At 43.6% G+C, this 142538-nt stretch overlaps 1 protein-coding gene across 1 annotated transcript; it reads right to left on the bottom strand.

The window, feature by feature from the left end:
- Positions 1–21000: 21000 nt before the first annotated feature.
- Positions 21001–114838, bottom strand: rerea (arginine-glutamic acid dipeptide (RE) repeats a). The gene is given in 23 exon segments (XM_071203800.1): positions 21001–23093; positions 23197–23365; positions 23464–23625; positions 25483–26200; positions 26283–26505; positions 27129–27379; positions 27381–28505; positions 28741–28854; positions 28942–29100; positions 29369–29568; positions 30027–30119; positions 30239–30401; positions 39185–39265; positions 47396–47494; positions 48476–48575; positions 49470–49594; positions 50448–50496; positions 55809–55913; positions 57316–57412; positions 59513–59618; positions 84741–84811; positions 93081–93582; positions 114228–114838. Coding segments are annotated over 22 exon segments (4602 nt in total). The 5' UTR covers positions 93439–93582; positions 114228–114838; the 3' UTR covers positions 21001–23059.
- Between the last annotated feature and the right edge of the window lie 27700 nt (positions 114839–142538).

Raw genomic sequence — 142538 nt, 5'->3', positions numbered from 1 at the left:
TCATTAATGAAGTATGACGCTGCGCTGTCAGTACACTTGTCCCTGTTTTTGTTTGGTCAAATGTAGCTAACCCCGCCCCTTTCACGTGAACGCGCTCTCAGCTGGAGAGAGAAACCCTGGCTTGATTTACCGAGTTGATAACCAGCGTCGTAGGACCGCATAGTGAGATCTCGTTTGTTAGTTTGTTGTTAGTTTGTTTGTTACTCAAACATATCCAGGGTATGTTGAAATGGCTTCGTAGTACAGGGCACAGGTGGCTGCATAGCAGCGCTAATGTCAAAGACACAGACATTATACATTATATTTTTATTTTACCAGGATGCAGTGACACAAATATTTGGGAAGGCTGAACCCATTTTCGGACGCCTTCGGCTCGCGTTCAGGGCGTCCCGAGCTGAATAAGGCCGTCAAATGACGGCAAGACGCCCCCCCTGGTGGAAACGCTGCTTATGATGTTAGCATAAGCACACATATTGTATAAATAAGCATGTAAACACCGTGGACCTAACCTCCTCTAGGGGGGTCCGGGGGCATGGAATATTTTTTTAATATTGAAGTTAAAAGCATCAATCTGGTGCACTTTGAGAACAAATTTAAGAGATCTATGGATACATCTCTCAGTCAACACCCATATGAAACAGAACTGTAAACAGATTTTTCTTTATGGATATTTTACAAATCACACCTTTAAAACTGTATTCTTGTTTTACTGTCATATAGTATTTCATAACTGTTTTTCATTTATTCTCTCTGGCTATCCATCTCATAAAGTTCACACTAGCTGTCAATAGGAATATCATTCAGAAGAATTATAATTTCATGCAAAAATCTGTCACAAAAAGAGGTTGCACATTTAAATGAAGGTGTTGTTATTGCAACGTCAGTGGCCAAACAGCCACATTTACTGCTGCAAATACGTTCAAACATGCTGTCGACACGTAAAGCAGTGGCAACTATGCCACCATTTCAGCTGACTTGTTCTCAGAAATACTGTCGCATAACATCCATATCTTTCAGTTCTAGGTTGATGCTTAGCTAAGCTAACTATGAAACACTTTAACTGACAGGACTCAGGATCAACTGTGTACTGTAAGGTAGCTTCTAGCTTCATGTCGAACAGTAAGTCAACATTTAACTTGGAAGTTTACTAACATTTACATACCTTGTTTACCTGGCTCAAGTGGTGGCTCTGGGGTTGTTGTGTGAGCCACCACTTGAGAATTGTCGTATTTTTTAAAGAAGTTTTTTTCTTATGTCCATCTTCAAAAACTCTGAGTCCGACTGACAGTTTATTTTAAATATTGTCACAGCTCACAGGATATGTGCCTGTCAGCCAATAAGACAGATGTTTATATCCATTCAACTCTCAGGTTGGTCTGGTGTCTTGCCTCTGTTGCATTCACTGAAGACGGGAAATTACAATCCTGCCGTCCTCTCTAGTGTCATGATGAGGTTCAGGTAAAGCACGATTAATGTATTATATTATTGACACAATAATATAATACATGACTTTGAGAGTAGGCAATCTAGGCATATTAACAAAATTAATTAAACATACTTATCATGGCGACGGTGTACTGAGATTATTTTTTTCATTTTTTTTTTGCTAGGGGGCCCTTTGTGGCTGCGGGGCCCTAAGCGGCCGCTTATGTCGCTTAATGGGTCGGGCCGGCTCTGGTTTTATGTGAGCAAAATAAATACTCAGTGTGAAGAATGTAGCCTGCCCATTTTTTGTCACTAGCTGTAATTAACCTGTAGGCCTAAAAATGCAGTGCTATTTTACTTGCTACTTCATATGCTGTTGTTGAGTAGGTGGATTTTTACGCAGTGCTGGAAAAGTAGGCCTAAGCCTAGTCTAGTCAAGTACCCCATATCATATTTATATAACCAGGGTCGGCGTCATGGGGGGTCATTCGCGGGCCATTCCCCCCAAATGAGTCACTGTGCCCCCCCAACGCAGGGCGGGCAAGCCTTGTCACTTTGACGTTTTTTTTTTAATCATATAAGTGAAAACGTTGAAATAAATCAGAAATAAAGAATACAAATATAAAATACAGCCTGAGGTGTGCTCACTGCTGCTCTCTGATTGGTGTGTTGCTTGACCAATGACCCCCGACCTTTGTTTTGTTATCATTACGTGGCTGTGTGTTTAGATCAAGTGGAAAACTCTGGGGAACAGCCGGGAAGCCAATACGGAAGTGCCACACACTGCAGTTCATACATGGGCCGCTAGGGACTGGCTGCAGAAAGGAGCAATTTCCATAGACCCCCATGTTAAAATGCCCAACTTTACAGCAGAAAAAAACATGTTTCTACCCATGGATGCAATAAATATTATTATCGATATAGTTAGATTCCACCTTCATGATTATGAATTTGTGAGTGAATTGTTTTCTAACACGACCCTTTTATTTATATTAGGTCTTAAAGTTTTTGCATAAATTAGGGCGTGGTCACGTTGATGGACACGTACATGCCTCACTGTCAGCTAACAGCAACTTGTCCACTCTGCTAGGCTACAACCATAGAGGCTACCACGTTAGTTAGTCATAGTACTGTACTTGACCCTTTAGCTTTAGCCGTGTTCGTGGTGATTGTGCCTTTTAGGGAATATTGTTACAAATACCAGACAATTAAAATGTCGTGCTGTGCGCTTGAATGTACTAACAGAACTTCCAAGATGTCTAAAATGATAATATTATACATGTTAACCCCGTTCGCAGGTGTTTGTGTGCTTGGTAGCTTAGCTTGTTACTTATTAGCCAGCTAAGGACGTAACCCTTTATGCATACATATTAGGGCTGTCAGTCGATTCAAATATTTAATCGCGATTAATCGCATGATTGTCCATAGTTAATCGCAATTTATCGCAAATTAATCGCACATTTTTTATCTGTTCTAAATGTACCTTAGAGGAATATTTTTCAAGTTTGTAATACTCTTATCAACATATGAGTGGACAAATATGCTTTATGCTAATGTTTATTATCGTTTGAACAATGACAAATATTCTCATGAATATTAAACAACAACCTCTGAACATTACAAATATTCGCCTCAATTCAACCTGGAACCTGTGTGTGTGTGTGTGTGTGTGTGTGTGTGTGTGTGTGTGTGTGTGTGTGTGTGTGTGTGTGTGTGTGTGTGTGTGTGTGTGTGTGTGTGTGTGTGTGTGTGTGTGTGTGTGTGTGTGTGTGTGTGTGTGTGTGTGTGTGTGTGTGTGTGTGTGTGTGTGTGTGTGTGTGATGGATCGTTGGAGCTATGTGCAACTCAAGGTATATGCTCGAACGGGAGCTGCCTGGACGCTGCAATCATGTTGCACTATCCGAGCTGAGTGTGCTGACTTTTCGTACAATGTCTCGCTGTCTGGCTGCCTGCATAAAGTCAAGTGCTCGGCGCAGTTGTGGCGAAATGTCGCTCCTCTGTTTTCATTTAAACAGCTCCTTATATCCGTTAGCGCAGCTAGCTAACACCAGATGCTAACAACAACAATGCACGTAAGGTCTCTCTCTCGCTCGCTCGGGCCACACATACACACACCCTCCCGGTCCTCCCGATGGCCAGTCGGTGCCTGCCGGTGAGCGTGGAAGTGTCTGCCACAAGCGGGCGGCAGGAGCGGGGCTGTCAGCATCAGCTTGTAGATGGTATTTTAAACTCGATGCGCTCTGAAACTACGGGGCGGCCGAGGAAAAAAAATACACATGCGTTAATCGCGTTAAAATAATTAGTGGCGTTAATTTTTTCGTTATTAACGCGTTAACTTGACAGCCCTAAAACATATACATTTTAGTTTATGATTCAGCCTTGGGTAAGACTTTTATAGTTTATGGCTATGACGCCCATAATGCTAAACGGGAGCAAATGTTAATAGGGGACCCAATTATCCCAGTGGTGGCCGCCGGAGCTAACGGAGCCGCAGTGTGCTAGCTCCAGCCGGCGTCCCGGAGCTAACCCACTGCGGCTCCGTTAGGTCCGGGCGGTGGAGTCCATCTTTTCTCAACGTGTGAATGACAAGCATTAAGAGTAACAAAATATAGCTAATTCTCTTGCAGATTGTCTAATTTGATTATGAATGTAACGTTTATATAGGGGAACGACACTGTTAGCAGTAACTTGGTATGCATGTATTTCATGTTAGCTTAGCTTCTTAGCCTGAGCTAGCTCTGTTTACTTCCAGTTCAGAGGCAGCAGGTCGCGCCTCGGCTCCGCCTCTTTGCCCTTATTAGGAGCAGGCGGGATTAGACTCTGACGTCACAGTCGAGCCGTTAGTGGCCGACTCTGCCTACTAAGGGCTTCACGGCAACTCTGCAGAATCTTATGGGTGACGTCACGGACACTACGTCCATTTATATATTCTTTCACACACAGTGACGTCACGAGCTACCCACAATGCAACGCGCGCCATAGATATATATATAAATACGCCATTTTCCTGGAGGTGCTAATATCCTGGTGGTGCTAATATAAACAGCTAGCTAACATAGCCAGGCAGAGCGCACTAGGTTTTTTTTCTGAATTAACGACCGAAGAAATCGCTGTATGTCTTCGGATTACATCTCTGGACTTGAGGGGTGTGCTCTAGGTCGTTACCAGCGTAAACTAGAGCTGTGTGGGTTGTCCGATTGCCCTTACAGACTGCCTGCAGATGTATGGAAAAACGACTCTCGAAAGTGGCCTTCGGTCGATTTTGGCAGCATCTACGTCTATCTTCTGGAAACACCAGGTGAATACCCCACTTGTCACAATAATATTATCATGCCAATGCATATATGTGGTATTTTAGAGTTGACTATATTGATTAAGGCAATAGACTATGATATTCTGCTTGCACCTCGCGTGAAATGGCGCATACCGGAAGTACGGTGTCGCCCTCGGCCCAAAACCCGTATGTGTGTGTGAAAGAATACAGTCTATGGTTTAGATGAAAGCCCAGTGGCGATCTGTTCATCTGTTATACTGATTATACAGTAAAGCCATCAAAAATAATATGATATACAGTCAGGGCCGTCCCTCCCTACAGGCTGATCATGCAGGCTGCATGGGGTTAGGTTAGCAGGGGGCCTCGGCTTATGAGCTTGGCTTGTGCCCAGTTCTCAGCGCAGTTCTCAGCGCAGTTCTCCGTGCACAGGAGGAAGAGTGATAAACTGTCCGTCTAGTTGGCTTACATAACAGTTACAGTTTACAGCCTAAAATACATGGAGCATTTTTTCCCCTTTTATTAATTTGTATGTCTATTTGCACATTTCATGGTGATGCTCAGCCTCTCCCCTTGACAGTCATCATCATGTCAAACACAACACAGAGAAAACTGATAGAAATGTGTGTGTAGTAGTTGAAACATTGCTGACAGAGTGAACTACATTTGAATACAGATTGCATGTTTTGTCTTGACTATATTACAACTATATTATGATAAAATAATATAGTATTTACATTATTGAATTGATTATGATTATTATTATTAGTAGAAGTAGTTTATTTGCATTAATTATATTTTAATCTTTTTGAGGCTAGTATTTGGCAGGAAATGCAGACGTATTCACCTGTAAACCTACTGAACGACATACATGCACATTTACCTCACTGTATACACAAGTAACTGTTGATAATAATAATAATAATAATAATAATAAACAGGAATTATATTTGCAAAGTACTTTGCTTCCAAAATAAATTGTTTCACTTCTGTCAGTTGGGGGGGGGGGGGCTCATCTCACAATGTCGCTTGGGGCCCCAAGTTGGCCAGGCACGGCCCTGTATACAGTACAGTACAAGTACTTCTGGGTCTCTGTGTTTCATTCAAGCTCGGCTCTGTGTGTGTGTGGCACGAGCGGTAACGTGGAATGTTAGGTCCACCCCCCACCTAAAACATGTTCACATGGATAGGATACTAAATACATTTGCACACTTTTTATCTGGTGGCCTATTTCCATATTTTTCTGTTTTGGTGGTCGTGCCACAACCATATATATTACCATATACCATTTATATAAGTCATATAAAATAGCACTACACCCCTGCAATGTGTGTGAAAGACAATAGACTTTACAGCATGTTTTTTTAAATTGAAGTTGCGTTGGTGTTTGTGTGTTGGTTATTGGTGGCATTGTGTCATTCGATTTGTTCTAGAGCCGACCCTGTATATAACCCTTTATCACAAATTTGCTTCAAGCGACTTTACAATCACTACAGCATATTACAGATACAGTTTCAGACAAGAAAAACGAATGGCAGCAAAAACACCCTTTTACAGGTAAAAATGGGGAGAAACCTCTGAGAGCCACTGAGGAGGGATACCACTCCTTGGACAAACAGGCATCCAATATGTAGGCCTATAGTTGCTAGACATTTTCTATTATTCACTGGAAGATTTTGAAATGCATCGTGGGAAAAATGCTGAAGGAAATCCATAAAACAAAGTGCAAAATCAATGTTGGAATGCATTTTAGATGCAATAGAACTGCATAAAAATATCAACAGGTACATCATGTAATAGTTTGTTTTCCATATAGACAGTGTGTACAACTCTAACAGAGACATGTGTAGGCCTATTTCTACTTTTCTCAGTGCTCATGTGTGAGTCTATGCCAAGTTATATCCCCTAGCCAAAAACACATTTTCACAAAATGTAGCTACAGTATAGTCACACACTTACGAGGTTGCCAAAACTACAAAAATGCATGACTTCATACTAGAGAAATAATGAATTGGGCAAATAGTGACGTCTTTACAGAGCTGAATGACAGTTACACGTTCACAATCCTATGTTTCTGTTCCACTAATGAGCACACACTGAAGCAGCAAGAGTCAGCAGAAGAGCTTGGGGGGAAAAACTACTTTTTAATATGCTTTTCGGTCCTCTCTGTGCCACTGAAATACTGAATAAATGTTAAAACAGACTTGCTTTTTGGGATTTCGCCACGGACCCCACTGCAGGCCAATCTGACAGGCAACAAAGACCAAAGAAACATCATGGGTTAAGTAGACGATGCCAAGTCGGGACAGAAGGTCTTCCTTTTAAAAGAGCCAGAGACAAGGTCGATCATGATGAGATTCACAAGCAACGGTGGTGGAGTTTACACACGATAAGCCTTTGTACACCCAGTGGCATCTCGCTTGGTCTCATTTTCCCTTCATTCCCCTTCACGGGTTGCCCTCTCTCGCAATGTCAAGTGTTTCCTTTTTTTTTGCTCCCACTGAAAGACATTTGGTTTGTTTAAACCTGTCTGTCTTCCTGTAGCAGAGCTAGTGCAAGGATATGTTCTCTTTAATGAGAGTGAGCAGGCAATACAAGAGAGTTTTAAAGGCGTTTACAACTTACTTTTATTCATACACACCTACACAGACAGACACACAGGTACACAAAAGGCAGCTTCCTTGATTCAGAGAGCTTGTACTGTACTGATATGAGGACAGACAGTTAGCAAACCAGCCACATTTGACTCCCACACAGTCACTGAGCTGTTTCTGTCAGCAGTGAGTGGGAGAACATGGCACCACAGCGTGTTTGCTAACAGTAAGGAAACAGAGCAACACACACACACACACACACACACACACACACACACACACACACACACACACACACACACACACACACACACACACACACACACACACCACTATCACTGTTTACACACTCTGCCTGTTGAAGCACATATATGCACAGAGCAACTGTGGAAACTGCTAAATAATTTACATCAGCATGTGTATCCACAACAGCTGGTAATTGTAGAAGTAGTTGGCCAGATATACGTGTATAAAAAGCATCTGTCAGATGTTGTTATTTACAGGAAATACTATTATATTAAAGCAGATTAAACTCCCTTACTGCTCATTCTGCTCAATAAAATTGTGATCTACATGTTGTTGAGAATCACATGTTTGCAGGAGTCAATCGTTTTCAGCTAGTAATCGGATCATATTTAAAGGAAGTAGAGCACTTTGCCAAATCAAATAAATTGCTCTGGGCAGAACGCTTAAATACGTTGATTTAAACTCGATTTTCACTTCCTTTTGAAAAATAAAACATTCAGAGATTAACTTTATATTGTCATTCATTTGATACACCTTTCAGTCGGTGTGAAATTGTGTATTTTTTCATGTTTGCATAAAAACAGATACACTTTTCCAGAGAGCTATATCCATTTCCACTTTTTCCACTAGAGGACTCTCTGCACCACTTTCTAACCTGGCAGCATCGTGGTGAACATTGAAAACAGACGGAGGCGTTACAGCTCTCCCTGAAGAGGGCGGCCTTGTCAAGTGCCTTTAAAAAACCTTGGAAATACATCATCCTCTGCTCACATTTCATGAATTAACAGCTTACATACCTACTGTAAAACCTCACATGGTAACAAGAAAGTATACACTGCCTTGCAAACACATAAAATACACCCAAAATGCTACTTTCTTTGAATTATTTTCCAGGGAAAGGAAATGATTAAAAACACTAATAATAGCATACAAAACCCAGAACAGCACATTAACAAAAAGTCAATCAAATAAAACGAATGAAGACAAGCTGTAAAACAGTTTAATGGTTAACTGCAGCTCCTGTGGCAGCCCTGCGTTCAGCTCAGGCAGCTTGTAGCTTGTGTGGTGTTCTCGCTGCTCTTTGTTCTAACCAGAGCATATGCCACAAGCCCTCTCTGCTTTTCCTCAACAGCTGGTAAGCCCATTAAATCTGCAGCCAGCCACCAGAGTTGAGGGCTTACAGGGAGGGAGGAGGGCTCCACTAAACCCTGCACTGTTCCTCCATAACCCCAGGGGCTGCAGAGAAATGTTAACATGAACACAGATAATCAGGATGAGCGGCGTGTATCCCGCTCAAACAAATTTCACTGTGTGTGCTGTGTGCTCTGCATGTGTGACCATTAAAGAGGGTTTCATCCCTCCCAATTCTATCTATTCTATTGATGCATCTGCTCTGTGTGCAAGAGAGAAACCACGTCTACTCATCAAATTAAATTCAAATCAGATTATTATGATATAATTCCTGTCATGTGTTTGGATCACATGGTGAGATGATTATCTGCACGGTATATTGATGTAGTCTGGAATAGAGAAAATGCAGTGAGGTCTACTTTACGAGGTGCCTTTAAGGTAGAATTTACAAGTAATGTGGTGATTATCCAGCATCCATTCTGCATCATTTAGTGGACTAACACTCTGTTTGTTCTGTAGTGCTGCGCCTCAGGCTCTGTAGCTCAATGGCTCCCAGTGCCTCTATTTGCTGTGCTGCAGGATATCACAACACTATTCATTTCCAGGCTTCACATCACCTCATTAAACTGACCTGTCCCCCTACACAGTATTAAAGCTTTATGAAGACTTTCCTTTCGTAGGAAAACATACTCCATATGCCTCTTTTATTTTTGTCTCATTTCGAGGCTCAGTTATTTGCCTGGATTTGCTTCCCACCTCCATCCCGAGGGGGCTTCAGTTTGTCCGTCACCTCACTGCTCTCAGCTGGTGAAAAGCACCTCAGCCTAGGGATTAGCCACCGCCTCTGATTAGCAGCCCACTGCACAGCAAGGAGGATTTATACTCAAATCACAAACACTGCCAACAAACCTCTGGACCACAATGCTCAAATATTCATTTCCATCCTCATTGAGATATCAACCTTTTCTTGTCATTACATTTTGTTTAAAATACTTGCATGCAGTCCTATAATAGAGCTAGATTGACAGCCTGACCGCAACAGATGAATCAGGTCAATGTAACACCTAACTTCTATAAAAACCTAGGGAACCATAGACATTTTATTTTGTTGTTTTAGATGTTCTAAAGAAAATGTAATTTCATGTCTATTTGTGTATTGATTGCAAACATACTGTACATATGCAGCTATCTTAATGTAAATGTTAGGTTGGTTTCTTTAACAAGCACCCTGCATTTTTAAACCTACTTGTGTTTTTTTACGTTATTGTATATTTCTTTATTTTGTTTTATTTAATCATCTGCACAAAAAAAGGTATTGTGTAGTGTTAAAGCTTGCCTTCTTAGACCAAATATTACAATTTAGAGACCAATTCTATTGTTTGGACTAAAGATGTTATGTTTTTCTTTTACTTGTTTAGAATTTGTTGAACTAGCCACATCATGTAATGTGGCCAACTTGAACTCTTCATGGTGATGAATTCAAACAGAATATGGAAAACATTTCTGCACAGATATGTCCATTTAGTTTAAGCCATTTTATCCCACATCCGTGTTATGTTGTGAAATGGAGCAGAGAACATGTGGTGAAGCAATAGAATAGGTAGAGAGAAACCAGCCTCAGTGTGAAATATGTGATGGCTGTGTGCTGCAGAGGGTCTATTACTGCTGAATCTTCCCAGAGACGCTGTGTTCCTCCAAGATAAATTGTACTGCAGGGGCAAATATTGTGCTCCTCGCCTCTTCTTTTGATAACCAAGGTGAGGGTGGAGGCCTGCAGCAGCGTGCATTTAAACATCTTCTTTTGCCATCTCCTCAATGGTGCTTGTCCTCTGGGCTTTGAAAGCTGAGTTTATCGGCCTGCAGCCCAGAGAGCACTCTCTTCCATAGACTCGCACTGGAGATGAATTACACAGGGGATGTAAAGGAAAAAACAAAGGCCAATCCATCTGCGTCAGGGCAAGTGGACAGCCCCACAGCGCAGCAGGTGTATGCTCTGACAACGCCATCTATCACAGGAGCGGCCATTACACAAACACAAGGTCAGGCTGCTTCCTGTCTCTTCTGGACCCCAAGCCACAGCATGGCAACCCAAGATGCACCTTCAGGCCACTTGTTGGACCATCCTTTCCTTCGCTGTGGTCCTCACAACAACAGGAGGTGAGGCCAACACTGCAGAGAAAGCCAGAGCTGGGCTTCTCCAAGGTAGCAGGCGTCTGACAGCCTGCGATCAGTCCTGGCCCCACAGACTGATGATAGCTGAGGAAATTGCTAAGGAGTAGGAGCCATTTACCGGCTGTGATTTATTTAGCTTTGGTGCTGTTGCTACCCTGAGACAGGGAGGCTTTATGAAGCCACCACAGCAAGTATGACAGGCCAGGGTCGAGCCCGGGTTACCAGAGTGATGGAGACTGTGAAGGCTGCTGAGGGGAAGCATATTAGGTCAGTCAGCTAATGATACCAGCGTTTGATCCTGAAATCACATCCGTGGTGCTCCTGATGAAATTACATTACACACTGGAATCTGTACAGTTAACAGAGTGTATGACCTGCAGAGAGCGAATTAAGTTAAATGTCTTAGTGACTGAAGAAAATATCTCACTAGTACACTATTGAAATATTTGTTGCTTTAAATAATAATTGTGAATAAAAAGTCTACTTCTTATTCGGCATTAAACATAGTTGCTTAGAGTAAGAAAAAACAGCATTTTAGTCAATGGAAAATGTAAACAAATCCTAAAATGGGTACACAATTGAATAGTTTCTTTGTATGGGAAAAATATTATGAATTTATGTATGTATCAACTACGTTTTTAAGTCGGAATGAAGACCTTTTAGTTAAACATTTAAAGGTTTCAGCTTCTTGCTGTCCCTGCTCTTTGTACTACACTTACTTTTGGCTAGACATCAAATACATGTGAAGACACCTTGGGCTCTATGAAATTGTAATGGCTATTTTTCAACACATTAAGGCTAAATGTTTAATCAATAATTTAAATAATCATTACTTACTTACTTGTTTATCAGTGTAAATGTTAATAATTGTTAAATATGTTAAGCTCTGGAGTGAGCATGCAGTGTAGAACAGGGTTACAGGGGTTTAGTTAAAGAAGAAGTAAACAGTCACATAAACCCTGTTAGTTGTCTTATATGCATCATTTGTTGGCAGAAGTTCTGTTTACATTAATTAACCTGTGAAGCAGCACATCCTGTTCTTAACACTTCAGCTGTAGTATGTATACAGGTGACCTCCAAACAAAGTTAGCCCATTATCCTATAACTCATTAACCAAGAACACAATGAGAAGAGAGATTTTCTGTTTCCCACTTCCTTATAACATGAACCGTACTGAATGGCTTGTTTTAGCAGTTTATGGAACAATCATTATATTTAACAGTATCCCACTAAAATAAAAGTACATTATGTTCACCAAAGCTTGTCAATCAAACTACAATATTGGAGTGTCACTACTAACTTCACAAACAGACTCTAAGATCTAAATATCTTTCAGAGGTTTCATTTGCTATTTGGTGTTTTCTGAGATTTTCCTGTCGACACAATGTGCTTTAATCATTTCCAGCTGTGAGCAGTTCCTCCATTTCCTGTGTTGAATGCGTTGTTGGACAACAATGTCTATTAACAGCACTCTAAAAAGCTCATCCATTTTTTCATGCTTTGCACACTGACGCTCGAGTATACCTATTATTCCGAATGAGACAACAAAATCAAACCTTGCTTGGATAATTATGTAATATTCTAGCCCATCAGCTGCAATATAACAAGTATTGTTTACAGCAGTGCAGAGCAGAAGAGCGAAGGCTTTTATGGGTTAATAATCTGCCTGACTGCAAAGGGTGCAATGGATGATATAGCAGCAAAATACACATGTTACACGTAGAAGTAGCTTTGCACCTCCAGTGCTTACTCCTTAAAGCTCACTTATTATGCAAAATCCACTTGTTCATGTATTTTAAGAGATTCTGAAAGTTTCAGGAAAAAAGATTTGCTCACTTTTTGACCCGATCCATTTATATAAAAACCTGTCTGATCAGATTTTGGCCACTTTATGATGTCATAACGATTTTTTTTGGCTTGTGCAACCATTAGCCAATAAACAACCAAGGTAACCCCCCCCCCCCCTTATCAACTGAATCTCCTCCTAGAGGACCATTATGTTCTTTTTAACCAAATATCTCTCAGAGGGGCGTGGGGAGTGGCTCCTTATTTTCATCTAAAGTAACAGACAGAGAATCAGCACTTTTGAAACAGGGCTGAAACAGAGGGGATTATGGGATGCGACAATGCATGATCCGTTTGGTATTTCAAGCCAAACACTTCAGAGACATGTTTTGTATATATCTGAGACCTATAATATATTAGAGACCTTTAACATGAAAATACGTTTTCTTACTCACCCTGTTGTGTGTGACATTAGAGAACAGTTATTACATTATGATTTCTATATTCATGGGATAGTATCTAAAATTCATTCAGAAATAAATGTAGAATGTTCAGTTTATCTAAAACTGGTCGAATAAATAATTCAAACTAAAGTACATGTTGTACTACTTTTTGTAAAGAAGTTCATAATGTCAAACAGACATATCTATCATAGGCATGTCATTGAGCCAGCGTCAGTGCAAGTTTGTTTGGGATTTATTATATCCTCTCTGGTTTAAGGACTAACATAATTTGTTTGTAGATGCAAGAGTAAAACAAATCTGATTTTCAGTTATAAAAGGTTATGAAACCCTCATGACTATAGAGGGGTAAACCACATGGCAGTATGCAGACTGTTTCTTTAATCCCTTTCCCTCTCTTTTCCATAAAGCAGAGAAGTAAATCAGGAGACAGCTTGAAGTCGTATTTTAATCTTCAAAATAAATGTGACCTGTCAGAAGAACCTACATCCCTCCACTGTCCCAATACTTTGGGATGACAGCAGAGGACATTTCTGTGGACTACAGCCCCAGCAGTCCACTTTTTTCTTCATATTTTCCAGCGGGTGAACGCTGAATTGAAAGGTTGTGCTGTGAGGAAACTGAAATGTCAGGTCTGTGTGTCTCTGACGGTGCACAGACGCTGCAGAAAGAAACATGAACGAGGACAGTTGGAAGGGCAACAACGAGGGCTCAGTGTGCTGAAGCCGTCCCACTGAACGTTAAGTCTCTGCCAGCTGCATGTTTTATGACAACACATTAAAGAGGAGCCTGGAAGTCTAGAGTGTGAGCCTTGCATTGTCCTTCTTCTGCCAGCGTGGAACCCAACCTGGCACGCTTTCTCGGACAAAGAGTTCCTCTGCAGGCTACAGGCTGTTCCCCTGAAATCTAACTCAGGACAATAGAAACAGAAGGGAGAATGAGGGTGGGAGAACTAGAGGCAGTGTGTGTGTGTGTGTGAAGTTTGCAGTAGGCGTCGGCAAAGGCCTCCTAAGGGTGTGTGTGTGTGTGTGTGTGTGTGTGTGTGTGTGTGTGTGTGTGTGTGTGTGTGTGTGTGTGTGTGTGTGTGTGTGTGTGTGTGTGTGTGTGTGTGTGTGTGTGTGTGTGTGTGTGTGTGTGTTGGGAGTGGGTGAGGAATGCTTGGGTCGGGCCAGTGGCCGCACTGGGTTGATCCACTGGTGCAGACAAGGGGGAATCCAGATCGTCTATGACAGGAATGTGAGAACAGGATATCATTAGACGCAAGGGAGCTGCAGCCCAGGCCTCAAACACACAGCAGGCAGCAACTCAAACAGACATACAGAGATAAACACACACATACTGGAAAAGTCATACAGCACAATTGATGCCTGAATTGAACATTAAGGTGAATAAAAATGGCAGCCAACTTTAGGTCATGAAATATTATGCTATGGTATGCAGAGCTGTAGTTTAGCCCCTTCTTCTGTTTCAGAAATATTTGTATTGGTGCCCAACTAAGATGTATTGTGGTGCTACTTATGGTGACACTGGTCTCAGGGAGTTCTACAATGAAGAAAGTTCCCTGTTAGGCCACAAGCCTGTTTTTCAGGTTTCAGGCTAGAAAATGACATTCCCAGAACAAATGACCATATCTTCCCTTCTAAAAGGGTTAAATTAATAATCTTTTTTCTCAAAGTAATGATAAACCTGTGAGTTGGATGTAGAAAAGTCAGAATCAATATAGATGTTTTTTATTTGAAAGAAAATTCAGATTGAACATAGTAAAAAAATATATTTGGTAAAAACATATTTTGTACTTATAGTGAAAACTAACCTTGGATGATGGGTTAGTAGACTAAAAGCTTTAGGAATCCAAAGTACAACATATAATAAGTACCCTGTATCAAGATTGATGCAAAACAAATGATATTTGACCTTTTTAGACAGATTTAGCAAAAAAAACTTCTTTTGGGGCCATTTGGGTGGATTTTCCCTATCTCTGGCCCCCCTTGTTCGATTTTGACATGTGACATCTCTTTCTGACCGTTAGAGCCAATAGAATCCAAGGGAAATCGTCCCGCACACACTCATGTTAAAAAAAGGTGTCGTCTCTGTGCATGCTAGCTCTTAAAAAAGAATAATCTAGATGCTTCAGTAATGAACAATTACAGGCCCATATCAAACCTCCCATTTCTAGGTAAAATCATTGAAAAAGTTGTTTTTCAACAGTTGAGTAATTTCTTGCATTTAAATAACTGTTTCGATGTGTTCCAGTCAGGCTTTTGTCCAAACCACAGCACTGAGACTGCTCTTGTAAAGGTCTTTAATGACATCCACTTAAGCACAGACAGCGGCAGAACTTCAGTGTTAGTATTATTAGATCTCAGTGTTGCGTTTGACACTGTTGACCACAGCATATTACTAGACCGACTGGAAAACTGGGTGGGACTTTCGGAAACAGTTCTAAATTGGTTTGAATCCTACTTAAAGGACAGAAACAACTTTGTTTCTATAGGTAAATACACATCTGAGTTGACAAATATGACATGTGGGGTTCCTCAAGGCTCCATCTTGGGGCCTCTTCTCTTTAACATCTACATGCTACCACTGGCTCAGATAATGAAGAACAACAAAATAAGTTACCATAGTTATGCAGATAACACACACATTTACGTAACAATTTCACCAGGAGACTATGCTCCAATTCAAACACTGAGTAAGTGCATTGAACAAATCAATGACTGGATGTGTCAGAACTTTCTCCAATTAAACAAAGATAAAACTGAGGTAATGGTTTTTGGAGCCAAGTCAGAACGTATAAGAGTTAGCGCTGAGCTTCAGTGTGCAATGTTCAAAACAACAGATAAAGCCAGAAATCTAGGTGTAGTCATGGACTCTGACCTGAGTTTCAACAGTCACATTAAAACAGTTACTAAATCAGCCTACTATCACCTAAAGAATATATCTAGGATTAAAAGACTAATGTCACAGCAGGATTTGGAAAAACTTGTCCATGCCTTTATCTTCAGTAGACTCGACTACTGCAGTGCCAGTGGTGTCTTCACAGGTCTCACTAAAACATCTATTAGAAAGCTGCAGCTGATTCAGAACGCCGCTGCTCGAGTCCTCACTAACACTAAGAAAGTGGATCACATCACTCCAGTTCTGAAGTCTTTACACTGGCTTCCTGTGTGTCAAAGAATAGATTTCAAAAATATTGCTGCTGGTTTATAAAGCACTGAATGGTTTAGGCCCAAAATACATTAGTGACCTCCTGCTAAATTATGAACCATCCAGATCTCTCAGGTCTTCAGGGACTGGTCAGCTTTCTGTCCCTAGAATCAGTACTAAACATGGTAAAGCAGCGTTCAGTTATTATGCTCCAAATATCTGGAACAAACTCCCAGAAACCTGCAGGTCCGCTGCAACTCTTACTACTTTTAAATCCAGGCTGAAGACTTTTCTTTTTGTCGCTGCTTTTAATTGAACTATTCATATCTTAAACTGCACTGTAATTTTTATCCATGTATTTTTTCTTTTAATGTTTATTTTATTAGCTTTTCTTTCTTGTCTTTCATTTTTTGTAAAGCTCTTTGAATTGCCTTGTGTTGAAAAGTGCTATATAAATAAACTTGCCTTGCCTTGCCTTGCCTTGCCGCAGAGGGGAGAAATATCTCTGCTCTGATATCAAGCAACGGAAAAGCTGTTGCTTATTTATGGATTATCAGAACATTTCAAAGAGGACGCAGTCACATTGGATTAACCTATGGATTAACTACACCATCGTTTTTTATCGTTTTAATGCCATTGAAGACCAGTTTAGACCAGACAAAGACGAAGGTAAACCATGTTAGCGTTGTGGGCTACCTAGCGCCACTTGTTTTGATGTACGTTTTTGTTGATAACGTCGAGTTTGTATCTTTCAGTGTTGAGGTGGGCACTGTTAGATTCTGTGTCTCCTTGCGATCATAAACGATGTCTTGGATGTGCACCTAGGATAAGTAATAAGGGTGCTAAGAGTGATTATCGGTGCAGTAATAGGTTAGCATTTTTCGCTCAGGAGTCATTTAGATGCTTCTTATGAGACTTGTGTTTTGTTTTGGTAAAAATGGTTTGTATCGTCAATTAGCTGAGATTATTCCCGTTAATCTGGTACAACATATTCATAGGTTCTTAAATATTAAGATTCCCTGAGACACAGTGTCGTGAAAAAAAAAACTAAAGTACCCGCCGGCGAGGACCTTGGGGCTTAACCATAGGGTTTAACACTAGTTGTAGCCTATAAAGTATGTTTGTGGCTTGAGAGGGAGCCGTGTGAAATCTTATGAATTGCCTCAAGCAATGTCACTGCATCAGTGGTGCTGAAACCTTTTAAAATGAAAAGAAATTGTCGGTGTGGTCTCAGCAGGCTCCTTATCTCTGCTTGAGGCTAGCAGCTACATTAGCCTAGCTACTAGCATAACACACTCAAATGTAACGTCTCAACCATAGACTGTATAAAGGTCTCAACCCCCAGGATGAGCAGATTAGCGTATGGACCAAACGGTGGTACTACATTACGGTCTATTTCGTGACGTCATATTGGCCCAAAAAATACATTTTCACTCACATTGAGAAAGAAGTCTTTTTTAAATAAACAAACTACATAGTAGGAACGTTTTTTATAGCCGTTCTCTTAATACATCCATTGTCTCAACTGAAGGTGATTTAGTTGCATTATGGGTGATTTATCAAGGAAAAAACCCAGAATTTACCATCCATTTATCTTTTTAGAATACGAAAATAAACATTTCATCATGCAGAATGGCTACTTTCAGTCTCATACGTAAATAAATTAGGTTTTTATTGTTATGAAAATGTTTCGACGCATGCCATATGTTAGCCCTTTCACGCATAGAGGCTACTACAGTAGACAGCTTTTCAAAAGGTGTTTTCTTGTATATGCATGGGTTTTGATGGCATAGTTGCACCATCAGCCACTCTACATAGGACCCTATTGCATCATCCCATACACTGCCACTCAGTGGAAAGTCAGTGTGTGATACATTTCTCTAAACCAAGATGGACGACAAAAAGCCAGATTGACCCAAATCACTCGTCGATATTTTGCCAATCCTTTTATGGAAAGCGCCCCCTGCAGGTATAACAATGTTGGTGACATCAAGTAACAACTAAGGAATCATATCATTCATAAATTGTCAAAGTATTGATTTTATGTTTTGCAGGAAATTATGATTATTCACCTGTCCACTAAAGTGGACGTCATGCATGACTGGCCATATTTAGGAAGGACCTGCAACGGGTGGTGAAGGCTGCTCAGCGCATCGTTGGGACTGAACTGCCCAACCTTGACAACATCTATAAAAGTCGACTGCAGAAGAAAGCCAGCAGTATCATCAGAAATATCACATACCCGGCCACTCACTGTTCGAACCGCTTCCGTCCGGCAGACGGTTCAGGTCAATAAAATCACGCACCAACAGACTGAAGAACAGCTTCTGTCCCAGAGCTGTGGCCTCCATCACTCCCATCCCTGTCCAACCACAAAACTCACTATAACTTTGAACATGCACACATTCAAACACACTACCTCCCATCAAAGACTGCAGCCTAAAATACCATATGTTATTTATTTGTATATTTATTAAGTATCAAACTGATATTTGTAGTAACTATTTATATTTAAACATTGTAGCTTTTCTTTATTAAATAATCTTTAAAAATGTATGTTAACATTCTGGTAAAGTGCATTTAAGTGATGACCCTGATTATATCACTGCTTTTATGGATGTGTTCATATTTATGTAGCCTACTGCAGTGAGAGATGCAAACTGAATTTCGTTACACTGATGTGTGATGACAATAAAGATATTCTATTCTTCTATTTCAACTACAATTCATACTGTTACTGCTACGGTTCTTTTTGAAAATACTTAATTTTCAATATCTCTTTGGGCCTTAAATCAATATCACTAATGTAATGTTAAGTTTGCACATCTTTATTTTTTCCAAATGTACATGTTTTCAGTTCAGACTTTAACGCATACTGTCCACCTGAGTGGACATATAACACGTTTTTTTTCTAAATTTGAAAAAAATAGATAAAAATAAACTAAAGTTAAAATCTTGTTTTTCATGCCCCAAGAGCAATAAAAACACTTGGTAAAAAAATCCTGAGTGAGGCTTTCATAATTCATGCATGAAAGGGTTAGTTAATTATTTTAGATTACATTTATTATGAAAAGTAGCTACATTTAAGAGTATACATCTGCAGTGGAAGAAGTCTTCAGAATTTGTATTTAAGTAAAAGCAATACTTAACTAAAAAAATATGTGTTTTCTGTGATACTGAGATCATGAAAACATTTCCTGCCTGATCACATCATTAAAAGGCCCAACAGCCTCTCCTGTTTCCAGTTACCAAAGTTTACTCTGAAATCACTTGTTACTGTATAGACTGGAAGAATGAACTCTGGTGGAGATGATCACAGCTTGGGGGGGGGGGAAGAGAGGGTCAGACAATATGTGGGGTCTTCACTGAATATCAGTTCTCAGCTGAAGAGCAAACATGAAAGCATTGATTGTAATTCAGCAACAAACACATTAAACAGTGGGATGGTATCTGGTAAAATAGCACACATGAAACATCTAGTATCCTATTTAATTCTGACTTTGAATGAGGAATAACACTAACAGCAGATTTGCTTCCTGTGTCAGCACAGCTCATTTTCAGATAAACAGGGCAGCCGCTGAGTTGCCCGCTGAAGGAGCGCAGCTACCTTCCGACTGAACGCACTAACAGCATGTAGGCTCCTCTGCAACTGGGCATCACTCTGCAGCCGCCGGCCCAGCGGAGCGAGAGGAGAGGCAGGAGGATGGAGGGGATGAGGAGGCTCCGTGTCCGAGACCTGCTGCAGCATATACAATAACACAGCGAGAACAGGACAAGACATATTGCTATTCAGACAGAAAGAGCAGATTCTTTGAGAAGATGTATCCCCTTATGCCTGCCTGAGGGGTACACACAGTATTATGAGAAGGATTTGAGTTGACACAAGTCACAGTCGCTCCGTCGCTGCTGCTGTGGAGGAGGAGGGGATATGAATTATTCAACCAGCCGCCGCTGCTCGGCTCTGACGTCTTGTTGTGTCTTATGGGGAGGTGAGCTGGCGACAACAAGGAGCACCTCCTCACAAGGCAGCCGTCACATGACAGCCCCAGGATAGAGCATCCAAGGAACCTCAATTTTACCGAGGACAGGGCATCATTTCAGAGAGCAGCAGTAGAATAATAGCTCGCTCTCAAACTGACAGCCATCGCTGCGGCACACCATCACAGATTGCTGGTCTATCACTCCCCACATACACAGAATGAAATGACAGCCCTGCCCCGCTGATAGCAAGACATCTCATCCTGAGCAAGTGCTCCTTCTGGCTCAGCCTGGCTTTGATGTTATTATACCATAGCAGAGCAATATTCAGCTCTCAGATTTACTACCTGCTGCTGGGGTGATCTCCTAAAGCTGTGTTTGTTTGTGTAGCTGAGAAAATGAAAGGCTGGGGAAAAAATAAGAAACAGGAATGCTTGATCTATTCTGTAACATGTTTCTCCCGTCAAGCAAAAACTCTATTATTCAAGAGCAAATGTAGGACATGAGTATTATCAAGACAGACCCAGCATCAGTCCCTCTGCTCAGCTGGAGAATCACATTTCACAAATGAAAAACAAACAGAGGGAATTAAGCGTTTTCTGCTTTCTTTCTTTGCTATTTAGTGACCGAGCGGTGAGTAATCAAAATGGTTTACCCTTATAACAGGATTATTGTGTCTCACAGCTGATGGGATTTAGCAGTGTGCTCTACCTCAGCACACAAACAGACGAGGTCACAAAGAAATTGATATGATGCATCAAAAGGCAAGAGACAACATACATGTTCCTGTGGTGTAACTTAGTCGTTTATTTTAATTCCACAAATTTTTCAAAAAAATTACAAAATACTCAAATGGAGAGAACACAGGACTCACAATTTTTCTTATTATTTCTACTTTTTGTTTACATTGTGTCATCCCATGGCGACTACTCATATATACAATAAGCTTCAAGATACCAGTATATATATAAATCTTAGCAGTCAGAATTTACATTCTGCTATTGCCGCTTTGAAACAAGAAGCTAAACCATTGACAACACTTAACATCAAAGGTTTTGGAGACACAAAAAGAGGGAGTAAAAGGCAAGGGAATCGTCAGGAAAACGAGGCAAAGATGATGAGGAGAGACGTAGATCGGTGGGAGATGGCAAGACAAAGAGACGAGTTCTTGTCGGAGCTTCAAAGACTTTTCGGATTTGTAAAAAGGGGGTGTGAGTTTGATGACATTTGCAAGCATTTAAATGTAAATGATAGTGCTCCAAGGGGAAGATATGGTCACTTTAAAAGTACAGTTTCTTCATTTGGTAAAAAACAAAAAAAGCCACAGTTTTTTAAATGTCCATGACGGTCAAACAGTCTTAGTGCATGAAACAAAAGCAGAACTTCTTTCATGGCTACAGCAACAACAAACTAAAATACTTGAGCTCATGTGCACTGGTATGTGCACACACATACTTGAGCTCAGTCGCACACACAATCACATACACCGAGGCCCAGGAGTGTGTGTGTATCCCTAAGGAACCAAGGCATACGGAAACATTGTGAGGAAAACACACACGCTCGCACACAATCATGACCCTCTAGCTCCTGGTGGTCTCGTGTCGGCAGGCCCCTCCTCTAGTGTCACAGTGAACATTATTACAGCCTAGCTGGAGGATTCTCAGTCGGACACGAGCCCTGCATCGAACATGGGTGACCGGACCAGGTGAAGAAAAAGGGGACGTCAACAACACAAATAGCACCGACTCACAAACCATTCACACATTTAAAACAATCCTGAAGTCATGTTAGCCTCCTGATACAATGAACAAAGATAAAACTCAGGTCCTGGTCATTTAAAAAACTCGAAGCATTCTAAAATGTCTTCAGCTCAGCCAAATATGTCTCTTGCGTCCACAATTAAAATCTCTGTAAAAACAAAAAGAAGAAATGAAATATTACTCCAATGTCTGGACTCTTATTGATTTAAGGCGAAAAGAATAAAACCAATTGAGTGGAGCTTAAGGAAATTCTCTCAGTGCAAACTCTTTCTTTAAAATCCATGGCTTCCGTGTGCACTCCACAGAAACCTCGGTGACTCTGTGTCACCTCTTCAAGTCTTTCAAATGATTAACTCAACATGTTGAGTTTACACATTGTGACAACCTGCGGTGTGTCGAAGGTGTGTGATGAATGGATGTGTGTGTGACAGGTTTATGGTTCACATGGTGTGTGTGGGGCTAAATCTAACACAGTGATGTCAGAGGAACGTTACAACTGAACCACAACTCTCTCAGGAACTGCTCATATAATGCCATGGTGCTCCCCTCTGAAACAAGGGATAATGCTTCAAAACAATTATATCGGAGGTTGAAACGACTTGGTTTGGAGTCCACACCTAGTAATAATAATAATTATAATAATAATTATATGTTTATATATACTATTTACAGACTCAAAAACGCCATGCTGTAGCTTTTCTTAAAATTATGAAAAACCTTCAACAATGTATTAAAATAAATGTTAAGTTTAAGATAGCACTTGTTATTTTTCCATAAACGGCCTGACCGGTCTTGTCTTTTTTTTGTTTATAAGCACAGTGTCTTGTTCTAGCACCTACAAAAAAAAGTCAGGGAAGCTTGTCATGCAGGAGTCTTGATGACGTTGTCACTACTGGCTATATACCAAAGAAAGTAAATGTCTTGAAAAATTATAATAAAGAAAAAGTCCTTGACGGGAACAAAAACCCAATATCAGAAGAATTCTCAGACGATCCACTTGGCCTTTTCTGTTCTTCAAAACTGAATGAACAACTCTGTAACATCTTCCCGTGTCCTGCACCTGTCAGTCGCTGCCTCTCGGGCTGGTTACAGCTGCTTGTCACTCTCCTTTTTCAGCCGACTGAAACACAAACAACAAAGTGTTAATATTCGGCAACGGAAGTCAATGGAAAAGTCAAATGTGCGTTAATCCAAAGGTTTTATAATCACATTTTTTGTTGTACCTGTAGTAGTCCTCCTGGCCAGGCATGGGTCCTCCGTGCATGTGATGGTGCCCGTGCAGCCACTGCTGCTCCATGGCCAGCCTCTGGAGTTCAGCGGACTGAGCGTGCATGGCCTGCAGCTGGTGGGCTGCGGACATCTGTGGCGGCAGCTCGCGGGGGTATGGAGTACCTGCAGTAGGCACAAACCGGAGATTAGATCAGGCCATCTGGCAGAGATTGATAGATTGGATGGTCTTAAATGACAGAGGATATTGGCAGAAAGCCTACCGAAGACTGGGTGGCGCAGCATCTCGTGTTCATGCGGGTTGCCTAGCAGAGCGTTGGGGATGGCGCCGGGGGGGTAAGGGAAGCGAGCCAGGTGAGGGCCTCCGAGGGGGTCTACCAGGGGATGGCCCCCAGAGCCTGGAGGACACACTAAACACTCCCCGCCTATTAGGGGGCAGATAATAAGGTTAATGGTACATTCATTTCATTACAGAGTATCACAGACAGTGCATGCTTTGGGCATTAGTGACACACAGCTTAATATAATGTTACTCCTCTCAAGGTTGACCAAAAGAATGCAGGGACAGTGTTACTATATTTATCCTCTGTAAAGCATCTGTTGGCTCTATCAGAAATGTTCTGAGTTTATAATATGCCTTAATCTAATCTCATATGTCAACGCTGTACATTCCTACAGAGACAATAAAATATGAACTTGCTTTTCACACATGTCCAATAAGAAACAATTTATCTGAGTGCCCCTAGGCTCTATTTTTGGTCCTAAAAAATACTTTTACTTATATATACTTTATAAATATATTTTTTTATCTTGTCACCCTTTCTATATCAAAATACATAATTTAAGCACAAGATATAACATACTGACATGAATATCACACAAAAAAGTGCAAAACTATGTTTTAATATATTAATTTGAATATAATACAATATATAATCTAGTTGTTAGAATTAAGTTAGTTACTCTGTTATAATGCAGTATTTATAAGTGGTGTTTGCATCAGAGGTCGCGTTAACCGAATATTTTCCGTTTTTTTTAACAAATCTGAAAGCAGTCCGTCATTTTGACAGATTAGAACAAACTCGGAACACCGCCAAAGTTTCCCCGCAGCGAGGCTCCGGTGTTATGCCGTGTTATGCATGCCCTCCCAGACTAGCAGTTTTGTTAAATTGTTTCGTTTATTAACGCTACAACATAGCGTTTCGTGAGGCGGTTGTCGTTGTTCGGTGAAAAGCAAACAGCTGTTTTTGCTGCGGAGCCCAGCGCAAGCAGGCTCCTGTGAGCGGCAGCGCGTTCCTTCACCACAGACTATCGCGTCACCTAACCATTCGCCAAAAATGTTTTTAATACCAGCGGTAACCGCCCAAGCGGCGGGCAAAAAACTATCTTCAAATAAAAGACAGTCACCGGAGGAGTTAAAGGAGAGTGACAGAGCATGAGGAGAAGAGGGAGAGAACGTTTCAGCCAGCTTGACCGATGGAGTTGGCTTCAATATGATGATATAAACAAGGTCTTTAGTCGGCTCCGTACATCAATGCCGACCTATGCTGACAAGTAAGTGAAGAGTAGAACATATAGAAAAGCTATTCGCTATCGGGAAGTGTCCCAGCCGCTTAGGATAATGAAGGTTCTAATCTAATCTGCTAGCCATTACATTTAACTCCTAATGACAGGAAGGCAGAAAGCGCATTATACAAATAATAATACTCATAGCAGAAATGTCACCCTCCTTTTTTTCTTTTAACAATGAACACAATATAATTATTTTAATAAACCAAATATGAACAATTGAGGGAAATGAGGAAGAACTGATGATTCAAATGTTGTAGTACAAGTAGTAATGTAGTTTGTGCATAAATGACTATTGCAACAAATGTGTTTATTTCCTTCATTATTAGTAGATTTTTTGAACGAATGCTCGGCCAGTGGAATGTTACCCTTAACGTGTACCCCTGCCTCCAAAAAGGAAATCATACCGCTTTCCAAACCTAACTGTGCCGTACGAATCATTGAAATGTGTGTGAGTTTTGGCTTTACGCTGTGCACGCTCCCGCGAGGTGCAGCAGCCACGCATAACACGGCGCATGTGAACTGTCCCCTCCCCCCCCCGTTGACAGTTTACCAGCATGCCCCCCCCCCCCCCCGTCAGAGTTGTGTAAAGGCCGACGGGTAATTCTGGATTTTGACAGAAGTTTTACGATCCTGTCCGTCAAAATGACGGGCAGCGAAAAAGTTTAGCGCAACCTCTGTTTTGCATGCATGTCTACGGGGCTTTCCTTTACCTTGGTGAAGAGGGTCTTGCTGGTGGAGGTGTAGGTGTGAGTGAATATGCGAGTGCTGGTGGTGGTGTGGCGTGACGTTGAACATCTGTAGGCGGGCGATGGGGTCGTTGGCCACTGCGGCCATCCTCTCGGCATGGAGTCTTTCTGCAGCCAACCTCTCTGGGTAGCTCATTTCTGGCCGCAGCTGGGGCCCAGCGAGGGCCAGTCGCTCACGCTCTAATGGGTTCAGGCCCGGATGGAAAGCTGCAAAATGGTGAGGGCCGGCCATGTGGGGCAACGAGATGGCTCCATGCCGGGCAAAGTGCTCCATGGGGTTTGTGGAAGGGTGAAGTGAGTCCATCTCTGGAGGCTTAACCTCGAAACCAGGTTTCATCCTCTCCCTCAGCTCCCTCTCACGAATCTCCCTCTCGCGCATCTCTCGCTCCCGTAGCTCGCGCTCCCGCATGCCCGGGTCAGCATTGTACAAGCCAGGCATGTGATAGGCCAGCAGCGGGTCTGCGGGGTTGAGGGACACAAAGAACGGGTGGTTTCGATTGTTGGGGGACATGACGTGGGGTCGGGCGTACTCGCTGAGTGTACGCAGGGCAGGAGTGTCGGGGCCGATGTACGGAGGCACAGCTGCGATCGTAGTGGGGGGCCCGTCGTATTGGTGCCGCATGTGAACAGGGCCGCCCATATGAGGGTCACCCATCCTGCCGTCATGAGAGGAACTGGCTTTCTGTAGAGAAAGAAACACTGTGTTTAGAAGGATTCAAAAGAAAAAGAATGGTTACTATGCAGAGCCAAACAAAAGCACTCACCACAGCTCGCTCATGCTCCTTTTCTCGCTCCCGCTCTCTTTCTCGCTCTTTTTCCCTCTCCCTCTCTCTCTCCTTCTCGTCCCTAACTTTCTGCTCCGCTTCCCTCTTGGCTTTCTCCAGAGCTTCCTCTCGCTTCTTGGCCAGTTTCGATGAAGCCAGTGGAGTGAAGTAGTAATCTGTCCTAGCACACGAGTTGTACCCCCGGTCCAGGTGCTTGTAGAACCTGTGGTCATGGGCAAGATAAAACAATGCTCAGAAAAATGGAAAGATGTTGCCGTTCATAAATTAATACTGGTTACAAAGCAAACTAAATAGTATAAAGAGATATAAATGTTGAATTGAGCATGTTGAATAGCAGGCTAATGTCCCATCAGATGAAACGATAGCTTACACAGCTCCATTATTCAAAAGGAAACAAACTCCCTTGATATTCACTTTTGCTGCTGTGTTGAGTATGTATTAAAACCCTCATTGCTATTCATCGGCAGTCTGAGAGCCACTTAAGCACAAGGCAACTACAGATACTCATATTCAGATGCCTCGGTTCACTCGCATCTCCCTGCTCTCCATCCCTGATAATTCCTCGCCATCAGCCTCTCAGAGTTCAGGGCTAATTGTGGCCTTGGATGGCTGTTTTGCTGAGGACATCCGATTGGTTGCTTACATCAAAGCCTTCAAATCTGAAGGCAGCGTGTCTTTGTTGTTGGAAGTGTTTGAGAGCTAATCAGCATCCCCAGACAAGACAGTAAGCAGCTCAACAGAGTACTGATGAATAGCATCTTGTGTAGGTGTGTGTTTTTCTCGCTTACAGATTGTGTTTGTGTAGAAATGTATGTGTAGACGTACCGTGCTGACTGGCTGGCATGGCTGGGCACATTGACGATGGTAGGCTCTGGGGAGGGGCTTCTCTGTGGGGGTGGGGGGCTCTCTGGCTCCTCCATCTCGTCCAGAGGCTCCTCTTTGATGTGCACAGGTGGGAGTACCGGGCCGGGGCCGGCACCCGGGACTGAGGCAGGCAGTGGCATGGAGATGGAGGAGGGAGCGGAGGAGGAAGGCGGCTGTATGCCAGGCATAGAGTTTGATGAGGTGGGGGGGGGGGCCTGACGGAGGTAGAACTGTATTGAAAGGGTGCGACGTAAAGGTCGGCTGCGGGGGTCCGCTGGGGTGTGAGGCTGCTGCTGCGGAGGAGGGCGGCAGGGGAGGGGCTTGAGGAGGTTGGTGACTGGCTGATGGGGGCAGGCTCTGGGACTGAGTGAGAACGGGGGGCTGGGCTGGTGGAGGCTGGAGCTGCTGCCCCTGAGGCATGAGCTGTAGGGGAGGGGGGTGTGCTAATGGAGGATGGTGGATGGGTAAAGAACTGAGGGGCTTGAGGGCAGGAGGTGGAGGCAGGTTTGAAGGCATCTGAGGGAATGGAGGCGCTGAGGCGTGGGGCGGGTGTTTGTGAGACTGTGGGTTGGGCATCTGTGGGATGGGTGTGGTTGGGGGAGGCTTGATGTGAGGCATGGACATAGGGGCGGGGGGAAGGGGCTGCTCTCTGGGAGGCTGGCATCCACTCTGAGCGGATGACTGGGACTGAGAGGGAGGCGAGTGCGGCCTCTGCTGTGATTGGCCAGGCATTTGAAGGGGTGGGACCTGAGACTGACTCACAGGGAAGCCCTGAGGGGGCATGGAGTGAGGGTGAAGCATGTGTGAGGGGCCAGGCTGCAGCGGATGGGGCATGGGAGGCATGGGCCCGTGATGCGAGCTGGGTAATGACGGAGGTGGACCTGGGGGGCCAGGAGGCGGAGCCAAAGGTGAATGTGGAGAGGGAAGCCTTTGAGGGTGGAGGGACGCTCCTGACTGGATAAGAGACATTGGGCTTGGCTGGGGCAGAGACAGGGGAGGTAGAGAGGTGGAGGCCGCTGTGGGGGAGACCTGTGGGGGCAGTGAGAGGGATGAGGTTGTGGGTGGAGGCAGTGCAGCGGGGGCGGCTGAGGGGCCGGGCTGACACTGGATGACTGGCGGGTGCTGGCTCTGCAGGAGGTGCTGGCTCTGCAGGAGCTGCTGGGCGGACGAGTCTGAGTCGCTCTCATTGTCCCGCGGGCTGGGGATGCTCGGGGAGGAGCTGCGGTTGTCCTGGTCAATGTCCTTAGGGTCGCTACTGAGCTCCTCGTTGACGCTGCGCCCGTCAGAGCTCTCACCCTCACCCTCGCACTCTGAGGGCGAGTCTGGCCGACTGAGCTCCTGAGGGACAGAGCAGAGAAAGGTATTAGGATAAAAATAAGCCTCTCTCAATATCAGATTTTTACGCGGTATTAATTAGGATTGGCTGGTTTATGTTCATAATATTCTATTTGTGTATAAAACATTTTTTATTTGTACATTTTGACATGTCATTTATCGTCAATATCTGTATATCATAACACCAAGTCTATGCATTCCTTTAAAATATAGAACATCTCAAAGACCCCAGACTCACTTGTGTCTTGGACTTTTTAACGCCGGCCCTGTCTGGCTCCTCTGTGTCTGAGGCTCCTTTCTCTCGCGGCCGCTTGGCGCTCTTCATAGGTGAAGGAGCCTCTTCTTTAATCTTCTGTGGAGCCAAAGAAGCAGAGCCGTGAGGGGACACTTCACAAAGACAACGAATAACAACGTTTCCAGCAGTCTGCGCTGTGTTTACCTTGCTGGGCTTCTTCATGGAGTCCGTCTTGCTGTCAGTGCTGTCGGTACTTGCTGCGCTGGGCGAGGTACGCCCACTGGAGCGCAAATCCTCGTTGGTAGGTGAGGCTCTGCCATCAGGACTGGTCTGCTTCTTACGACCACTACGTAGCGTCGACATCTGAACAACAAACAGAATCATGAATAATGACGAATATGAGGGCGTCATATATTTGGATATAAGAAATAAAGATGGACATCCACATTTAAGTTCCAATCCAATTTTTGTCTATCTTTATTTATAAAACCAACATTTGTGAAACAGTGAATGTCAAAGCTGTCCCTGTGCTACTTGAGGAGCAGCCTATTGCTTTGCCGCCTGGCTCCAGGGACACCTCTTCTATGGTCCCTGAAGGTTAAAATAGAGGGACAGATGAGTGTGTACGCACCGAGCCTCGGTTCCGTCGGGTCCTCATGCTATGCTTCCCGCTGAGTCCATCTTCTTCCTCTTTGACAGGTTTGAACATAAATGGCGGCGGGTCCACAGGCTTCTCTATGGGGGGCAGCTCGCCGTACTTCTTGAAGTGAATGCGGCAGTCTGTGCAAAGCAAGATGTTCTCCCGACCCCCGTGGTGCCAGTCCTTGGAGGCTGAGGAAAGCCATTTACAGTTGTGAAAAAACACTCACACAGGTAGTAAGAAGATCACACAATAATATAGTCGAAATAAGAGAAGTCACTTTGTAGCATCTAACGAGATAAATATCTTTCATGCGGTTGATGAATCAAAGATAAATGATCTTCACTTTAAGTAATGTACTAATAAGGTCTGCATGGGTTAACACCATGATATCAGTGCTAGCAGACGCCCGAGTTGTGATGGCAGTCTGATCAGATCCTGGCACTGTGAGCCAGCTGTGGAGAAAGATAATGAGGTGAACGAGCTGGGGGCTCATGTCTTATTTGATCAAATTAGATTGTCTGATGCCCATCTGTCGCACAATGATGTGTCGTGAGAGCTCACACTGTTGCTAATAAAGACAGGAATAGCCAAAGAGGTTCTTATTGACCAGTATGAGTGTCTGTAAATGTGTAACGTGGTAACCTACTGGTAGTGAAACAGTGGCGGCAGGCGTAGCCCTTCAGCTCCTGTTCGCTGTCTTCACTGTCAAAGTCATCTTCGCTGGCTGAGCTGAGGTCCACTGGAAGAGAGAGGAAGGAAACAAATGTTACAAACAACGCTGGAAAACCAGAACATATCAAGTCAACATGTCTCCCACTTTGCTCTCCGACGGCCAATGAAATGATCAAATGTACTTACAAAACTCGCTGGAGGGGGGGCGTGAGGGAGTGTTGACAGGAGTAGAGGCTGTTCGCGTCTTGATGCGGCGGAAGACGGGCTGGCGGCGGTGTCGGCGGTGGGCTCGACAACTGGCCGCTTCGGGGGTCTTCTTCCAATAGTAGTAGAAGGTAATAAGCTCTCCCTGAAACGAAAAAGAAAACACATTCAGTTAAAAACTGACAATTATATCACAGGAACACAAGCAGTTAAAATATTGAAAAGGAGGCATCGCTTTTGACCGCAAAGAGGTGACCCGTCTATTTGTCCGAGATGTGTGAAATATCTGCAGTTCAGATGATCAATGCTGTGGACAATACACATTAGCAGTCAGCTCAGTATTTCAGAGTGAGACGCCATGGAGTGGACAAGTCCATGCCGGGATTTGTCACCGGCCGGGATGTTTATGCTGTGACCCTGTCTGTCCCAGGATTAGTGGAGAGGCTCAGTGAATGCAGGGATATTAGGATCAGTGCATTGGTGGCTGCCTGGGTGGCAGGAGCTTGAATGGGAACAAAAGAACATGTCAGGCAGAGCTTTGGCGCTACAAATAGGGAGTGAAATGGCTCCTCGCCCTTCACTGGAAGAGTCAATTGAACTTTAATCAAACATTCGTAGGAGCGCGCTTGCCAGCGAGCGAGGCGGATAAATCCAGTGTACAAAAGGCCGCCAGGAAATCAATACCCAACTGAAACATTAACACATGCAATCATGTACAGAAAGCACTTTGCTGAGGCAGCCTGTGCATATTAACTGACGCTTGCCGGACGCACTCATGACAGACAAGCCTTGAAAATTGGCGACAGGAGTCAGAAACAATGATGTCGTTTCCTGCGGGGCCTTGCCCTCTTCTCCCTTACTCTGACCTCTCACTTGTTAGTGGTCCTCCACAAATGCATGGAGGTGTGGTGCGTTTGTTGGTTGGCGGTAAGTCACCTGTAATCTTTGTCTGAGGTCTGTTAAACTGCTGCTCAACAAAGCTCCCAGGGTTTAATGGCTATCGATTGTTTTCCTTCTTCGCCTCAGCTGAGAAACGCAACATAAAATAGTCAGTGCATTGCTCTCTAAAATGCATTAAAGGCTTTCAGCGACAGCTTAACAACTTACCCCAAAATGTTACAGAACAGGAAAGGATAAGATGAAATGGTGGACAGTTGTAAGTGGCAATTTCAAAGTATAAAGGCTGGTATTAATGAAAACATGAGGGTAACTGCTGCTTTAATTCGTTATCTCATGAAATACAAAGCCACTTGAGGCTAGTTGGTTTCCTGGTATATGAGAAAACACAGGTCAGGGATAGGCCAGCCTTTGCTCCTTGATTGTTCAACAGGTCGTTTGGATATTTGACATTAAGGAACAAGTCAAGTCTCAATCACTGCTTTGATTGGTCGAAACAGCTCAACTCAGCAGGCGTAGGCTTGTTTAATACGATCTCCCTTCATGTGGCTCTTAGGGGAAATTCATATCTACTAGTGAGTGTAGGACTCACGTCTTATCAGGCAGAGCAGAGCCGGGAACATTTACTGAGGGTGTCTGACCTCAATGAAGCCTTCTCAAATGTCAGGGTAAATTAAGGTGATGTGTCATGCCGGTGTCTCAAGACCCACTGCTTTAGTTGGGTTTTTAGTACAGAGACGGTTTTACATGTAGAAGCCAAGCAGAGACAAATATATATATATTGTTATAATATCTCCAATTGTTTATCCATGTTCATGCCAAGATCAGAGCAGCTACTTATGATTATAGCTCTTTTATGATGCCATGTGTTTTTGCTTCTCTTTCAGGCTGGTAAGAGAACTTTCTATTCCTTCCCTGTGCCCCCCTCTTCAGCCCCTCGGCCGGGCAGTTGGAAAAGCAGGGCGCAGGTGCTAACTGAGGGAAGGCAGGCGTCCTGATGGGAAATCTAATTGAAATGTGCAGATCAAAAGTGTCGAGTGTTGCCGAGCGCTGGCTTTGCTCTGTGTCTAATGACTGTTCTCAGCAGTGCCTCTCGGCCTCCTCCCGGCAGGCTGACAACTACACGGCCCCAACAACAGCTTGGCAGACGCGGGGAAAGGTCACTCTGCCTCTCCATCACTTACACTGTGTCAAGTACCCTTACATTAGGCAGGGGCTAATGAAAACATTAACTTGGGCTTTGGAATATGAAATAACAGGTGCAACGAAGAGCAGGTTATAAATGAAAAAGGGAAAACAAAAGAAGCCGCTTTGTTAAAGTTGAATAAATGTTTTGAGTTGAAAAGTTATTGCCAGTTAAAAATAAGGAATGTGTTATTGGACATATTTGAGCTCAACAGTCCGCACATTTTGCATACAGTCACTGGCAAACTGTAGTGCATTTCTATTTGATGACTGCCACTAAAGTGCAACAGGAGTTCGACAGATTAGCCCTCTTAGCCTGCCTGAACGTCAAATGTGGTTCCACTGACAACAACTATCCCCTCATACACTGACTGTGTTCTTTTCTCTATCAAAGTCATTTTGTCATGCTGCCATATTCCCACTCCAACACTTACACTTTCCTCAACTAGTGTTTTCTCTCCATGATTGGATGTTTAGCCAGTGATTTTGTACGTAGTTATTGAGTAATGTTTTTGTTTCTTCTTAAAACTGAAAAGCCCTCCATGAACCTGCAACTAAAACAGTTCACCAGTATCCGCAAAACATTCAGGGAAATACTTGACATCGAAATTTAAATTGGCCCAGTCCTCCGCACCATCATTTCCCCCCATTCCTGTAAATCACTGCAGAGCGGTACAGAGGGTGCCGCCACTCCGCAGTTCATAAGATAGTGACAACATAAGCTCAGCATTATAAGGCCTTTTAGACTGCTTCCTTCTGCAGGAGCTTTCTGGCCACTGGATTATCCGACAAGGAAAGGGCTTACTCTCCTATCACGACTTCCATTCCAGTTATTCCCACTTAAAATGGTGTGAGAAAATGGATGTGAAGTAAGATTATGTACAGTAATGTTTTCATGACACTCGCTGATGAACAAGTTCTTCCACCATAGTAAAACGATTTGCACTCTACTTAATTAGAATAAATGACTTTAAAAATAATCTATGCTTTGGAGTGTATTATACAAATCATATTCTGCCATTAAAATACCCAGTTTTTATATGATTATATATAAAAACTATATATAACCCTGTAATTCTATAGTCGACAGGTTTTAAACTATCTAATTTTACGGTTTGTAAGACTCCTACTGCATGAATCCTCTACAGTTTAATTGCTGGTGGGAGTACAGGCTGCGGCTGAGTGGGAGTGCATGGTCCTGCACGGGGCTCGGTGGGCCTGTATGTGCGGGGAAGGGCTGGGGGTGAAGGCTAAACTTGTGTATTTACACCCTCATCCCCTCTCAGGCCCAGGCCCGAACAGATGGTTTCTGTTTTTCCTGGCAGATTTGTGACAGAGCCACAAAAGGCCCCTGCTTTGACATGAAGCCAAACGGTTAAGGCCGTTACTGGCAAGAGCAGGGGAAGGAGGAGAGAACAGGGGTGGGCTGAGGAGGGGGAGGGCCGAGAGGGAGGAATAAAGAGCCAGCAGTGGACAACAATGGACAATTGACATTGAATCTCACGACAACAACTGGAAAAAAAATTCTCTGCCAATAATAATGTCTGCTAAAAACTAGAAGGTAGCAGTTTAGCTGCTGCGCATGTGCTTTCTGGTGGCTGATAGTGAGCTGTGTAAACATCCATTAGTGCTGCATGATCCTGCGCTCCTCCTGCTTCTGCACAGTCTACAGCCGGAGGAGGGAGAACTGCTTCTTGATTAATGTCAGCGAGGTGAAGGGAGACATATTTCTCTGAGCTAAATCAAACCAGGGTTTAATTATGTATGTGCTCGACCCCTGGACTAGGTATTCTTCATCAGCCGTGACAGGTTGAACAGTATCGTTTCAGTGAGTGGTGCTTGACTTTGACATCATCCTCATGCTGACTGTAACTGTAGGGGGTGACTTTGTAATTGCCAGTGTGGTTAAGCAGGTCAGAGGTGTGTTTGTGATGCCTGCAGGGCCATTTGACATTGAATTGAAAAATTGCATGTTTATTTGTCTTGAGCCTAATGACCCCATTCCTATTAAAGGATATTGATGATTAAAATAATGCTCTATTACTTCAGTTCAGTAGTATTTTTCACATAATATGCAGATAAAACGTTAAAAAACGTTCCTGCAAATTGAATATGAATACTGGATTAAATGAAATATATATTTTTTGTGACTGAATAGTGAAAGGACCTTGGCTTATGGAGCAGAGTGCGTGTGAACAGCGTTTAAATAGACAGCCATCCCTGCTGCGCAGCGCCTTTCTGCTGGAGAACGACTGAATAAGCTCTGCTTTCACAGGTCAGGGATGCACATGCTGAAGAATCAGCACTCGTCCTGTTCCTGCTGTAAGCGCTTTTGCCAATGAAAGCAGATTGGATGGCAACAGTGCCTTTCTGCTGGAGGGTTGATCCTACGTGTTCTGCTGATAAGGTGGTTCCCCCAAAAACGACAACATGAGCCTACCAAAGAACTCAATTACACAAGGAGCCCCGGTTCTCCGTCTATCAGGCTACACACTCTGCTGTGCTAAATTGCCGGTGGTCGCTAAAAGAACATCAATACGTGCTGGTTGAGCTTCTTTCTGCCAAAAGCGATTTCGATGCCTAAACAACTTATATCATTTACCAAACGCAGAAACGTTCTGTCGCACTAATGAGAGCGGCTGCCAAATGGACCAGGCCCCTGTAGTTTGTAGCTGCTTTAATTAGTGTTTGAACCAAAGTATTTATAATCACAGTCATCCCCAAGGTTCTGGCTCGGAGCTGAGGACATGGCAATGGATTCAATTTGACGTTTGTACAGATTGTACCGGGGCAAACATCTGCTGTGAGGTTGTGTTGGGAACACTGTTCTCCTGTCGGCCATCCTGTAAATGACAGGGCCCGGGGTGGGGTGGGGTGAGGGGAGAGGATAAGATGCTGCAAGAGCCGCTCAGCACAAGCAAGGCACGATTTCAAAGCTGGGGTCGTCTATATTAATTTAAAATTATTAACATGCTCTACGGTCACAGTGCCCTTCGTGTACCGACCTGTTCCGTCACCTGCTACAAGTACGACTGAAAAATGAAGGGGTCATTTTTTCAGCTTTTCCCAGCTGTTTTATTAAACTGTTTGCCATCTAAGCACACTTGTTTGACTAGTGACGTTAACACGAACCATTCTAACACACTGCCACTGGCAGGAAACAGCAGCACTAAAGGTTTCCCCCCGTCCTATAGTAAATATCACTTGCAGCTGATGTTGTGAATGTATTACTAAAACTGTGTTATATTTCTATATAGATGAATATAACTAAACTTTTCTTAATAAATATTGACTTTATCATTATACAAAGTATGACTTGAATACAATAATATCACATTTGTTGTGCTTATGCTTATTCTGTACCAATTTATTGAATGAACTTTCATATTTTTAGAGGAGCAGTCACGAGATAATAAACAACAGGATGCAGGAACGGAGCCTCGGGGGAAACTGAACTGATAAACATTCGGGCATGCACAAAGCTATCGACAATAATTTACAATCATAAAACAAAAGCTTTATGGAGTTTATTAGATTATGGTTGCTCTGCGTGCCATTGTAAAACATTGTTATGATCTATAAATACATAATACAATGATATTTGAACAGAAAGTAAATAAATTGCTTGTACGTGTTTCATGTAACTTGTAACACTTCTCACAGAACACGAAAACACTAGCTGTAATGAATACATTTTTAGACATGAGTTGACTTTTGAGGTTTCTTTTAATCAGTGATCCATATTGACACTGACAAAAGCCTTGTCCCTAAAATTATAAAAATGTAACAAATTAATACAAACAAAAAAGTTTATGCAATCCTTATTCAACATTCATTTCTTAACATTTAACTTGGGAACATTTTCCACCAATGAAAAAGTTTGGGCCTATCGACAGTTGAAAAGCCAACACTTTGTAAATCTTTTTTCAAATATCAACTCTTCTGTTTAGATGTATCAGAAGGAGCTGAAACTGATACAAATGTTTTCTGCAAATACCATGTGTTGCTCTCCCCGAAAACCTCCTCAGTGAAAATATCAGGAGTGGAGCAATCGGATCTGCCATTTCAGCACATTTAGTTGTTTAAACACTGGAAGCTCATGTTGCATGACGTCCTCTCTGAAGGAAATGGTGGCAGCAAAGCGAGTAGCAGACGGTCAGACGACACACCCACTCCCCCCTCGGGGCCTTTATGTGACTTTATATAAAGCATTCCTGAGTGCTAGTCAGGCCCGGTGTGTTTACACAGCGCGGGGTGCTTACCCTTGGCACCGGGTGTTTCAGGCGCGCTGGCACTTCAGGGGCAGCGCGGCTATTAGGGGTAGTGGTAGGAAAATAAGGGGCAGACACACAGTACCGGACCTCTGGAACTCAGCACAAAGGGTTTTATGCTTTGCGCTCTTGCTCAACGACAGTGGTTTGTGTAGGACTTAAGGAAGGAACATAGTTATTTTTCTGCAGCTACAGCTTCTTTTCTGAAGGCTTGGCATGCCAGTGGAATGACAGAAATGCGTGCCTGTGACTGGAGATAATGGGAACATCTCAGGACCTAAAATAGCTTGTTGTGCTCATGTTTCACAGATAGGATTTTGGATTGAGAAGGTACAAAATAAATAGAGCTTTCCTCGGGGTATTGACTGGCAGTCGGTCAGATCAGTACGATAGCACAAAAGCAAGTTTAATCATAAAGAAACAGTTTATTTTGTTGTCACACAGAACAAAATAAACTTTAAACCAGTCTTTTCAGTGTCTTCATTGAACTAACTCCCCACTTCACCCCTTCTCCCCCAGTCGCTGCTACCCTCCCCATGCTCTCCCAGTCCATTTCTCCTCTTTTCATATGTTTAAAGGGCAGTTTATTTTCCATTTGTTGGGGGGAAATTAATCTCTCTCTTCTCTGTGGTGGTGGCAGGCTGTGATCCTGGAGGAGGTCTATTACCTCTCCTGCCAAGCAGACTCCCCCTCCAGGTTGAATTACATTAATACCACCTTTATAGCCAATCAACTGGACTAGTCGTATATTTCAAAACCAGCAAGAATAATTGAAGAAACGTCTTTGAGGAAACTGTGTTCGTACACTTTAATCTCTTATTCAAGAGGTTCACATTGGCTTTGAGGAATAAAGCATGTAGCACAAAGGAGGTGACAGTAAAGAATTTTTGAGTAAAAATATGACATGAAATGTAGGGGGTGTTTGAGGAGCAGGGCCGACATATCCTCAGCTTACAGCAGACGAGGACACGAAGTATGACAAACACCTCGTATTTTCCTTTGATGTGTGTGTCAGCGCTGTATGGGTGCACTTCCAGCAGCAGCAGCACGACAGAAAACAGCAAGGTCTGCATTGCTTTATGAATCAAAATGCTAGGAATAATTTAACAGCTTAGTCAAAGGTGTGGAGGACTCTGCAGAACATCAAACATATACAGCATGTTTCCTTAGTAGTAGAGATCAAAACCAAACACCTCACTTACAGTTCTCCTTATGCAGATATAACGAGAAAGAGATACTAGTGAAATGTTGCAAGACCGTTTGAATAGCAACAACACAGTCTGGGTGGTTGCTATGTTTTTGTTTCCAACACGATTATCACATTTGAAAAGCCTGGCTGTTGTTTATGATTGCTAGTCCTGGATTTGACCCACTTGTACCACGAAACAAGTCACAGTTCAGTAATGATTGACACATGGACACACACACACACACACACACACACACACACACACACACACACACACACACACACACACACACACACACACACACACACACACACACACACACACACACACACACACACACACACACACACACACACACACACACACACACACACACACACACACACACACACACACACACACACACACACACACACACACACACACACACACACACACACAGAGGAGTGACACTGACGTCCTTCTCCCCGTGTACATGAACAACAAACAGTTCCTCATAGCACAGCAGATATTGAATCACTCCCCGCTTTAACAAAATGTTTGTCAGTGTTCTTAAAACTACCAGGAAATAAGAAGTATAATGCTCAACACAGATTATAATGTTCAGATAGTTAAGCACACAATAATCTGTGTTCACAGTAGAAGGTGCTCAATGCTACATTAGTGGTACAAGTTTTAATTTTCAGGTCTTTAACTACAATCACTTACTCTTGAAAGCAACACCATTTTGAAGTGAGGGAAGTTGGATTTTATAAAGAAAGGCGTGTGTCTTCAGTCTCGATAATTGATCTTCAAGTTGCCACTTTGGCATACAAAATACAAAGGTTTTCAGCACAACTATTAGAGAAGTTGTTACTGCGATTCACTTCAAAAGGCTCCAATGTTAACCTGCGTTTGAATCCTTGTGAGAGCCATTATGCTACACCTTAACTACTCCTAAAGTCTTAAGTGATGCTGAAACACTTACAATCATGAGATCGAGCAGGTCTGAGATCTGCTTTAACACAGTGGCTCACATCACATCTGCACAGCTTGTTTACTACTTGCTAACAGAGGGTGCTAATTCATGTTCAGCGTGTAGTTCCAGTGGCATCTGTAAGGAAAATGAAGCCTTTTCTCTTTTTAGGTATAACGCCATTTTTTCCACACACAGCATTAAGGCTAGATCCGACAATGATGCATCTCAGTTGTTGGCTGGAAGGACTTCTTATCAATAAGGCCTCTGGTTAGAAGACAGCTCAAATGATCACTAAAACATTTTTACTGCCTGCGTCTTCCATTAGTTACGAGCAAACCACATGTAGCTCGTACGTTTAGTGGGTATAAAACAAATGTAACACACAGTGAAAAAGTTCCACAGTATAGACAAAATGTAAAGGTCGTACCGTTTCTTTGTTGGGCAGCAGCTCTTTCCGGATCCTGAAGAAGTTTTTGCCGAACTGTCTCAACCCTTTAATGAAGCGCTTCTGCAATTTTTCACAGAGGAAGAGGGAGGAAAAAAGAGACCAGTTAGTATCCGTGAAGTCAGCTAAACTGCAACCACATTAAGTTAGAGGCTGACACCACGCCAAAAAAACATTGTTTTCCTTTTGCTCGTCTGAGGTTTGACGTGTATCGAGAAACCTCTGTCGCCGTTGAAACTCTGGAGAAAACACAGCCATGTCAGAGCAAAACGAGAGAGGAAATGACAAGTAAAGCAGAGTGCGACGCTGAGATTAAGCCCATCTTTTCATTTAGAGAGAAAAAACTGTTGAAGAAAATGTAATCTAATATAAAAACATACATGACAGTATACATGTTGAATGTGTTGTTAGTACAAATTCAAAGTTGAAGTCAGAGCCGAAACTTGAGAGTTTAAAAGCATGAAGATGCCTCACTGTGCATGCTAGACAGTTTCTATTTACGTCTGTATTTTTTGGCAATTTAAAAAGCACAGGAAACATGTCAAAAATGAAAATCAACAAATATACCCTTACATGAGTAAAAGGAATTGAAAGGCATGATGACAGAAATTGCTACTTTATAACATCCGATTTAATCTCCCAGGAAAAGGCAACGTGAACATATACCACCTCAGCTCACTGAGCACAAAAACAACATCACAAATGGATAAATAGCAAAAAGCTGAACTACCTAAATGTATTTCTTCTCCTTTAAGAGCCACAGACCGCGAGCCATGAATAGCGGAGGCTGAAAACATTCATAACCAGCGAAGCAGACAACCAACAGATTTACTTTCTTGTTCCAGAGGCGAGCCCCGTCTCTCAGTGATCTCAGCCAGCCGTTTCCACCAAGTAACTCCAGCAAAAAGCAGATAAAAGTCCTCAAGGAGCAGGGCACACACCTCTGCGTCCAGCCACAGATATAGGAAGAATTAGGGAGAAAATCCACAATGTCTCTGACGTTAAATCGCTTTTTTCCTGCTTTTCTTTTACAAGCAAGAAATAGCTTGTCACTCTCTGCTCTTCCACTACAAAGGGGAAGGCTTTACATGTGATCTTTCTGCAAGAGAGCCTCTGGTTCGCAGCAGGCTGGAAAACACGGAGTGGATTCCTGTGCTTCATGTTTGTGCCGAGCACAGCGCTCATTTCAGCCTCTTCTTGATCCTCTAACACAGCATGAGCAGGCTTTATGTCTCTACCCCCACACAGGAAAACCAGGCCCATGTTTGTTACAAAGACTACACCAAAACTGCCCACTTCATTGGAACAGAAAGCACAGCACTCCTTTAAATGCATTCAGAGCTTTGGGTAAGCACGCACACAGAGGCACAAACTCTACTAGCTGCCAGCCGGAGAGGGGAGGCAGGCTGATACCATTTGTGTGGAGAAAGGTCTCGGACATGGTGGAAAGAGACAAGTGAGAAGGAAAACCAGACACGGAGTGTGTCCTGAGGGACAGGAGATTTTCCATGCCATAAACAGTGCGTTATGTAACCACAGTTTACATACCCAGATTTTGATGGGGAACAAAAGGCCAAATGTACAGAAGTAACACAGCCAGCTGCTAAACACAACTGTCTTTTTAGGAGGGACAATTACAGGCGAGAAAAACAGACCTATATAAACAACAGGAAGGAATGACTGTGTTTATCTCAATTACACAAACAATGTCAATAGTCTCACGTTTTAAAGTTTTACTGCCTTATGGTGAGGGACAAAATATAAAAGGTAGTCCGAGTTAAACCAGACTAAATAATCCAAAATGACAGGCCTGAATGAAATCTAGACGTTTAACAGCTGACAGCTGAATAGAAGAAGCCGGTCCTCATTACATGAGACAGCAGTTCATTTGCATTAATCAGACTGAAGGTGTAGCAGTTGATTAGCCAGTAGATGGAGCCGTCTCCAACACAAGTGCTCCCCCCAAAACATCCGACACCCATATCCGACCACTCGAAGGGGTGAGGAGCAGATTACCGTTTGGACTGTCAGTCAAAGTTCCACAGAGAAGGGCAGAGATTCAGAGGATCTACATTACTACTTTGACAGGCGATGACAACATTAAGTAAACATTTACTTGAAGAAATCAGCTCCCTTTTCCAGCCAATACAAGTCATGAAGTTGAATCTAAGTGCGTAGATAATGACTGTTTTATAAAATGTAGTTTTTTAAGAAATAGGTACAAAGGATGGAGAGAGAGAGAGAGAGAGAAAGAATTCGAGATGAGTATTTTCAGAGGTAGCTTATTTTTTTAAGACGGACGGGGATTCTGCTGACAGGATTGAGTTTGGTTTCATCACCGAAGCACTACAACTGGAGAGGAGGTGCGATTGGATTTCTTTCCTTGCAGTGACGGCAGCACTAGTCAATGATTAGACCTGCCCATACAGCCTGTGTGTCTGTCCTAATTATGTCCCCTTAATTATGTTCCCTGACTGTACTATTTACACAGCCTGTGCGTCTGTCTCCATAGAGAAGCTGTGTGCATGATCCCTCTCTCCTCCCCCCTCTCTTCTGTTTTCTTTCTCTCGCTGGCTCCCCCCTCCCCTCTCCACACGTCGGCTCCAGTTTAAGGCTCCATTTCAGCTGCCTGGGCTCACTGCTCTACAGCCCAGCTAATAAATCATCCGCCAATCTGCTCCCTGAATCGCTCTGCCCCTGCTCCTATTGCTCCAGCCCTGCGTTGCTAGGAAACACAGCGGCAGAGGAGGGGCTGAGAGGGCCGGGGAGAGAGAGTGAGAGAGAGAGGGAACGATGGGATGAGGAGGGGGGGGGCTGGGTGGAAGCGCTACCAAATGGCCATCCGCTGAGCAAAAACAACAGGCTTCTCTCTGCGAGTGTGTTCCAGGGAGCTGGCGCTTTTCACCCGCCCCAAGTTTCCCCTCGGAGACTAACAGAGCACTATTGTGAGGCAGGAGAGGAGACATATAAAAGGAGGAGGAGGTCCAGAAAAAAATGATTCAATAGGCCATTGTTGTGTGTGCGCACTTCCTGCACCAGAGTTGATTGTTGGGAGTTGTAAAACTGGTTAAGATAAAGCAGACAAACGCGCTAAGATGGTATCATGACGACCAACAGGGCGCAGGCTAAGACATGGAACATAATTCCTTTCTAAATGTCATTCAATGAAAACACAGACACAAGCCAGCCAACGGCAAACAAAGCCACTTTCACTCAATATGGAGCTATTATACTTGACTTGTTGTTAAAGGCTGACCTTTTTTAAAGCATGCAGTGTGTGAACCCCGAGGGTGGAGGACAATCAGTCAACTAGCCAAAAGCAACGAAAATCACACTGCCGTCTGTTATAACATATCAGATAGTGAAGATTAGCCACGGTGTGCCGACAGGAAATCACAACATGCTTTAAGAAGAGAGGTGAGGCCGCAATGACTCTAGACTCCCCACATCCTCTTTGCACTGACACTGTAAATAAAAACAAAGACCTATGTTTAGAAAATGTTTTTATATGTTTCAAGAGTTATACGTTTTGATTAAAAATGCTTTTACCAACAAACAAATCCTGTTTTTATATTTACCAAATACCAAACTTGAAGACATACTGCCAGTTTAAGGCAGGCAGAGTAACGTCCTCTGCTTTCCTTCGCTCATACTGACATAAGAGGTGACAGGAAATTCCAGCACACACCCATCCTGCCTGCTATTTAGTTACTAAACAACCCTAAAACGCATCGCTGGCACTGCACCATAAGGGTAATAAAATGCACTGTTGACAATACATCCTTGATGCAGCAGACAACGCTCCCTCGGCAGACGAGAAACAGCCAAGTAAAGCTGCTCATCTAACTTTTAAATAATCCACAGCCTGCAGCAGGGGATGCGGGGCGTTGTGTTTTATCTGCCTGTGGTGTTCTCGGTTGTGCGGTGTGTTTTCTGGTCTGTAGGCTTGTGTTCAGCCACTGGGGGGCCGCTACTCTCTGCCTTCCCCTCATCTTCCTCCCTCCCCTCCCGCCTCTGTGCTGCCGGCAGCCTGCTTCAGTCATCCATCAGCTAAAGACGCAGGCGGAGATAAGCCGTGGCACGGTGCAGCTGGCGGAGGAATAGACCTGCCGCCCCGCAGCAGTCATAGATCAGCCCCTCCGTCTCTGACATGGCGACACACAGCGAGGAGGAGGCTGCTGCCCATTGTTTATATGGCACCTCCTGTTGGCCGATGCATTATTAGCACCACTTATTTACAATCGGGGCTGACAGCAGCTTCATGTAAAGAGAGCAGGAATCCTTCAGTGACCTTCGCGAAGTCTGCAAATACAGAAGATGTAATACTAAAGGTTTATCTATTCAGACGGGAGAGGAGATGGAGAGGGGAGATTTATTGAGACACTCAGACTGTATCTAAATAATAAACAAGCGATAGAGAATAATCAAGTCATATGATACTTTGAGTTTAAGGGAAATCATATCTTAAGATCTATGGCTTGAACATCAGACAAAAGAACCTGAGGCTAGGTGAGAATTTAAGGTTTAATATTTGCGTCGAATATTAGATATCATTTTTTAATACTGTACAAGTATATAGGTTATATTTAAATGCATTTGTGGTCATATTTTGTTTTTTTTATAAATGTTTTATTCAACCACAGTTCATCAACTTACTGAACTTAAAAATAATATTTGAGATGATAAAGGAAGGCTTGTGTGGTAAAGAGGTGGACATGGGAGACTTTGCATATTTAAAAAAAAGACTTAAATATACAAATAAATAAAGAAGATCTAGGCAGTGGAAACAGCAGTAGGTATTTAGGTCTATCACAGCAGCTGTATATAATATAACATATTTAACTATACCTATAGAATACATAATGAATAAATGTAGCTTGCTTGAATTACAACTTTAATAAACAACTTGTTGCTTTTCACTTTAAGTGCTTTTGGTTCCCGGTTTAAAAATAGTATTTTTTGCCGTTGAGAGAATTGCAAAATCAAAAGAAGGAAAGAGAGTGGGCAGTGAGCATTGATTTGGTTTCTGATAAAACACAGTGTTGTTGTGGGAATGCGGCTCTCCGTTAGACTTTAGAAAAAGCAGAGGACTACTCCATGTCTGAATGTCTGGTATAATAACACATTACATTTTCTCTTTTTTTCGTAGTGCTTAAACCAAACACTGCTCTAGCCTCGACAGCTACAAGGAGGTTAGACTCTAGATCCGGGGTGTCAAACTCAATTTCATCGCGGGCTACATTAGCATTATCGTTGCACTCAAAGCGCCGGTTGTAACTTTAAGACTATATAAATATGTAACATATATACAATAATGTATTATATTACATTATTGCCTCTGCATTGGATTATTATCGGATAGGGTAATAACTTCATAATGAACTACGTCTGAAGGCAAAAGTCTAGGGCAAATAATTGCAAGTCTCTTCAGTGTGCATGTCACAAAATGAGATGCATTGTGGGACATGTAGTTTATTGGCAACGTGCTTCTGTAAAGCGGCATGTAACTGTATAATAAACGTATTATATTCTTTGCAAGCTCTTGCAGGGCCACATAAAATGAAGTTGCGGGCCGGATTTGGCCCCCGGGCCTTGAGTTTGACACCCCTGCTCTAGATGATCCGGGTGAAATATTTACAGTTTTATATTAATTTGTTTTGTAACAATTGAGATATTGTTCTTTGGTGTAATCTATAATCATCACTGATGCATGAAACCGAGTGCTGCTCACATCAAGGTGATGGATTTTCAATTTCTGAAAGTTGTAATAATAATCTCACAATGAAAGATCGATCCGTTGGTGAAAGCAGCACATTTTACTGAATTGAAATGATTCTCTGTGCCTGCTAGAAGACAATAACAATGCAATAGAATCCCCCCTTCAACACTCTGTCACTCCCACAAAAATGAAACAGCTAGAAATTGCAAAGGGAGTTATTTTCCTTTTAAATTATGAAATGTTTTAGAGGTAGAGTTCAGATGATGTGCTATGTGGCAGCAGCTGCACATGAGAGGTGGTGTGGGGGTGGCAAGAGAAGTCAAAGGGGGGAGGGTGACAAGTGACCCTGCAGACAGGCTGATGCTGTCATTTCAGCAGCCCCCGCTGTCACTTTTATTCACATCTCTGAAGGAATGCAGGCAGGAATAATGAAGCCCGTCCTGGAGGGGATGAGAGGGATGGAGAGAAAGAGGAAGGGCGGATAAATAAATGAAGAGCAGCAGGGCTGGTTTCTGAGAGTGTGTCAGGGTTGGTGCTGCATGTACACCTGTCCCTCAAGGCTGCAGGGCTGAAAAGGCACAACTGGTGATCGGATCACAGGGAAGTGTGTTTCGTCCTTGGCCGGACAGAGACACGCTGCTGCCCCCCCGGCAGAGGCACTGTGGGGCAGGTGGAGCACCAACAGCCTGCTGAGCCTCCAGACACTGAACATGGGTAACACAGAGTACTGGACTCTCACACACACAACAGCTCCTCCACTTCAGTTACATGATGCTGTCTGAACAAGATGAAGCCCCTCTGTGAAGTGTTGGTGGAGTCACCTTGACCCGAGTAACAGAAATAATTAAATATGCTGAGGACCCAGGGCTGGGCAATAACACAATCGTCATTGAGTGAAATAATATTGCAATAATATGAACATAGTATTTTAACTGTAGGGATGGAGGGGAAAAATATGTGTAGTTCATTGAGCAAATAAAAAAAACAAGGTAGTTAACACGGAAATCTGATTTACAATTATTATTCTGTATGAAAACCATTGGAACGTTTAGGCCAATGCGGTTTGGTTTTCAGTTATTCAGTGCCATATTTTGTGCATTCCTTTTAATAAAATGATCAGTAAGGACTTAATAAAGTTTTTCTACACATTTTACAAAATTATTTAATCTAAATTTCAATATTTCTTTTGTTTTACATGTGATTTCTGTTCTAATATGAAGTAGAAAAAGGACACAGGATATGGCAAAAAACATATATGTGCTAATTTACATGTTCTATGCTATGTCTATTGTTACTATTGTTGTGTACATGTCAGCCATAAATCAAAACTAGGTTTAAAGTAATGTAAATAGTGTCATTGTTTTTATATAATTTGTGCAGCACGCATGTCCCACTGGATAGGACAGTTCTAAAACCCATAAGTGAATAACTGAAGTGACCGCTTTATTTTCTGGATTGACTAACAGCTCCTACTATTGAGCCCCCCTGTGCTCCTTTGGCTGGGGTCTGTGGTCGACCTGCTGTGGTGGACGTGGCAGTAAAGCATCATCAACATGGCCGCTCAGAACTCTGATCATCTTCACGCAGCAGTTACGCTCGGCGCCGGCGAGTATGCATAAATAAAGGCAAACTCATAACTATCCGAGAAAAGGATGCCTGAGTTAATTTGTTGTGATTCGCTGCGGTCCTGCAGTGAGCTCTGGCTTTATTCAAATGTGCCCATCCAGTTCAATTACAAGATAAATACACCCATTCACTTCCTCTGGATCTGAGCTGCTGGATTCAAAGCTCAACAAAAGACTGCCAAGCGTCAGCATTACCAAACAATATCAAAGTGGAAATTCGCACAGAGGAGGAGGAAACACTAACACAGCCTTGTGTTTTCTAAGATCTTCAGTCCGATCAGTCAGCAGTGTTATCTTTAAAAAGGATTGTGTGTACTAACATGTAGTGCAGTGTGTCATAAAGCATCAAGTCGAAAGCAGCAGCTCTCAGCCGTTCTGACATGGTGTTATCCAGCACTTTCCTCCCACCCGCTTCACAACGTGCTGATCGGGAAGAAGGGCTGCCATTTTCTGATTTCAACCCTTCAACAGCTGTGGTGAAATTCACATCTAAATTCAAATGGAGGCTAACATTACCAGCGCTCAATCTTTTTTCCCTTTTCCAGGCTTCCACACTCAAGATTTATTCTGTGGTTGATAAACAGGATGCAGCTGCTCTTGGGCCTTAGAGGAGCTGGAAACTGACGAGTGCTTTTACTGATGTCTAGTGAGACTGGGCCAAGGGCAGCCTGTTTAAACTCTCTCTCAACAGCTCCCTCTAAAGACGCAAAGACAGCTCTGACGGACAGCAGGCACCCACGCAATTAATACCAACATCAGACAAACTTCATTGCTTTAGTATATCCATAACTCCATGTTGTCTAGCACCATATTAATGCATTTCCATATTAAAAGGTGAGGTTCTCTTACCACTTCATCCTCAGACCAGCACTTCTCTATCAGTTTGGGTACGGGCTTCTTCACCAGGCGTTGGAGAGCTTTTCCTGCATCGTAGCTGCTCTCGTGAAGCTGAGGATAAACACAACAAAATATTTCAATTTCAAAGGTTTTAATGTCATATGCACATAAGCTACAGTGTAGAAATGGTAATAGAAATCTTATGACCCGAGCTCCTTCAACGATGCAACATGTATAATAAAATACAAAAATACAATAAAAAAATAGTGCAAGAAGTCTATATACATGTAAATAGAATATGATATATACAAGAACAGAATGTAATATTGTACAATGAAATGAAATAAGATTTATTAGGGTGATAACTATTTTAAATAAGTACATTTCAAGATGACAACAGATTCATGTTTATCGAGGCACTTAACAGAGCTCAGCTTGTAATTCTGATACATAATTAAATTAAATGTATAAAAGGCTTTGGAAGATAATATTTTAGCTTTACCGACACAGTTCATTGAGCTGATTTTATATCTGGGAATGGGTTAACATTTTACGCGAGATCTTAGAGCGATAAGAGAAAAAGCTGTGCAAAGACCCAAGAACCAGACTGAAAGTAAACACCGCAGTGACCAAGGCAATCGCCATGTAGCTTTAAGCCCTGTGTCACATTCAATTTGCTAAAACATGCAGCGCTGGAGCTCTTCTTATGAAAATAAACAAGCATTACTCATTGGAATTGCAAATAGAGATGAAGGTCGAGAGACAGTGACCTGTCCGCTATGTTAATTTTCTAGTTTAGAGACGGAATATAAATGCCCTGTTTATGATGATTCTAATCCCTTTCTTGTGCTTGATTCTTCGGTATTCATTGTCAATGTGACAGACAAATCTCTCATTATGTCTAATGTATTGCGAACCTCCTCGGCTGGGTGTGCTACAGGGGGCTACTCTACAGGCTCAGGGGTCTTATCATTCCCCTCACTGCAGTGCTGCATCATAGATAAAACACAACGGTGGAATTTCTGTAATTCAGAAGCCACATTTTACTGTTTTTTATTATGTACACTTGTGATATTTTGCATGGCTACTTACAGTGTTAAGTGCGTTTAATGTAGTGTCATCTCGAGAGGCTGCTAAACACCCGTCTTCTGTTGAGCCTCCGTCACACATCCCTGCAAAGGCAGCCATGCTCCTGTGGACACAACACACATCAAGTCAACATGACAACGGGCACTGAGGTCAATGCAGAGTTGTGTTGTTCTTATAAAAGTATATGGCTGGCTTGTTCCAGCAACTATAAACCATTTCAACATTTTTACTGAGCAAGGCTTTGATATCAAGCACATAACAATGCACAGTATAATAGTGTAGAGAAACATTTAACACAATAAGGGTCTCTACAAAACTGGTAAGCATGAACACAAATATGATATAAATATTGACAGGATAATATTGATTGAATTTCAACTTCAACAACTGTCTGACACAGTGATGTATTACACTGTGGCCCCTGACTAAATGCTAACAGAGAAACCTGTTGACATATAGTACAACTTTCACTGCAACATCTTGATTTTATCATGATTTTATCCCGTGATACACCTGATGATGTGTAACATTAATAATTAGCACTAATATTCCACACCAGCAGGGTTATTATAGTAAACTTAAACAAAAATAAGCAGTCAAATAATAATATGGTTAAATGAAACTTAACTGAAACAATAATTCGTTTTTTTAGCTTCTTTTTTTTACAACCCGAAAAGATGTAGACGGCATGAATTTCCGTAAACATGTAACTATTCAAACTTTATTTTAATTTTTTTTAATGTGTTCTATTGTGCAAAAAATGTCGTGAGAAGGTTTTCCTGTTATTGCGGTAGTGAAAAGTTTCCCAAAAGTATTTTATCATTATGGTAATTCCTACACAGTGCTTGACTCTTTGATATTTGAAAGTATTGTATTTACTTATTATTTCAATACAGTGAGGGAGAGCTTGGATCTCATATTTTGAAATAACCATCTTGAACTTCATTGATGATTTGCCTTAGATTAGCAGGTTGGCCCCTCTGTCTGAATGGCTCACCTTGCGGCTCTGAGGTACATGAGAAGATCACAGTCATTGACCCCCGGCATCCAGACCAGCTCCTCGTTCTCGGTCACGGCCTGGCCCCCAGGAGAGGGGAAAGGCTGTAGCTCGGGGAGCTTTGCCTAATTATGTCCAGGGAGAAGGAGAGGGACAGAAGGTGACACACTACAAATAGCAAGCTAGCTTTTAAAAAGTATCAGCTTTCAACTCCCTGTCATCAAGTTTTCACAGAGAGGCGAGGTGGGGACAGCGGGGACAAGTTACAGTCACAATGATTGAGTGATCAATATCCTAACACAACACAGAGCCGCAGTACTCAGATCACTTTCCCTTTTGCTATAAACATGGAACAAAACTTGCCAAAATGAAGTGTTATCATAAATATGTTTTAACCTTAAGCAAGTTTGTATAAGTATACACAGTTATTACATAAAGCTACACCACATTTTAACTACAGCTTTGGCTGGCAGATGCAAATGTTACTGTAAAAAGCTATAATGCAAACTTAATGCAAATTCCTATTTAAATGCGTCTGCTTTAAAGAATCTTGATTCCATCATGGTTAACTAAAGAAAGTGACGTATTGTATTACATACAAACTGGAATCATTATCTGATCAAACTAATGTTTTATTTTTATTTTAATATTAAGATAAGAAGTTTTAAATGTAATACATTTCAGACTATATCAAACTTGCTAAAACAGCATTTATCAGGATCTTCAAGTCATTTGCAGATACATTGTGGTAAAGCTGAGTGGCAAGACTATAATATTACTACATCTTAAATTATAAGCAATGCCATGAACCAGACTAAATGGCAATTAAGGGATTAGAACTTTAAATGCTTTGTGGTAATAAAATGCACAAATCCAAGATAACTTTGTAGCAAAGAGGCTGCTGCAAGCTGTCTTCAACAACAATAGAGACATCTCTGGAGTCAACAGCTGGCTGATGTGTGCTGTACAATGACTTACTTGGTGACTGGGTCCCACTCGGATTTCCCCTTGTGTGCTGTTTAGTCGCCTGAGAAGAAACAAAGACAGCAGATTGAAACTAAATATTTACTTGGCAACATTTCAAGGCTAGCTGAAAGAAGTCTGGCTGCATTGTGCCTGTTGAATCAGCTAAACAACACAAACTACAAAGTCACAACTGGGTATCCTTAGATACTGAAACTTCACAAGAAAATGTCAGCAAAAGGAACATTTCATGACCTGGTCAGGATCAGATACAGAGCGAGGGGACAAGGGCTGTACCTCCTACTGTGGAAGTATTTTCAGATATGTGAGAAAAGCATATAGTGTTTTATTCTGTAAAGCAAATAAAGATTTCAGGAGAATATTCCCAGTCGACCGTTCCTGCACAGCGAGCTGAGCGGAGCAAATTTACAGGCCTGATATTGTGGATGCAGCAATAAAACAGAATCCCCTTAAAAGAGGTGGAGGTGGGGGGAGCTGGCTCTGCAGGGCGAGTGGCTGCTGCCACAAATGTTGGTAGCCATAGCAACTGCAATTTAATAATAGTGTTCAGAATCTCCAGCTGCAGTGGATTAAAGAAAATGACAAGATGTTCCTTTTGAAAAGCCTTTCCCTCTGTTGCCTAGGTAACAGCGCCAATTTTTATGCAGCCAAGTGCAGGGCGGCCCAGAATCTGTCAGCGTGATTTGCACCCCGAGAAGCTCGCACTCCATCACGGAGAACTGGAGGAAACCCGAGAGGCCGCAGCCCTCTGGACTCTTTACAGTCCTCAGACCACTAAACACTGTGAAGGTTCAGTTCTGACCCAACTCCCCTTCTCCCTTCTTAAACAGAGCTCACAGACAGAGGAGAGCGATTAGAGGAGTAATCCATATACTCTTATGAACTATGGCTGACAGACACCGGCACTGATGATATCACAACAAGGCCAATACAAGAAACCTGCAGGAAATGACCCTGGGCCTGCCAGGAACGCCTGCTGACCCAGAACATGCCGAAATACTTTATTTCATTTTGTTATAAACATTCCCGGTAGGCTAACTTAATGTAAGGCAATTTGGCAGGCTGCGCGATATTGCAGCAATGAATAGGGCTGATAAATATGACTGTTTCATTTTTTATCAGCATTTTATATATTCCATATTGAAGGTTTTTATAAATATGTAATAATACTTGTGCTTTACTTTGAGCAGCATCTCTCCTGCTGTTATTTAACTGAACATTTAGGAATTGTTATTACTTGCCAGTAGCAAGGAACTAACACACTTAAATCCAGAGCTACGAAAAAAAATAGATTTGTTTTATACTATTCAAATAATTTGCATTACTTTAATAACTGATACATCTGTTTAATAAAAACAAAAAGTTTACATATGAAACTTCCTCTGATGTATTTACTCCTCTATGACAGTAAACAAAATATCATTGAGTTGTGGTAAAAAGAAGTATGTCACCTTGGGCTTTGGGAAACACTGATAGATATTTTTAAACCTTTTATAGACTAAAGAACTTTACGATTTATCGAGAAATATATCAATATGATATAAATTGCAGATGCAGGCCCACTAATAACTAACTATAATTGTTATGGATTGATTACATTTGAACGAAACTTGAATAAAAAAATACATAATCCTGTTTTTTATATACTTTTTATCTACACTGCTGACTAGTTTCACCGAATGAACGCCTGCATGTAGTCTACGGACTACCTGAATGTGAATCTGTGTTCGTTCGTGCTGAGAGGAAAATGTTCTACAAATGTGTTCCTGACAATGTGCAGTCGGCCAAGTCTGTTGGCAGGAGACTGTAAGGATGACAAACGAGGACCTGTGCACCAGAATAAGAACAGCCATGTTTTACTCAGGCAAATCCAGACGGCCTCCATTCAGAAGGAATGCTGCACAGGTCCTAAGAGAGGAGGCAGAATACAGATGTATCGCAGCAGGAAGCTCTCAGGAGTTTGCTTAAAGACTGCAGGTATACTTGAACAGAAGCAGCCTACAGATGAGGCAAACTTACCAACTATTATTATTATTATTAGGCTATATGTGCAACAAAAATAACATGATATAATATCATAGTTTTAGTTTTTAGCAATCAAACATGGAAGAAGAAATGATACAGAATCCAGTCTTTTAATGTCGTCATAGAGCATCATCTAAGACGTATTAATACTGACTAATTTGAGTTGTTTTCTTTTCTACTTACAATAAGCTGCAAAAAGCCTGTTGCCTAGCACAATAAACATTGCAAAACATGCTCAGTTGTTACACAAAACAAAGTCCGATCTAATTCTGCATAAGGACACAGTCTTGCCGAATAATTACAGTCTTACTTATTAAACCCAAACAACAACAACGTGACAGTCTGGTCAACTTTCTGTGTGTATGTAATCAAGGATGGCCCCGCCCCCCTCTATCAATTTCATCCAATCACGGCGCGAGTCTGTGGCACACTGACATAATTGCAGCACAGCAAAACAGACCCAACTTGATGGTATTTAACTACCATGGCGGGCAGCGTGCTCACATCACAGCTAAGCCGCCGGCAGAGCTTTGTGTGCAGAGCAGCATGCGCCATGTCGTCCCGATTGTAAACAGGAGCTGCAAAATGGAGCCAGGGTAAGGTTAGCATCTCCGGGTGTATCACCGTCATATAAGCAGACTGGCTGCATATTTATCAGCCTCGTAATGGTGGATGCATCGTACACAAGATGCATGTATCTGTACTCTGATAGTAACGTATTCATAGAGGTGTGATGCAGCGGCATGTCTATTATTGCAGCGCAAACGCAACGGTATGTGCTCTGCGATGACAGCCTGCATGTTCAAAAGCATTCAATGTTCCGGCTACTGACACAACGTGCACACTCGCTCGCTTGCTCCCCGACACAAAAACAGTCGGTTATCACAATGACAACGATGTGGAAAACTCGGAAACATCATGCCGTTGGACACGAGACTCGTGAAAATGAGACAACACTCACGCAGCTAGTAATAACGGCGAGAGAAAGCACGAGAATATAATCGAAAACCTACCTCCGGGGACTGAACAAATCGTCCATTTCTGACATCGAGCCCTAAGGTTGGGTGGTGACACTTTCTGTATAATGCTCGTTGGATTTAACTCCCCTCTCCCACCTATTTCTAGGTGCTCAAAATGGAGAAGCACGCATTCGCTCCGGAGAGGTATTCACTGAGTTTGTGCTGTGACCTCAGCGTCGCGAGCTCCTCTATAGACACAACTGAGCATGTGCTGCGACCTCACACAGCACACACACTCACACAGGCAGACAGACACGCATGCAGGATACGGAATTCATCTCTCCGCGTATGCCTGCGCCATAATAAACAAGAGTGAAATTGCAAGGCTGCAGACAACCCGCTCAGAATACCAAGCGAGGAGGAGAGGGGGAGGGAGGGGGAGACTGAGCAGGGCCCCTGAAGGAGGGGGTTCCCAACAGGCAACCCTCAGTGCCAATAACAGGGACAGCCGTCATTGCAACACGTGAGACACCAAACACCACCAGTGCATAATAACAATCACCAATTTAGCCTGAGCACCAATATTAACTCCTCCATTTATCATGTTTAGTAAACCCTTCGACATTTACATTGTTTCTATTGGGAATAGGTGTTAAATTATTTAAATAAAGCTGTAAAAACGTATGCCAACATATTTATTCTCATGTATTTCTCTTCTAGCATTACACATATTAATGAGCTTGTCTTGTCTGTCTTGAGCTGTAATCTTCCCCTGTATTGTCTGCAATGTATGGTTATTATGCAAGTATATAAGTGCATTGTCCACAGTTTTGTGGACCCCAGCTCACAGTGATCGTAATAAACTGAACTAAACTGAATTTCAACTGTGTGGAGATGTTGTTATTATCAGTGTAACAAAGAATGTAATTAAATACACAAGGTATCATACTAACATTTAAAACTCCAGTAATACAATAATATAAAAGTTAACTGATAACCCAAAACTACTGTATTATTATGAATTTAACTATGATAACAATTACAAAAATGACCAATAATCAACAATGCCAGACATGACCACTAGACATGATGAAACAAATGTAGTGTTTTAATATAAGCGCCAGTGGTTTTTCACAGCAGACATTTTGACTTTCCATAACAGATGAAGAACTGGATTTACTAATAACATTAATGATAGCACTTTTCCCCATTGTAATTCGACACTGAGCCAGCCAGCATCCACAAAACACGGATCCTAAACATAAGCGGATAAGCGAAATGTAATCAATATTAATTGTATTTTTTTTTACGTGCTTTTCATACTGTGTGTGAGGTGTCAAAATGTCTTGTGTGAAAAAGGCAGGTCATCCTAATCAAACAAGAGACTGCCTGATGAGCTTTTTGTGGATTTTTAAATGTTTTATCTCAACATTAACAAAAAAGATCAGTGATTAAACTTGACATGTAATTTGACAAATATCCACAAACGCACCCACAATTATAAAGCCACAGGGTTTTGCCCGGCTCATTTCCCATAATGACACCACATTAGAACCATCCTTTGCACACTGATAACACTGACAGCAGTAATGAGCAGAAAGCATCATTACACATAACACTGTGCAACCAAAGCCAAAAAAGAAGAAAGCACATGCGTAATTAAAATGACAAAATGTACATTGTTAATCTCCCTTTCTGAAATGTGCTGAGTGATACTTAAAAAGGCAAATATCCCAATAAATTGACTCATTAATTGATATCTATGATCACTCTGAATCTACCTATATGGTATTTATTATAGGGCAACGTTGTGATATCACTCCATAAATACCCATCTTGTCTCATATAATCTTACATCGGTAAACTGCTCAGCTGTAACTAATGGCTATAGTTTCTATTACATTGAACCCACCCATTAACTTTGACTTCCTAGCTAAAACGATAATGCGATCAATCAAACGAACAGGATGTTAATAATATCTTTGATAATTGTTTAGAAAAACTGGTTAATGTAATCATTGTTTAATACAGTGTAACAATGCTTCACACTACTATACTATCAGTTAAGGATTTTGACTTGTGAGCTGCTATTCTCTTTATATAGGATAGATAATATTTTGGGGCTTTGGAATGTTACAAATATATATATTTTTATTATTTTGAAGAAATCATCTTGGTCTTGAGAAATTGTGATTGCCTTCATCACTTTTTACTAACATCTTATAAGGTTAAATCAAGAAAGAAATGGTTGGTTGCAGCCCTATTTTAAGGAAATGATATGATAGTTGCTGAGAGTGGACCTTGCACGTTTGGCCTGCTGGGGAATAAGAAGGGTCTATCAGTTGACTTGAGTGGACAGAAAGCTCCTTACCTGGTCTCTGGGTTATATCCGAGGATATAGAAAAAGGAGTCGATGCGGGCTTTGAACTCCCTGGCAGCAAAAATGTCGGAGAAATGCGAAATGTTGCATTTCCCCCTGTGAAAGAGAAGAAAGGCTTTATTAGACAAAACACCAGCATGGCAAAGTGACACCCCAGCAGTTCTAATTAAAAGCTCTTGGGCTGTTCATCTATTGGAAGTGACAAATGCAGCAGCAGCAGCAGGTATGTAGTGCCTGTCTGTCAGTGGCTGCTGACTTTTCTGTGAGACACCAGGCTCTGGCTACTGAACCCATAAACACCAGCTGAACATGCCAGTCCTGCAGATGAGGTGTGGGAGACACACACTGCAGGGGTCGGGACAGGAATTCAACCTGTGCGCCTTCCAACACATTCCCCCACTGCCGAGAGGACGGCTCTGAGCACATCTTGATACCATTTCCTGTTTCCAGCACACTGGTGTCTGGCTCTATCTACATAACAGATATCACAGGCATATGGTGCCTTGCAGAGAAAAAGTATCTTCCTCCCCCTGAAAAGATTAAAGGGGCGCTAAGAAGAGCAGTGTTCAGAAAGCTGCGGCATTACAGCATCCCACTGGAATTCCCTCCCGTTTATCTAAAGCCTGGAAAATAAGTCAAATCAAAGGCTGCTCTTTGTAGGAGAAGTTGCAGCTAATTTGCCCTGAAATCAGTGGTTTCTAAGAGACATGGTTCTGAATCCCACTGCTGTGCGGCTCACACATGGTTTCAGTTAAAGAAAAGGGGAAGTGCGAGAGGTGGTCAGACAAGAATGGATGTAGAGGCAGGAACACAGAATATCTGATTTCAGACCAAGGAAACGATGAAGCCTGTGTTCCTCTCTCCTGACACACAGCAGTGCCATCAGTTTCACCAGACAGGCTCATGTTCTGACAGGTGTGTGTATATAGGAGTTGATGCACAGTCATTTCAATCAGTGTTTTAATAGAAGACAGCCTGAGGCATGTGTCTCATCTCAGGCTTTGCACCTTTACACATATGGGCTACTTCTACAGCACCTAGTCCTAGCACCAGAGGTTAGTATATCATTTTTTAATTAACAGAGCAATTAATGGAAGTTGATAGAAACACAGCAGGAACTCTGAAATATTACTGTTTGTTGCCACTGCTCAGAAAAGTACAGATTGTAATTGTGTCTTACTAGACAAATAGTAAAAGCCACTTTAAAATGATAAAAATTGCGACAGATACAATAGGATATTTCAAATAAAAAAAGGACATAAAAGTAAAATATTATGTTTCAAAATTACCAAGAATTATGCTATCAGGATAGACACATTTACAGATAGAATACAATGTATAAAATAAAACACAGTAGAGGTTTTGAGATTTAAGATCACATTTCTTTGAGGAGGTTCTGTATTGTGTCCCTGGAGTCAAAAATGAAAAGCAGTTTTTCAAAGTTCAGTCCTAGCAACATTCACAGTGAGTGTGCGTTTGTGTGTTCCTGTTTGCTTACCTGAGAGCAGCAGCATGATAAGTGTCCACATAGTCAGAGATGAAGAGTTCTCGACTCCTGACCACGGGGTCTGTGATGACCAGCTCCCGGCCAGAGTCTGCAGGGTGAATAAAACCAATGTACTGAATATATCTACATGACATCATCTATCTACGACAAAGAGGGAACAGAGATAAAGTAGCTTTTGTAGTTGAACATACTAATGAAAATCATGAGCATGCAAGTAACAAGTGCCTCTGCAGAGGTCAATAATCTGCCACATAATTCAATAAAGCCAATAAAGTGCATTCCCCTGAGGTGAGGACTTCATGTTCAGTTCTCACTAGTGAAAGCAGCACCACGACGGGTTGGCACTCGTCGTGACAAATGACCCGAGATATGCCGTGGTGTTACCGCTGTGCTCGGGCCTTGTGACATCAATTCTAATAATCCTAAATCCCTGCTGCGAGCGCAAACTGAAGATAGAGCAGCACACGGTGTATCTGCTCAATGACTAAACTGATCCATGGCTATGACCGAAGTGATACTTGTATTATTGTAGAAGGGCAAACCGAGGGGCAACAATTGTTTAGTTGTCAACTTTTAAATATTTTTTTTATTGAGTCAGGCACAATGAGTTTACATTTATACAGTCAATATATATTATTTCCCCCCCCCCGGTCCTAGCTAGTAAATTAAATAACTAACTAAATAAATAGATACATGTAAGGTAAAAGTAAAGTAATGTAGAAGATAATATTAAAAGAAAATTAATAGATAAGGGAATAAAGAATAGTAACAGTAATACATGTACCCATATACTCGCATATGTATACACACATGTACACATGCACATACATACATACATGTATGCAAAGACAGAAAAACAAAAACAAAAAACAAACAGATAAAAAGAGACAAGAAAAAAAAAAAAATACACATACATTCGTAGTCTTGTGTGTTCTTAATGTAGTGTCTTAAGTTCAGCTATGTAGGCTATCATAGAGCCCCAGACAGAGGAGCCCCTCAGGTTATATTTAATCTTCTCCAAGTTCAGATACAACATTAAATCTTTAAGCCAGTTGTCAACTTTGAAATAAGAAATAAGAAGCTCACACGGAGCATGTTGCCTTGATGTGTGCACATTGGTTCCCTCTTTTGAACAAATCAATAAATTGCAAAACTTTTATCACAATCAATTAATTGGTTTTAGTATTTTTAAAGAAAAAAAGTCACCTGGTAATATTTACCTTTTTAAAACCAAATACAAATAAATCAAACTGCTTATAAAAAACAAAACAACCCAACACTTGTTATGTGTTTGATATTTAACAACATTAATAACATCATCAAATTAGAATCGGATAAAAAATGTTGCAGCCCATGTGATCTTCTGTACATTGTAATTACTGTAATATCAGTATATTCACCTTTATTTGTATTACTATGATTTATTTATTTGACTGTTCACTTGATGGTATACTGTATTTGCTGCCAAGACTGAGCATTTTTTAATTGTTTATAATAATACAAATAAAACAGTGAAGATAGTTTTGTTGATAAAGAAAAAGCTATTTTTTAAAATCGAAGTGTTAACTGATTATCCCAACTATTACATGTCTATGTTAAATCAGATTTTCCACCATGACCTTTCCTTGATGTCATTAGGATTAGATCACCGCTGCTAAATCCCATGGACAGTGCTTGTGTTCCTGTAGATGTGTATGTGTTAGAGTGTGATGAGTTCACTAACACTAACAGTGTGTGCTCAAAGGCCAAATGACACTGCGGCTTATTAACACTCCACAGTGCTGCTGTCTGGCCTGAAGGAGGGTTACCTGGGGAACAGCACGGAGCCACGGGATTGGCTGGGCTGCCTGGGTAACTGTCTTCTGGTTTATGTTTGAAATGCAAACATCTCTTATATCCCACAACAGTCTGGAGGCGTGTGTGTGTGTGTGTGTGTGTGTGTGTGTGTGTGTGTGTGTGTGTGTGTGTGTGTGTGTGTGTGTGTGTGTGTGTGTGTGTGTGTGTGTGTGTGTGTGTGTGTGTGTGTGTGTGTGTGTGTGTGTGTGTGTGTGTGTGTGTGTGCGTGTGTGTGCGTGTGTGTGCGCGCGTGTGTGTGTGCGTGCGTGCAGGAGAGAGTGTTGCGTTACAGAGTGGCTTTGTGTGTACTGTATATATGCACATGTGTTTTGAGAACAAAAGGCAGCCTCACCGTTTTCATTGTTGCGATCCTGCACCAGGTGCTGGTAGACGGAGTCGGGCACCTCTGACTGGCGGTAGTACCATTTCACATTCATCAGCAGATGGTCCCGTTTACTCTGCAACACAGAGAGACACACAGCGAGTCAGCAGGAGAACACAAATGATCGAACACCAAGATAAACAGACATCATTTTGTTTGATTACGATGTCACAAACTGGCCTCTTGGCAAACACAGACGCTGCGCAGTAGCTCGGTTTATGACTCACACAGGCTGATGCCAAAAAGCTTGCAGAACGACCAAGTCAATTAAAAAGGGATTGCCGAGCATTTAGAGCCTTAATAAAGTAAACAGAGGAATGGCTGTTGCTGGAGGAAGGGGAAATAGAGGAACCAGGGGGGGAGGGGGGAGGGGGGAGGGGGGAGGGGGGGGGGCATGAGTGTTCAATATCTGCCTTCCTTTACCTCAATGACAATGCGCTTTTAAAATACTAAGAAGGCTATTAAGGTTTACTCATGAACATGCACTGTATCTCTTAACAGTGCTTTGGGCTTTATATTTTCCAAGTGCTGCCACCCACTGGTCACTTGATAAAGTGCAAATCAGCAAAGGCTTGCAATACTTTAGATGACCAGCAAGTGGCAGCACTGAGGTGAGAAAAGAGCTTCTCCAGGACCAGTCAACGAACAAACAGAGAGGGAGGGATAAAGGGGGGATGGAAGAAAATGGTAGAAACTGAGGCCAGTGCTGAGGTGAGAGATGAAAAGGGCAAAGTAGTGTTTTCATTTCATGTTATAAAATATTTAGTGTGCCTTCACATAAGCCAAACGGACTGTCACATTGCTTTGGAAGAACATTAGAGAGCTGGGTGCTGGACTGCGAACCAGTCATCTTTATGAGAGAGCTGGCCACGCTGCACTGCACTAACCGGCTAAGACACCTGCACCGCCGGAGGATTAAAGGAGGAATGAGCATATGGAAAAACGCTAGAATGGGGAAAAGTCTGTGGTAATCTAAGACAGACAGTGTAACTTCCGCTCTTTCCAGGCTCTTAACTGTATCTGTGTGTGCAGGAACATGAGGTCAGAGTAAAGATATTTAAGGCCTTCAGAGTACATTGTTCTGTTTTGCCACTGGGGAGGAGGCTGAGCACACGCAGCCAAGCAAATCATCACCTCCCTAAACCCTCCAGCCCACCTCTGGTTTTCCCATTTTCTCCATTGCTTCCTCCTCTTCCTCCCTGCCTCAATCTCCATCTTTCTCATTCCAACCCTCCACTTCATCTCCTCTCCATTTTCTTCCCCTCGTTCCTCCCTTTCTCCAACCTTGGGCAGGGAGGAGGAACGACTGAGTAAGTGAGCCTGGACTTGTTGAGCAGCAGCTGGCATGCAGTCAGTCAGCTGCGTTAACTGCTCCGGATGATTGTGAGATAGTGTACACGCAACATCACGCAACATAACACAACCGCACAACACTTTGTGATTCAGCAGAAAGCCATACTGATGGGCCGAGACACAAAGCCCCGCAGCACCTAAAACATACGGTGTGTGAAGAAATGTGTGCAATGACGTCATGTCGCTCCCCCTCCCGGCAGTTAGCCCACCCATATCAACCTCTTGTCTATCCAGTGTGCAGACACTGTTGCCTTTTAGACTAACAGACTGCCTGCAACAGCAGCATGAGTAGTTATCCGCTGCTTATACATAATTAATACTGTAAAAGACTGTAAACACCGTCAGAGTGCTACCTGAACATTTGATTTTCTGCCTGTAAAAGCACAACATCAAAGGGATTTCTGAGAGCTGGGACATAGAGCCTGATGCAAATAGAAAAGCAGGTGCAATCACACTCACAGATTTGACACCTTACTCATGAGCCGGCATTATTTTAAGCAAAACAAACTAAAGCACAGAGCAAGCGTAACTGCAGCTATCATCAGTATCCTCGTTGCTACATAGCGGTCGCTCTCCCGAGCAGATTGCTGTTTAGAAGCTCACAGCGGCGTTAAGCCCTCTCAGGCAAACGAGGGAGGGAGATGGAGAGACAGACTGAGAATGCAACATATGGAGCACCTAGTGGGAGTGAAGCATAGCTTTCAATTATCACAATTCTATAAACATGCGGGGAGGAAAAATGAGTAGATAACGCAAAAAGAGAAAATGAAAGGGGATGATAGACAGCTCAGACTCGCCTTACGGACCACTAGTTGTATTGTCTGGGTTTTTTCCTAAGCCTGCCATAGAAAAGAACAGAGAGAGAACATATAAGAGGGAACCACAATGCTGAATTGATTAGAGACATTCCACGCTGCCTGTAGAGAGCTGAGCCCCGTACAATGTCCGCCATCTTTGTCTGTCCTGCCAGAGGCTAAACATGGCCCTGCCCTCCCTCCTCCTGGGCCCTAAACCCTGGGAATGCTGCTCACTGCCGAGAGGCCAAAAGACTTGCTAACCCACTACTGGGGGAAAGAAATGAAACAAGAGCAGGAAAAAAGAAAAAGTGCCAGGAAGCAGAGCAAAGGAGATAGAGGAGGGGAAATGAGGAGCTGGATTAAGGTAGGAGGAGCAGGACCTTCTCATTTCCTCAGACTTAAAATTACAACTATCCTCCTGCTGCTTTACTGAAACCCCCAGGGTACAAGGCTGCCCCTTTATTCATTCAGGAGATATACATCTGAGAGTCATGCTTTGGGGGCTGAGCTGCATAATGGTCCCCCTCCTCTCTCCAGTGCCTCAGCCTGGCCTGTGGCATTCTTGGGCACACTCATCAAACAGGGGTTGGATTAAACGAGGGCCTCAAAAGGTTCTAAACGGGATGAGACTTTAAATATATTTCTTGCAGGAAGAATCTAAAATCATTACTAATATTAAACACATCACTGTTCTAAAAGCAGCCAAGACAAGTCAGGCACTCTGAGTCAGTTCATTGTCCCTCTGACGAGCTGAAGGTGGCTGGCCCCTTGGATCTATAATGGCTGTGCAGTTTTCTTTGTGAGGCTGCATGTGTGTGCAGTCAACTCTGGAGCGGGGGCCCCTGTGTACGACCACACCACCACAAAGACTGGAGGGGAGAGGGAAATCTAGAGGGCAGACGTTCCTTTTTAACAAGAACAGGCTTTCACATTTTGAAAAGAAAAACCAGCTCTGTTAGGCGTACACTTAAAAGATGCACTTAGTGTGGGCTGAATTCCACGTTTTCAACTAAGAGTGTGAAATCAATACAGTGCTTTTTAATTCAAAACCAATGACAAGGCTAATGCCATTCACGGTGGCAGCAGTGAGCCCAGGCTTTCTCCAACGTCTGTTTGCAGCGCTCTTTACAACATGGTCATTGCCAAGCCGTACAGTGACACAACGCGTCGTTTCAACCTGTAGCCCTCAAACCTGACGCCCTATCGTCCTCCTCTCCGCACTGTAACACGAGAGCTTCTTTCAAACAGAACCAGACCCTCTCGCTCCCACACGACAGGCCCCCAGTGCACCTCGTTAACAGGAAACCTCTGTTTATTTTCTCTGCTTTTCAAACACTCTCTTCTTCCTCTGCTAACCCTGTTAGTGACCACCACCACCCTCCTCCATCCCTCCCTCCCCTCACTAGTGACATCAGCAGCCCGGGACCTAGGACTTCCATCAGGAGGTGGCAGGAAAGACAGATCCCTAAGACACAGACAAAGGAGAAAGCAGAGAGTGAAGGGGGGAGGGGGAGGTCAAACAGACAAGAGCAGCAGCAGCAGCAGCTCAGTGTTAGCAAGGAATGTCAAGCGGTTCAGCTAGGCTAGCAGGTTGCTGGGCTAAAAGCTCAGTTAGCTAACGCCCCCAGGGGCACGGGACGCTCGTTGCGGTGTGACATTGACAGGCAGGGGCTCAAAATGGCACAGGGGGCGGGTTTTAGGAGCGTTCACCTTGCCAAGCCGCAAGGGGAGAGTAAGCACAAGCGAAGAACAAAAGGCTGATTGTGGCAGTTGGAGGTAGAGATGGGATCTGGGAGGACTAATCTGCTGTTCCGACATGATAAGATTAGAGAGGGGAGGCAGGGAGAGCTGGCTAGGGAAGATCACACATACACGCGCATAAACACACACAGATGACGGATCTGATTGGAAGGGTTTTCCACTCGGCTTTCTCACTTCCTCATTTTCCTCCCTCATTTTCTCTCGTCGAGAAAAATATATGAGCCATCACACCAGCCCTCAATAAGCACTTCCATCTGGACCACGGAAAACACACACAGATTCAAAAACTGTGTGTGTGTGTGTGTGTGTGTGTGTGTGTGTGTGTGTGTGTGTGTGTGTGTGTGTGTGTGTGTGTGTGTGTGTGTGTGTGTGTGTGTGTGTGTGTGTGTGTGTGTGTGTGTGTGTGTGTGTGTGTGTGAACGTACAGTGGCGGGGTACAAGAGATCTGCTGTGCTCACACAATCTACGACATCTCGGTGACTGACAAAAGAGACTGTTAAAAAAGAAATGCCAGCATGCTGTGTGAGCAAACACACACACACACACACACACACAGACGAGCCGATGCACGCTCTTACAAACACACCCACACGTTAACACACACACACAAATAACAGGCTTTCAGGATAAGCACCACCATTCTTCTTCCAGCCCCTGCAGTAGAGCGGGGCAGGCTGGGACTCTGTGTCAGAGGTAAGAAAAAGCACCTCTAAATCAGGCTGTCAAAGCGGGCCAGCAGCACGATCCCACCCTGCGATCCTCCTCTCCTTATGGGGCTTCACAGTGAGCACTTTGGCTCCTTGGAAGAAGGAAGGATAACCCCCTCAAGCCTCCTTCTCTTAGGCACATATAATAACACTAAACAAATGCTGATTACAATGTTTGCGAGGAGGAACTGCGCTCAGCCTGCTTCCCCGCCTGGCAACAAGAACAAGAGAGTGTGGGAGGCGGGGGGGGGGTGAGGTGAGTCCCAGCTGTGGTGGCAGTGCTGGCGAGACCTTTTGCGCCGTGCCTACACAGGGGCGTCTCTCTCTCTCTCTCTGCCTCTCTTTGGCTTGACCTGTTGGGATATTAAATTGGCGCCCTCTGCTTTGAACACACTGGGCCCATCTGTCAGCCCGGCTCCATATTGGATTGGACGAGCATTAGCCTGTTCAAAGTAGGCAGATTTGCTCTTGTTGCTCTCGGAGTGTGTGTGTGTGCCTTTGAACATGAGCACCCGCCTCAAATTTAAAACCCCCCTCTCAAATAATCAGGCACACCCTCATAAATCACTTTACGTCGGACTCACTGGTCGTGTCAGATTGACAGCAACACACTTTAGGATGTTAACAGGTCATATGGGGGAAAAGAGGAAGGGGTGGTGCAAAGAGGGAGAGGAGGAGGAGAGGGGTTGTGTCACGCGGAACTCACAAATGATATTAATTAAGGCTTGAGGGCCACTACTGATGGATCATACTGCCAACCACACAGGCTCAGTCCACACACTGAGAGTCACAAGCACCACACATGACTGATACCACTGTGTTCCGCCCCATGCGGATAACAAGCAGGGCTAATCGCAACACTGTTTGCTTCATCTGTCCCTGATTTCAAACGTCTGGGATCCGAAGTAAGTGAATGTCAGAAATATTAAGAAAAATGTTTGATGTTGACCACGATGCCCTGCTTTTATAGACATAGTGTGCCAGTGAGTATCCAGAAAACCACCCTTCGCTGCTCGCTCCATAAAACAACCAGGCTGTGTCCAACTTCAATATTTGCCTTTTCCCTCCAACACACTCCCGTCGCGCGGTGGTTATAGCCAAGACATTTAAGACGAGTTAAGTGATGGTACAGAGAGCAGCACCGTGAAAGGCAAAAAGGAGAGAGAATAAAAAAAAAAAACACATCCACTAATGATGATCATTATCTGCAGACCACAGACACGGAGCCGCAGGGACCCGACAACTTGTGTTCAGTGATTTAGGCTACACACAAACACACAGGCACCTCTTCTTCGTCCTTTCTTTCTTTTAAGAACACAGACTGAGATCCGTGCAGCGCTAGCAGGGTATAGACTAGAATGCAGATCCAAGTGAGACTTCAAATATAGGCTGTGCAAGGACAGATGGAGGCGGTTAGGAGAGCTCATATCTCCGTGTTCAGATCATAATACTGACTTTATTTCCCAAGCCCTCCCTCTAAGCCAGACGCAGAGTAAGAGCCTGCCAGAAAACATTGTCATTTCTGCCGGCAGCCTTTCATTTAGTCGCTTCAAAACCACCTCGCTTTGATATCTGGCTTCCTGTGTGTGTGAGTGTGTTTGCCAGTGTGTGTGAGTTTGCTGTAGCCCGGGATGTTCTCTTGAGAGCAGAGACTTGTCTGGTCTCAAGGTAATGCCCATGAGTCAGGATTTAGAGTTACGAAAAGACTGAAGAATGCGGCTGTTTTTGGACGACACAGGCTTCCTTTGTGTTGTGCAGAGTGTTTAAACGGACTGGTGTTTTGTTTGGAAGGCTGTTTGCTTGTGATCCATTGTGTTAGCTTTGCCTTGTTAGCATAGCCTGGTGAGGTAATGAGACATCTTACTAATACTGACTGGACCAAGAGAGGGGGGGCTGCACACGGTGTGCAGTGAGGATATGAATATTAGGCTTGTGTGTGTGTATGTTCTATTGGACGTCTGCCCAGCCGGCTAATCCAGACTCGACGTGTGTGTGTGTGTGTGTGTGTGTGTGTGTGTGTGTGTGTGTGTGTGTGTGTGTGTGTGTGTGTGTGTGTGTGTGTGTGTGCGACTACCAGTGGCAGCCTCCTGAGTACAGCATGGCAGAAAAGGAGCTGTGGGCTGACTGAGCGCTGTAATGGAAGACAGGAAATGAGGAGGCTTGCTTAATCCAATACTAATCGATCCTCCCTTCCACATTAGTATATTTCACATACACATTTTACTTTAAGGTCAAAATATAGATTAATGCAGTAGTTATAAATGTGCAGAGCAAATAGGATTAGGGAAGGATATGTGTGTGTGTGTGTGTGTGTGAAAGCTGGACAGGTTGTATGTGCATTACAACTCAGGCTACATTTACACCAATACATTTTTGTTTAGCGACGCATTACTTTGTATTCCTTCACAACTACTCTTGACGTTTTTAAAAACACTACCCATTCAATTTGAAAAATCTGGGTTGGCCATTAAGTCTGGGCGGATGATAATGGAGACTTTTGAAAAGACAGACACTCACATTAGCTTCTTAACTCTTATATTGTCTTAACCCATCATATGCCTCTCTTTTGTAAGCAAACAACTGACATCAGTCGTCTAACAGTGATTTGTTTAACATGGATACCAACTTAAAGGCCTTGCTGACCTTGTTATCTAAGCTAGTGGCTGATGTGCAGTTCCATATTGCATTTTGATAATGTTACGACTGCCTAAGTGCACAGGATGCAAGGTAATATTAAAGCAATTATCGACAATTCTCTTGACCATCAGTGTTATTCAACTTCTGGTTTAAATCGGCACACTCTTACCCAGTCAGTCTTAAAGGATTCACTGGGGTGACAGTAAGGGGTCTGTGTGTGTGTCACTCCAAAGACTGATGTGCTTTGAGTGGGATGATGGAGGGGTTTTAAAAAAAGGAGCACAGGGTGTATTTATGTGTGTGTTTCTTTGAATGCTTTTGAGGTATTCTCTTTGTAATAAAAACTGTCAGTTCAAGTGTATCTATGGGGAGTGTCTGCGAGATTGACTTGGATACAGCTAAATCAATGCTATGCGTGTGCGCGTGTGTGTGTGTGTGTGTGTGTGTGTGTGTGTGTGTTGCTCTGTATGTTCAGCACACATCGATACACAGCTAATAGGAATATGTATGATCCCTCTCACACACACGCCAAAGCTTATCTCTGCACACACGCCCAGACATGCAACCGTTTCTGGGTAAAACCCAAGCACCAACCCAGGAGAGAGAGGAGTGGCAACACACAGCCGGAGATGGAGGCGAGTAATCAGAAAAGAGGTGCGCAAAAATGCAAAAACAGATCTTAACGCTGCGTGTGAAACCGGGCGGACAGCATTGCAGACGGCCTTGAAGATCTCCTATCATCACCATGAGCAACCAGTTGTGATGGTATTGTTTTATCTAGCCACTACTTCTGCAGATATCCATCTCTCTGTGCCTCCGCTCTATCTCCCTGTTTGAAGGTGACCTTGCCCGTCTGTCAGTCTCTGCTGATGACACTGGCCCTATCAGTAATACATCATGTTAGCTGTGTATCAGCCAGATGCTGCAGTACCCGAGCAGTGGGTGGTCTGTCGGGCCCGCTTGCTTTGTACAATATGCAAATAATCACATGCGAATTACCAAACAATGTGTGTGACGATATATCAGTGTGGATGCAAGCGAGGGAGGCTGTCAGACGTGTGTGTTCAACAAAGTTCTACATTTTCCACCGCATACCGTCACAAAAATCAAGAGGCTACTCACAGTGATTTTCATGTGAATACTAGGGGAGGAATGGGATTAGAACACGGGTGCACACATATTCTCACACACAGGCCAGAAGCTTTGAGCAGCCTCCTGCCGTGCTGCAACAAGAGATGTATTGTAGACAACACAGCTGCAATAACAAGGCTGGCCCAGTGCTAGGAGGAGTTGTACTGCATGACTCAGTCTAGACCGGCAATAACAGCAGCCATACTGTAACAGAGAGATTCTGAGAGTTTACAGAAGCCATGTTTCAGTCCATTTGAAAACATGTTTAATTGGAACTGAAAATAAATGCTAAGTTGAAGTGAAACAGACTTTCTGAACATGTTTGCCTCCTTAAAGCTAGAGTGTGATTCTTCCCCATCTAAATGAGCGTCTGTTACATCAAAGCTCATTCAAAACCGGTTCACACAATGCTAAGTAACCTTACCTCCACCAGAGAAAGCACTCGAAGTCAAGGTGTCTGGCATCTAAGGCAACTTTTCCATCCTGGCGCAGGTGAAATGTCTGCTCCTCCCTGGCAGTCTTTCCAGGCAATTCTCTGAATGATATAGAGTTTGCCATTCATATACGGCTTACCCGTATAGTATTTACTCTGTGCTGGAGGGGGGCAGCATCTGTATCTGTGTCTCATTAATTGAAATGTTTATGTAATTCTCCTACACAATTAACTCACCACTAGAGCTTTTATATTTCCCAGTGCATAATAATCAGAGATGTTTTGTCTTTATCTTTGACTGTTAAGTGGGTGTGTGGCATAAAGGATAGAGTGAGCTAATGAGGCAAAAAATGTAAATTAAGAAAATAATCTGAATTAAAAAAACAACAATGCAAGCAACCACTGTGCTTTTAATTGGATACAACTGATTCATGTTCTAGACATGGTGTGCGTAAGGGCAAGATAAAATGTGTAAGAAGATATAAATTATTGAATTCATTAAGGCAATGAAACAACATGTTCTGCATTAACTTGAACTAAACTCACACATCTTAAAAATACCTTCAGATTTCCTTTACCATGTAATATATGACATTACATGTTTATGCATTTGATTAAGTAGCAGAGTTAAGATACGAATGTAAAATGTACCCATGAATAACCGTTCATTTCAAAATGCTGGTTATGGTAAAGAATACAATTGCTCACTAATGGGGGGCATGGATATAAAGACAAACACTGGATTCATGATGTGCATAGGGTGTCAAACACATTGGTTGTCGTTCACACGCGCACACGGATAGAGCGCCCACCGAGAAAGAGCACGAGACAAAGAGGTTGAACAACACACCAACATCGCTACCCTCCGTAACCGAGGCACATCAAAGCCTCCTCCGCCCATTTATCTGTGTGTGTGTGTGTGTGCGCCTGTAAATCAAAAGGCATACTTTAAACATACACACACACACACACACACACACACACACACACACACACACACACACACACACACACACACACACACACACACACACACACACACACACACACACACACACACACACACACACACACACACACACACACACACACACACACACACACACACACACACACACACACACACACACACTGCGTTTGCTTTGTGCAGCAGCATCCTGGGCAGGGGAGGTAAAGGATTTTGCTGTAGACGGGGGAATGACTTGCCTTAGCTCACTCTGTCAAGGAGGAGAGGGGGACGACTGTTTACCCGCAGTGAGTGAGAGAAAGAGAGGAAAAAAAGAGAAAGAAAGACAAGACAGATCACCCTTTGCTTCACTTTCCCCTCACTTACCCCTGCCATCAATGTCATGTGACACACACACGATCATCGCCGTTTCAAAAAATGTGTGTTAGATAAGAGGCCAGGTCGTTGTAATTAGTGGTAACAGCATGTTTAGGGATAAATACTATATACAGGAACTGTGGAATAAACGCACACACACATTCAGAAAACCATCTGAGAGGAAAACCAAGGAATGCACCCAGATGATCTGTGCATCCCAGTGTGACCATATGTTTTAGGGGGACTTCCTACCCACCGCAGAGGAAGTGTCCGTTTACAGTGTACAGTTCAGTTGTCTGCCATCACATCCTGTCTCCCAGCTCTAAACGGCAATGTGAAGCCTGCTTGGCTCAGCCCAGTCACGGCTTTGAAGTGAAATCAAGCAGAAAGGAGACACAGTTCACCATACCATGCAATCAGCATGAGAGCTGGTTTGCACATGCAAGCCTCTGACAACAAAGCAGCGGTGGCTAAAAGAGCTCCATGTTCTATAGCGTGTGTGAAGACAGTCTGTTTTCCACTGTTGAGTTGGCAGATTCTCGCCATTCCTGCTCTATTGTGATTGACATCCACCTGTCCTTGGGTGCAGGCTGATTAGGTGTTCTTACAGCTGGCCCTTTGTAACAGAGTGGATGCTTGTAATAGATTGTGTGTGTGAGGAGTGATAGGCTGATGATGGAATGATCCGGCTGACATTGACTAACAGTCTGTGGAATACAACAGGGCGGGGTTATTGATGACTCTCTTAAAAGTGGGAATCATTGCCATGGCAGCCCATACATTATCACTGTGCAGCCACGCCCACATCACTAGCGTGGACCAATGGGAAGGCAGCTGCCGAGCAAACAATCCCCAGCAGTGTTGGAATGGTAGTGGAAAGGAGAGGAGAATACTAAATGTGCCACTTCATCTGGTGATTGACACAAAGCCTCTTGTTTACTGGCGCCACAGAGATTTGCATCTTTTCACCGTTGCCCCTCCCTCTCTTTCATTTGTGTTCTTCTCCTCTGCGTCCTCAGCTTCACTCCCACAATCCTCTCTGTTTGTGGCAGGGCTGCATGAAGTGGATATTACCCCACCCTGCTGCTATGATATTGATCAGCCTCCACCCTCCTTTCTCTCTCCTCTCTTCATAGCCCACTGCATTGATTCCACCTCTCCCTTTGAGCCCGCCAGCTAGGAGTGATTACACACGCCTCTCTCTCTCTCTCTCACACACCCAAGACACACATTAGAGTCTTTGGTAGGAAGGTGGCATGTGTAGTTTTACATTAAAGGCTATAAAGCTTAGCGGCTGCTGCCACATTCAAGGCAACCAATGACTGCAAGTTTAGCATAACATATTAGCATAATAAACATTGTAGTTATAGCGTGTAAGCATAGCACGTCAGCAGGCTGGCGTAGTGCTGGCTGTGCTCTGGTGGTTTTTGTCAGGCTGTTGCTAAAGATGGCTGTGGTAGGGCTTGACAGGTGGGCTCCAGACACCTTGTGATGTTGTGCAGAACCACGCAGCGCTGATACAAACTCCTTATATGGACCTGTGGTGCTGCGCTCACAAGCAATAGACTTGCAGTTAGCCGGCCCACAAAGTCTTAGCAGTTAAATGAAACAGCACAGGAAGGGTGTCAGCGACAAACTACTTTATCAAAGAGCCAAAATCAACCATGTATAGCTGAGGTTTAGATTAATAGAAATATATTCTAGCTGAGGGCAAAGCTACATGGCCTCAGTGCATTTCCACACCAACAGCTGAGCTAAACTGAGCCAGCACTTGCACATTAATTAGTTAAATACCTACCCTCTGCTGTTTACCAGATAGCATCTCTGCTAACAATAGCTGCTGCAGTGCTAAAGGTTTTGGGGAGTCCTAGCTGATCAGCTAATAGGGGCAGTGTCAGCTGTAGCCACAAGAACAACCACTTATCTCCATGTAACCTCTCTGGCAGCAGCAACAATCCAGCAGAGACTTTACCGGAGCCAAAGACCCCACATATTATACACACCCTCGCCGCCACTTGGCATTTAAATAGCATTTTAGCGTGGCAGCAAACAGTTTGCACCTAATTATGGGCAGTAGCTGCTGTGTCTGGAGTTAAGCAGGAGCCTTAGACACAAAGAGCAGGGCTGTTCAGTCTTTCCTCTTAAGGCTAACCCACACCTCTGCCTTAATGCGGAGATGGACTGAATGTGAATTGTGATAAAGGGGCTCTACAACATGTGAAATGTTATCAGTCAAACAAAGACAAGGGGAGAGAGCAAGGACAGTGTGAGCGTGTGATCAATAGTAGTAATCAATATTCTCCCTCTGTACCTTTCACTGTTTGAATTAGTATTTGTAATGCACTGCAATATAACCTCTTAGACAGGCTCAGAGAGTTTAGATGTGTGCTCTGATAAACAAAAAGCCTACAATTCTTCTACATGAAACACTCAATTAGCAGCTTTACATGAACATTGCTTTGACAAATAAATAGGATTTTGAATATTTATCGCATAGAAATCCTGATTGTGCAGATATGCATGTTTAGAGATTATGTGTTGGGACAAAATGCCAAACAAGAGAGTCGGCCATCTGTTAACAGCAGGCTCCATCAGGCCCCTACAGGTCCTGTCAACAGTCCACAGAAAGAGGCTTGTAAGCACAAGTGTGCGAGATGGGGTGTGCGTTTTGTGTAAATGTGTGCATCGTGGCTCTGTGGGGAGGACAGGGCAAGAGGTCACTGTCTATTCAAGGAGCACACATACTGAGGGGGGGGTCTTAATCACCTCCAACACCATTTCACATGCTCCACTTGCTGATGGAGAAAGCCTCTCGCACTTAACAGACTCCAGAACCCACTCCGACATTACATCATTCCATTTCACCTGGAGAACAGAGGGTGGAGGTAGGCAACGCAGAGGTGGGAGGAAGATGAGAGTTGTTGTTTTTTTCTCCAGTGTGTGAACTGATCGGACACATGCTGGGTCACCGTCAGCAGGGCACAAATCAGCCCCCCCCCCTCCAATCCCACAATGCCTCGAGGCACAAGATTTATCACAAGGACCAGACAGTAGAGGAGAGGGAGAAAGGAGAGGTCTGAGACATAATGTGGAAGAAGGTGAAGATATGAAAATAGCAAATGATGGGAGCCTATAAAGAGTTATTCACCCTCAAATAGGGAGGGCATTATGGCGATCTATAAATGGGCTGTTAAGCTCAATAGCCCAAGGTTAGCTTGTCGCGCTGCTGCAGTGAAAGCCCATGCTGCTGACGTTGTTAGTCCTACCATAAACACTCAGCCGGAACCATCTGGATCTATAAAAAAGAATATATATTTAAAATGATTCTTTTCAATTAGCTCCAGAGCAAGTAAGTAGAGGAAATCAACGGCAGACAAAGCTCTGAACGCAGATGGTCTTAACAACTGTATAGGGGTAGAGGGGAAACCAATGAACCAAAGACGTGAGGATTTGACAACTGTACAACAAAGGGGACTTAAGGGAGGTCTGCATTTTCTTAATCATTTCGTTAAGATAGTGCTTAGGATAATTTAACAGTAGGCTTAATAACGCAGACTTTCCTCCCTCTGCTCTGTGCACAAGTGTTAACTGCCTGCTGGGACAAAGGCAGCTCTGTTCACAAACACAACACTGCCAAACTGTTAAGTACATTCCTATAAAGAGAAGAACAAAGAGCGTTTGAGCGTGGCGGGAGCAGAAATGAATACAGCTACTGAGGGGATAGCACAGCTCGGCCCTTTGATGCCAGGAAATGTCTTTACCATCGCCGGTAGTGTTTATGCTGCTTCATAGCGTACTGTTTAAGATCGAGGCAACAATCAAATCTCACTAGAGATGATGTTCGAGGAAGGAATGGGGCTGAGAGGTGTGGGCTGTTGTGCAAGAGTCCGATTAAGGCACAAACACCTAAAAACAGAAGGAAAGAAGTGTGTGTGTGTGTGTGTGTGTGTGTGTGTGTGTGTGTGTGTGTGTGTGTGTGTGTGTGTGTGTGTGTGTGCGTGTGTGCGTGCGTCTCCAAACCGCTAGAGCTCGTATTGCTTCGGTCCATTGGCGGTGGCAAACAGGCAAACACAATTTAGACTCGGCCATCAAAGCACATGCAACGCCAGTCACATCCATATCAGGCAGAAAACAAATCATCCTTGTTCCGTGTCCCAGGAAAGGCCAGTCTTAATTTGTCATTAATGCAAATCCTTCTGAGGATTTAAGAAATCTACAAAAAGTCCCGATTTGACAGAAGAAGCTTGCGTTGTGAGCCTCTCAAGTCTCCTGCGTCGGTTATGGAGCAGCTCCAGTGTCTACATCTTGATGACATGACTGATAAGACTCTTGGTGTATGAGAAGGTTTTTCTGGTTTACTGACTAGAGGAATGGCATATGAGAGCTCTTAAAAATAGTAAAATTCCACTTGATCAAAAACATGAGCATATGTGAGCCAGTTGTGTTGCATTCGATCAACAAGCGTTAAAAGATGGAGAGTAGATGAAGCTAGCAGTGAGTCAAGCTGTAGCACATGTACAGCGTGTCAGAGGGTCTGTCTGAGATGGCAGTGCTGCTGCAGGGAAGCTGCTGGAGATGGCAGCCTGTGGTGGTGTTGTGTTGTTTTAATGGCTATGTGAGGCAGGGCGCTCCAAGGTACAAAGTGTCGACATTCCTCAGACCTCACAGCAATCTCTGAAATGTCCTCCTGTCGTGTCTGCTCCTCTCTCTGACCCATGCCCTTCTTCTCTCTTTCCCTCCTTCCCTTGGTCTCTCTACTGGTGCGAGTTAATTTGCACCATGTGTCCTTTAACAGAGAAAAAGGGGGAGAAAGTAGAGCCCTAGTGGAGGCGTGTGAACCCGATACCACTGTAAATCTCCACTTCCACAACGTTACCCTCTGCCCCTCCTCCCCCTGCTCTCTCTCATTCTTTTTTTATTGGCATGTCACACATTGGACAAGCCGGAAATTACACCGAGCTGAGCTGCGAACCAGTGGTGAAGCACGCCAGATACCCACTTAAGCCGAGAGAGCGTGGAAAAGTGGAGGGTGGAAAGGAGAACAAATAAAGGACAGGAGGAAATGTAAAGTGGGAGAGGAGGAGGAGGTGGGGTAAAATTAGCCGTCCATTTTCAGAGCAGAGGCCAATCCAATTCAAGCTTGACCAATCCACGCAAATGTGTTTAGTGTCTGGTTACTGCACTCGATGGTTGGTCAGGCAGAGAGATTCCCCTCCAAATACAATAGTCACTGATACTAACTAAGATACTTGCAGCTGAAAAAGACAAACAAAGAAATAATGAAGGGACTCATCTGCAATTCTATGGTGTTCTACAGTGGGAACCATCAAGCCCCAGTGATTGTTAGACACTGTGAACATTAGCCTACTTCAAAGGACCCTTCACCCTCTAATTTAGCGTGCAACCCCCTACGGAGGAGTCGAATGTTTTAATTTCAAAGGAAGACCTGGTCAGGTAATTCAACAGCCCGTCATTATTTTCAGGGTCGAGTGTTCTGTAGGTTTCGAGAGTGTGAGATCTTCCTGCCTTTTTTTGACATTTTTCTCTTTTTCTCATCAAAGCTATTGCCAACAGAGATAGCAGTCCGTTTGCACTTCTGCTCTAAAGATACACTATAGTGCTCAAAACCGAGTGCAGTGCATCTGCTTCAGATGTTAGTGAAGAGACACTAGAGGAGACATTTTCACTTTCTTTCGCCAGAAAGAAAAAGAAAAGTGTCAGAGGAACCGCTGAATATTTCAGCAGCTCGGCAACAAGGAGAGAAATTAGCACTTGGATATATAATATGAAAGGCGCAAATGTCACCCGTCACCAAAAAATGACTCGACAAATGTGCATGCATCTGTCGGTGCGAGAGACGCAGCCAAACCGCTGAAAGTAAACTAATGATCAAACTCCAAGGGGAAATAGTAGGCAAAAGGCTTCTCTGCTGAATTATTTAGCAGAGGTGGGTCAAAGAGGTGGCTATTGATTGAGTTTTGAAATCGTCTTGTGAAAATGCTATGGCTGCTAGCCTGCCCCTTAAGGCTGACCAACCCCCACTGTCCAGAGGCTGCACCCTCTCCATCTGGGAAGGTAATCACTACTCGTAAAAACACACACAAAAAAACCATTTTGATTTCCGTTTGTCTCTCCTTCCTTTCCCTCCCGTCTTCTATCCTAGAGAAGGGACCGTCCTATCGGCTGCACAACTAGTTTTCATAGCAGCATTTAGCTAATGCACAGGGAGGGCAGCAGGGGTAAAAGAAGTAAGCGTTATCTGTCCAAAAAGATGAAAAGAGGGGGATACGTGAGAGAACAGAGGCAAGGTGCCGGGGGGGGGGGGGGGGGTTGCTTTGGTTTCATTCTCAGGAGCACAGCTGAATAAAGCCTGCTCTCACCGAGTCCTGACTGTGTTGTTATCTCAACCTTGCCATTTGAATTTCTTTATTTATTCATCGATGCGCTTCTGTGGACAATCAATCTTACCTGCCTGCCCAAAAGACAGACGGAGCCGTGTAGCTGTTTGAGAGATGCGTGCCTGTCTTCATCTGATTTGAAAAATGCACCAAGCTTGCAAACTGACACCGGAGAGGGACTAGCACTTGTCAGTCTTGCAGATTGTGTCCGCTTAGGAACGTTCTTGCCTAGAAACAGCAGCTGCTGCAGCCAGTGACCCCAACACTTCGACAAAATGACCTAATGCTGCCACAAAGAACGGCATTAATAGCCTCACCTCAATGAAATTTCAAGAGTGCAGACAGCCAAGGAGGGAGGGAATAGGAGGGGGGGCATACCACCTCATAGAGGAGCATTAATCAACGCGGTCATAATGGGGAAAGTCACCTGATACTGCCAAAGCAGCAGTAAAAAATCCTTTGCTCACAGGGGCTAGTCACAGCCAACTGTGAGGGGGGAAGAGGGAGGGGCTATTTGTCAGATAAATGGAGGTAATCTGAACATGATTTGATTTGTTCAGATTGAAAAAATGATTCCACTTCATGTGTTAACCTGCTCCAGCCGACCACAGTTAAGAAGTATAATGTCAGCTACAATTTCTGGTCTGTTTTCCCTTTGTAGGTAAGTGACAATGAACAGCCATTCAAGGTTTTAGAAGCTGTTGTGCTGTGTCTCTATTGCTTTAAGGCTCAATGGGGAACATTACAGGCAGAACACTTCAATCAAACAGCTTGCAGCGGGCTCGGCTGGCGGGCTGTGTCTATAGACGCCTAGATGCCCTTGTCAAAGCTGCTTCCACACAGAAAGCAGACACTTAAGACAGCCCCACACACACACAATTGTGAAAGGCTGCACCTCCACATGTTCATGTCTGTAAAATGTACCAGCTCTCTGAAAGCAGCCAAGTGGACGGTGGAATTTAAAGGAAGAGCTGAGGATCACACACACACACACACACACACACACACACACACACACACACACACACACACACACACACACACACACACACACACACACACACACACACACACACACACACACACACACACACACACACACACACACACACACACACACACACACACACACACACACACACACACACACACACACACACACACACACACACACACACACACACACACACACACACACACACACACACAAAATTGGCCCTAATGAGGGTAGTGCCCCTATCTCAAGAGATGGCAGCGGCTGCTGCTCTACTCGATAAATATTAACAAGAAGTGCGACTGATGGCGGTGCTCACTGATCCATAATTGCATTTCAAAATGTTTGATGGGGGGGGGGGGGTTGTTGCGCAGGGAAAAAAGTGGAAGATAAAAAGAGGGAACTCAGCCTTCTAGGCATTGACAAGAGACAAGTGATGCCAGTCTAGTCAACCTTCTAGTATCATCTCAATGGCTCAGCACCTATCAGAGGCTTCTTGGAAAGAGAAACGCAGCGGCTGTGCATTACAGACTGAGGTTTCTCCTTTCATTGACTCACTGCTGCATGCATCACAGAGCACGGTGACACCGCAGCTCTACATAAAGGAGGACATCTGAGGAAGGATCAGGCGGATGGCGGGGAACTCCACTTATCAATGCCATATCGTACATTAAGTGATATTTCTTTGCATGGATCAGAATGTGCGCAGACAAGCTAGCCGTGAGGTAATTAGCGCGTGGATCGCTTTGTTAAGATCATTCTCAGCACTTGGAAATCCATTAGCAGCACTGTACTCAGGGTCCACAGGAAACATAATAACTGCTCATGCTAAGCATCTGTATGTATGCACATATATTTGCATCCTTCTCAAAAATGTTTGACTATGTACTTTGAATAGGTGGCATTTTCCTAGGCTGTTTGATAAGCTAATCCACCAGAACCAGTTGTGTGGGATAAAATAAACATTAATTGTGTGTACACATGGCAACTAGATAAAGTTTGTTTTATTAAACTAACACAAACATGCCTTTGAAGACACATGTAACATGGACAGTGACTATGACCTGGCCACACACTGAGAACTATGGATGTTCAAAAGCAAACAATGCATTTTTTAAATGTGATCACAATATATTTAATCTTATTTATAAAATAATTTAAAGTGTATAACATTTTTGTCTTAAATCATTGTATTAAAACACTGCTGAACAATTAGTTCACAAATATTGTACCCCCTTACAATGTTCCATAAAAGTTTAGGAAAAAACCTTTAAATTGTTTTATTGATCATTCATTGTGAAGTATCATCTGCTAATTCGGTGTTTGGGCAATCACTTCAACACGTGGACGAAGCGTAATGAGGTGTTACCTTTTAACAAACACCAGAAAGGTTCACCGGTCACAAATGTTGCCAAATAGTTTCAATATTTAGCATAGTGTACATTGCTCGGTGAGAATCCTGTAATCACTAATGTTATTGAAAGCTATTAAGAAAATGTAAATAATTTAAATGGTAGCTCAAATCGATTTTTTAAAGCCGAGATGGAACCGATTTTGGAAGAAAATGTTAAACTACTACAGCTTTATTTGTTTGCAGTGATTAAACGGTGATGTTTAAAAAAAATCTAAGTAACTGCAATACACAACAATAATATGAGTGCCAAGAATGATCCTTAGCTTCAGTTAAAACGACTCAAATGTGTATCTTTATTGATTAAGCATCCAGAGGTCACGTGACCCAACATCAACAAATCCTGGTGAGGCCCAAACACAAATCAATACGAGCTACTGTTTCTAAGCAATTCAGCATCTTTTCCCAGCACAGCTTTTGTTTTAACACATTTCATCAATTAGATTGACACCTATCAATTTCTTTCAATTACATCCACATGTACAAAGTGCATGTGTGGGGCATGTTATCTGACAGTGCTGTAAGCCCAAACAAACACTCCATCACAGAATGTTTTAACCGTAGGTTTCAACCAGACAAATACAAACCTTACTTTCACACATCTCACAGTGCAAACAAAACACACTCAACCTTGACATAACCTTTCTCTGTGATTTTAAACTGATGAAGGGCAAACAATGCAGCCCAATAGATACAGTACACACACACAGTTTACTGGTGGTTATATGACAAAGACAATCCCTTATCCTTCTAAGCTGATCAGGCCTGTAACATATGAGCTGGACTCCTGGCTCGATAATTGCATTGTACATGGCATATAATTAAATGTCCATAAGCAGGGAGATCCAGGAGTGTGTGTGTGTGTGTGTGTGTGTGTGTGTGTGTGTGTGTGTGTGTGTGTGTGTGTGTGTGTGTGTGTGTGTGTGTGTGTGTGTGTGTGTGTGTGTGTGTGTGTGTGTGTGTGTGTGTGTGTGTGTGTGTGTGTGTGTGTGTTTGCATACTGGGCCCCTCAATCCCATGTTCCCGGAGGCAAAACGCTGCAATCACTCCATTAGCGAAAAGAGGGAGCAGGACAGGGATGCTGGGAGAAAGCAGAGGGAGTAGGAGAGAGAGATGTGGGGAAGGAAGGGAGGGAGGATGGAACACAGCTGACTTGGCCAATAACAGCAAATGAGGTTAGATACAAGCAGAGAGGGAGGCAGGGGGGGTCAATGAGCGTAGAGGACATGGACACAATGACTAGAACATGGGATGGGAGGAGCAAGGGAGGGAGGTGAGTGACAGCAGATAAAGAGGAGTGGGAACAGGGGGGGGGGGGGGTGGGTTGAAGTGTAAAAACAGACAGATGAGAGAGTGAGAGAAATGGAGATAGAGGAGACAATCAAGGTAAGAAAGGCAGGATTAGTGAAGGGTCAGATATGGCTGCAGTGTCTCAGGTTCTCCTCTCACAACAACAGCACACTCACGTAGTGGAAATGTGAGGAACCAGATATACATTATATTGTAAGAGCATGTAAGCATACACATGTATAAACACATACACACAGACGGCTCACTGCATTACGCTCATCAAATATAGATTGTAAACACATTACAAGGTCATGGCACGGCGTGTAAACTGAAACTAGCCCTTGTGGGAAAACACACTGCAGGATCGTTGGCCTTTAATCGACCTAATTGATCACATGAGGGATTTAAAGGCAGTTTTTTTAAAAAAAATACATCTGAGTACACAATTTTGCAGACTAGTTCTATGTGCATTTGTAGTTACTCATTTGAATTGACTTAAAATCAAAACATTTAAGTCAAGCTATTCCGTCATATATTTCTGTTTACAATTGTTTTACTGCTTTAAATTTGTTCTGCAAATCATTTTATTATTGTTTTTTTTATTACATCTTCGCTTTTTTTCCATGATCTAAACATGGACATGGAAGACAATTAATAATAGATTGGCTTCTTTTCATTGTGTTTCTACCATTTACGATTTTGTTAGATATATAATGGATAAAATGGCCTCCGACTGGTCAGCTCTGTATCTGGGCAGACATTTTAGGAGAAACACACAAGCCTGAAATCTATATGGCTGGATCAATATGTCACAGAGGTTACTGCGGGCACCACAGTTGACACTGTTGAGTAAACAAACTAGGGGAATTGATATGAAATTGTTAAAAATGACCCCAATAATGCTACAGAATGGATTTCCTTTAATCATTGCATTAATGCTGAATGACTGGGCTGTGTGTGTGTCTGTTTACAGAAGCAACAATAAAGCACTCATATAAGCCACAAGAACAGTCTAATAATCAAAAACCAGAGAAAGAAAGATATAGAGACTCAGAACGGCAGGCTTCAATTCTTGTTCCTCACAACGCAGGAGAGATTGATGGCTGCATTCAGGATTTCTACACACCACTAATTGGATTCACAGGTCATTAGATAAAGTACACGAGTGAGACGGTTACAGCCTAAAGACTGAGGGAGGAGAGAGAGAGACAGGAAAAAGGGAGAAGGGTGCGAGACGGGCAATATTGATGAGGTTGTTTGGTTCAGGACCAATGAAATGTCCTCCCCCTGTGCTGCACCTCCAGAGGCCTGTTTCCCCACACAGAGGGGGGTTGATCGATAATTTGTGCAGCAGGAAAAAAGCGGGGGTTGGAGACAGAGCTGAGAGGGTGGGAAATAAAGAGAGTGAGTTGACGTCTAATGCGTGGTTCACTTACACGGATCTCAAGTTGCCTGTTGTCTCTCCTTTTCAATATATTGTGGCAAGAGAAGGAAATGAGATTACACTGACCATTATGTGCCACAAAGAAGTGGAATGAGGGGGTGAACATGTTTTCCCTCCCACACTATGAAGTCTGTGCCCCTCTAGATGAAGGTTGGTCAGTTTATACCAACGTGTTCAAATGCAACCTAAATAAGCTATCACCCAAAAAGAGGATTTAGCACTGGTCTAGTAAATAGAGATTGAGGTTAATTGTAGCTGCCAGTGACAATCTTTTTATGATGCGTGTCCCAGCAACAGAGTGAGCTCATTTAGAAACACTGTACTTGTTTAGAGAGTCAGCGGGGCTTGTTGTTTTAACATAGGGGGACAAGGGTACAGTCTGCTTAAACACATACAGGCATGCAGATGGCTGTTCATTACTTACAGATGGATTGGGGGGGGGGGGGGCAATACAAAGTGAGAGACGCTGACAGAGAAAGAGAGAAAAAAGAGAGAGAGGGGTCAGCTTGTATTCTCTCTCCCTCCCTGGACAATTGCCTCTGTCTGCCCCAGACCTCTCCTGGCACTCTTAATCAAGGTGCAGGTGCGTGGGGTTTTTGTGTGAATATGCGCATGTGCGGCAGGAACACAAGGAGGGGTTCCTGCCGTCTTCAGCACTCTGTAGCAGCAATCCGATTAAAGCCCTGCTGCTGTGGGGCCTGGCTGTCCTCCCCTCTGCAGGGCCTCGCGCTCACCTTAAAACCCCTTTACACACAGCCACTGCCCTGCACACATGAAACTAAAGCCGTTAAAACACCTACCTAAAATGCACACACAGACATATATATATATATATATATTAGGGCTGGGCGATTTTTTCGGTTTTCACGATTAATTTGCATTTTTACTTTCCTATGGTTTGTGAAATGGCTGAACCGAAAAATCGCGATTTTAAAACATTTCTAGACTCCGTAGTAGCTTACTCTCTCACTTTCCAGAACGCGCACAAAACTCAGCCACATTGCCTGTAACTACCCGATCTGCAGCTCTGCTGTTGTTATGCTGTGTTCGTTGTTGAGCATAACAGAGGACATTGTACATTGTACATTACATATATAACTAAACACGCCTTTTCTCCTCCTTATCTCTTTCATGACTTTTCATTTAATATGGTTTTGAACGCTGTAATCAATACTCAATACAGGAAAAACTTCACGGCTGGTTTCATTTCTGGTAGTTCCGGATGTTGTCTCATGCTACCCACGTCTGTAAACAAACGTATTCAAATAAACTGTACCTTCATTTAATATTCAGCAATAATAATATCTCGACGTCTATACAGTAGTTGTAGTGTTGAAATCAGTAGATTTCGGTGTGAAACACTCCGTGTCATATCGCTACTAAATTCACCTCTATAGTAAATGGTATATTAGCCACATGCTAAATGCTAACCGGAGATGAAGGATTTTCAGAATAAAAGCTTAACAACTGCGCACGAGAACTTCTGTTTTTTCAGTATAAAACAGCATTTAAACTGACGGTATGTTTAAGGTACTTTATGCCATCAAAAACATTGATTTTAATTTATAACACTGTGCGCATGTGCAGAGCTGCAGATCGGGTAGTCACATAGCCTACTACAATCACATTCACCGCTTCACCGACAGATGTACCATAAAAATGTCTACGAACACAGATGAAGAACTCATTCCTAAAAAAGGTGCTACTTCAGTTGTATGGAAGTGGTTCGGGTACAAGCGGTCATACATAGAACAAACAACTGTTCTGTGTAAGGTCTGTAGAAAGACAACTTCCTAGAAAGTTAAAGGGATGTTATTTTGTTTGAGGGTATTTTTTTATTATTCATTTCATTATCATTATTTATTATTTGTTGTATTTCATTTCACAAGTTTTTTCAGGGATGGCATACAAGAGATTTTTTTTTCAGTTTGATTTAAAAAAAATCTTTGCACATTAATGACAGCCAAGTGCCGTGGTGCTGTTTTTATTTTATTTTTTTTATTCTTGAACAACTCATTTGTTCACATAGGCCTAGACTACTTGGTAATCTCATTTATTTTTATTGTGTTATTAAAGAAAATATGTATTGAAATTTTGCCTTGGTCTGGTTTGTTTAGAAAAAAACGGAAAAAATCGAGGTTTAAATCGAAAATTGGCCATTATTTAGAAAAAAAAAATATATATATATATACATATACATAGACTACTCCCAAAGTGGTGTGTGTGTGTGGCCTCGGAGCTGACCTCCCATCATCACCCTGGCTGTTGGAAACCATTACTTTGGCCCCCTGGGGCCCGGCCGCCCCCTCAAAGGGCCCTCTGCACTCTGCTTCGACAACCAATCTGTTAAAAGACAGAAAATGCTCGCCCCAGCAGGGTTGTGGCTTCATTTGGCAACGTATCCAGTCTTTATTCCAAAAGTCTTTGCACATTAAATGGCAACCTGCAGCAAAATCTGTTCCGCATGCATGGCAGCTGGAAACCTTACAAAGCACCAATTAAAAACAAACAATGTAATGCCTCACCGGTAGGTTAACATTTGGTGAACCCTAGATGGAAAATGCACTCCGCCAAAAGAAACACTTGTATGGTTCCACTGACCTCTGTGGAAATCCAATATGGAGCCAACTATTTTTATTCGACATGTAAAATCACCCAGTTTGATAATATAGCATTTCAAGATTATATATTGATCTAAGATAGTCTGAATGGCTTGCAGGTAGCTGTGAGATATTCATGTTTTCTATAGCAGGCAGGATGTCACCGCATTTCAGTTACATCCTTTTTCATCAGCATGAACAAAGGCAAATCTGTCGGCTGACCTCAAATGCAACTTCCCCTTTAGCAAACATTGAAAACGCAGTGTGGGAAAATCAATTTGTCTGTCTGCGTGTGTGTGTGTATGATACACGTTAGGTGTCCTATTGCAGAGGAAACAAAGAGCCACTTCACTAAAATGACTGAGCCTGATGAATAAGCTATCCTCTGTAGCAAATTAAAAACTAATTTCTTTCTTTATTCAGCAAGAGGCAATTTGGGCACATTAGGTTGTAAAAAAGAAATCAATTGAAATCTGGTGACGGTGTCTTTCGTTAAATCAATTAAGTGCATCGACAAACATCTTTATTTCCATTACAGGCATTATTACACTGCCAGTGGATCGCAAAGGTGCTTAATATTCAAGCCTGATTCCCAGAGGGATTTTTTTTCACACAACCCTTTAAAAAAAAAAAAAAAAACCTCCGGACACAAACTGATTATAAATTACATTTCACTACGATTTGTATTCTAATCAGTCTACAACAGTGAAATTAAAATTGTGCACCAGAATCTCCTTATTACAGTGCACGCCACATTGGAGCCCTGATATCTTCTGGCATTTTTGCTCACTAGGAACAGCAGTGGTTTGTTTTCCAGCTTGTGACACGGATAGGTGAGCAGATTAGTGGTGAAACTGAGGCCAGTTCAAGGACACAAGGTCATAAAACCGGACACACAGGAAGTGAAGATGTACTCACCAGCTTGAAATCCTGAATGCTACAAATGAAATAGGGAGTGTTGGGCCGGCGACTTTCAATGTACACACAATCTGCAAGGGAGAGGAAAAGGGAAAATAGGTTAGCTTGAAAGAAGATGTTCACACTTCCCAAAGCTTCCACATAGAGTCAGTAATAGATGATTTTGGTTGCCATTACCTCTGCTGAAAAGACACTTTTCTCCTCGAGTCAAATTCAATTGGAATGTGAGTAATAGGATTAAGGACTTTTGGAGCTCTACAAGGTTGCCTTTCCAAAGCAAACATTACGCCCAAGGGGAATTATGTTATTGTTCCACTTTTTATACACCAGTGAGTAATACTGGCTTTAACCCCGACCCTTCCTACAAAATGACATCTCCTGTCATCGCAGCTATACGGTACATGTTCAGCAAAATTTGAGTTAGCTTAGCAATGAGACGCAAAAAAAATCACCTCAGGTTTTAAAAATGTTGCCAAATGACACAACCACCCCAAGTATTAAAGCAGCCCGCTCACATTGTGCGAGACGAGGTGGCCCTGGCCGGCTGTGCTGCTAAATTGAATGTGACTGGTGGTATGGCCAGGTCGCGAACCCTCATCCCCTTAACAAAAACATTCACGCTGCAGAGGACAAAAACACAGCCACTTCTGTGGCGAAGAAAGGGACGGGGGGGTGGGGGACACGGCTAATGGTTACAGCTAAGCCTGCCACAGTACTTTCAAGAAACAGCCAAGGGTTAGAATTATTAGAGAAAAAGAGATTTGAATCCACAAAAGGCAAATTAGCATAATAGTCTCCCATTCACCTTTTGCTGTAACACAAAACCAGACGTGATCAAACAAAGAGAAACATAAAGATGTGTTTTAGTTTAAATAATAATCTGTAAAGGACAGTTCTTGTTTGTTTGACAGGAAAAGCATTTGAAAGCCACCGACACTTGATTGAAATGTACAACACACATTGACCTTGCTTACAGATGGAAGCATTGCACCAAGCCATTTGACTACTGGTTTGGCCAGTTGTTGGTGCAGCAGAGCGAAGCACTCTCGCTCACATTAACAAACACACAGAGACGGATACTATCTCAAGCTTTGTTTCAAAAAAGCTGCCATAGGTAACATTTGCACTGACAACACAACGTGCCTGTGCTCATTTCGCCCACACACATGCTGAGCTGTTCCTTGCACAAACACTCGGCTCCACTTTCCCTAACAAAAGATGAGCAGCCAAGCTTTTTTCAGAGACTGACAGTGCCATCATCTGTTATTTATTTGTTTGTGTCAACAGAGTTATCGATCTGGCTGTGGTTTATCTTACCGCTTGCAGAGGAAAAGAGGAGTAGCAAAGATATTAAATGGCTCCGACACCCAAGATACCATTTGTAGAGGGGCTGCTGTGTACGAGTGCGTCTGTGACATCATGGCCTTTGTTTTTGAGAGTGTGTGTGTGTGTGTGTGTGTGTGTGTGTGTGTGTGTGTGTGTGTGTGTGTGTGTGTGTGTGTGTGTGTGTAACCCCAGGGTGGGCTTGTTATCTGCTGTGGGCTGAATGAGCTGTTCCAAGGGGAGGGGGGGTTTATTGCCCTTGCTGGCTCTGAGTGACGCATTATATCTCTCTCACTACTGCCCTCTTCTCGCTTTACCCTCTCCCTCCTTTTCTCCCTCCTCTACACCATCCCTGGAAGTCATTTACAAGATAACATGAATGAAAATATCCATCAGTGCTATTGTGTGATCTTTGAGCAACACAGTGGTGTGGTGTGTGTGTGTTAAGAGAGACGGAGAGAAGCGGATAGAGGAGGAGGGAGCAATAAGAGGGAGAGGGGGAGGGCTGAGAACAAAAGAGACTAATCTAAATGAGATGACATGTTTCGGAGGAGTCAAATCGAAGGAATTAGGGTTTAGTGTCCCTTCACCTCGTCGGCACATTCATTTAGAGGGGCCAGATCTCTGCGTCTGCACCCCAGAGCGCACCACCGGGCACAAAGGGTCCACTGCGAGAGTGAAAAAGATAGGTGGTGAGAAAAAAGAGAGAGCGGGATCTAGTTTAATCATTCACAGACAGCACGCAAGTCTATTCTTCCAACGTCAAGAGCACATTTTGAATTCATTCTGAGCACTAAAAAGTCGACTACCTCAAGGGCATTTCTCTGAAAACGACTAGAACGTGAATCTCTGTGAATGTGAGAGTTAAAACCCACTTAATGCACCAGACTCAGCCGGTCGAACGAAAAGGAGGCAACGGAGCTCAGGGAGGTTTGGCGGGGTGAGGGTGGAGGGGGGGGGGCTTGTCGAAGCGGGCCACAGGGTTCCTCCGGGGGGTCTGCCTGGCTTGTTAGACATTCCTGCCATTTTGTGCATTTGGAAGTGGGTCTCCTCGCTCAAGTGGAGAAGAAGTGGAAAAGGGGAGGGACGAGAGGTGTGGCTGTGGAGGGGGTCTACGTGGGGGGATGGGCGGTTTTCTTTGGGGTTGAAGTGTGTGCTCGTTGGATGGATGTAGCCTTCGCTGTAGGAGGGAGGACCACAGCGGGGCCTTTGTAGTAGAGTGCTCTCACTCCCTCTGCAGCTGTTAACTTCTTCTCCACCCCACGATCCACTACCACCACCCAGACAGATCGAGAGCAGAGAAAGTTCAATACTTTGACACGGGGAGATAATCGTGATGCCAGTGGCACTGACACCTGATCCTGGCGGTCACTGTTTCTCCAATTACATTGTCACTGCTGAGTTCAGACAACAGAATATTCATTGTTGTAACCTCCTGACACATACAGCAATTTTCTCAGCTGTAGCTCTTTGTTCAGCCAGCCATTCTCTCATGGCTGCCAAGCATGCCTAATCTAAAACACACCTAGCCTCAGCAAAAGAGCCGTGAACTCTCTGTATCAAGCTAAATAAGATGCTGTTTAATTTGCTGCATCGTTTCAGCGGAGGGAGGGGGGGGCTTTTTTTTTTTTACGAGGAGCCAACAATGGAAGAGTCACATTCTGAACACGGTTGTAAATGCCAATATTTTGTAAACAGTGGTTGGGCGGGTGGTTGGTGCTGTGGGATGAGATCAGCTAAACACAGCTCGTTTGAGCCGGGCCTGCAGGTGGTTGCTGTTAGCCATGAGGCAGGACGCACCTGCATTGTTAAAAAAGGGGTGTGAGGCTCAAACTTGTAACGCACGCACACACACACACACGCGCACACACACACACACACACACACACACACACACACACACACACACACACACACACACACACACACACACACACACACACACACACACACACACACACACACACACACACACACACACACACACACACACACACACACACACACACACACACACACACACACACACACACACACACACACACACACACACACACACACACACACACACACACACACACACACACACACACACACACACACACACACACACACACACACACACACACACACACACACACACACACACACACACACACACACACACACACACACACACACACACACACACACACACACACCACAGAGTGAAGTAGTGCAAGGCTTTAGCAGAGCTACCCCCTTGAGTGTACTGATCCTAAAGTGAAATAGCACAAGGAATGCAATAATGGAACCACAGGGGTGTGAGGGGACTAGAGGGCCAAGATACAGAGAGCATGGACCAAGGAGGGAGACTGGTGTTATTACTGATCCAGCAGCAGCTCTGGGAGGGAGACCGGCTGATGACCAAGGCTGCCTTGTGCCACTTCCTGCTGGGCCGGTCCCAGTGAGGGAGCGTGACAGGCAGTCAAGGCCTTGAGGCACACGGACACTTTGATTCGTTCCCAACTTTCCTTCCTCTCTCCTCAGCCACAAGCCCGACAACTCTCGCTTCTTCACACTGGAAAAGCAAGAGGGAAATACCTGGCAAGCGATAGCATCAGCTCTCGACAATAGGGCAGGCCTACAGCTGACTGAGCTCCTAAGGGAGAACAGAGGCTCTTTGACAATCCCCCCCTCTTCCTCCTCTCCTTTCCCTCTCGGCTAGCCCACGCTTTGTCATTTAGCAGTCGGCAGGTGGTTGGATTTCACTAAAAAGCCCTTTTCCCAGAGTCTCCAGCGTATGGAGAGATGAGAGAGCTTTTAAAAATAGATCGCTTCAATTAGCGACATGCTACAGATTCACCCTGCTATTTCGTAATATAAGATGACCCCAAGGGCTTTTTCCAATTGTTAGCTTGATTGGAAACATAGCTAGCCTTTTTAGCACACTGGATGTGCAATGCTAATTGAGCTCCAGCCTACGGTGTCTTAGCTCTTGAATAACCGATCCAACACATACTGAACATTTGACAGGCTTCTCAAGAGGATCTGTACTGGAAGCAGAATTCAAATGGGTTGTGTTCCCATGACATGGTTTTATTTTACTCTGACTAGAACATCCATCTGAAAAAAGGCCTTTTTGAGGTTTCAATTCTAGGGTACATTCATTATAATTCACGTTTAAAAGGTAAAGGTCATTGTGCTCCAAATGGCATAATGTAACAATATCGAAAGGTTTGGTTCTAGAGCAACAGCAGAGAATAGGTCAGTCAGCTGGCTGTCCTGGTAAAGCGAGACACTTCAAAATGCTATGGTATTATAAAGCTTGTAGAACAATTTATATTGGAAGATGTAGTTTGGTAGAATAAAAACAATTCTTACATGACTACTGTTTAAAAAAAGGTGTGTTGCTTATCGTAACAACTGGGTTTGGAGAAATACATTAATCTTTTTCAAATGTAGTTTTTGCACCTCAAGTCATGTGACGTCTAGTTTCATTATATTCAATGAAAGATAGATATCTCTACGCCTCATACTCTGCAACTTACACCAAAACAAACTAGATTGATAAAGAGCACTCCAGGTAAGAGGAAGAATACGCATTTTAAATGTTAGGATGAACTGATCCTTTGAAGAAATACTCCCCCAACCCTTTGTCCCAAGCGTCTGAATGTCCCCGCCTATCCAAATAAGCAGTAATGGCGATAATCATCATATACGACGTGAGGAAAATTACAGCCGACATATATTAAAAAAAGCAAATACACAAAGAACATGGCAGGTTTGTGTGACTGCCAACAGTCGGTCCTGAGTTAGAAGAAAAGGAGGAGGAGGGGGGGCTGGTTATCGAGCTCTACATGTGTGACAGACATACTCCTGCTGCACTGTGAGCGTACAGTGACACACACACACACACACACACACACACACACACACACACACACACACACACACACACACACACACACACACACACACACACACACACACACACACACACACACACACACACACACACACACACACACACACACACACACACACACACACACACACACACACACACACACACACACACACACACACACACACACACACACACACACACACACACACACACACACACACACACACTCCCCAGGGTTCTGTGGTGGCTGCGGAAAGAAGCGCCAGCTGTCCACATCAACTGCTCCCCCAACACTCATACACACAAGGTGTTCTTCTCAGACTAGCTCTGTAATACACTGCACTACACTAACCTATCACTTTCAAAGAAGAAATTACTGAATCCAATCAAATCTTGTCATTATCTCCCTGAAAGTAAGTGGGCCGGCTGAGGCAGTAGTGTTGTGTGACATAAAAGCGAGGTAAAGGGGCAGAAGGAGTGTGGGGGGGGGGGCAGGTGGTTTCCATTAGCTCTCTCCATTTTAAACAGAGCAGCCAGCCAGTCAGTTAGGAAGGAAGGAGACATGCCATGGCAACCAGCCGCCTGCAGAGCCAGGCAGAGTCCTGCTGCAGTGGGGAGAAGGGATGAGCAGTGTGTTTGCGTGCTGGACTGAGCCTGTGTGTGTTGAAGGAGTGTGCTTGTTATCGATATGAAGCGTGTCTGTGACTGTTATAAGCATGCTGGGAAGGCGTTTGTGGGAGCATTTATACTGTTGAATGTGCAGAAATACTGCTTATCAGAGTACCGTGTATGTGTTCGGACTGACAAGTTTTGTGTGTGTCTCTTTGCTCCTAGGGTGTCTCATATTGATCCTCCCATGGCAGTGTGTATAATCTCCAGAGAGGGGATCTATAATATGGGATGGGGGGGCGAGTGCAGAGAACAGGCTCTGGAGGTGCCTGGCCGGTCCTGGGGAAGTGGAGAGAGCTCAGCCACAAGGGAAACATTGATTAGGCATGTCTGTTTCCCCCGCATCAGGCTGTTCACCTCGGCACCCGGCCGGACCAGTGTCCCGGGACACCACCCCAGACACACTCCTCCATCCTCTCATAACAGCAGCAGAGCTACAGTTAGCTGCAGGTCTAGCTATTGGCTGATTGCACGTCTCCTTCCAGCCTTCCTCCTCCAATCGATGTGCACTAAGCCGCCTGAAGCCATCTTCAAGGGATGGAAAGGCTGAGCAGAGAGATTGGAAGGTGGCTGGAGATTGGGAGTGTGCAGACCTTTTTCAATACCAGCCTAGCTGTTATTTCTTTTGTAATGACATGGGCCTGTATGTTCTCAAAACTCCCTGGCACAAAAGCAATCCAAACAGTATTTTGCTTCACATTTTCGTTCCTTTTCTGCATCGCTTATCATTACTGACTTCTTCCCTCTCCCCCTTGTCTGGGGTGGTGCAAATCCCTCTCCAGGGGTGGTTAGTTTTACATATTGTGTGTCACTAGACGGCTATAAAGCGATTTAACATTTAGTAAAGCATAATCCATTGCAGGCTTTGTGCCTGCCTAAACTGCACACATCAAATCTGATTGCAAGAAGGCTGCCAGCACCGACCAAGCAGGAGGAGGAAAACAGGCACTGCACACGCACGCACACAGCTTATCACTTGAACAATGAACAGAGGAGACAGCAGGAGGTCAGTGGCTGAGGTGGAGGATCTTCGGCATTGACAATAGGAGGTAAATTACAAACTAGTGTACTGACGATGGGGCCACCCACTACCCAATCCTGGCTCATCCCTAATCCAAACCAATCTAATAGCAGCTCCAGTCTTTGTGGCGGGGGCAGGCTGTGGCACTCGGCTGCTTTAGGCCTGTCCAACTAATTGAAGGAGAAGACATGAAACATAAATATTACCCATCAACCACACACTGTCAGTACTTTGTGCTTGGATGTGGAAATATAAATATTCGGCAGGGCTAATCCACTGAGACGCTTGACTTTGTTTATATGCCTTTTGAATGTTTCATTGATGTGACTGACTGCCTCCGTTTTTTTTTATAACCCCCTCTCTCTACTCCCCCCTCTCCGCATGGTTAAGTATGAGACAAAGCGCCGGTGCTCTCTCTATTAAACATTAAATGCGGCGCAAGGAAATGCTTGAATGCAGTCAGTTGCAGAGAGTTACAGAAATAGCGAGTGAGCAACAACAACACTTGGGTTCAGTGGGACTGCTTGCTTGAGGACCTCCACTGATACCAGAGCAGAGATGATTTAGCCGACAAGATTACGCAGCTAGAAGGAGAGTGGGGGGTGGGGGGGTCAGGCTGTTTCACTGCACCTCCTCCAAATTGTCTCTTTAGTTGTTGAAAAGAAAAAGCAGGGCTGAATCTGTGTGTGTGTGGGTAGCTCGGTGGAGAAGAAAATCACCTCACACACTGGCTGTAATTTTCTACATCTTCCAATTAAGTACCAAAGCAATGCGGGCCGCCCCCTGCTACTTGACCTTTTGCTAGCTGCTAGATAAACGAAAAGGCTATGATGGCGGCAATAATTAAGTTGCAAGGTGGTAGCAGCGAGAACCGTCGACACACACATGAATAGATATCCTAGCACACTCCTGGCAGTGAGTGTTGACATTCCCCTCGCTAATATAAGCATTTTTTAAACAGTAGGTGAAAGAGAGGCTATGTTTACAGCTGCGGAAAAGGTTGGCCCTCTTTTTTGCATCAGACATAATAAAGACGCTGCACTGCAGTTTAAACATCTCTACGGGAAACTAGAGTACATGTTTGCCCCAGAGAAGCAGTCTTTCAGTGAGTCAGATGGTGCTTGGATGAAATCATTATCATGGCTGTCGTCACTATCACATCATCGAGTGAAGCACCACTTTGCTTTATTGACTTAGGCTAAGACAAAGCAGAGACTGGGTCAACTTCAAATTGATTGTATGATGCATTGGCCTCTAGCCTGAGGGAGAGCTTCTGCTGGTCGAGAGCTGCTACTCTGGAGAAGCTGCGATAACTCTGCAGCGTATTGCAACTGAGATTTAAGAACATTCATTGAATTCTTAGGTGTAACAAAGTTCGATATAGTGAATGGGATGTTAAGAAGTTGACTATCAGTAACATTACATGGCGAGGACTTACCTCCGGGTCTGTAAACAACATCGTCTTCTGTGATGAAGGAGGTGATTTCTCCGTTCTCTGTGCGCTCGTAGCGTGATTTCTTTTTAGGCGTCTTCTTCTTGCCTTTCTTGCCGGCCTCCTCGCCCATGCCGTTCACTCCACCTGGGGTGCCATTTTCGTTGTCCTCATCCTCACTGTGGTCGCTCTCTGCATAGTTCTTGGCCCCGCCTTCCAGCGTACAGCTGCGTCGGGGCCTGGAGCTCTCGCTCTCACGGTCGGCGTCCAGCCGGCGAGATTTACCAGACTCTCTCTTGTCCCTATCCCTGTCTCTATCTCTGTCCCGCTCTTTCTCCCTCTCCTTCTCTTTGTCGGCCGTCATGATCCGCCACGTGCCTTCCTCAGTCCTCTCACGGCTGGGCCTCCGTGAAAGGTAGACTGTGAGCCTGGGCTTCAGTCTTCTGAATTTACCAGTCAAATCCAGGGAAAATTTGGCCACACCAACAACCCCAGTGTTTCAGAAAAGCTGTGGACAAGAGAAAAAGGACAATTAGCATATACCCATGTCAAAAACCACTATCCTTACAGTTAATAAGCTACAAGTAGATATGCTTGTTTTGTGCTGGTGGATCTAGAGAAATACAAGATGAGTTCCCAGAGATCAGGCAGCTGTGCTGACTCTTCTCAACATCACAGTGATTGTTGGCACTCCCCTCAACAATCATGTATACTCTGGAGAGCACTGAGTAGCTTTATCAAAGAACAGAATCTCTGAGCTTCCTGCTCAAACAGATTTCAATTCTTGCAGAGAGGCAGTAAAACAGATTTATTAAAGGGTAGAAATTGTATAAAAATTTTTTTTGAAAAAGAGTGAGAAAAAACACAACGACAAGCGCTGTAACACAATAAGCTTAAGGGAAGTCGTAAGTGAATAAGCATAAAGAGCTAGTGCTGCATTGAGGATGAGGCTGGCAGCCAATAGAATTCCTCAGAGATAATGTGTCGAGGGGCTTTTCGCACAAGACTCTGCTTGTCGTGTGCAATGCCGCGGGAGACGCAGCATAAAACTCAATGACGGAGTTAACTGGCTAGCTTCTCTGCAGACCATCTGTGATGACACCAGGCTCAATTTTTACTCATCTGTGCACGTGTCTGTGTGTGTGTGTGTGTGTGTGTGTGTGTGTGTGTGTGTGTGTGTGTGTGTGTGTGTGTGTGTGTGTGTGTGTGTGTGTGTGTGTGTGTGTGTGTGTGTACTCTGGCTTACTGGACTGAACCCCACCCCACCCTCCTCCCTGGCTGACAGTCGCCACTGTGTTAATATAAAGTGACAGCTCTGGAGGGAAGAACACAGCAGTCCGCTGGGTAAGGAAAGGGAGAGGGCTGAGTCAGTCATTTACCACGACCGGTCTGCTGCCATTTTCAGCTATCGTAAGAAAAAAGGAACCCAGCGACTGCTCTCTTACGCCATAATGAAATCCTCCATAAACAGTGAAGTCGGAAACGCTAAAACAGCACGCCTTCTGCTCCACACTGCCCAATCACACTGTGCCTACCAGGGAGGCTTCTCATGTACTGCCAGTGTTTACCCCTCCACCCCCACCGCAACAAATTAACTAGAAATAGTTATTACAGCCCCCAGAGGGATCAGACCAGGCAATCAGCACTGCGTTACCATGGTGGTGATAGCCGGGTTGGAGAGTGAAAAAAGGGGAGAGGGGGGTAATTGAGCCAGGTAGCAGACTTTGAGTGAAAATGACACATCATGTCTGCAAGTGCATTTATTGAGAGGACTCTGACAAAATGTGTAATGATAGAGGGAAAGAAAAAAGGTAGAAGAAAGGGTGTTGGCGCACACACACAGCCACACGTATCCACACACAATGAAGGGCGTTTGACTACAGCGCTCCTCAGCAGCGGGTGCTGTCATCTCGTGAGCAGACACCAACTGACAGGGCAGCTGCTCTTGTCGTCGGCTTCAACACAAACACCGGGCCTGATTAAACCGCAGCCTCGTCACAGCCCCATTAATCACCTAATGATGAGTTACCAGGGCGACCACTGGGCTGCCGGCATATACACAGGCACACATTTGTACACACCGTGGACGTGAGGGCTCGAGAGTTTTCATGCATTGTGGAAGGGCGCACACATGGCGGATATACACCTCCATTGGTGTGCCAACATACATACTGTGCCCCCCCCTGTGTCCATATCCAGCAGCATGCCTGGGAGGTGTGAGGAACATGAAAACATTGATGAAGGTAACATTTGATAGCACAGTTCTAATCCTGGGAGCTGCCAGAATCTGTGTATGAGCTAAGCACCTCTTCTTCCCTCTAATCAGTAGCATAAGCCTCTTCCAGCGAGAGCAACGAGGACCCTGAACTGCTGCGGATGGAGGGCTGGCCCGCTTTCTTTTGATGTTGCGGACTGCTAAAAGCCTCCATAAGTATCTTTACAATCTAGGTGCTATTAGTTTGCATCTGGATACACTTTACACAACTGCCTCATTACAAAGTCTGTATATCCAATTACCTTGCTGACGTTAACATGATTGTACTTACAAAATTCCTCACACGGACATGCGCTCGCTCTTAATTGTCTTTTACTAGTCAATTAACATTATGTCCCAGTGTCTGTGGTTAATTTGTTGCACATCAGTAGCTGTCGTCTGATGCAGATAAAAGAGCAAGCTGCAAAAACAAACTGCGTGAGTAAAAAGGAGTGACTCGGTGTGAAGTGAAGTGGTAACGCTGTGGCAATGAAAAGTCATAATGTATTGATGGCTGACAGGGAAGAAAAGAGAAAGTGAGACGGAGAGAGAAAGCGAGGGGGAAGGCTCTCCACCCACAGCCGGGGAAACAAAGTGCTTAGTAGAAAGCAGCGCTGGCTGCCGGGCCGATGAATAACGCTGCGAGGGGGCAGGTGAGGTTTGGAGCTATTACACATCAATCACTGGGCCAGGACCCTTTGAAAGACACCAGCTGTCTTAATGGAAACGAGAAGGAGGGGGCAGTGGCTGGAGAGGGGTTCAGGGGGTCTTAGGCAACGTCACCCTAATCCACAATTTACATTACTGCAATGGAGTCAAGGACTAGCAGCCAGCAGGACCCTGCGCAAATACATTTCTCTTTTCCAAGGCTGTTTCAATGAGACCTCTGGCCTGAAGCCCACAGTGTGTGGCTCGACTGACACACCACCCCCACAATGGCCACACAGCAGCTTTCTGTTACTAAACACAGCTATTTTGTTTTTGCTCTCTTCATTTTCCAAACAGCCTTTTGAAAAGCTATGTTTTATTCATTCCAATCACTCCCACATTTACCCACATCCAAGCTCATCGCTGAGTTTTAATCAAAACCTGTCCAAGGATAAACATCCAAATGAACACGCTTTGCTTCAGTACCTATAGAGCCGTAGTGTTTTTGTATTTGTATCCTGCCAAATCTTTGCAATTGATTACCTTGGATTGTAAATGTGCACATATTGGACATTATTTCATAAAGCATTATATAAAACATTTAAATGCAAAATAGATTTTAACAACAATGCCACCCACCCAGCGATCCAATCGGTTTAAGGAGAGTCACTAAAGAAGTCATTCATGGCATATTCAATTGGAGAATTATGAAGTGGCAAAATGTGATTTAGGGTGGGCTTTGCAAAAGGATTGAATGAAATTGTCGCCTGAATACAGATTAGAGGAGAACAATGTTAGCATGAATATACCAGGGTTATTAACAATGAGGGCAACTCAAATTGATCCGAATAAACCAGCCAGATCTTCAGCAGTGCGCGGATCCTAGCTGTGGTGATGCGGAGCTGCAGCAGGTTTTCATCCGCTCCAATCCATTACTCAGTAGGATCTAATGTAAGCTGCCATCCCAGCCCCTCAGAAACAACAGCACAGTGAACGGCTCAGCTGGAGGCGAGGCGTAGGCCACTTCACGAGGGACTCTCTGTGGTCTCTGCACGCTGCCTGCTTTGTCTTACCTGCTGCAATCATGGCCTACTCTATTCTCCGAGGCCATCTCTGTTTTAGTTCACATTGGCAGGGCAAAGACAATTGTCTGCTCCACTTGTTTTTCAATTCACTGATGAGTAAGTCAATCTTTTTTCCCTCTGCTAAAGCAGTGCTCACAGAGCATCTATTTTTAGTCGGCATCCGGGGTTAGTTTAGTAGGTAAAAGCCACGCTCGAGAAAAGATTGCTTGGGGCTTTCCAACATCAACATTTAAACCTGCCTAGAGACTACCACGGTAAAAGGAAAAGCTCGGCTGCACGAGAACAGATTCTCATGCACTATGACACCGTGTGCAACAATAAACTATCACTGTCTAGAAACATAAGGACAATATACAAAATCTCCCTGGGCAGAGAATAGCTTTAGCTACCTTCTTTCTTCAATATAACAGGATACCAATAAGTCTAACATATTCTCCGTCCAACAGTCCACAGATACTTTCAACCACAGACACGAGGATCAGACTCAGCGCTCCACAGGCGTTAAGCCTTCCCTCCATCTCTAAAGGAAAGCTAAATCCTCCTCTAGTCCCCGTTTGTGTGCTCCAAATGGCCCTGAGGGGGCCCCTCCACAACCCAAGGTGTCCATTATCTACAGGGTCTGTGAGCAGGACTTCATTTCGGAGCCTAATACCAGCTACTTGAAGACGCAGTCCCTCTCAGTCTGGCAGGAGGAAGCTGAAGGCCATTTCAGCAGCTCTGACTGTTTCACCGGGCATCATGTTTAGACACGGCCCCTGGGGGAAATGCCAGGATTGTCTATTGTCAACCTTCCCTTTTCCTTTGGAAGAGGCACTCCTGAGAAATGTAATTGTGAGCCGGCCAGTAAAGGATCTCTCCCAATGTGTCATTGATAAGAGAGGCAGCAGAATGTGAGGTATGTGGCGGCAGACAGTGCTATCATGAAGGTGGCTATTAATTGAGTTTGCCTGTAGATCTGTGGGCTGCCTATTTTGCACTGTGAATAAAGTGTCTGATTTGAAAGCATTTCTAGTGTCTTTTACCTCCCGAGAGGCACTGACAATTCCATTTTTTGGTGAATTATCCTGTTGTAATGGAAACGTACTCAGAGGTAAAGCCGGGGTCAGGAGAGATATAAATACGCACTAGGGACACATTCAGGCCTGACTTGCACTTAAATATCTGTATCATATATTTTTCTTCGTGCATTTATCTCTATAAAATGGAGCAGAGCTGTGAAATTGAGTTGCATGATATGTTCTCAATCAGATGTGTATAGTTAAAAGATTTACTGGGATAGGGGGGGGGAAAGCAACAGTGATTTTGTCGTATGTTGGAGTGAAAGGACTCTTGAGATTTAAGTATTTGAGCACTCAATCATGCACCACTTGCACTGATATTCTGCAATCAAACATCCCCACTCTTCTTCCAAGCTCTGCCTATCAGCTTAACGATCCTATCAGTCAGTTCGACTCCAACTGGTCGTCTAAATGAGCGTGGGTAAGGAGGAAATGTGTTCATATGGCTGCTCTGTATCCTCCAGCTCCTCTAATCACTATGCCACACAGTGACGTTCCAGCACAGAGGGAAAAAGCAACATAAATAGATGAGTGACGGATAAGACAGCGCTGAGGTTTCAGACTGACAGCACGGGCAGGCAGGGGCACTGGAGGATGTCTTCAAGAACATTTACCAAAAACAAAGCCATTAGGTCAGCACACAAAACCATTTTTCCGCCTTAATTATTTAGCTATGTGGTGGCAAACTCTTCCCTGTTCTCGAGCAGATGGTCGGGGTGGATAAGGACAGGGAGGGGGGGGGACTCCCTCTATTCAATGTCTTATAATGATGCGAGCCAAAAAACACCTCCACCTCGAGATACCAAAGGATGCTATTACCTCTAATTAGGAAGGGCTATTATTTGATATGCAAACGCCTCTCATCAAAACACAAACTGAAACCCGACCAACCACGATTAACTGCCGCAGCAAAAATAAACACAAAGGATTTTACCTCCTCTTTTGTTTGTTACCCTCCATGCTAATTTGAGCATTCTAGCAAGCAGAGCTATAACCCACGAGTCCATGTGTGAGCGCTGTAAATAGACAGCGTCAGTGAACCGGTTGGAGATGTGTTTGTTCAAGGAAAAAGAAAGCAGTCGGCGGTGGAGGTGACGAGGAGAGTGGAATATTCAGTGTAGCGTTCGGCCCTGTCATCCACCATCTCAGTCGTGCAGGCCAGTGATCCTAGGCAGAGGGGAAGCACCCTCTGCAGTGTGTAGGGGGGGGGGGGGGTATAATGAATCATGAGTCTGTAGGGCCTCCATGCAGCTAGCCACGCTACAGCTACAGACAGGTCTGTGTTGTAAATAGTGCCTTATTCTGGATGCGTTTCCTCTCCCTCGTCAAAAAGAGAGAGAGAAACAGCTAGGGGGAAGTGGCCAGGAGGAGTGATGAAAACGCTGCTGGAACAAGCAGGATCTGAGCTCAGAGCTCCCATATCCTCTGAGGACAGCTCATAAAACATGCAGTGACTGGGACTGGGCCTCTTACAGCAGCAGTGGCATTTTAGTGCCACACACCAACACACACGTAGGCTACAAATGCACACAATTCATTGTAAAGTGTCTGACCTGCATGGTTTACTACCTGGACCACAAGCAAATGCGTAGGTCTTACCTTAACAATACACAACTATTTCCATTAAAATAATAAGCTTTTAGGAACAAATGAGAATAGAGGCAGGAAATGACGCAGTGTACTGTAGTGATCCACAGATTAACTCTGCCTGTTCATGTGTGAAATGGAGACTTGATCCCTGGCTGATAGTGAGCTTTGCCTTAAGCAAACACAAGCTGCATATTTGTAATCTTTACAAACACATTCCAACTGCAATATATCGGATTACACATTGCAATTGTTCACTGTGTAACAAAAGTGGCGCATTCAAAATGCTGCCCGACACAACGTAGCTGTCTAAAGGCCTGGTGCCGGTTTTTGAAGTGAAGGTGAACGCAGCCAGTCGGCGGTGAGGCTGAGCTGCTGTGAATACGCCTCAGATATCCCTGGAATGTTAATGTTAGGCTTTGACCATGGCAGCCTCTCCGACTTCACCTCTCATCACCGGGCCATTAATACCAATGAAAATACAACTTAGGCCTGTCTATGTCAATAACACTCATTTTTTAAATATAGAAGATATAAACTAAATGATTTTAGGAATTAAAAAAAACGAAGAAGAAATACATTGATAGCGCCGGAGTAACTGCACTCAATTACCACAACATTATGAGACACAATTGTTAACTAATCCCCTGCTTGCATTGTGTTTAAGAACACCATATGCTGTGCTCGTGCATAGGAAATCAGCCTCGGGTGCTTCTGCCATCGCAGTCGCTTAGTGGAAATCTAGGAGGAGACCTTTGTGGAGCTACAGCCTTGTTAAAATAGCTTCCCACTGCATCTGCAAGCTTATAAAAAGCCACTGAGCATATTCACTACAGTACAGCATTCATCCAAGTGTACACACTTGTCAATCTAAACTGTGTAGGCCATTGACACGCACACTTACAAGCATACACATACATATATAAACAACAACAATCTGCTGCTGAGCAACTGTATTTGCAGTGCAGGTCAGACTATGTGCTCAGCCAATAAATGGCTGGAGTGTAACGTGCCTTGACCTTCTATCTTTCTTTCAGCAGCTCCTCACATATATTGCTGTCTCTCCTCATATATCACTCGGGCAAATGGCGCCCTTCACCCTGCTCCCTCCTGTCCCCTCCTTAAAAGGCTGAGGGGACATCCTGCTGTACTCAACTGACAGTTCTGGCAGCTTCCTCACCGAGCACAAGGGGAGGGGGAACAAGGCTCGTCGAGGGGAAATGCTGCAATGAATAATTATGTTTCATAACATGCCCCATCGCCCCCCTCCCTTATTTGCATCAAACAATAATTAATGGGGAACAGGGGGCACCGAAGAGTCTGCTTTTCCGCTTTCCAGAACAAGAGGGTCAATATGCCCTTCAACCCTTTTGTCTCTGCTCACCGTCAAAGCCTGAGACACCTCATCCCTCTAGAAAACATGCTATTCGCTTATTTATGATACTAGTTGCTCTGCTGGAGAGAAAAAGGCAGCTGTCCTGCTACTCTCAGCAAAAGTGTCCGGATCACTTCACGCAGCAGTTCACTACTTCCATCTCCACACCTCTTCTCAGCAGGCAAACTTAACAATTCAATAATGAATATGAAATGCCTCCTAATTGATGTCTATGGGAGTTGGAGTGGCTGAAAATACAGGCTATCGGACATGGGCTCGACTTGATTACGTTTGTGTTTCACGTATAAAAAAATAATCTCTGATCAGCAGTAGCAAAGCCAGTCCTGATCGAATTAGCTTTGCACTAAGAGCTCCATTGATCTTGGCACTCATCTGAGCAGATGAGACCCAGAGAGAAAGCCAGTAATCCAATAGCAGCGATGGGAAGTGCTTCAAGGACTATGCTGTGTTTACCCACCTATTTCCTACACAAAGAGGCAAGATGTTAGTGCACGCCAGTCACTGGTCTGATTGGAAACCACGGAGCCTTGGGAGCTCCGGTGAAATGAATAAGAGCCGCAGTGTGACCGAAAGCAAGGTACTTGAAAGCTGAAAGTAATTGCTTTCGCCATAGCCATCATGTAATGAGTAAACAGGATGAATCACGCGGAGCCAAGATCAGTGTTTAAATGAGCTCTGCGGTAACATTTGTGTCTTAATGTAGGCTTCACTTCATAATCCAAGCCAAACATTCAAGGCAGACATCTATATAAAAGGGTGTATTCACTCCAATGTGAGGTTAGAAGAATCAATGTAGGGAGATCTGTCTTAACACTGTGATAACTTCATTGCGGCAAGCATTGATGCAAGGCTTCGTAATCAATTTTGCATGACATGAATGACATCAAACAGGAACCCAGAGGGCAGGGAGCATGTGATATGAAACAGAGCGAAACTAAGGTAGTGAAGGGCAACATATACAGCTGTTTCGCTTGTGGAAATAGTTAAAGTGAAGTGCGCCTCAATAGAATTGGCGATGTGCATTAGCCCCCACACACACACACACACACACACACGCACACCATCAAGGATTCACGAGTGAATGCTCAGTAACACAGTGAGTGCATTTCTCTGGCTCATATCACTACAGCAAGAAAAGTGAGTGAGAACTCTGCAGCAGCCCACAGACACACCACACACACACACTACTCTCATACCACACTAATAACCTTGGGATGTCTACCAATGCGATGACTTTATGGAACAGTATGGGCTCTAAATAGAAGCTCCATTTCTCACCAGCAGTCAGTAACAGCTCTAGTTCAGCCGCCCTGTCATTAAATATTTACCTGAGCAGACCTCGATCATGCCGAGGTGATAATCATTAAAAAAATCTAAATCTGCGGGCTTGTTTCTGTCCAGCAGACTGCCTGTCTTCACCACTGTAGCAATAAGTACCCTATTTTTAAAAGATTATCTGTTCCTTTAATCAGCGCGTGGCAGGGCTCTAGAAATCTCTCAGCGACCGCCCCTGAGGAATACCTTTCTCTGAAGCCCTATCAGGCGGAGGATCTCCTTCACCGACAGCAGACTGAGTGGGAGCGAGTGTGTTTGAGGATGAAAAGATGTGCTGCTACCTTGCTATGATGTCCTCTCCAACAATCTCAGAACAAAGGCCTCCATTTTGAAGTGGAGTTATGATTGTGCGACGCTCTTAAGGTCCTCTGTTGCAGTGTGTCCTATTCTCTTTGTTAGGCCGGTGTTTGTTATGCTAGTGAAATAACCCACTGTTGTGGGTGGCTGCTGGGTGTACTACAGCAACCGGTGTACTGCTCGAGTGCCAAAGCCGACTCTGTGGGAGGGATTGTGGGCGTTATAGATCACTAGGAGACAGATGTCCATTCTTGCCCCGGCGCTGACTCAAACACTAACCCCGAAAACCGCGTGTTTGCAAACTGAACTGCTTCCTGGTGGGTCTTAAGTTGATCTTTATCAGACCAATAGAGTCAGCTCACTTTATCATAGCAACCTTCCTCTTTCACTGGCGCAGGGCTTAGCGGCTTTTTTTTTTTAATGAAACATAAGAGGTGGAAGTGTACTGTGTAACAGCCTGATAAACATTACAAGCTGTCTTGTGCAGGCAAACAAGCAACGTGATTCTGAAAAAATGACACCAGGCTTGAGCAAACAAAGAAATGTGGGGATTGGATGAATGCAAAAAAAACATGAAATGAATATTGCAATGCCTCTGGAGACGGATGACTGGCAGGGCATTGGCAAGACACGGCATCATTGTCTACAATGAGCGCATTGAGATTCTCCGCTGCACTAAATAAGTGTCATGCTCCAATAAGCAGATTCAAGCCCTTTGAGCATCTGTTGTCTTAAACTCTCCCTCTCTTTGTTTTACGGAGCGCCGTCACAGTTAATGATCTCCATTTTCCATATATGATTTACATGTTTGAAATGCTTAATTGAGCATACACAGGTTTCTAAAGCAACCATAACTGTGGAGCAGAATCAAAAAGAGTGTTTGGGCAAAGCTAAGGAATTTCATCTCAAAGGCAAGGTTGATCAAGAGGAAACAGACAAGGTATCAGAATATTGCCTTTCAGTTTCTTCTGGTTTACATATCTGGATTGTGCAGTCATCCCTTCCAGAGAGAACTACTGCCAGAAAAAACAATTACACTACCCCCGCCCGGGCGCTAGTCTCTCCCCGACTGCCTCGACTCAGCTTGACAATCAAGCCCATTAGATCTTTCTGTGAATTAAAGCTAGTTAATTTAAAGCACTCGCACACATCAAGAATAGTCATTAGCCTGTCTTTTTAGCATAGAAAACAGGAATGATTTGCCGGTTCAGAGAGATCATCTCCCTACATGCAGCCTGGGGCAGCCCTTACTGTCTACCTCATTATTTTTGGAAGAACAAGGCCACTGATGAATCCAGCTGGGTTAAATGTAAGGTGCTCTCGTTCTGACTTGGCTCACACACAGCAGCAGACTGCTGTAAGCCGCTCTGCATATTGCAGACAAAAGAAAATGGAGTAACTCGCCAACACTGTAAATATACGGATACATCTCACTCAACTAAGCTGTAAAATCAAAGTGGAATTGTTGGAGTACATCCTTCTCACGCAGCTGCACATTCTGCAGTGAGGGGCTGTCAAATGTTGGCTTTTTGTGGATTCTCGCTGAGCTGACAAGTGCCAATGATACACTGAGTGATAAAGACATTCATTCCTGCTTAGAGAGAGGTTTTCCAGATGTGATAGTCTGCAACGCTCGAGTGGTTCATTACCGAATAGAAAGAGCCCGTTGCTGTGTTTTCCCATTTACGTTGCCACGGTGACAAATGAAAAGCAGAATCACTCACAAAACTAATCAAATGAGTGAGTGACAACAAGTCAATATTTTCTCATTGCGTGGACAAGTAATACATTTACACAGTAACGGCCTTCAAGGCTAAGACATAGCTATCCTTGCACTACTATACTGATAATGTGCTGTTAATGTGTCAGGTGCGGTTCTTCTGACTAGTGCTAATAAAGACACGTATCAAATAGGGATGGGAACGATTAATCGAATGTTCCAAATGATTCAGGTATTCGAATATGAGTTATGAATTTTTTTGGGGAGGGGTGCCTAAGTTGATTACATATTATCAAATGGAATAATTCAATGTATACGACAGTGCCATAGCTAAAGGTGTGTTTTGCTCCGCTCACCGGTCCCTCACAGCGGGCCGGGCAGAGCTGCAGGTGCAGCTCGTCTGGTTATACTTCACTCGCGTTTATGTCCAAATCCATCAGATTTAGCTAGTTCTAGCTTATGATATGGCTGCTGCCCCTCACTACACACAGATCACGCAGACTCAAACCTCATCTTATGCCCAAATTCCAGCTGAGAGGGTCTTCTCTACAGCTGACCTGATTGTGAATCGCCTCCGCACCCGCCTCTCCCCTGAGTAGACATGCTCATATTCTTAAACAAGAATGAGTATTGAATAGCTGCATTCTGTGCATAGGCCCTGTTATAGGTGGTTGATCTCTGTTGTAATAGGGTTACGTTACCCTAACCGGTTATGGTGTTCGTGTATGATCCCTCTTTCATTTAAAAACCAAGTTATGTTTTAAGCATGAAAGCTGTAGGCCTATAGCTGTCAACTGTTCAAACTGTGATCACCAGTTCAATCCATTTGACAAATTCCACTTGGTTTCTATGCTTATTTGAACATGTATTTATTTGTTTTTCAAAATTAAATATATATTTTTTTTTTTATAGGATATGTGCATTTCGGTTAACCGTTTTTTTGGGGGTCGAATATTCGAATATACATTTGCTTTCAAACTCCCATCCCTAGTATCAGAAAACCTTTACCAAGTGTGGGATAAATTACCAACTCACCAGACATTGTCTAGACTAGGGGTCTCCAACACGTCGATCGCGAGCTACCGGTAGCTCGCGGGCAGCTTTTCAGTAGCTCGCCGCTCGATTATCGATTATAGCGTAGGTTGCTTCTTGATTTTTCGGCCGCCGCTGGACAATAACGGTTTTTTATTTTAGAATTTTTTCTGTCACACGAATATCAAATTGGTCGGTGACGCAGAGATCAAGGAACAGACGTGACAGCGGCACAGCGACACCACACATGGAGCAGTCTGCTTTATCCAGCAACACCAGTCCAGAACCAACAGCGACACGGCCCGCTCTGAATCAGGCCGCGTCGCTGCGGCTCAGAGACACACAGGGAGGGATTTGTGTTTTTGAAAAACACTCGTTATCGTCATGTCAGGTTTTTGGTGGATTTAATCAAGTCTTGGATTGCAGAGTATGAATGTCCTCTTGCTATTTTCAGTTGATAATACTAAAGTTTGTGAAGGCAAGGGGAAAGCTTCCGCGATCACCGTCTCCTCCGTTCCTCCAAGCCCCGCCCCCTTCCTGAAAATAATGAGTGACAGGCTGACAGTGACCCGATAGAAACTTTATTATTCACTTAATCACTGATTGAGATATGATGAAGCTAACTTAGTCTCATACATTCATGGGATTCATGTAACAGTAAGACAGAGAATGTGAGTGTGCACCCACATGCACTATTTTAGTTTTTATACTCCTGTTGTCTGCTGTGTTCAGACTCAAGTCATGTGTGTGATGCCACATTCAGGACATTCAGTGTACTTTTTTAACATAAGACCGTAGCTAGAAGCTGCAGCTCGACTGCAGAAGCATTATTTTTTTGTTTTTGAGGATGGAACAACTTCACACACAGATATATGGAGGCTAGACCTACAGTTGATTTATTATGGTTTAAAATGTCATGTCAAGACGAAGAAGAAGATGAAAAAGATGGCTGAACTGTTCAGTGTCAATCCTGTGGAGATGGAGATGGAGGTTATACATCTCCAAAATCATGCTCAGCTGAAGTCTCAGCAAAACTCACAACATTTCTGGAGCCTTGAAGACCCAGAAAACTATAAGAACATTCACCAAGCAGCACTGAACACGTCTGCTTTGGTTGGTTCTGTTCTACAGACCTTTGTGAAGCAGCTTTTTCTGACATGAATGAAATCTAAATACAGAACAAGGCTGACTGATGAACATGAAAATGACTCTATTAGAGTGAACCTAAGTGGCTACACTTCAGCATACACCTATGGTGGACTCCATGCAGCACCAGTCCTCTCACTGACTGTAACAAAGAGTGAATGCACTTATTTGACCATAAGTGCCATAAGATGCTTGTCAGGTGGTGATTAAGGACATGTATGTGAATTCTCAGTGAAGTACTCACTTTGTGGGCCATAATAATATGTGAGACATTTTCGTTTTCTTGGACCTTGATGTGAAGTTAAGATTTGTGTTAAGCTTGAGGTATTGCAATTGCACACGTGTACAAAAGTATAGCTTAATTAAACTGATGAGCGCTATGTGAATAAATGTAAGCGATGTGATGCAAGTAGCTCTTGGCCACTTTCATTTTTTCAAAGTAGCTCTCAGATGAAGAAAGGTTGGAGACCCCTGGTCTAGACTGTCTGTACTTTCAACAAACATACTATTTCGTGTAAGGGCTACAAGCCAACAAAGACAGAACTGTAATTGGACATTGATCTGTCGAGGTCCAAGGATAAACAACTCATCCTTAGAGCAGCCATGAAGAGAGCGGCCGGCGTGTAAACACACCAACCTTACTGAGATGTTAGAGAAAATGGGCAAATTGAAAACTGTGCTCAAATTGTATCCATTTTGCTTTAATTCCATGGGGTTCATTTGTCATTTTTAAAAGACAGCTTATTTAAAACAAAAACAAAAACTATTATCTTGCTTTTGATTACATCCTTCACAAAACCCCCTCCCTGAACACAAAGTGGAGCAAACTTCATCTCTACAAGCCTGGTTAAACACAGGCTAGATCAATGGGGAGATTTATCAGCAAATATTACCATTCGATGCCTGGCAAGTAATCATTAAGGAATGGCACTGATGCATTATTCATTGGCTAATGTATAATTCAGACTTAACAGCATATTCTATGCATGAATAAAGCTGTGATACATTTAAACACATTAAATGTTTACTTGCTAAAATAGGATGTGAATGTACAGCATGAATGCTTCCCTGCTGCTGTCACTCGATGTTCTGCTGCCATTGCTGAGGATGTAAGGTGGATACTGGAGTATAGATTCTGACAGCCCACTGATCATAACGCATACACTTAAATGACACAGGCTACTGATATCCATGGTGGGGAAGGGGGAACAATCTGCTGTAGTATAGGTGATTGCAGAAATCCCATAGAGCGTATTTTCTCTTTGTTCGGCTAAGTCAATTACATTTATGATAGATCAGTAAAACCACCCATTACAGTCCTTGCAGTATACCCAATTTTCTTTTCTGGCACATGAAACTTTATGTACTGTCGTTTTATCTGCCTCTGACATTTGCTTGCATGTTAATACATTACAGAAGGATTGTGAGGAGATTCTTGTTGAGGTGTCAGAGCTGGTGTCATAGGGACAGTCAACAGGGAGGAAGAGGAGGCAGTGAGGAAGCATAGGCTCCATCTGACAGTGTTCAGAGCGGGCAGTCCTGTGGGGACCGCCATTCCACTTTATGACCATGCACTGAATTAACGAGGCCAGATGTCCGCCTACTTAACATGTGTGAAAGTGCCCTCCGATGGGCTCAGCTGCTTTAAGGATGTACAGACAGAGGGGGGGGGGGGGGTGAAAGAGACCGGGCATATTTTCAATTATCCCAATTTCTCACTCATCGTTGGCTCCCGAGGTTTATGTTAATTAAAGATATCAGCTCTTCTGCTGTGCACAAAACAAATGAGATGGAATTTTCTATGAACAACCAAAGCACCTCTCCGGACCTTCATCACTCTCTATTTCAGTAGACACCCACCAGAGGGTACTGCCTCCTTAGCAGTGCTAACATTGTTTCATGTGTACTATGTCAATCAGAGGCTAACATATTCTAAATGCGTCACCGCTGAACCACTGTCTGGAAGGACAATAGGTCAGGAAGTGGGGAGATGGCTCATTCCATGTAGAAATTACACCCGTCTGAAGAATCAACAAGACCCGAAGAGATTATTCATCATTCGCCAAAACCATGAGTCTGCTTCTATGTTGGGGGATGGAAATAATACCAACAATGGTAAGGGAGGCCATGACTTCTCATTGATTTTCCGCCAAGCTTTGTGACAAGGCGGCTCTTGCATTTCTGTATTGTTGGTGTCAGACAGGCCTCCCACTTTTGACCCCAATAATACAGTAACTGTGAGCCGTATCTTTTATGTGACGGAGATGTATGCAGTACGGCCACACTTCCATAACCAAATAGCTAGTGTTGTAATGTACCTGTATTTATTTGATACGCCTCTAGTGTTGCACGGTGTACCGATACTTGAAAGGTACCGCGATACCCTGCCGTTAAAAACGGTACGATTCCTCCGTTTCATTAGTATCGGTACTTTAAGAATGACGGGGAAAAGCACTCCCGTGAAAAAGCGCCGTTTTAATAAGAGCCGTGTGTGTTCAGCGCTCTGCTTCCACTCCCTGCTCTGCAGCCGTGCCTGCAGTCCCGCTCCTCTCAAGCACGTTCTAAGTCCCTCCCCTCTCTCGTGCACGCGGCCACGCGCTAGCTGCCAGAGCATGTGAGAAAACGAGAAGCATGGCTGCAAGTGGGAGTGCAACTGCCGCTGCGCCTCGGCTTGTTGACAAAACAGACGCCAGAAGTCTGTGAACGGGCCGTTCAGGTGTTCAGAGCAGAGCTCCCTGTGGGAGCGGCAGAGCGTGATGTGCACTGAAAAGTTTTTCTGTCGCAATATTATCGTTGAGCAAACTAGCATCACTATCTGCTAACGTTAGCTTTAGCCTTCGTTTTCTATTAGTTTTTTTCATAGGCTATAAACGGAGGTGGTATAAGTATATATATTGTACTTGAGTAAAAGTAGAAGTACCCGGGTCTTGTACTTGAGTTAAAGTAGAAGTACCAGAATGTAGGAACAATCCTGCAATCAAAATGTTCCTCAAATAAAAGTACAAAAGTATTATCATCAAAATATAGTTAAAGTAGCGACAGTAAAAGTATAAGTACTCAGGTCTTGTACTAGAAGCACCAGAGTGTAGGAATACTCTGTTACAGTAAAAGTATTGCATTCAAAATGTTCCTCAAGTAAAAGTATTAAAGTAGCGACAGTAAAAGTAGTCATTGTGCAGATTGGTCCATTTCAGAATAATATATATGATGTGTTTTATAATGATTGATCATGAAAGTGTTCTCAAAGCTGGTAAAGGTGCAGCTAGTTTGAATCTTGTGGATTTACTCCAGGTGGAACTAAAGTCTGATTTAACACTTGATTATATTTCACATCATTCATCCACATCTGTGAAGTAACTAAAGGGATTAATACATGTAGTGGAGTAAAAGTACACCATGTACCTCTGAACTGTAGTGGATTAGAAGTACAAAGTAGCAAAAGAAACATTGAAATACTTAAATAAAGTACAAGTATCTCAAAATTGTACCCAAGTAGTACTTGAGCTTATGAACTTAGTTACTTTACACCAGTGGCTATAAAGATAGAAAGACTAAGCCTTGCACAGAGGCATGAAAATACATTTTCAAAATGCTCAACAGTGCTGCCAAAATGTTAAACTCACTGCTACACAATTAAAATACATGCTTTTATATATATTTATATTAGATGTGACTCTTTGGCGTTTCTGTTCTTAGTAACACTGCTGCTTTAGTTGTTCTGACTGCTAAAATCATCTGTTATTCCTAATTTTAAAGCCGATATTCCGTGTTTCCCTTCTTTTAAGAAAAGTATCGAAAAAGAATCGGAATCGCAATTCTTGACTTGGTATCGGTATCGAAACCAAAATGTTGGTATCGTGACAACACTATACGCCTCTAATAAACAGTTTGTGGGAAAAGTGTCAAACATCACATCTGTTTTAATTTATGTTGCTTATTATTAGTGGTGCACGATAATTATCGGTCCGATATTAGGAATGATGACGTCATCCCGATAAACCCGATAAAAGTATTAATAGCCCCGATAATATACAATATATTTTTTGGGTAAAAAAAAGAAAAAATACTGCGGTGTGGGTGGATTGGGATGAGGGGTGCTTGTTTTTCACTCGGCTCCTCCCGTTTTGCCAGTACTGTGGTATTAGTGGTGTAGGAAGAGGGGAGTTTTTCACAAATGCAGCGCTCCCTAACTCATGCCTGGCTGTGACGTAAATGGTGTGCGGCCGTGAAGCCAGGACAGTAAACAAACATGTCGTCGGTAGTATGGGACTATTTCAAAAGTTTCAGAGTTAGATAGTTCGCTTGCTATTTGTATTAACAAATGCAATGCAGAAGTTCCACGAGGAGGGGAAAAGGCAACGAGCTACAATACTTCCAACCTGATTAGTCACCTGAAACATCGCCATCGCTACCATGGTGTGTTAAAAGCGTACGCTAAACTAGCGGCGAATCCAAAGCCAGCTGCAAAGGCACCGGGGCTTTTACCTTACCTATCGACGAGGCTTTTGAAAAAGGCAAGAACTTTATTTGGGAAAATAAATATGGTCACTTTGAAGAGTCAAAACTGTTCTTGGCTTTGTTTTGTTCATAGTAGTAATGCTCATGTCATTTGCTCACTTAGTCTTTTTTTTACCACCAGGTGTGCAAAAACTACAGGTACATTTAATATATATATATATTATATTATTATCGGTTATCGGTATCGGTCTTGAGAAGCAGGAAGTTATCGGTATCGGTTTCAAAAAAACAATATCATGCATCCCTACTTATTATAATAAGAGAGATGGAGTTGTGTCTTTGTAATCACAATGGGCTACAGTGGAGATATTCAGACATGTACCCCAATGGAAAGCTATCAAGACCCAATCAGACTTACTCATTAGAAAGACAATTAGAGCCAACATTGCATCAATTACAATTTCTGTGATTCTTTATGCATTACATCACGCCATTAAAACAACAACACACAGACAACCTGAAGGTTTGTCTACTAGCTGCCATCATCCTGACACAGGGAGGAAAAAAGGGGGCAGACACGCCGCATGGTGCAATCCCAGTGAGGGCCATCATACGAGCAGATTAAATAATGTTTTTCCAATGCCCTGTCAAACATTCAGCCGCCTCTGAGGAGCTCGACAGCCGTTACAGCCTCACTCTATGAAGCATCTCTCTCTCTGTATGGTCGGAAACAGCCTCTTTGATCCGGATATCGCCCCTCAGACTCCTCAGAGGTGACACTCATACACGCGCCTGTATGCGAGCTGAATGTTTACTAGATCTCTGTACCTTGTCAGCAGTAAGACTTGTGTTTATGAAGGGGGGTGACTCATAGTGCCACTATGATTCCCTTTGGTTTACATGAATCAACAACGCAGACTGCAGATTCAGACAAAGATCAAATTGCACATCAGATTTAATTTCCATCAAATACCAGTATGAAACAGTGCAAATAGAAAGGATGTGAAATTATAGCGACAGTTGTATGGTAGTGTGTAGATAATTAAGATTAAGACTGCTTTATTCTTATCTGATAGGAGTCTTATTGTGAAACCTTCAGTGCTCTCTTCCCAAACCAATCTCACACAGCAGAACAACTCGGGCTCTTGTGTACAACTCCATTAAGAGGTCGGACCACTTCCTCTTGCATACACCCCACAAGTAGAGAAACTGAATAGCTATCCTAACCTCTGGGGGAGTGTAGAAAATAACATTTCTAAATGTGTTCAGATGCAAGTTTTCCCACATGATAGTAAATGTTATCAACACAACTAAATTGATTTGTATCTGACTACTGGTTACCATCTCAGACAGAGGCCTACCCCTCAAGTCAGTGACCACCAAGACATTAATAAACCAGAAAAACTCACCCATACGACTTGAATGCAGGAAAAAAACGTATTGTTTATTTCATCATATTGTCATCCAAGAATGGCTACCCCAAACAAAAATGAATCACCTTGAAAAAACACGTATGAAAAAAAATAAACATCATTTGGCAAGATTCCTCCCCTTTAAGATGCGAAAGCACACGTAGGCACTTCAGCATTGTGAGTTACTGGAACACTAAGGAGAACAACCACCATTCACTTTTGAACTATAATTGCACCACATGCCTTATATTATGTCTTATATTCACATGACTTTTAAAACCGAATGAGCCTTAAATGTTAGTAAATGTCCTTTATGTGTCCAGCAATGATACATTATCTGCAGTGTTGGGGCCATACATTAGCTCATGCAGTGACGTCCCACTCAAGTGGATTAATCACATCTAAATCATTAAGATAGAGGTCACTTCGCAGCTAGCATGGGGACAAATAAAATGCCACAGGAAGTCGAGCATGGTGGAGATTAGCTCCCCACAATTAGCAATGCAACATCTGAGTCCATGTAATAGCTCAGTGAAAAATGCAGCAGCAGGGGGAGGATTTCAGGAAGGGATTGTTTTTATATGGCGTAGATTGAAGCAATCAATGCCACCCCCCTCCCCCTCATCCTGGATTTGTATCATGTTTCAGGGCTGAAGCTTGCTTTGTGCTTATGTGGCCACATAGCCTGTGGATTCAGCTTCTGACTGGAGTCACATGAAGCCTTACCATGACCAACTGTACAGTGATTTAAGTAAACAAGCCCTCCTCCCCCTTCTACTATAACTGGAAAACATAAAATAAGCCGCCTTTCAGACAAATAACTGTAGTCTGCTTTCAAATCCTAATCTTCTCCCTCCTAAACACACACACACCAGCCCCCCTTGCTCTTTTCAACAACAGGCCCAGATCCCCCCCCCCCCCACCACAGTGAGAGCTGCATGTGCTTGGGCCAGAGTTCATGGCCTCTGGGGGGCTGAAGGGGGGAAGTCAAGTTAATTTGGTGGTCCTTCAACAGTTTGCTGGTTCAGCCTGTCTTTTTTGCACAACGTCCCCTTCCCTTCTTTTAAAAGCACTCAACTTCTTTCCATTAGTACAGTCCAATAATCAATTTATGACACCAGCAAGGCTGTAAATCCAACAGTCAATTATTTTTGTGTGAAACTTGGGGAAATCCCACCCATCAAAAATGGATGTGCCACTGACTCATCAAGATCCATTTCAGCAGTTTTCCCTGTCAAAGTGCAACTTTTCTTTCCTCAAAGTTGACTTTGAATACAAACACCTACGTAGTTTTTGTGTGTGTATATTTCAGCAATGTTTTCTTTCAAGCTCTGGTTTGTTTACCTCATTATTCAGCTTTTAAAAAAAAAACAATTCGCTGCAGAAGCCTTGTTCCACGCTGGCCAGGTCATGGAGGTTGCCTGAGGGTCTGCTTCACAGTCCAGAGAGAGACAAGTTTTACAACAATGCAGCCAACTTTCAGCTCGCCGGAGCACTCAGAAACATTTGACTCGAGGTCACACACGCTTCCTACTCCTGGTATAAACAAAATTAATTCACTTTTTGCTCAAAGTCTAAGTACTCCCCGGTTTCTTTCCATCACAATATCCCAAAATGCCGTTAAGTTATCACCCACACATTGCTCTCCCTGTCTGCGCCCCCCACCCCCTCCTCCGCCTCCAACCACAACCGTCCTGCAATCTTTTTTTGTATTCAACTACTCACCCGCCAGTCTGGTGATTCTTGGAGTCCCAGAGACTGCTTCAAAAAGAGTTTAAAATGCGATCCTAGACCAAGATGACCCACCGAACTTAAGCCAGCTGGGCCACATCCAAGAACCAGGACGAAACGAGGCGAACAAGGACACTTTTTTTTGTATCCCCCAGGGTTTTTTTTTCTCCTTTTAAACCCGCTGCCCGCACGGAGGGGCTTGGGCGAGCACTTGCTTCAACAAAAGACGGTTTCACTTTACTGAATTACTGTTCGCGTCCGAAATGGCCGTGTAAAGGCACTGTAGCTGGTTCCCGTCTCGGTTCTGCTCCTATTTCCTTTGGCCGTCTTGTTGTTGCTGTCGATGATAGTGTCCACATGAAAAGTAACACCGCGCTGTGAGTTGTTTCGAGGGGTAGGAAACCAGCGCCGTTTACAGGCTGCGCTTCCTTTTTCCACACACACGCGCTCTCTCTCTCCCCCCTCTTCTCTCTCTTTCCTATGCACATACACTCTCCCTATCGCTCCCTCAGTCTCTGTTAAACCCCCCTCTTCCTCTCCTCCTCCTCCTCTTCAGCTGTTCAACAGACGCATCCACATGGCTGACCTAGTCTTTCTTTATTCAGACACTAGTGAAGGAGAATTACCCCGACCACACTCAAAAAAAAAACCGAGCGAAACAAAAACATGGACTGGATTGAAATGATCGTCAGGGACAAAAGGGTGGTGTTGGTTGGGGGGGGGCAATGGGGCTGTTGATTGATGGGAGCCCCGTAGGGAAACGTGTGTGTGTGTGTGTGTGTGTGTGTGTGTGTGTGTGTGTGTGTGTGTGTGTGTGTGTGTGTGTGTGTGTGTGTGTGTGTGTGTGTGTGTGTGTGTGTGTGTGTGTGTGTGTGTGTGTGTGGTGTGTGTGGTGTGGGTGTGGGTGTGTGTGTGTGTGGGTGTGTGTTTGCAAATGCACCAGAAAGCGAGATGCACGGCAGCCAAAGTGGCCCGAACCTATCAACCGATCAATGGTAACGCTTATGGGAATGTGACTAAAACACTAAGGGAGACAATGAAAAGCCGTGAAAGCTAGTAGTACTAGTGCCTTGTTAATAATGGCTTAATAACACACTACATGTTTTCTCTCTCTGCACAGTGCCACAAAGCAATGACACGTTTTAATGAACGATAAATAAAAACATGAAATGATGATCTTAAATACAGGTCGCTGATTTATATCTGAAAACATTAGTAGCCACACGCATCTGCCGGGAAATACACGAGAGGGAAGAGACTGAAAGCAGCTCAGGCTTCTGGAGCTCATTTGCATTTTTGGATAATTAATTAATTAGTCACCCCACCCATTAAAAAGGCAGAAACAAGCAGGGATGATAATGTGAATAGCCCATTAGCAATATTTGGGAGGCAGATTTTAATGGCTAGCAATGCACATCACATCGAATGTGATCCTGGTAATTTTCCAAGGACTCAGTATTCATTTAGTGTTGATTTGAGCTAGAAAATATACATTACGATGCGTTTTCTTTTTAACTGGAATCTGCCCATTACAATAACACAGGAGAAGCGTGAAAACAAAGATGGACTGCATTGAGTTGTAAATTAATAGGATGTAGCTTGACACATTTTCATTGTCTTAAACATGATATTGGATCACTGTCAAAAATCCAATTAACTAAAGCAAATAGTTGGAGCACTGGGTTCTTTTTGCACTAAAGCCAAACACTGGCAGCAGGAGCGGCAGGCAGTTGGGATCAATAGCAATTGAGTTGAGGGTGGTGTGCAGGGGGTCTTTCATTGTGCTACAATCCATGTTGGTCGTCTTTGCTTTGAGAGTGGGGGTGTGCAACAAAGTGCTGCTAAAACCTATCCAGCTCCTGAGGCGACTGTCCTGAGCAGTCCATCTCCCCTCCATATAGTAACCTAACACCACAGGAACCACAGCTCCTCCCTTATCACAGTATGTATACATTTCACAAGGTCAATGTTTATGATATGTACACACAGTCTGGCTCCTTTACTGAGCAACACAAACATCTAGAGGATCCTGCATTGATAAGAAGCATGTCCTTCCTTTTCCGGCTATATTTCAAGCTTTAAAAAAGTATTCTATTAGGTGTAACGCAAGGAGTAACCAGGCAACATTTCTCTGGGGGTGAAGTTGGGCCTAGACAGCAGTGAAGGGTGAGTGCAGTGAATCCTCTCTGAAGGCAGAGCTAAGCTGGATTGGCTGGTGGGGCAGGCTCCCCTCCCTGGCAGATGAGATCCCATTATCAGGCAGACGAGAACTCCACCTCCAGGATTTCACAGCTCCTCTGTTTATCACATGGCTCTGTCAAGTTGGGCACCATTAACCGATAATGAAAGGAGACAACCGGTGCAGTTACAAGCAAAGCACTCCACATTCTACAGGCCTAAGCATGTATCTGGGAAGCTGACTGTGTCTATTCAATTCTGTTCAGCATTCAAACGGCCCATCACAATACCTTTTCCCTGAGCACCCCTCCTACAGCTACAGTGCCTTCGATCCCAGCAGAACAAAAAACTAGTTTACTTGGTGCCTCCTTTTAATTCAGAGGAAATTAAATCTAACAGAACTGTAGGCTGCCTTGGGGAATAGAAATTACAAAACAGTCTTTGTCTATAAGATTATTAAAATAGAATTGGTTGTAAAAAGTTAACCAAAACCAGTATGAGGGAGAGACACAATAAAGCATCATAAACTTGGAAATATGTTTTCTTCATCCACATCAAACATTATTAGTACAAGTGTGACTAAACAAAAAGACTGCAAAACAGGCACTGAATCAAAGGCCAACATGAACCCCCCCCTCCCCGTCTGACTACTCCTTTTATGGTTTATAGGATTCTGTAGCCACTTACGCTCATTAAAAATGAATACTTAACAAAAGCTGTGGCTGACACACACTGTTTGCTTTAGCCTGATTTCTCCACAGTGTAGAAAAACAAGCCACTCACAGGCTACAAGCAGAGAGCAAGCGAGAAAGAGACATAGGGAAAGTGCTTGGCGATACAAGTAAGTCAGCCAGTAGCTGAAACAACAGAAAAAAAGCGACATGGATGACTTAGCCAAGCCTGTGAGAGACTTGGCAAGCCTCAGAGGCACTGGCCTCTTAAGCACTCATATCTAGTAACTTCATTTAATACATTCACCAGGGATGAGCAGACAAGTTGAAGGAAAAAAGGGATTGAGAGAAGAAAACAGACATGTAAACCAAAAAGGAGGGGTAGGTTGTGGTGGGGGTGGGGGTGTACTTCAGAGGCTCGATTTTTAACACATGACTAAATCTCTACAGTGTAACAAGCTAACTTCCCCGCTGCCAAAACATAATACAAGGAGGAAAGAAAACTTGATTGGACCCTGAGACAATTTTACAATTTTCAGGCAGGTATTATCTACAGAAGCTGTTCTTCTCATATTAAAATGTGAACAGTGCTTTTCCAGATGGGGCTTTAAAGCTGCGACTCTCTCTTCGCCACACGTACTAAATCCATAAAGAACAAAGACTCAGTGTGACTGCTGCTTCAAGTTACTGTTCCTCATACTGCAGCAAGTGCTGATAGGCCTCGCCTTCACTGCTGGGAGGCAAGCAAAAAAAGGCTGACTTCAAATCATTCATTGCTCCTTTTAGCCTTCAAGGATTCTTCAGAGAGCACTTTACAAGTTTGGGGAATCCAAAGGGAAAATAAGGTCCTACACGACTAATTAAAACACAGACTTTGCCTGGAGGGGGCTGAGAAGGGGAAGCAATAAAACAATCCTCTCCAATCTCCCAACAAAGTAACTCGAGGAAATGATATGACTAAATATAGTTAACTACATGCTTGTGGATATTAACATTCAACTACTATTGCTTTAGCTAAAAATAATAGCTCTCTAGTCAAATTTCATTCCAAAAATGAAAATGGGACCGTCAAGAATAGTGATTACACAGCTCTCTAAACAAGCAAACAACGCTATTATGGTGACAAAACAATCACTGAAAATCCAGATGTCCTCTGGAGACCATCCAAGCACACAGCTAGTAATTAACCTGCTACCTAGCCAGCCTTTTAAATGTGATCATTAACACAGTTGTAAAAATGTGAAAGAAGCCGAGGAATGGTATTTAGCTTCAGGCAATCTGAGCAAGGTCTAGCCTCACATAGACATCTTGTTTACTTAGCTATTCACAGTCACATCTGGCAGCCGAGCACAACTCTGAAAACCAGGACACTTGTAGGCTACATATGTCTAATGTCTTTTGCCAAGCTACACGCAGCAGCCATTTGGTAAAAACTATTGCATATGAAATAATATGAATGTAAGTAAACCTGATTCCAGGTGGAGGGAACTGCCACCTGGCCGACACAGAATAACAGCATTTTTTACTTTAAAAAATACAGAAAAACCTGATTAATCATCAGAAGACTTTGATAATGCGAAAGAAAACAAACTGCAGTTAATGTGGGCTCACATTGTTTCCATTAGATCTCAGCTTGCTGAAATGAAGAATGAAGCCACGGTAGTAGATGGATAGCGTGTGAAATGCTAATGAACCACAATAAACAACTCTGTATGGCAATAAACTCGCACACATAAAAAGTGAAAACAATCACAAACAAAAGCCCACGTGTAATAACTTAGATTCTATTTCCACAAGCCCCTGATTTTCCACATTCTTCAAGCTCTCACATGGACTTTCTATGTCTGTGTCATTCTCCAGGCTGAACAGGGCCTCATTCATCTGAATAAAAGAGCAGTTCAGCCGAGAACAGACACTGAGGAATGACACTGTATTTCCAAGAAGGCCACAGAGAGACAGAGAGCAGGCTGTGGCGGAAAGAGGAAGTTTACATTTCAGGCAAACACTTTTGTGAACAAAGACGCAGCAAGATAAACAAACAGTCCATGTGTCAGATGCTTAACTCTGGAAGCAGTTAGTAAAATCCTATTCCAGCAGGGTGAAGCTGCGTTTGAAAGTCGTCAGCAGGCAGCATGGGGGGGGGGGGGGGGTTATGAAAGCAAAAGAGAGAGTGGCGGTTGGGGTGTGTGATTCCTGTGTGGTTACTGTCTCCAAGCTAATCTGCTCAAATAGCCAGTGACTGCTCCATTTCACACAGAGCACATGGCTGTCTCACCTCCATACACTGCCACCCTATGGAGAGTGTGTGGAGGTGCAGCCGTGTGCTTTTACTGTGCTAAAGGGGAGGTGGAGCAGTCAGAGGCTCATAATGTGCAAAACAAAAACTCCCAACACTATAATTCATGGCAAGCATATTAAAATGCTCAATATGATGCAACGGGCTACAAAGCTGTATTTTTCTTCCCCCCCCTCCAGTACCAATGCTCATTCAGAAATCAATTACTCTCCTCTGGTCACACTTGGCTGCTCTCAGTTTGTAAGCTAATGATTTAGCCATCTAGTTCACAGATAGATACGGATAACAAGAATACGCCCATTGGTTATTAGTCAGAGGGATAAGAGTCCTTCAAGATAATTGTTCACATCTTGAACTTTTACATCTTGCCTTCCTCGCATTTATTTACGTTTCCTCCCAATTTGGCCTGAATAATAGCAGAGGAGTAATCTCAAAGGCACATTTTCGGTCAGCATGTCAGCGCTGGGCTGGGCGAGAAAAGGATTCACAGAGACAGCGCATGGACAGGGTGGTGAGGCTGTGTTGTGAGATTAGACTGTTTTTTGTGGGAGCGAAATGGTAAAATGTGTCTTGTGTGCAGCCGGAGCAGACAGTTGGGAGATCAGTGGTGAGGTCAAGAGGAGCCACTTAGCTGTGCTTTGGCCTTCTCACCCCTGCAGCGCTCAGAATCAACCGCTTAACTGTGGGAGTAGATAAAAAGCTTGGCAGCAGTCTTGCAACTGGAGACGGATACATTTGCTAATGCATGCAGGCTTTATTTATGGCATTTTAAAAGGTACAAAATAGAAATGAATGGGAATAGGTAGGAAGGTGGGAAGCTTGCTCATTAGACAGAATATATATTAGATTAGCCTCAGTACTAGTACCGATCCCCAAAGGCACTACATCTAGAGGCTTGTTGTGAACAAACAAAGCAATAAACAATGCACAGTAAAAACAACTCTTTCAATTACAGATAAACCATGAAGGTCATTGATTTGTTTTCCCCCCTTCACTATTATCACTATCATTTAATACGCAAGTTAATGACAGTTATAGCAGATTTGATTATTTTCTCCCTACTGTACATTATTATTATTATTATAAAAGCAGTGAGACCAGAAGAATATATGTCCCTTTGATGTCTCTGGTTAGGATATAATGTGTGGAAATCGGAGAAAAAAATGCGTCATTTATGATTACATGGCGAGACCACTACTCTTTGTCTGTATTGTTTGGACTTTATGAATTAACTGAGCATGGGAGTGTGCTTCGCATCATGCTGCTTTGGACACACAGCATTACTAATCAGAAGTGGTGAGCTGGAAATTCGGCAAATTGCTTGTTTGGATGCACATACTCTGCATAATGCATGAAGCATCTATCATATTATAGATATGTCTGTGCCCTTGTGTGTGTGTGTGTGTGTGTGTGTGTGTGTGTGTGTGTGTGTGTGTGTGTGTGTGTGTGTGTGTGTGTGTGTGTGTGTGTGTGTGTGTGTGTGTGTGTGTGTGTGTGTGTGTGTGTGTGTGTGTGTGTGTGTGTGTGTGTGTGTGTGTGTGTGTGTGTGTGTGTGTGTGTACAAGTGGGAGAGACTGGGGAAATGAGAGATAGGCCAGCGCCGTTGATATTGGACATTGAGCAGGGTTGAAAGCTAACAACATGCGGCATGCTAACTGTCTTTATAATATGAACAGCGGGGAATAGGCAGAGGAGGCTTGGTGCATTAAGTCCACGAGTCAGAGGGATGGATTGAGTAAAGATGGATGGGTAGCGTGAAGGAAGAAAAGACTGAGCCAGGGAGGGAGTGCAAGCAGTAGCACTCTGTTCCTGCACACATCAGCAGCAGGAGGGCAGGGATGCGCGGAGGCCACAGCCAGCCAATTACCAAACTCATTAAGTAACCTGCTAGTCGGCTTTGAACTGCAGCCCCCCTCCATAACGTGGATTCTCAGACGACGTTCTGGACGGTCAGATAGGCGCTCCCTCTTGCAACTCTTTCTTTCTTTTTTTAAAGGCAGAAGTGGAAATGGCAAAAATGGTAATCACATTTTCACATGCATGCATTCATTGGAATTAAAAGTGCAATGCAGAATCACAAGTGAAACCGTTTGGAGAATGATTGGTAGAACTATAGAGTGGCGGCTTAAAAGGTGTCATGGTGCAGAAGAGAGATTTTGCACTGGTTGCAAAGGAAGGAGAAAGGGGTGCATTTAGGGAATGCTAAAACGTAGGGACACAGGCGTGGGTTAGCATGAGTTAGCAGTTGAAGGATAAATAAGTGCTGACAGGCTTGAGCTGTTCTCTCCACTGGAACACAAAGGAGAGGGAAAGATGGCTGTGAGGGGGAGGAGGAAGACAGTGAAGAAGATGTAGCACAGTAAGGGGTGAGGGTGAGAGCACCAAGGGCAGGTAGAGAACGTGATCAAGGCCCAGTGGGTGGGGCAGGAGTAAAAACATTTTGAGGAAAGGAGAGAGAGGAGGGGGGGGGGGGGGGGGGGGTTAGAGCAGAGGGGGAAAACGCTGTGTTAGTCAGCGCTCCAGTGTCACAAAGCATTGTTGACTAACCTTGACTGCATTCACCTCCTAGCTCTCTGCCACACTGGCTCTCAACAAGTATTGACACAACGACAGTCTGCAAGAGAAAAACTGAAGGGGAGGAACAGACACACACAGAGGACAGGGGGGGGGGGGGAAACATAAATGATGTGCAAATGGAACAAACGAGGTGAGAACAGCTTGACAGTAGAGGTGTATGCATGAATGAAGACGGCAGCCATATTTGGCATCGTGTCCAAACACATGGTGAACGCAGCCACTGAAAGAAGCTGCACATAAAAGAATAACCCCCCCCCCCCCACCCCCACCCATCACAGTGCAGTTATCATTTTCTTTTAGGAGATTGTGAGCATTTATTCTAAGCCAGTATTCATTTCCCTCTTCTCAATAAACCTCTTTGGATACACACAGATTGATGCACTCATACCTGCTGCTACACACTGTTAAACACACACACATGCAGTCCCCCCCCCCCCCACCCGTGAACCTCTCCATTATCCCATGAGCCCTCTCTTCTCTGCCTTGCTTGACAAGAGCTTGGAAATAAAAACATCACAGCTCTGCCTCGCAGCACCTGTTCAATAACATTGACATTTCACATTCAGCATCGGCGCACCGAGAGATTCCCTACATGTACTCTCTTTAACACCCGGAAATGCAACACACACACACGCACGCTATCAATCTTTTACATTTCATTGCTAGCTTTTTAAACCCTGCACAGACGAGGGATATGTCTACGTGTGCAAGGTGTAACAATACTAATTAATTGGTGGAGGCTTATCTTGGTTTTGTGGAAATAGCGTCGAGTGCAATTGTGTCCTTTTCATGCGAAACTGTTAAATGTAGTCAGTTATCATCCATCAATTATTTAAGTGTATTCATGTGATTCAATGGTTTGCAACGTATGGGTTACTTACAAAACCAAATGAATGATGAGGATCATTTAGGGGAAATTGTCAATGCGGTTGAGAATGATATATAATATAGTCCATATGCATGTCATTAAATGTATCTCAGTGTATTATGAGCTGAGAAAATTAATGACATTTCACAGACCAGATAAATTGATGGGCGACTAATGAACAGTAAGCACTGAAAGACGATTAGTAGGATTTTGCACTAGCTATTTTTAAGTCATGGCTTATTTCCAACACATTACCTATTGATGGTAAAACAAGACCGCATTCAGGATATTTACCAGGTGTACAAAAATGTTTGTTATTATTCATTCCTTACTCCTGATGCAATATTTCAGCCTGCGCTTTGAGCTAAAATGGTCTTTTGAATTTGAAAATAACACCAGGTGTGCAGAGAATATCGCCAGTAGAGTATACGGTCAAAAATAGCACAAATAACCACAACGACCCTCCAGATAAGCACATAGCATTTATAATCACGCCATGATCAAACTCGACCAAAGAGCATTTGGGGGTCATATGTTGGATGTAAACATTACGTTAGATTTTTCTTTTAGATGCACCGGAACACTTTAATGCATGTTTTCATACAACAGTAGCCACCTGAGGAGAATATGAACTGTGCTGAGGGCCGCCGGGTGCCAGGGCTCAATGGTGTCACCAGGTGCAGTCTAACCTGGGTGGCGAAGCAGGGACATCTGTTTGATGGCATTAGAGCCATCACAGCCCTGCCATAACCACAGATTAAATGGCAGTAAATCTGAGGATTAGATCTGTGTATGAATAGCACACATTGATTTTGAAATCCCATGGGGACAGACAATGTGGCCAACAAGCAAACGCACACATTGTTTTTAATTTATTTTTAAATCAGTCCGTGACTAACCCATCTTCATTTTAATCTGCTCGTATTTTGGCCGAGAAGCTGCATCAAAATAGTACGAAGCATGTCACAACGTTCCTTTAGAAAACTGCCTTTTCATCCAGTCTCTTCCAGTAGTGTCACAATAGAGCACAACAGACCTAGAAATGTCCATTCCTGTATTCTACGTGTGCTCATGTGAGAGCAGGATCACTTCCATGCTCGGAGATTCGAGGGTTATTTTATGTGAGCCCCACGAGGTGATTTGGACGAGGACAAAGACAAAATGGCCTTTCGTTCTTGAGCTGCCTGGTCGTGGGTCTTAGTATGCAGATATGCAGTCTCACACACTCAGCCCCGGCGAGACCTTTCTGACATGACAATCCCCAAATCCCACGCTGAAACCTCACTCCCCCCCCCTGACCCCGACGGTCCTCGGGAAGCTGACTGACATCAAAGACAAGCGCCACACTCATGACTTTGTCTGTCTCCCAGTCACAGCCCGTGTCTCTGGCTGTCCACCACATGCCTGTCAAAAAAGTCGCTATTTAAAAACACCTTGCTCATGCTAACCATTTCAAACACCTTCACAACATAACATGAAGAAACCAAAGATAGCCTGTGCTGCATCTTCACTATTTTCATACTGTAGGAGGCGGGTGTCAAGAGTGTTGGGCTATGAACAATGTTTCCAAAAATGGTTTTCTACATAAAAGACAACATACTGTTACAAGGGTCAAAAACCAATAGCCATTGTTGGCAGGCAGACCTCCCTCCTCCAAAAGAATTGCATAGGGCATTGTAGCTGAACTAAGCCACGTATCAAGACATTACCTGGTGATTAGTGTGCGTTGTGAGGCAGCTCCATTAACCTTTAAGAAACAGTGTGGAGGCTGCAGTGTCTAGTCAAGTGGAATGCTCCCCTTACTACCTTTCGAAAAAAGACATGAGTGAGAGAGAGCGAGAAACTCAGTGTGAGAGTAGAGCTGCTCCTGTTAGGTACGCACATTGAGGCATCAGGCCGGCACATTCATCAACACGCAGAACGCCAGTCAGCAGCACCAGTGGGCTCACTCTCCTCTCTGCCACCCTACTGTTACTGTGGGGGGGGAGGGGTGACAGGGAGGCATTTGCAAAGCAGATTTGGATCATTCGCCCCAGCATTTGGCAGTGCAAATGTTTCTATGCATGGTTCGGGTGGTTTTCACAAGCATTACCCCGGCCCTAATAGATGGGCAATAGGCTGCTAATGATATCATTATCATACATGCACTGTAATAGTCTGGACCCAGGGAGTGCCAAGATCAATGGACGGCAACAAATCTGGATCAATTGATTAGTCTGCCGCTGTTAAGCTGCTAAAACATATTTTGCGCACAGTCAATGTGTTGTTGGATAGGCTGTGAGTGAATTGGGTTTCAGAGAGCAGCATCCAGGCAGGTGGATCTGTGCCATATGAGATGTGAACTCGGTTGGCAGGGCTGACGAGCTTCCTGCGCTCATCTTAATGTCAACCACAGCCACTACCATTATACACAAAGCTCCAAATTAGGGTTGAAAGGACTATTTCATTCCTGACAAAGTGAAAACAGAGGAGTACTTTTAAGCCATGTCTATTGTCTCTTTGTTATTGTGAAGTCAGCCAACCACAATGTCAAAGTGGTTTTATTTTTGAAAACCATGAGACGATTGACAAGTGGAGAAAATGTGCTCCGACGTATTCACTGCACAAAGATAGATTGGTTTTGTTCAACATTCATGGCTGTGCAAGAGTCATTACATTAGACTTTTCCAGTAGCAGTGAATACATATTGCATTAGGATTGTAGATCATAGTGGGATCTTAATTTTAAAGTGAATTCTTATTTACACTTTGACATTTAAAACAGTCTTAATTTTGAAGGAAATGACAAAGGGTGTGGACAGAGTTAGTAACAAGTTCTGAATTATTAAGTGAGTGAGTGAAAATACATGTTGACCTTTTTTTTATTGTAGTAGTTACTAGGGTAGGCCTGGAAAGGATTATTATTGGGGGGCTTGATGTTACATTTTCCTTCATCAATTAGCGGATTGAACAGATCAACAGAAAATGAATATTAAAATAATTCTTAGAGGGATTTGAAGCAAAAATGAAAATAAACCCTCCCTATTTTTAGCGTCTCATTTGTAAGGAATTTCTGGTTTCTTACTTTGTAAATGTCCTCATGGGATCTGGGAAATTGTAAAATGCCCCCAATCTTTAGATTAATAAAAAAATAAACCTGAAAAAAATTAAATAATATTTTGTCATATAGCCATAGTATTTTTGGCAGGGGGAAATATATTAATTAAAGCTAATTAATTAAGAAAAACACAATATAATACTAATCAATATTACACAAGAAAATGCAGCTTCAAAATTGCCACAGAGTTTAATCAACACCTCTCTCATAAAAGGCATTCTCAAAGCGTCATAACACTGCCATTTATTGCAGGGCTATTGCATTACATTGAACAGATATGAACTTATCGTGTCCACCTCCTTAACAACGTTCCTGCTTGAGTCGTCTTTCCCTGCGACCGACTACTCTTAATCATGACTGTAATTTGTGAGCAGGCTGATTGTGTTAGAGGAAGCTGATTGTGCTGATGAGCAGAGAGCTGCTAAGGAGAAGAAAGTGGGCCATCCGCTATGAACAAATTATGACAACGATGACAGGCGGGGTGATATACACGAGGCTGTCAAAGAGACTATCGTTTTTAAATGATTGCAAAATGCAAACTGGCCAGAAACAATCGTGTTGGAATTGATCTGTAGTCCAACCTTGAGATAATAGCATTGGCAACAGTTACACCTTTGTATTGCAGCAACACCGGCTAAATCACATTTTAGTGGGGCCAATCCATCCACAGGGTTAACTCTATCTGTGGCTTTAGGCAGCGTGGTGCAACTTATTCCAGTATAGAAAGGCTAATGCAGGTAAATCACACCCAGTGGACTTGAATGCTTGACACTTAGCTTCCTGGCATACTAGCTAGCTTGAGTGGGCGAGAAATGAACCCCGTTATGTGTCCTGACATTTGGCCCTGCTCCCCGGCAAATAAAAACATGCCTCTCACTTACTGGCTGCCTTCGCCAACAGCCCCATACATCAACATTATAAAGGAGCCAGGCAGCCTCAAGGTCAGCTCAATTTCCTCCCGTTATGAAGTATCAGAATCACAGTGAGAGGGGGCACCCACACACATGTAAAGAAATGATTTAGGGAGAGCGGGGGAGGGGAGGGAGAGAAAGAAAGAAAACGGGGGGGATTTGGAGTGTGAAGGAGAGGTTGTGTGTAATACAATGGGGAACTGTGACAAATCACCAGGAGAGAGCCAGCCTCTTCTCCAGTAAGGCTGTGTGAGTGTGGGCATCTTGGAGAAAATAAGAGTAAGAGTATTAAGCCTGCTGGCTCATCCCACACGCTAAGAGAATACAGTAGTCTGTAGTTTAAGTAATAGGATTGAACAGTTTTTGTTCAACAAGCCGATTCCACTTGTGTGATCGCTCGAGTGTAAGTCTGTGAAACTACAAAGCAATTAGGCCGACTGAATTACTACTTCAGAAAAAGTGAATACGATGTTTACCATTTGCTGTAATTAATTTCTAAGCTGTAACACGGGCATAACAGCGACCTAATGCAAAATAAATGTCCTTTTTTCCCCCTTTTGAGATCTGGGCCCATTCATCACATGCCCAAGCAATTTGATAAATTACACAGAAGCATGAAAGCTGATCATTTGCATGGCAGAGAGTGCAGTGCTGTGTGTTTGCCTCCGCCTGAGTCGGCAGTCATCCTTGGCTGAGGTTTGACATCTTCAGCTAAGAGCCTGGGGAAATAACAGCACATTCACTTAATGGCACCACCTCATCTATTCCTCATACAGGGAGAGGAGAGAGAGTTTCTTGAGGTGTTACAAAATGGCTGTGTGCCCTGCCGTCTCTCCCATCCGTGGGGCTGCAGGTGTGTGGGTAAACACAGAGTGCATTGAGATCCATCTCCAGCCTTGGTCAGCCATCAGATGGCATTTGCAGTCAACTCTGACCCTTTGCGAAAAGCCAGCCTGCCTGAGCTGCCGATACAAAGCTTTTTGTGGTGACAGCGTAATCTGCTATGATGTGAGTGAGTGAGTGAGTGTGTGTGTGTGTGGTCGCACGATATGTACGTTCAAAGACAATCATATAGAGTCCTTGACGCATTCACGCTATATAACCATCATGGTCCCTGGTAGACCCCCACACACATAACACAGACTATAACACCCCCTTGTTAAAGACTGTTGAAATTACATCCATAACATTCATCCGTTTGCAACTTTAAAAAACAACTATTTATCTAATATATCATATTCCAATTACTTGTATATAGACTATTCTTGCACTATTACCATTCTATTCTATTTTATTGTATTTACTATTTTATTGTGTTGCACTGTTGGAGGAGCCTGTGACCTAAGATTTTCATTGAAATAACTACACGGTAGCGATGTACAAATGATAATAAAAAGCCTTGAATTTTGAATATATACCTGGCTGCTATATCTCAGAACTGTTACAGGATGTGTATTTTGTAAATTGTGTAATTCTCCTTTTCATTTTGTATCTTTAATAGTGTTTAATGCTTGGTCCTTGGGTAGCTCTCTTTGGCTCTTTTCTTGCTGTAACAAATGCACGTTCCCCCTCTGTGGGACGAATAAAGGTATTCTGATTCTGTGCATGGCAGTAGTGTGTGCATGTTTTTTTTTTTTTTTAAAGGTGTAAGTTAGCATGTGCGTGTAGAGGCATGTCTGCAGGGAGTGTTACAGGAGCAGAGGTGGAATAGCAGCTCTCCATCTTTACGCGAGTTGTTGCAGAACAATCCGAAGCAGCCTGCTGCCTTGCAGTTGGATAACGTCTCGGCGTAACAGCAGGTATGCCATCAGTGCAGCCCCAGTCCCCTTAGGGCTATTTTGAGAGCCTGTGACCCCAGCGTGACTGGCTGGATGACGTCTCTGTGCCAGCAACACAGGAAGAGCAGGACCCCAAAGCGCGCTGCTGCTTCCTCTCCACCGACAACCTCTCATTCCAGCAGCCCTGAACAGCTTTGCTATTGTTCAGACGTTTGACTGAAATAGACGGAACAGTTAATTGACTCAAGGACTGCAATTTTTCGATTGCTTACCCAATTGAGACAATGCATTATAAATCACTATGTAAATACGTGTCCAATTACCTTAACGTGGATGCTTCAATATTCAGAGAAAGCAGAATCACATTAAAACATGCATTCAAATTGCTTTATTCAACAGCATTTTAGGTACACGCACACCTTAATGGCGTGATGAATCACTTTCAGAGCTTTGACAGTATTTTGCAGAAATCCAACTCCTTGATAAAACAGGCTTTACCATCTGACTCAGCTTTTATGTAGCTGTGAGATGAATATTTAGAAAGATGAGTAAAGCGCAGTGTGATTCCAGACTCTGTACAAAGGCTATAACACCGTGGCAACATGATGGAGAGATAATGGTGAGGCAGAATGCTGGAAGGAAACTGGTTTCGACATAATGTGGAGGAGGTGTCGAAACCTATTAATTGGGCTACGCAGTGTTGCGTGTTTATGTAAATGAGTAACCCACATTAACAGCTAATAAAAAACACAGAATAAGGTCAATAGCTGCAGGCCATATGTAGCTAATAACATCCGGGCTGCAACTCATTTATTGTCTGTTTTATTCTCGACCATACGTTAGAAAATAGCTAAATGTACAACCAACAATCAAAAACCCAAAGATAATCAGTTTATAGTTCCTAAGACAAGGAGAACAAAATGACACATTGAAGAAGCCGGAACTATCCAATGGTTTGGATTGCTTTTGCTTTAATAGACAGAGCAGCTCATGGACTAGTTTACAAGGACTGCAATTTTTCAATTGTTTACCCAATTGAGCCAATGAGGAATCTCTATGTTAATTCTTGTCCAATTACTTTAACTTGGATGCTTTAATATTCAGAGAAAGCATAATCACATTAAAACATTAATTCAAATTGCTTTATTCAACAGCATGTTAGGTACACGCACACCTTAATGGCGTGATTAATCACTTTATAAGCAAAAGTGTCAAACCATTGGATGGTTCCAGCTTCTTCAATGTGTTATCTTGTTCTCCTTGGTTGCGGTCCAATAGTCCAAAAATCAGCTCCTAAGTTCTAACCCTATCTCCTATTCCTTGACCTCTGAGTGAAACGTCACGGGGTTAAGGGATAGTGGATAGGAGAATTCAAAAGGACTTAGGAGAAGAGACTGCGGTACTTTAGAGAATCCGAATGCACTTTCACTATCCGACGTGTTTATGATGCGCCAGCGGACTGAATGTGCGTCTGCTGCAGTGGGGAAACTACAGTTTTCTATACAGCGGACTACAACATGGATGTTTAATAAGAACGAGGGACTACTGTGAACTCATCTAGAGACTCTGCACCGTGCTCTGATGCTGTTGTTTTATGCTTTATGAACGGGGACAACAGAGAAACATATTCTTCATGACCAAAGTTGGAATTTAAATAAAAAAGGAAAGTGAAACTTATGCTCGTCACCCTCTCCCTCCGGTCCACATTAATACAAATGATCCCAATACGTATGAACTATGAAAATATCTTAAAATCAATACAAATGTATTTATTATAAACGTTAGTCCTTACCATCTATCACTGTGTATATCACCATTCAAACATCTTTTAAAAGTTGAACAAACCCCACACAGCTCCGTGAAATGCTGACTTTATTTGATCATTACAGTAAAAACTAACGTTCATATTTCTTTTTTGACTATAATACTGATGAACGTTCAAAACAAAGCTCTTTGGCAAGCTACTTAATAAGCACCGTAACTTTCATGATATCATTTCTCGGTCATAATTGGTTGTTTCCGTGAACGGCCGACTGTTGTGTGACGGCAAATGCTGCGGCCGGGAAGCATTGTGGGGCAGCATTTTCTCCTCTCCTTTCGGTTAGGGAGGTCCAGTGGTTCCTAAGCTAAAGGAGGATATAAAAAGACATTTGAAACCTCCTTTCCTATCATCTAGAGCAGTGGTTCTCAAACTTTTTTCAATAATATACCCCCTTTGAAAAAAAAAAAAATGCAGTCAAGTACCCCCTGAGCGGTGCAAAAACATTTTGTTAAGGAAAAAATGCCTACATAAAGAGGTACAGTACAGCGCTGCACCATCAGCACTGATTTATTAAAACAACAACATTGTAACTGAGAAACACTTAAATGCTACATTTCAAATGTTTACAATCCATCACTAAATTCATGGGAAACCAATTTTAACATCATGCAATAACACTAAGACGACATTAGTTGCATTGAACTGATCTTTTTAATAAGTTGTACAATTTAGTGAGAAACATGGGCTTGTGCTTCACTGAGGATCTTTGTCATTCTGGCAGGGAGGCACCCTGCAGTTATTACACTTCGCGTTTTGAAATATGTGTAACTCTGTTAATATAAAACCCACACTGCTCAAACTTCGTTACTCTTCCTAAAATTTGAATATTTATTTATTTTGGGGCATGGGGAATGAAGAGAAAAAAAGATGTGAGCATTTTATGAGCATGGGATTTTGACTCCTCATAAAAACATATGCATAATGCTGCGCTATACTTTGCGGCCACACGCCGTTGCCAAGCAACGCTTATTGTTTAGGTGTCCTTTGATAAGCAGGCAGTCATATAATTAGCTGGAACTAGCTAGATCTGATAGATTTGTACATAAACGCGAGTGAAGTATAGAGAGAGAGAGAGAGAGATCAGATCAGATGGAGAACATGCAGCTCTGCATGATCACAGCTCCGCCGCAGACCGTTGAGTGGAGCAAAATTAAATACACTAAGAGTTAGACCTAACACACTTAGTTAGTTTATCTACTCTAGAAGTAGCTATACTAGTTATAAATATGTGTATTCTTTACTGTCGGGTCAGTTAGCTGCACGAGACTGACACTGTCAGGAGAGGGAGAGGAAAAGAGAGCACCCCGTTTACTTTTCCCATTTTATTATCCAGAATTACTGTAAAGCTTTGAATAAAGTAGTTCATCTACTATTAGTAGTTTGTTTAAATGCATTACTTATGTTGTTTTTTTAATTAACATAACAGAAATCTCACGTACCCCCTGCAGTACTCCAACGTACCCCTAGGGGTCCGCGTATCCCCATTTGAGAACCACTGATCTAGAGAATTCGAACGGCACTTATCATGGCTGCCACTGACGTACTTCCGGGTCATTTCACTCCGTTAGGAAGGTTCCTAAGCAAAATTGACTATTGGACCGCAACCCCTGTCTTTAGGAACTATAAACTGATTATCGTTGGGTTTTTGATTTAAGTACTTAAACATGTACTTAAATGATTAATAGATTAAAAACCAGACAGTTATGATTTAAAATGTGATCATGAGGATGTCATTTAAACGGAAATGTTTTCATTCAGGGTGTTAACTAGGCACTAACACTTTCCAAGTCTTGCAACAGCTTGTCTGAACATAAAAAGGCACACCATCACACAGTGCACACTTCTATTGCTGTAGGTCACATTGTGGTCTTTGCATACATTTCCAGCAGTGGTGTCTGTTAATAAAGCAGCTGATAACGGCTAAATAATATCCAACATTCAGCTGATGGATGCCTCCTGCGTGTTCTCCTCTTGTATAAAGCTCCCCCTCCTCTCCCATCAGATTGAGTGGCTTCCAGCTACTCGGCTCCCCACGGTAAGCTTGTCAGCAACCTCTCCATCTCTTTTCTCCGCACCTGCACCTGACACCGCCAGTGTTCTGTCACCCACCTACTCCCCCCTGGAGAAAATGTTCTGCCCCTCCCAGTCAGCTCCCAGCAACCCCTGGAGCAAGGGACAATTAAAAAAAAAACCGAGACAGGAGCTCAGTAGAGCTGTCATGCTGGGGCTCAGATGGGACCTTGCTTGGATAGCAGCAGAGGTTGGGGGAGTTTTGTATTGGAGCCCAAAGAAAATAATTCACTGTGTCTGTTGTGCTTGAGATCAACATTCACTGTGGTGCAAGGTGATGGCAGCATATCAACACACTGAAAGCAGACTGGCTGGGGCGATATATTCAACCCTACAGTATTCACTTCACACACACGCACACAAATCCACCGATATATTCTGGTGTCAGCCAATTACAAGCCTGCCCTGGCTGCCCTTGACTACACTCCATGTCAAAACCCTCTGCACTGATTTTTTTTCTCCTTCTTTCACTTGTCTGTCTTTAGGGTGTGAAATATTTAGCAGCCCCCATCCAAATACACCTTCAGGCACAGAGTTAGAGCCGTGTCCCTCCCCAGGTAAAAAGTAATGAGAGCGAGACAGTGGGGGAAGGGTTGGTGTAATATCTCATCAACATTATTAAATCATTGCCCCCCTCGGCAATCCCTGGGTGGTCTCGAGCTGTGTTCTTTCTCAGTAAGGGTTCAGCGGCCTCAGCTCCTAGGGTTGAGTTTGGCCGCTTTGTTAGCCCAGTGCTGTGCTAAGCAGGTGTCAGGGGAGTTTCCCCTCAATTAAGCAAAGGTAAAGTAATGCCTCTCACCGTGGCGGTGCCATGAATACATTAGTCTTGCTGTCACCACGGGCTACAGCATCGAGATGCATGAAGAAGACGGACAGCTGGCTGCTTAAACCACTGCTGGAGAAGGCTAAGCAAAATAGCACCAGTAATGTATTGTACTTTATTAAATAACAGCCTGTTTTAGTCCTTAGTCGAAGATGATGGACTCCAGGATATGAACTGAAAACCTTAATTTATGTCTGAATACATCAACATAATCAATTCTAATAATAACCTGAAACAGTAAACAGTGTAATAACATTTTGTTTTAGAGTTGCTGGGAGTTAGGCTAATGAGTTTGTCTTAGCTGTCTGAGTGGATGACACTGGAGGACACCGAATCCTTGTTGTGTTAATTAAAGCTCAATGAAATGATGCCGATGAAAAATTAGCATGACCCGGAGTCTCAGGGAGGGATACTGCCAGCAAAATGGATCACTCCGTTAAGTCGTTGTGAAGGCGTGGCATATAAGAAAAAACTGAAATCAAAATAAATCATTTGAACCAATTATCTGATTAACTCAAATTGGCAACTATCTGAGGAATTAATTACATCAAGATAAGGATTAAGAACCTGTGATTTTTATAACAAACATACAAACGATATAATCACTCCACATATTTATAAAAAATAGTGTGAGAGTGATTATATCCTTTGTATGTTTGTTATAAAAATCACACTCCCAATCACATCAATCCACAGGGTCTTAGTACAAAACATAGTAAACTGCTTCTTGACATTTTCAGCCACACACACAACAATCACCCCACTATTTTTCTCCAACTGAAAAAGGGGTTTATAAAAATATGTCAACAGCAGCAATAATGCATTTGTTGTCAGTCTTTGTGTGAGTCGTACAGTGTGCTGGACGGGCAAATTGAAAAGGGCTGATTAATGGCTTCACTGTAGACTGTCTGTCCACCTCTTTCCCTGATGAGACATGTCAATGTAAAGACACATGAATGCAGCAGCCTGTCCTCCATTTTCTCCTCCTTTCCTCCTCCCTTGTCAGAGGCAGGGAAAATGACGCAGTAAATACAGACGCTGTGTGCACCGTAATTCTGGGGCCCGCTGCCTTTTATCTGTCATGACAGCTTCTGCTGCTGTTGAAATCAAATGCCCGGGCGCGAAGAAAAAGCTAGTATTCCCTTTAATAAACTGCCAGGCAGAGCAGAGTGAGAGTGGGAAAGGAGGCACTCTGCACCGGCCAGGCTTGGCTAAGCAGCGGCTGAGGGGAGAGCACTCCTGCAGGCATTGGTTGCAGGCATTGGTCCCTGCTGCTCACGAAAGGCTCAGGCAACCAGCATCATTGCACTTACCGAGAGCCAATCGGTCAGCAGGGAGTGTTGGGCACTCGGCAGTGATATGCACACCGACATGAGGACTAGTGGAAGAGATGGTGGGCAGCCCAGTCAGCACCTGCTCCTGGACTAAACCACAGCCCCTCTGAGAGACCAGGGTCAATTAATTACATCCCTCTCTCAATGCTCTCCATTAGGATAAACAGAAATAAATGGAGAGCAATCTGAGAACAAGGAGAGCAGTGAACCTCCAGCCCACAGCAACACGACTGACCAGCCCCTCCATCTGCTGATGAATCAATTAGTCATCCGCAGACTGTTTACTAATAGATTCATCACATGATTAACTAATTAACTTACAAATACATTTCTCATCTGATACCCAAATGTGAGGATCATTTCATTGGCAAATCAAGACTTCTGTGTTAAAAAAATCCTATGTGACTTTTTCTATTTATTTTTTATTAACAAAGTAGCGAAAACAAATTATATGTGAAGATATTGAGAAATATTTTGGTTATAGCTACAAATATTCTGTCGCTCTGCACTTTTCCAGAAATGGTAACAGCTGATACTGCTGTCTCAGACACTGCTGTTGTGAAGCGTAACACACATGCCAGTTTCTCCTTAGGTTAACATAGTTATATCTCTAAGAAATGTTGATGTAGTTTGCACTGTTTTTTCTGTTAGCATTGTTAGCTGCTAGCAACTGCAGCTTAACTTCACCACATGAGAGCATCGAGGAAGCTATCATTCAAATCATAGTTATACTCTTTCATTCATTCTATGGAGAACTACTAACATGAGTGATCTTTGTGAAGGGAAGGCGATGGACTAAATACAAAAATATATAATTAATAATGAAAATATGGTTTGTTTGCAGCTTTGTTCTTGCAGTTTGCAATGCAACTACTGTAGGATTGACATCTCATCTCCGCAAGTTCTCCCATTTACACATTGTGTGTGTGTGTGTGTGTGTGTGTGTGTGTGTGTGTGTGTGTGTGTGTGTGTGTGTGTGTGTGTGTGTGTGTGTTGTGTGTGTGTGTGTGTGTGTGTGTGTGTGTGTGGTGTGTGTGTGTGTGTGTGTGTGTGTGTGTGTGTGTGTGTGTGTGTGTGTGTGTGTGTGTGTGTGTGTGTGTGTGTGTGTGTGTGTGTGTGTGTGTGTGTGTGTGTGTGTGTGTGTGCGTATATATATATATATATATATATAGGTATATATATATATGTGTGTGTGTGTGTGTATATATATATGTGCGTATATGTGCGTGTGTGTGTGTGTATATATATATATATGTGCGTATATGTGCGTGTGTATATATATGTGCGTGTGTATATAGGTGCGTATATATATATGTGTGCGTGTGTGTGTATATATATATGTGCGTATATGTGCGTGTGTATATATATATATATGTGCGTGTGTATATAGGTGCGTATATATATATATGTGTGCGTGTGTGTGTATATATATATGTGCGTATATGTGTGTGTATATATATATGTGTGTATATATATGTGCGTGTGTATATATATATATATAGGTGCGTATATATATGTGCGTGTGTGTGTGTGAGACAGCTCTTTGTTCTGACCCCACAGCTGTCATTAACATAACAGAACCAGTTACTGGAAGCTCACATAAGCATTTTACTTCCACACAAACATACATGTATACATACATCAGCCCTCTCTGTATGTCAAGGGTGAATGTGATGTGTGTATACACATCACATTCACCCTTGACATACAGAGAGGGCGGGGCAAGAGGGTTGTGCTGAAGGTCCCAAGTCCCCAGTAATAGTGTTGTGATGCACAACTGCTTAAGTTGAGAAAGTGGAAAAGCTAAATCACTAAATACAGTGTTTAGGATGGAGCTCCACCACGAGGCCTCCAACACCATTAACATCCTTCCTTAAATCCAATTATAATCCATGTGTGTCCACATCAATCAGCCATTTTTATTTGAGCCTGTGGTCATTCTTTATCACCACTCCTGCTGCAGTAATTGAGGCGGCGCTATGGAGAGGCTGTGCAGTTTACCTCCATCTGGGAGGTCAAGAGGAATGCAATTGGTTGACAATGATTATGCTCTGGCTGATTAGGCTATGGGCTACCGCTGAATATTTAGCACTGATTAGACCTGCCCTGCAGAGAGACATGTGGCTTGCTAACAAAAGGGAACAGCCATAGGGCAGGGAGAGGAGGGGAGCAATGCGCTCAGACTAGTTTAAACAGATCTTTTCATTTTTATATTGTGTTTTGCAACATTTTTTTATGATCGTGTTATTAGGCAGTTTTCGCAAAGAGAAGAAAAACAACAGGTGCGAATAGAAAATAATTAGGTGCAACCAATTTCCCATTAAAATGTAACACTATTATACAGGTAAGCAATTCATTGGAGTGTAGACATTTATTACAACCATGAAATGTAACTGCTAAACTCTTCAAGCAATGATGGAAGTAAAAACTGCAAATAGATGTATACGTTTGCCTGCATGACAAGAAACAATCCATATAGCTCAGGGGGAGAGATGGACACATTAATAAGTGATACACAAAATGGCTCCTCTAATCCCCCTGTGGAGATGCCAGCCCTTTTTCCTCATCGGTGATTGTGATATTTACACAGAAACTGAAGTGCACTCCTGATTGAAACAGAGGGAGAGGGCGGATGAGGAAACACAGGAGAGATGTAGAAAGAGAGCGAAGACAAGCATGGTGAAAGTAGGAAGAGAGAAGAGAAAATGACCAGGAGAAACGACAGCAGGGTGGGAGAGGAAAACAGATGGAAGGCGAGGAGACTTGCACTTATTTGCTTTAACCGTCTTGATCCTCAATGAAGAGGTGAGACTGATTAGGTTTACATCAAACGGCTGCTTGTAACACGGTGCCTGTCGCTGAGAGCACAAATCACAGTCAAGTCAGGTTTTCTTCTTTTCCATTTGAAAGAGCCAGCACTCTCTTCACTTGTCTCTCACTCTGTCCTTTATTCAATGCCGCACAGCCTCCTAAAGCACCGACTTGTCAGAGTGACAGATGCAAACACGACCGCTGACCTAAATCACTATTTTCCAGCACATTAACCCCCGTGCCTCTACACTTTTTACGCAAAACACCAACATTCACGACACAGTGCACAATGAAAACGACCCAAAAACCCCACCCTGATGTGTTATCAGTATCACCCCCCTCTTCCTGAATGAATGCTATTCTTAAAAATACCTAAAAAAGGAGGGGGGGGGGGGGGGGGAATCACACCGTCAGGCTAAATAAATCACCGTCTGCTGTTCCTCGAGCCACTTTTTCTAAGGGGGCTAAACAAAATGGTTGTCTGCCATGGAGCCTACATGGAAAGGATCACTAACACTTTAATTACTGCAGCTCATGTTTATGAAAAGCAATAATCATTCATTAAAGATGCAGACAGCGGCAAGCAGGCGGCCGGCCGGGCGTCAAGGAGAAGGGAGGGCTGGCGTAAATGATTCATGGTTTGATATCTCTCCTGTATAATGGGCTCCTCTAGGGGGCTGCTGGGGCTCCACTGCAGCGACCGCCTGCCCGCCTGGATCTCTCCCCACCTGCCTGCCTCTCCCTCTGCCCGGCTGCCACCGCTGCCCAAGATTAAAAAAGCCTTCCCTATCATGAAAAGCGGCTCAGTGAAACACACACACATAAAGGAAGCGACTTGATTCAATATCGCCTGACAAAATATCAGAGAGGGTGTGAAGGGGGGGGGAGAGAAAGAGAAATATAAAATCCTTCGAGGGAAAAAAAAAAACATTGGCTACAGAGATACTTGTAACATCTAATGGAATATGGAGAATTTCTAAAGCACCCCCCCCCCCCCCCCCTCCTCCTCCTTCACCAGCCCATCAACCCACCCTTCACCCCACCCTTTACCTCCTCCTCGCCCGCGAAAGGAGATAAGGGGGGGGGGGGGGTAAATGAAGAGATTAAGGTTGTAACGTGTTGGGCTAATCATAACATAGACAGTTTAGTGCCATCTTGCATAATTAAATGCTTTGCACTAACCACCTAATGCATACTAATTTGGAACAATCCACTCCTGGAGTTGGCAGACCATGAAGCTCCCTGCATAGGAGGTGCTCGTTTCCCTCTCTGCATGTCACATACACACACTGATTTGCCGGGGAGTAAGGTGCTAAAAGGTCAGGCCGTGGACTTGAAAGAAAAGGTCAAGCATTATTACAACATGACTAAATAAACAGGCTGTGCGCGCGGCCCCCAGCTGTTAGTGATGAAGCCTCGACCTGCGCGCCGTGCTACCTGCCTGACGGGCTCCGTTTCATCCCTTGTCTTTATCCACACATCCCTCCAGCTCCAAGACAGCTGACATGAGGACTGTCATATCCTGCCTAGATTCTTATCCCCGCTGGCTTTATTGCTCCCTTCCTCCTGAGTCACAAACACACACACACACACACACACGCACAAACACAAACAAAGGGAGAGGGAAGCAGGCCTGCTGGAGCGTGCTTTATATCACATTAATATTAATTGCGGCACTAGCTGGAGTGATAACACAGACAAGAAGCCCCTGTGAGGGAGCCGGGTTTTTGTTCACAGAAATACTCATCTGTTGGACGGCCGTGGTGAGGCAGCAGAAGGATGAGCATTTCATCTTTAAATCGCCCGTTTTATGTTAAATCGGGCGAACCTCGCCGGCAAGGGGAATGTGTGTGTGTGTGTGTGTGTGTGTGTGTGTGTGTGTGTGTGTGTGTGTGTGTGTGTGTGTGTGTGTGTGTGTGTGTGTGTGTGTGTGTGTGTGTGTGTGTGTGTGTGTGTGTGTGTGTGTGTGTGTGTGTGTGTGTGTGTGAGAGTGATAAAGCAGAATGAATTATTAGGCTGGTGGCTACATCAACAGAAGCAAAAATGTGCTTCAAATAACGGAGTGCTTAAGCGATGCTGCTTTTATCTCCCCTATACTCCTGGCTTAGCTACCTTTTATGTCCTTCACACTGAACTCAATATTCTGTGTGCAATGATCTCTGCTAAAGATGTAAATAAGCTGCTGTGGTGGAAAGGAAACCATCTTTTTCACTAGAGTGGAGTAAAAATACAAATAGAGGTGAAGCCTCTGCGCTGAATCTCTAGCTTTTCTGTGTGCTGCAGGTTGAGCAGGCAGCCGTGGGCATCAACAGATGACAGCTATATCTCTACAGTCCTCCGCTTTTACCTCACACTCTTTTTTTTTCCTCTTCTGTCAATTGCTATTGAAAAACCTTTCACAGTCTATTCAGCAGCAGGGTTTGGCTGTGCTCATTTTCAGTTTCCCCCGAAGACTCATCAGTGCCCAATTACCAAGTACACACACACACACACACACACACACACACACACACACACACACACACACACACACACACACACACACACACACACACAACACACACACACACACACACACACACACACACAACACACACACACACACACACACACACACACACACACACACACACACACACACACAACACACACACACACACACACACACACACACACACACACACACGGCGAGGGGGTGAACGGAGGAGAAATCACTGCTGGCTAATGCAGGCGAGTGGTTTATGGCTCAGAGGGGCAGAGAGGGAGACAAAGACGTGGTAATGCATTTAAGCGGCTGACCGGATTGTAATCTCCCGGGTCCACTAGTCACACATTACTGTTTCTGTCACAAACAATTAAAACACGTCACCTGCCGACTCCTTTGCCCCTGGAGCTCGCTTAGTCTTACCAACTAAAATGGCACACAAACCAGAAGAAAGGAAACGTATGACCTCCATCCTCCTCTACACCCACATTCCTAAGCTCCATTCCCAGAGAGCGTCGCACTCTTTTTTCGCAATCTCTAACAGCAAATTCAAGGTGGATGAGCCTTGTGAAATGTAAGCAGCTGCTTACATTGAAGTGAAAAGAGAAAAGGAACTGGGGGGGGGGGTGTTAAGACAACGTGTCCTTCTAGTTTTCTCTGCCTGTTGTCATCCTCTTCACAGCAGCAGCTGTTCAGGCAAGACAAAAACAAAAACCTCTGGGGAAGAGTCAAGCAGAGGGAAAGAGACAAAAAGAAATAAAGCAGCACTGTGTATTGTGTTATGTCGAGGTTTTCACAAGCCTGTCGCTGATTAGAGGAAAAGCCGGAGTGCTAAAGAAAAAGGGAAACGAGGAGAAGAAAGGGAGGACTGCAGGGTCTCCGAGGGAAGGTCTCCGAGGGCCGCCAGAGGTGCTGCTGAATCTCTTCCCTGTGACAAAGCTGTCGCACTGAGGAGTGAAATGTAAACTCCTGCTGTCAGGAGAGTCTTTGGCTTTCATTACACAGGGTCTACGTGTCTATGAGTGCATACGCACAAGCGTGATATGAAACCACACGCTACCTTACTCCACTTACTGCATTTGGGTTGTGCAGTGAGCGCCGGCTTTGTGTCGAGCAGATCGTTTGCTTTGTGCCAAGAATAAAAGACTGACATTCTGACAGTGCTCAATCACAACCATGACATCTGTGCACAAACACAACATCCCCACCCTTGATGAGATTCACGCAGTCGCGCTCACGCACCATCTCGCCTGCCGATTGTGTTGTTTAAAATTAACCAGAGCGAATCAAGAGCGAGAGAACGCTGATCACTAGACCCATCCACAAGCACTTAATCAGGTTGTCATCAGTAGCATTCCACTAATGTATAACTGAAGAGGCAGAAAGAGAGGAGCTGTTTGGGGGCTGAAATAAGCCCATCTGCACAGAGCACGAGGCTTCAGCCATGCCAAATAGTATTTTCTTCATTTGAGAAGGCGGTGAAACGGGGAGAGGAGGAGGAGGAGGAGGAGGAGGAGGAGGAGGAGGAGGAGGCCTCCTAGTGTGCCGCTATGCCCCAGCTCGGCTAAGTGACAGTGATTCCTACAGTGAGTCGATTTGCTGCTTTTGAGTGCCTGGAAACTTGTCTGGCAGAGTGCTCGCGAGGGAGAAAGATAGATGGGAGAATGAGGGGGGGGGACTGAGACCCACCTCTCGCTGTCTTCTATTTGTCTGTTCATCCCTGGAGGCCTTCGGGCTGCTTGGTACAACAAAGGGGGGAAAGGCGACAGAGAAAGAGCTCTGCGGCCATCCAGAGACAAAGCATGAGCAGAAAGGACACGTTTACAGGTAAACAGTGAGAAGCAGCTGGCTGGGAGCGGAGGCACGCTCAGGTTTCAAACAATCCATCACCACTCACTCCTTCACAGCAACAAAGACCTGGCTTACAGCAGTGTTCACAACACCCAGCATTGTTTTCTATTACAGCTACTCTGAAGGCCTATACATTCGAAGAGCTTTGGTTAACGCCAAATATCTAATTCATAACCAACGTATTACTGACCGACATGTTGGAAGAGTTATGGTTTCCCTGCAACGACACACGCATGAACACACATCGATGGTGCAAAGCCAGATTTCACCTGACTTTCAGCCATGCAGATGATCACACAATGCTGTTTGGAATATGGGCGGCTGAGTCATTTGCCACATCGCCGATTTAAAAAAGGAGCACTTGAAGCCGACACAGAAAGACAACTTTAATTGTCATCTTAAGGAGGATCTATGAAATCAATGGGAGGAGATCAATGCCGTCTCTCATAGCACTTTACATAAGCAGCAATTCACATCACAGCGGCCGTCTAGCTCACCGATTTTCCTGTGCAGGACACCTCCAGGCTTCTCTCACTCCATCAGTGCAACAGTCACATCCACAACTTCACTCTCAAGGGACAAGGAGGAGGGAGGGTAGTGGAGGGGGGAGACAACACCTCAGGCAAGCCAGATAGAGAGGGCTGGGAGGAAGGACGGAGGAGATAGAGAGAAGGAGAGATTGCAGGCTGGCAGAGCGTCTTCATTAGAGAAGAGCAGCTAGCTCCGACTATCCG

Source organism: Pseudochaenichthys georgianus, chromosome 7 (assembly GCF_902827115.2).
Source record: "Pseudochaenichthys georgianus chromosome 7, fPseGeo1.2, whole genome shotgun sequence".
NCBI lineage: Eukaryota > Metazoa > Chordata > Actinopteri > Perciformes > Channichthyidae > Pseudochaenichthys > Pseudochaenichthys georgianus.
The sequence above is the reverse complement of the archived record's forward strand: the minus strand, read 5'-3'. Positions and strand labels throughout refer to the sequence as shown.